This window comes from Gorilla gorilla, chromosome 3 (assembly GCF_029281585.2).
Source record: "Gorilla gorilla gorilla isolate KB3781 chromosome 3, NHGRI_mGorGor1-v2.1_pri, whole genome shotgun sequence".
NCBI lineage: Eukaryota > Metazoa > Chordata > Mammalia > Primates > Hominidae > Gorilla > Gorilla gorilla.
The window spans coordinates 119,285,028-119,408,188 of NC_073227.2; the positions used below are offsets into that span (position 1 = coordinate 119,285,028).

The following is a 123,161-nucleotide window of genomic DNA, read 5'->3' on the forward strand; positions in this document are numbered from 1 at the left end:
CAATGTCTATTCTGTGCCAGCCTTATTCTGGGTACTAGGGATGCAACAGGAAACAAATAAGAGACATGATTCCTCCTCTCACAGGAGATACCTTATAAAAGGGGTGGCACACAATAAACAGTGACAACTTACATTTGCATGGTGCTTTACTGTTTACACAGTGCTTTCATGGGCATCAACTCATTTAATTTTTTTTTTTTTTTTTTGAGTTGGAGACTTGCTCTGCTGCCCAGGCTGGAGTGCAGTGGTGCAATCTCGGCTTACTGCAACCTCTGCCTTCCAGGTTGAAGTGATTCTCCTGCCTCAGCCTCCCGAGTAGCTGGGATTACAGGTGCATGCCACCACACCTGGCTATTTTTTTTTATTTTATTTTCGGTAGAGATGGGGGTTTCTCCATATTGCCGAGGGTGGTCTCGAACTCTTGACCTCAGGTGATCCACCTGCCTTGGCCTCCCAAAGTGCTGGGATTACAGGCATGAGCCACCGTGCCTGGCCCAATTTTTATAACAATATTTTACAGATAAGGAAACAAAAGCTCAAAGATTTTAAGTGTCTTGTATGAGACAAGGAATTAGGAACTAGACGAATGAATCAGTTTTCTGGCTCCCAACCCATTACTCACAATGATTCTCAAGTATGAGGATATGACAGAGCAAGGAAAGTGCTAATCCTTGTTAGAAAATTCCATTATTCAATTTTATGTCTTAAAATAATGTATTCCACACAAGTGTAAGTCTATTCATGGAAGCATTGATTGTAAGGGCAAAATACGGAAAACAAAGATTTAAATATCCGTTCGCAAGAGAATGCACATATTGTGATATATTCAGAGAACAGAAAATTATATGGTAGGGAAAATAAAGAAATTAGGGATTCAAGTATCCCTAATTTCAAGGATGAATCTCACAATCATGATGAAGAATAATGAAGGCAAGAATGAAGAGTACAGAGTATAATGCCATTACAAAGGTTTAAGGTCTTCATGGGAATGATAAACACCAAATTTAGGATAGTGACTCTGCAGAAGAGAAGAAGGCCGATGCAATCAGAGAGAGTTACGCTGAGGAGATCAACTGTATTGGCCATATTTCATTCTTAAGCTGGGTGGTGAATATAACATTATTCTGGATTATCTTCCTTTTGTCCGTCTGAATCCGTTTTCTACCTTCTCATTTCTGCCCTCTGTCCTGAGAGGCTGACTTGTGTGGTCTTCTGTAGGATCAATGGGCTCCTTGTCCCAGCTTTCAGAAGATCATAAGGTGGAAGAGAATGAAGTCTCAGCTTCCTGACTTTTTAGGATGACTTTGGGCTGGCCAGGTCTCTTAAGCAGAGGTCACATCTCCTGTTTGGAGGCCCTCTCTACCCAGCCCACTGTGAGTTTTGGTAATTGCCCAGTCCCCTTGTGCCTGCAGGGCCAGAAATGGAAATGTCCTATTGTTAACACTCAGTTACTACACCATTCCTTACAGTTTTCCGAAACCCTGCCACCCAAGCTGGAGTGCAGTGGCTGGATCATAGCTCACTGCAGCCTTGAACTCCCGGGCTCAAGCAATCCCAGGGAGCTGAAGCTAAAGGCATATGCTACCACCTGTGGCTAATTTTAACTATTTGTTTTTAATTTCTTTTAATTTTAATTTTTATTATTATTATTTTTAGATGGAGTCTCGCTCTGTCGCCCAGGCTGGAGTGCAATGGTGTGATCTTGGCTCACTGCAACATCCGCCTCCAGGGTTCAAACAATTCTCCCACCTCAGCCTCCCCAGTAGCTGGGATTACAGGCACCCACCATCATGCCTGGATAATTTTTGTATTTTTGTAGAGATGGGGTTTCACCATGTTGTCTGGGCTGGTCTCGAACATCTGCCTACCTCGGCCTCCCAAAGTGCTGGGATTACAGGCGTGAGCCACTGCACCCGGCCTTTTATTTTTTAAAGAGATGAGGGTCTTGCTATATTGCCCAGACTGGTCTGGAACTCCTGGCCTCAAGCTGTCTTCCTGCCTCAGCCTCCCAAAGTGCTGGGATTACAGGTAATTTGAAAAGAATGAAGAGTTTAATCGAGACTATAGCCATCCTGAATTAAGGACCAGAGAAGGGGGCAAAGAAAAAGAAGACACTGTAGTTGGACATGGTGGCTTGTACCTGTAATCCCATCACTTTGGGAGGCTGAGATGGGAGGATGGCTTGAGGCCAGGAACTGGAGACCAGTTTGGGCAACATTTCAAGACCCCATCTCTATAAAAAATAAAAACAAAATAGTTGGGAGTGGTGGTAAGTACTTGTAGTGTGAGACAATCTTATTTGAGCCCAGAAGCTCAAGGTTACTGTGAGCCATGACTGAGCCACAGCACTCCAGCCTAGGGGACAGAATGAGACCCTGACTCTAAAATAAATACACAAAAATACCATTTTATTTATTTGGTGTTACCCAGCTTGAGAGTGCCATCTGTTTTTTTGCTGGGTTGCTGAGTTCTGACTGATAGAATAGATATTCTCTCTCTTTTTCTCTCTCCAGACACATGAATCTTTTTTTTGCATATTTGACATAATGTGCTAACAAGTTGAGAAGAAAAAACTTTTATTTTTAATTTTTGATACAGGGACTTGTTCTGTCGCCCAGGCTGCAGTGCAGTGGTGTGAGCATAGCTCACCACAACCTCAATCTCCCAGACTCAGGCGATCCTTCTGCCTCAGCCTCCTAAGTAGCTGGGATGACAGGTGTCCACTACGAGGTCTAGCTAATTTTTAAAATTTTACTTTTAGGCTGGGCACGGTGGCTCATGCCTGTAATCCCAGCACTTTGGGAGGCCAAGGTGGGTGGATCACTTGAGGTCAGGAGTTTGAGACCAGCCTGACCAGCATGGAGAAACCCCGTCTCTACTAAAAATACAAAATTAGCAGGGCGTGGTGGCACATGCCTGTAATCCCAGCTACTCGGGAGGCTGAGGCAGGAGAATCACTTGAACCCGGAGGCGGAGGTTACGGTGAGCCAAGATTGTGCCATTGCACTCCAGCCTGGGCAACAAGAGCGAAACTGTCTCAAAAAAAAAAAAAATTTACTTTTGGCAGAGATGAGATCTCGCTATGTTGCCCAGGCTGGTCCCAAATGCCTGAGCTCAAGTGATCCTCCTGCCTTGGCCTCCCAAAGTGCTGAGATTGTAGGTGAGAGCCACCATGCCCAGCCAAACATTTATTGAGCACCTATTATATATCAAGCATTGTGCTAGGGTTAAGGTTTGGAGATAGAGAGAAAAATAAATTAAATCTGTTGTTACAAGGAAGTCACAGTCTAGTAGGAGACACAGGTGAAAAATTAAAGGCAATGAAGTATAGTGGCTAAAAACATGGGATTTGCAGTCTGAGAAACCTGAGCTCAATTCTAGGTTCTGTTACCTACTGGCTATGTGACCTTGGGCTACAGCAATAAAAATGGGATTACTACTGGTACCTTCCTTATAGGGTAGTTGTGAGGATTAAAAGTAAAAGCACTAGTATCTATACTTTTACATCTCACTAGTTATGTGTTGCTTAACCATGGGGATATGCTCTGAGAAACGCATTGTCAGGTGATTTTGTGGTTGTGTGAATATCATAAAGTGTCCTTACACAAACCTAGGTATAGCCTACTACACGCCTGGCTGTGTGGTGCACAGGCAGTCTACTGCTTTGAGGTTACAAACCTGTACAGCATGTTACTGCACTGAACACTGTGGCAATTGTAACACAGTGGTATGTGTGTATCTAAATGTATCTCAACATACAAAGTTCCAGTAAAAATATGGTATAATAAATCTTATGAGACCACTGTTGTATATGTGCTCTGTCATTGACCCAAGTGTTGGAATGTCATACACATGACTATATGCCTAGGATATATTAAGTCCTTAATAAATGTTACCTAAAATTATTGTCAATTGTAACAATAGCACTTTGTACTTGGTTTAGAGGTAGCACAGAGGAGGCACTGATTAAGTAGAGCTAAGGGGGTCAGCAGAAGTTTAATGGGTGAAGCGATGTCAGAGCCGGATCTTAAGGAAATGGTACTTTCACCAAGAGATCAAGTGGGGAAAGGCAATCCAGACAGAGGAAACAACATGTATAAGAACATGGAAGAATGAAATAGCACTATGTGTTCAGGAAAACATGAGCATCTTGCTATTGCTAAATGGTCAAGGCCTAGGCATGAAAAATAATGAGACGAGGCTGAGTTACATGGAGGTATACACAAAAAGCCTGGATTGGACTTGATCCTGCAGTTGAACATCTAGGAAGAATTTTTAATTCTAATTTTTAATTTTTAGCACCATTTACTTGCTTTTGAGAGGAAGAATTTCTAAAACTTTTATTTTAAAATAATTTCAAAGCTGTAGAAAAGTAGCAAATTGAAAAAATAAAAAACTCTGGTATACCCAGGTTCTCCAATTTTTAACGTTCTCTCACATTTGTCTTATCATTCATTTCTCTTTCTGACTTCCACTATGTGTAATTGTCAAAATCAGGGAATTCATGAGGATACAATGCAACCTAATTTCCTTTATAGCAAAAACCTTTCTTTCTTTTGATCCAAAAATTCAACCCATGATCATGTGTTGCATTTAGCTGTCAGGTCTCTTCAGTCTCCTTGAATCTGGAAGAGTTCTTCAAATCTGTCTTTTGGGACATTGGCATTTTGAAGAGCATAGGTCAATTATATTGTAGAATGTCTTCAGCTTGTGTTTGTCTGATATTTCCTCATGATTAGAGTCATTTATGCATTTTTTTTCAGGAACACTACAAAAGATAATACTGTATTCTCCTCAGTGGTTCATATAGAGAGGTGTACAATGTGTATTTGTCACATTATTGGTGATTTTCACTTTGATCACAATAAAGAGTATCTCCCAGGTCTCTCCACTTTAAAGTTACTATTTTTCCTTTTTAAATGATAAATGTTTTGTAGGGAGTTACACTGAGATATGTAAAAATATGGCAAACTATATAAAGAACAAAAGACAGTGAAAACTCTTAACGCAGCAATTCCACTTTTAAGACTGTATCTGAAGACCTCCTCGCCTCATGCCTGCATGCAGGCTGCATGCCTGCTCATCCCAGTACTTTGGGAGGCCAAGGTGGGAGGATGGCTTGAGATCAGGAGTTCGAGACCAGCCTGGGCAACATAGGGAGACCCTGTTGCTATTAAAAAAAAAAATATATATATATATATATATATATATATATATCCTAAGTAAATAAGGATGTATGTAAAGTTTTAGCTAAACGGATATTTACTGAAACCTTGTTTATAATAGATAACAATTTAAAATAACCTAAATGTCCATTATTAGTGGATTTGGTTCAGTAAATTACCCATACAATAGAATATTATGCAGACATTAAAATTATGTGGTAAAAGTATAATTGATGACAATAAAGAATGTTGTGTGCAGTGGCTTGTGCCAGTAATCCCAGCACTTTGGGAGGCGGGGGTGACAGGATCACCTCAGCCCAGGAGTTCAAGACCAGCCTGGACAACATAGTGAGACCCCTGTCTCCACAAAAAAGCTAAAAAATTAGCTGGGCAATGTGGCGTGTACCTGTAGTCCTAACTACTCCAGAGGCTGAGGCAGGAACATCACTTGAGCTCAGGATGTTGAGGCTGCAGTGAGCTGTTGTGTGCGGAATTGGTGGGTTCTTGGTCTCACTGACTTCAAGAATGAAGCCATGGACCCTCGCAGTGAGTGTTACAGTTCTTAAAGGCATCGTGTCTGAAGTTTGTTCCTTCTGATGTTCAGATGTGTTCAGAGTTTCTTCCTTCTGGTGGGTTCCTGGTCTCGCTGGCTCAGGAGTGAAGCTGCAGACCTTCACGGTGAGTGTTACAGCTCTTAAGGCGGCACTTCTGGAGTTGCTTGTTCCCCGGGGTGGGTTGGTGGTCTCGATGCCTTCAGGAATGAATCTGCAGACATTCGTGGTGAGTTTTACACCTCATAAATGCAGTGTGGACCCAAAGAGTGAGCAGTAGCAAGACTTACAGCAAAGAGTGAAAGAACAAAGCTTCCACAGTGCACAAAGGCACCCCCGTGGCTTCTCAGTGCTAGCTTGGGCAGCCTGCTTTTATTCCCTTAACTGGCCCCACCCACATCCTGCTGATTGGTCCATTTTACAGAGAGCTGATTGGTCTGTTTTACAGAGAGCTGATTGGTCCATTTTGACAGGTTGCTGATTGGTGCGTGTACAAACCTTGAGCTAGACACAAAAGTTCTCCAAGTTCCCACTAGATTAGCTAGACACAGAGCACTGATTGGTGCATTTACAAACCTTGAGCTAGACACAGGCTGCTGATTGGTGCATTTACAAACCTTGCGCTAGATACAGAGTGCTGATTGGTGTATTCACAATCCCTTAGCTAGACGTAAAGATTCTCCAAGTCCCCACCAGATTAGCTAGATACAGAGTGTGGATTGGTGCATCCACAAACCCTGAGCTAGACACAGGGTGCTGATTGGTGTGTTTACAAACCTTGAGCTAGATACAAGTGCTGATTGGTGTATTTACAATCCCTTAGCTAGACATAAAGGTTCTCCAAGTCCCCACTAGACTCAGGAGCCGAGCTGGCTACACCCAGTGGTTCCCGCACTGCGGCGGCAGGTGGAGCTGTCTGCCAGTCCGGAGCTATGAGCCCACACTCCTCAGCCCTTGGGTGGTCCATGGGACCGGGTGCCCTGGAGCAGGGGGTGGCCCTAGTGGGGAGGCTTGGGCCGCGTGGGCAGGAGCCCACGGTGGGGCCTGGGGAGGCTCAGGCATGGCGGGCTGCAGGTCCTGAGCCCTGCCCCGCAGGGAGGCAGGTAAGCCCCGGCGAGAAATCCAGCACAGCACGGGTGGGCCGGCACTGCTGGGGGACCCGGCGCACCCTCCGCAGCTGCTGGCCCGAGTGCTAAGCCCCTCACTGCCCGAAGCCGGCGGGGCCGGCCGGCCGCTCTGAGTGGGGGCCGCCAAGCCCACGCCCACCCGGAACCCTAGCTGGCCCGCAAGCGACGCGCGCAGCCGCGGTTCCCACCCGTGCCTCTGCCTCCACACCTACCTCAAGCTGAGGGAACCGTCTCTGGCCTCGGCCAGCCCAGAGAAGGGCTCCCACGGTGCAGCGGCGGGCTGAAGGGCTCCTCATGCGCGGCCAGAATGGGAGCCGAGGCCAGGAGGCACCGAGAGCGAGCGAGGGCTGCGAGGGCTGCCAGCACGCTGTCACCTCGCTATCACCTCTCACTGTGAGCACCACTGCACTCCAGCCTGGTTGACAGAATGAGATGCTGTCTCAAAGAAAAACCAAACGACAAACAAAAAGTTGACATCATAGTAACTGAAATCAGGTAAGTAAATTACTTTATATGGTATGGTGCAGTTTTTATTTAAAAAATATTTTGTACATACATATATACATACTTATTGATTTTTCTTGTATACAAAAGTATATGTATGCATGTAAACATTTCTATTACTTGATTTTATTACATCATTTTTACTGCTTATATTGCAAAACTAAGTTTTTTTTTTGAGACATGGTCTTGCTCTGTCGTCTGGGCTGGAGTGCAGTGGCAGGATCATAGCTCACCATATCCTTGACTTCTCAGGTTCAACAGATCCTCCCGGCTCAGCCTCCTCAGTAGCTGGGACTACAGGCGCCTGCCACCATGCCCGGCTAATTTTTTAGTTTTTAGTTTTAGTTTTTGTAGAGACAGGGTTTTGCCATATTTCCACCCTTGTCTCGAACTCCTGGCCTCAAAGAATCCGCTGGCCTTGGTGCCCTGGATGCCCTGGCCTCTCAAAGTGCTGGGATTGATTACAGGCGTCAGCCACCGCTCCTAGCCAAAACAAAGTTCTTAAAAATAAAAGTAATATGAGCTTTTCTGGTGTATTAAGTACGGAGAAGTTAAAAAAATACAATAACAAAGTTCACAGCCTTTTGTGATCAGTAAATGTTAGTTTTTCGCTCCTCCCTAGTGACAGGGAGGCACTCAAGCATGAGTTACAACACAGCCGACCTGGAATACAGCTGAAAAGATTGAAGCAACAGGTTCGCAGCGGAAGGCCTTTACAGCTTCTTTCGACTGTGACATTTCAGGATCAGCACAATTCTCCCCTATTTACTGCTGAAGCAATCAACTGGGATTATACAAAAAAATTATTTGTATTGAATACCTGATAGTTGTGTTACTATTACTAGCACTATCGGTTTTGAAGGGGAGGTGGTGGTGTGTGGAAAAAAAAAGTCGGGCAGGAGGGAGGGCAGATGTGAATCCCAGCCCACCGTCCCGTTGACAGCTCTATGGCTCTCCTTTCTGTGAATGAGCGGTGGTCCTTAGGCCTCAGACCCGACAATGTCAGTGAGAAACAGAACTTAACCCAGGGGACTGTTCTCCAAGGAGCGGCGGGGGAAACCAACGCAGAGGAGCGCAGCGCCCTCTCTAGCCGCCTGCGGGTGTCGGGGATGATCAGGGCTCCTGGGTGTTCGTCAGTGAGGACGACTGTCTTATCTGACTGTAGGCACAGAGAGTGCGCCGCGAGAGGGCGGCTCCTCACCGTCAGGCGCCGGCAGGTCGCGTTCTCTGCTGGCCGACGCCCGAAGGCGCCGAATGGGGGGGCCCTGCAGAGCTCCCTTACAGCCCCAATGTGCGAGCCGCCGGGAGGCTTGGGCACGCAGGCTCCGCCGGCGGGGGGCGGGGCGAAGGCGGCGGGGCGGGGCACCAGCTGCGCGCGCGGGGCGGGGGCGGGGCGCGCTGCGTGGTCCCGGCCGGCCCTGGGCTCCTCCCCGTCCCGCGCCCTGGCCAGCGGCGGGCCGAGCTCCTCCCCCGACTCAGTCTCTCTCCCCTCCCCTCCGCCCGGCAGTTCCTCTCTCCCGCCGCCGCCTCTTCCTCGGTGAGGCGCTCTTCCAGCGGGCAGGCAGCATGGCGGCCGTGGAGACGCGGGTGTGCGAGACAGACGGCTGCAGCAGTGAGGCCAAGCTCCAGTGTCCCACTTGCATCAAGCTGGGCATCCAGGGCTCGTACTTCTGCTCTCAGGTAGACGCCCGCTGCCCCGCGGATATGCCGCCGCTGCGGGACCCCTCCTCGCTTCTCCCCTGCTGGCTCCTCCCGCCCTTGCGGCGAGTCGGGACGCGCTCCTCCTCTTCCCCACGGCCTCGGTTCCTCCTCCCCCCACCCGCGTCGCCACCGCCCCCTCCTGCCTCATGGGGTCCCCGGGTCCTCGGGAACCGCGCTGGGCTCACGCGGGGGCGGGGGCGCCACCCGCCGCGGCCATGTGGGCTGGGGCGGAAGCGGGCTGTGCGGGGTCGCTTGGCCGCGCTAGACCTCCGCGTTCTGGGAGCGGGGGCCGCCAGGTGTGCGGGCTGCCGGAGGCAGGTAGCGGCGCCGGGAAGGAGGGCAGCCCGAGCGTCGCGAGCCTCCACATCCGCAGCACCGGCGGGGCTCGGGTCTGGGCGCTGGAGGCTGCCGGGCCGTCCGTCGGGTCCCTGCGGGGTGGGGGGCTGAAGCTACCTGCCGGGCTCTGAGAGATGGGTGGCCCGAGGACCGTCAGAGTCGCAGAGAGGAGGAACGCTAGCTAGCTCCAGCCCCACTTCTTTGTGCTTTACTACCGTGCTTTGACACTTAAGCAACTTTGGGGGTGGGGAAGGGAGAGGTCTGTGTAATTCATTCTTTTCTTTCGGTATATAAAATTATTAATTTACAAAACTGTAAGCTAACGGGATGAGTCACCTGTGACTGAATTTCCCAGAGTGAAAAGGACAGTTCCATTGAGGGTTAGGCGTGAATGCTGTAGTGTATTTTAAGTTTTGTGCAGTAGAGCAAACCCAGCGTTGAATGGGGTCCAGACTGAAGCGTGTGCTCGTGTTTCTGTTTACTGAAGAGTACTAGTGTTGCTGCTGCATTTCGAGACCCAGGATGAGGGCTGGGCGGCAATAGTATGGCTCTTAGTTACAGTCCAGGTTTAGTGAAGAGAGGCACATGAATATTCAAATATTCAATTGGTAGCGTCCTGTGGGGAGGAGAGCAGGAATAAAGAGAAGGCCTGATTGGGGCCCTGCCCTTGCCAATTACTGTGCGATCTTGAATTAGTAAAGTTACTTAATTTTTCTGAGTTCCAGTGTTACACTGTACAGAGGGGATGATTATAGCTTTCTTTGTAAGTTTCACAGGCTTCTTCTGAGACCCAGATTATCCAAGGAACGTGAAATGCTGTTATAATGTAAAGTCCTTTATTTTTTAAAGGATTCTAGTACGATTTAACTCTGCCATAAATAAAAATATGAATAAGAATGAAGGCAGATATATGAACACAATACAAATAATAAAAGTGTTTTCCAACATAAAACATAGAAACGTAAAGATACAAATAAATACAATCTTTACGTCACAATATTTGTAGATAAGCGATTGCAAAAGGTCTTAGCTGTGTTATACAGTCTTGTTTTTAGATAGGATATGATCCTTGACCTTGTTAGTATAATTTGGAAAAACTTGCACGTGGAGGAGTGTTGCTTGATCTAAAAATAGCATTACTGAACAATCTAAAGGACCTGTACTAGGTTTAACATGTTGAGCATTACTCATGTTAAACCTAGTACACGTCCTTTAGATTCTTTAAAATTTCCAAATTCTATCTTCTTGTGGCCTGTGTGGGACCTGAACTTAAGAAACAGTGTTTGCTTTTGACAGTTGTACCATCTGAGTAGAATAACTTTAAAAGTAGGTGGCATTTTGAATTAATATGTATGACATTCTTCTGATAAGATTTTAAAAAGGTAGTGTGAAACCACATTCATGAAACAGGTAGAAAGAAGGTGAATCACTGGGGTTTGTGGAAAAATGCTAGACACATTTGTGAAAACAAAACATCTAGGGTTTATTCCGTGTGTTAGGATTGGAGGTATTTACATGTTGGATTCTGCAGGTATATTTCTGGTATCACTGTTAGACATGCACTCAAATATTCCCAGAGTGGCTGTCCCAACTGTCTCTTTTTCTTCATTTCTGTTACCACCTCCTATGGTCAGCTTTTAAAATTTCCCACCAAATCAGTTGTCATACTCTCTTAATTTCTCTACTGTAATTCCTCCCCTTGCAAACAAACGCCCACAAAAAAACCCTATCAAACAAAACCTTTTGTACAGAAGTTATTTTTCCCGCAGTCTGATTATGCGTATCCCTCATTGCTTTCAGGATTCCAGCCCCACATTCAGGGCCCCTCTTCTGAGCCTCTTGCTCTAGCCAAAGGCTATGTTTACATTCTTTCCTTTCCGAAGTGTCACCTGTCTTCTGAAATCACAGCCGTTCCCCCAATCCCAGCTTGAGACCTTGATCAAGTCACTGTAACTTATTCTAAGCTGCTTTATACATCTGTGATGAAATATGGGCTTGGCTGGGCATGGTGGCTCACGCCTGTAATCTCAGCACTTTGGGAGGCCTAGGCGGGCGGATCACCTGAGGTCAGGAGTTTGAGACCAGACTGGTAACGTGTCAAAACCCTGTCTTTACTAAAAATACAAAAATTAGCTGGGCGTGGTGGCACACGCCTGTAGTCCCAGCTACTCAGGAGGCTGAGACACAAGAATCAGTTGAACCTGGGTGGTGGAGGTTGCAGTGAGCCGAGATTGCACCACTGCACTCTATTCTGGGCAACAGAGCAAGACTCCGTCTCAAGAAAAAAACAAAAACAAAACAAAACAAAAAACCAAAAAGAAGAAATTAGGGATTTTCCTTAACACTTCTCTGATCACTAGGAGTGGTCTTTCTTTCTACTGCTCTGGTCCCTGGCCTGGCTGTCTGGCCAGCTTGTCTTTGGGAACAAACAGAACAAAACTGCAAGAGGCCTTTCTATCACACCATTAACAGAAGTAAGGCATTCCCAGTTACTCTGTCACACCACCTTGTTTATTCCTTTATGACCTTTTGTGCAATCTATGATTACCTCACCTGTTAGAAAAATGAGGATTTTTTTTTTTTTTTTTTTGAGACGGAGTTTCGCTTTTGTTGCCCAGGCTGGAGTGCAATGGTGCGATCTCGACTCACCGCAACCTCCGCCTCCCAGGTTCAAGCAGTTCTCCTGCCTCAGCCTCGCGAGTAGATGGAATTACAGGCATGCACCACCACGCTCAGCTAATTTTGTATTTTTAGCAGAGATGGGGTTTCTCCATGTTGAGGCTGGTCTCGAACTGCTGACCTCAGGTGATCCACCCTCCTTGGCCTCCCAAAGTGCTGGGATTACAGGCGTGAGCCACCATGCCCGGCCAAGAATGTCTGTTTTTTAGTCGGAAGGTGAACTTCATGAATGATCTCATCTCGTTCACTGCCCTGTTCTCATTTCCCAGTATGATGCTCTGTATGCAGTAGGTGGCCATTAAATGTTTGAATTAATGGATAAATGCATCAAAATAGAGAGGTATACTGCTGTGTTTGAATCACAGCTCCATCATTTACTAGTTATGTGACTTGGGCAAATAACCTCTCTTTTTCAGCTGTATCTTTTTAAAATGGGGCTATTAATAATACTTACCTCAGGGTTTTGATGAAGACTAAATCCAAAGTATGTAAAGCTCTTAGCATATTAGTAAACTTAATGAATGTTAGCTCTTTTTATTGTTATACTGTTTTATGTTTAGGAAAGTAGAAATATTTTATCTAGGTGGCTTAATTTTTTTTTTTTTTTTTTGAGACCGAGTCTTGCTCTGTCACCCAGGCTGGAGTGCAGTGGTGTGATCTCGGCTCACTGCAACCTCTGCCTCTCGGGTTCAAGCGATTCTGCTGCCTCAGCCTCCCCAGTAGCTGAGATTACAGGTGCGCATCACCACGCCTGGCTAATTTTTTTGTATTTTTAGTAGAGACGGGCTTTCACCGTGTTAGCTAGGATGGTCTGTAACTCCTGACCTCGTGATTCGCCTACCTCAGTCTCCCAAAGTGCTGGGATTACAGGCATGAGCCACTGTGCCCAGCCTAGGATGTTTGAGTTTAAGGAAAGCTTTTGTTCTTTAGAGGAGTACAACCAGTTTTACTTGAAAATTGAGTTTTCCAAGAGTTCTTGATGTTCGATTGTGTTTATTAATAGAAGTTTTCCTTCCTATTTAATAGTTTATGTATGTCTTTTTCATTTGTGTGTAAGAATTTTTTGAGGACAGAGGGTGTGTTTTACTCATTTTTGTATTTTCCAAAGTGCCTTGCCCACAGTAGGCCCTCGTTTCCCTACATGAAAGAAAAGACATCAGTGGGCTTGCAATGGAAAACAAAGAAATTCTGTAGTTACATTATCCTTTGTAAACACTGAATAGTATAGTATATTGTTGATACACTCATTTATTTGCTTATGGTTGAATTTAGTTACTTTTAAGTTTTTTAGCTGATGTTTAACTTTGTGAATAGCATAGGGCAGTTGCTGTCTCCTCTGGTTAGAGGATCAGCTGGGAGAGACCTGAGTGATCTGTAACTATTTATATTTATAAGGCATAAAAGGTAGTAAGCATAGTGTAAGTGGAAGGAGACCTGGATTTTGCTCCCATGACCTTGGGTAAGTCCCCTCCTTTGCCTAATGAAGCATCCTCTTCAATGGAGTTGAGCAGAAGGTGACTAAGAGAGCATCCAGGGTGCCTAGTAGAGCATATAGTAAATTTGGGCCTTATTGTGCATATAGCCTCATATGTAATGTTATTAAAATCAGTACCAAGGAAGGCTTAAAAATCTTTGAGGGGAAATGTTACTTGTTTATGAACATTTTTGACAAATCCAATAATAGGTTCTTTAAAAGAAGTGGTAGGTAACATGATTAACTGAATCCAGGAAGAAAGTCTTTTTTTTTTTTTTTTTTTTTAAATAACAAGACAGTTTTTCTTCTCTCTCTCTCTCTCTTTTTTTTTTTTTTGAGTTGGGATCTTACTCTGTCAACCCAGGTTGAAGTGCAGTGGCGTGATCTTGGTTCACTGCAACCTTCACCTCCCAGGCTCAAGTGATCCTCCTACCTCAGCCTCCCAGGTAGCTGGGAACACCAGTTTGAGCCACCACACCTGGCTAATTTTTTGTGTTTTTGGTAGAGACGGGGTTTCATCATGTTGCCCAGGCTGGTCTTGAATTTCTGAGTTCCACTTTGCCTCAGCCTCGCAAAGTGTTGTCTATACAGGTGTGAGCCACTGCACCTGGCTGGAAGAAAGTCTTGTTGAGCATCTTGTAGGTTGGAGTTAGAAGGTAGAGAAGGAATTGCCATTATAACATGCAGTATCTTTGAAATGCAACCCTGCCCTCTGAAACATTCTCCGTCAGTAACAACATTCCTGCCAGTGCAGGGTGTTTCTGGAATTCATCTTCATTAAAGGAGATATTATCATGTTCTGCGTTTTTATTTATAGGGATTTTCTTTAAATTCCTCATGTCACTTCAGACCACCCTTAAACACTCCTGTAAGTTAGCTGAGTTTAGGTACAAATGTCATAGCTTCTTATAAGCAAAAAGATAGGATGAGGTAAAGAGAAATTATGAGTCTTTTTAAAACAAAACAAAAATAATTTCATAAATTGTTTATTGTAGAAAAATACAAAATATATGTGAAGATAAACAATTACCCAGAGATGATTTCTATGAAATTTTGGTGTGTATTCTTAAGAACATATTTGCGTATTTATTCATGTGCACATAGTTGTGTATGTTTTTACAGAAATGGCAACCATAATACATATAATCTTAGAGAATTTTCTCATCCTTATGTCTTAACCAGTGTTTTGGTAGTGTCATGTCATGGCTACATTTACGTGATCCTTTATAAAGACTGTTATGGGTGTACTGTCATTTGTTTATTCACTTATAGTTGAATTTAATTTCTTTTCAATTTTTTAGCTTCTGTTTACTCTTCAATAAATGTTCCTTGAAAATTTAAATCATTTTGACTTACTCAGGAACATATAATAATGGTACATGATTTGGTACATGAACCCAGAATTGAACTATCCTAAGCTAATTCTATATCCTTGTCCAGAACAGTGGTTCTCACAGTGTAGTTAGTGGATTATTGTTGGTTTGAGGGCCTTCTGGTCATCTATGAAGTTTTGGCATGAAATATACCTACATTACAGTAGAATTTGTAAAACAACAACAACACAAAAACGAGCATCATTTGGTTGGTAGGCAATCAAAAGTTATACCAGTCTTTGAGTTACCTTTTTGGAAATTGAAGTGCTATAGGAAATGTGATCTTATACTGTTCACTTAGTTTGTGGATTGAAATCAAGTTTTAGTCATGGTTTTTTAAGGTGAATTTTTTTCATGTTTAGCATATTTGCAAAATTTTAGTTAAGTTTTAGTAAATTTCATAGGAGTGACAGACATAAGTGCATAGCTAAGCTCATTCCAGCTCTAGATATTCGGAAGAAAAGCAGTGGCACGGTAACTCCTTCTGTAATTGTCTTTGGTATTACTGCAATAGCAAACACTTTTAGATAGATATTAAATAGGCAGAAATACTTTATAAAGCAACTGTTGAGCTTCATTCTGTATCAAATGTTTAATGTAATGGAATATAAATGTAATTACAACCTTTTGTGCTTGATCCTGAACTTCGCCTGACCTCACAGTTTTAACATGAAGCATTCTTTTATTCATGCTTGGGCAAGTAGTGCTCCCAGCTCAACAATTATAAGTCTTTTCCTTTGATTTCCTTGATTGGTATCAGTCTTGTCTCTGGGTTTGAATAAAGAGCAATTCAAAACACTCTGTAAACGAGGCCTGCCTTTCTCATTGTGTGTGCGTGTGTGTGTGTGTGTGGCACCTTATGGATGAAACTAGGATAGGGACCCCGTGGAACTTCTCATGCTTTGTAAGTTGTAAATAAGTTCTCTCCTGTTTTTATCTCCAGTAACCTGACTTATTGCAAGGCTCAGTAAAGATTTCTTCCTGATATACCAGAGCTGTGCCATGTCTGTTGGAAAGCATTTCTAAAAACTCTGTTAAGGCCAGGCGCCGTGGCTTATGCCTGTAATCCCAGCACTTTGGGAGGCTGAGGCGGGCAGATCTCTTGGTACGAGATCAGCCTGGTCAACATGGGGAAACCCCGTTTCTACTGAAAATACAAAAATTAGCTGGGTGGTGATGGTGCATGCCTGTAATCCCAGCTACTACTCAGGAGGCTGAGGCACAAGAATCTCTTGAACCTGAGAGGTGGAGTTTCAGTGAGCTGAGATTGCGCCACTGCACTCCAGCCTGGGCAACAGAATAAGACTGTCTCAAAAACAAACAAACAAACAAAAAACAGCAAACCAAGAAAAGCCCCTGTTAATTGGGGTCTGCTATCTGCTAATGTGGCATTTATCTGGGTCACAGGCTCAAGCCTTTAAAGAGTGGTTAGGATATAAATGATAAGTGAAATTGTAACTTTAGCAACTTCCCTTATCATTATAAAGTGGGAGGCAACAGAGACTTCTCTGTGTTTTGAATGTGTGTTTGATGATTCTTCTGTGATTTAAGTGCAAAACGCAAACCAACCTTTGCATCACATTCTGAAGGTTAACCCTGTCTTATCCAGCAAGTTACAGGCTTAGTCGTTCAATAAAATAGGTAAATGTAAGTTCCGTTAGGTTTTAAAAATGTCGTAACTTTTTTTGTCTTCTGAGTGGGGATTTATGTTATTACTGATTATTTCACTAACTGGTAATAGGGATGGGATTGACTATTAGAATACTGTTAACTTCTCACTCCACTAAACAAATGATAGAGAAAAATGTGAATGTTGTTACATGAATAATTTAATATTGCTTTTGAATTAAAGTTTTAAGGACCATAAAGTCAGGATCTATAGATGTATGTTTTCTAAATTGTTTTTGATATTGAGTAGAATAAAAATATTAGTAAATGTTTGGGAAAAAAACTCAAACTTTTTTCCCCCTGTTCTCATACCACAACAGTCATCAACACAGATGATTTCTGTAACCAAACCTATGGGGGTTTCTCCTCACCACCAAGCGAGCAATCATTTCTGCAGTGGACACCAACTGGGTGTCCTTTAGTTCATTTCCTACACTGTTTGACTGGATATAGTGTCAGATCCCAGAGATAGAGGGCTTAGTCCTCGAAGCTGCCCCTTTCCCACCCTGTTCAGACACCAGTCACGAGTTTGGGCCTCCGGAACTTAAAACTTGACTGGCTTCAAGTTGGGGTTCTCATGGCTCCCCCTCTTTGGGTTTGGTTAATTTGCTAGAGCAGCTCACAGAACTCAGGAAAATACTTATTTTACTAGTTTATTATAAAGGATATTGCAGAGGATACAGATGAAGAGTTGCATAGGGCAAGGTATGGGGGAAGGGATGCCAAGCTTCCATGAGTTCAGTGTTCAGCTAGCTATTTGGAAACTCTCTGAACCCAGTCCTCTTGGGTTTTTATGGAAGCTTCATTCCTTCAGGGTATATGGGGTGGGACCCTCTCTGGAATGAGAGTCTTATGACCCACATCACAAAGGTGGGGGTTAGACATTTGCCTTCAGGTAGGGTGAAAGGAAGAGAGCAGGAGAAGGTTGGAGAGAGTCTGTTTCCTGAGGCCTAAAGCACCCAACAATATAACGAGACTGCAACAAGGCTAGGGGAGTTATTAGCCAAGGAACTGTGGACAGACACACACACACACACACACACACACACACACACACACACACACACACACACACACACACACACAATAACACAGCAAATCATCCACGGGATCTAAAGAAGCATGATATAGTAAATGCCTATATACCTACCATCTAACTTATTAAAAAGAACATTACCAGGAAAACAAGTGAAAACAGAAGGCTCCTTTTTCTTTGTCCCTCATCCAAGAGGTATTCCATATCCTGAATTTTGTGTTTATCATTCATTTGCATTTCCATGTTTGATTTCTTAAAAAATGTATTTTTAATGTTTTTGAAATTTTTTTTTACCAACAAAATGATTACATGTATTCTTCTACAACATGCGTTTTTTTGTTTGTCATTATGTTCCTGAGATTTATCCATGTTTCATTGTAGCTCTGGTTCATTTTCATTGTTTTCACTGCTATGTGATATTCCAATGAATTAATATATCACAACTTTTTCATTCTTCTGTCAATGGAAATTTGGGTTGTTATGGTTTTTCTATTATAAATAGTTCTGCTCTAGACATTCTTGTGCCTGATTCTTGGTGCCTGTTTGCAAAAATTTCTCTTGGGTATACCCCTAAGGAGAAAATTTTTTGGGTCATAGGATATGTGTTTAGCTTTACTTTGATGATACCAGATTGTTTTCCAAAGTGGTTGTACTTGAAAATAAATAATTGGGACATAATTAAAGTAAAAAGCTTCTGCACAGCAATAATAATAATAATAATCACAGTAAACAGACAACCTGTAGGGAGAAAATATTTGCAAACTATGCATCTGACAAAGGACTAATACCCAGAATCTACAAGGAACTCAAACAAATCAGCAAGAAAAAAAAATCAAATAATCTCATCAAAAAGTGGGCAAATGACCTAAATAGAATTTTCTCAAAAGAAGATATGGCCAACAAACATATGAAAAAATGCTCAATGTCACTAATCATCAGGGAAATGCAAATTAAAACCACAATGAGATACCACCTTACTCCAGCCAGAATGGCCATTACTAAAAAGTCAAAGAACAATAGATGTTGGCATGGATGTGATGAAAAGGGAATACTTAAACACTGCTGGTGGGAATGTAAATTAGTACAACCACTGCAGAAACCACTGGGTATCTATCCAAAGGAAGAGAAGTCATTATATAAAAAGACACCTGTATATGTATGTTTATCGCAGCACATTTCACAATTGCAAAGATAGGGAACCAACCTAAGTGTCAGCTGATGAGTGGATAAAGGAAATTTGATATATATACATCATGAAATACTCCCCAGCCATTAAAAAAAGAATGAAATAATATCTTTTGCAGCAACGTGGAAGGAACCAGAGGCTGTTATTCTAAGTGAAGTAACTCCGGAATGGAAAACCAAGTACCAGGTCGTCTCACTTACAAGTAGGAGCTAAGCTGTGGGTACTCAAAGACATTCGGAGCGGTATAATGGACTTTGGAGACTCAGAAAGGGGGAGGGCTGGCTGGGGGTGAGGGATAAGAAACTACATATTTAGTACAATGTACATACTAGGATGACTGCACTAAAATCTCAGACTTTAGCATTAAACAAAAAACAAAAATGGTTGTACTTATAGAGAGTTTATGTTGTTTCATATGCTAGCTAGGACTTGTTGTTAACAGACTTTTTATTTTTGCCAGTCCGGAGTTGTGTATTACTCATGAACAGCAGTGTTCATTGGGCTATTTGCATCAGTACACTTGCAAAAATTTAAAAGGGTTTAACTGTCTTCAAGGGGCTTATGCTATTCTTGTATAGACAAGAAGTACTGGAAAAAAGATAAATAACAGGGAAGTGCTAGTGAATGTTATAGACAAGGAACTATGTTTTCCTTGAATTTTTTATAATTTTACTGAGTTTCTCTAGCTTTTTACTGTGACAAATTTCAAACAAATAGAAAAGTTTAAAGAAGAATAGAGTATAATTGCAGTATACTCATCACCTAAGTTAACATTTTGCTGTATTTCTTTTATTTATGTGTGCTTGTATGTGTATTGGATGTGTGTATATATGTGTATTTGTTGAAATATTTTGGGAATAAGACACAAAACACGACACTGAATCTATTAAATATTCAGCAAGCATTTTCTAATGACAAGGGCATTCTTAACTATAATACTATTATTACACCTAAGAAGATTAACAAGAATTCTCTGATTTCATCTAATAGGCCAATCTTACTTAAATTTCTCAATTATCTCCCAAATGTCATCCATAAAAGCTTTTTTGTTTGTTTTGCTTTTTGATTATAGAATCAGGAACCTATCAAAGCTCACATATAGCATTTGGCTGTCATGTCTCTTAATTTAGAATAGTCCTCATCTTATTTTCATGATACTAGCTTCTTGAAGAGGCTAGTCAATTGTCTTGTAGAATGTTACACATTTTTGATTAACTATTTCCTCAAAGTGTCTTTAAGTTGTTCTTTTGTCCCCTGTAGTTTCTGTAAGCCAGAAATCAAGCCCAACTGCTGTTAGATTTGTGAAACACTTTTTTTTTTTTTTTTTTTTTTGAGACAGGGTCTCATTCTGTTGCCCAGGCTACAGTGCAGTGGTGTGATCATGGCTCACTACAGCCTCAACCTCCTGAGCTCAAGTGATGCTCCTGCCTTGGCCTCCTGAGTATCTGGGACCACAGGCATGCCACCATGCCTGGCTAATTTTTGTACTTTTTGTAGAGATGGAGATCTCCCTATGTTGCCCGGGCTGCTGTCTCACTCCTGGGCTCAAGTGATCTGCTTGCCTCGGCCTCCCAAAGTACTGGGATTACAGGTGTGAACCACTGCGCCTGACCGTGAAACGCTGTTGACAAGACTCATAGGTGATGTTATCCACTTCACATTTCATCACATCAGGAGGCACAGAGTGGCTGGTGGTTCTGTTCCTAGCAGATCACCATTGATTGCACAGGTACTTTTTTTTAACCTCACAATTGGCATTTAATCTGTGGGATGATATTCTGTCACTTGGAGAGTATGCATTTTCTCAACAATCTTTCTCTGATTGGTTTTAGCATTGCGATGATCCCTACCTGATAATTATTTCAGTGGAGGTTGCAAATGGTGATTTTCTCCCTAAGTCTGTCATTCAATAGCTGATCTCTTTTTTTTTCTGTAAGGAAGAGTTTTTCCTCATCACCTGGTAAATGAACTACATTCCACCATTCCTACCAAGAAGATAGAAATGGTTGTGTACTGGGCACTAACCAGTAGTTGCAAATGTTTGTTGTTTTCAATTAGGAGCTTTGGATTGTTTTCTTTTTCATGTTCAAATTGTCTCAAATTTGATTAGTGTTATCACCTTTAAAGTGGCTTCTATATCCTTTTGAGTCTCCTCCATTACTCTCTGATTGCTTCCTAGCTCTCTGGCATATGATAAAACACATTCCCTAATATTTTCCCAGCCCCAGATCTGCAATCAGTCTTGTTTCTAAGCAGCCCTGGTTTCTGGCAGGAATGTTTTTAGAAATCTACATCTGAGTGCTAGGTATGCTTCCTCCTGTAATGTCCTTGCCTTTAGAAGAATGGGTAGTGACATCTTCAAGGAACATTGCTGATGTGGAGGACACAGATAAAACAGCTAAAGAACAGTTTTTAAAAGCAGCACACTAAGTAGCTGAACAATGTACTAGGTAAAGACAGGCTTTGAAATGCCTCATGAAGGAGTTAAGAACTGAATTTTGATAAATAGGTGTGAAAATCAAATAGATGAGTAGGTAAATAAAATGATATATATTAAGGTGAAGGAGAGGACATTCTCTGCAGGGAAAGGATGTGTTTATGGAAGTAGGAGCAAGCTGAGGCATGTAGGTAATAGCAAGTAGATGAGCAGCTTTACTTTAAGGAAGAGTCCAAGTACAGAAATATAAGGAAATGAAATGATCGTTAGTAGGGATAGAGACCTTGCTGTTCAGTTGAATATTTTTTTCCAAAATGTAAATATTTCCTTTTAAATATATTATTATAAAAAGGAGTACATGATCTTTGCAGAAATTTAAAACAGAAGTGTGTTAGGTGAAAACTATCATAATTCTAGCATCCTAAAACCAAAGCATTGTTTGGTTTCTTATCTTTCCAGATTTTTACATATGTACTATATACAGGTTAAGAACATGGATGCTGTCTTAAGAGGGCCTGCATTCAAAACCTGGACTTGTCATTAATTACCCCTGTGTTTTTTGGACATGTTAATCTGTGCCTTAGCTTTCTCATCTGTAAAATGAGATATCTGTGATAATAGTACCTATGTCTTGGTAGTGGTGTGAGGATTCTCTGCCTAATCAGTGCTTGGTATGTAGTAAAATCTCAAATGTTAGCTGCTGTTTTTTTCTTTCAAAATAAAATAGAATTGTTGCTCTGCATTATATACACCTATACAGTTTTGTAATTTACCATTTTTTACATATCTTTAAAAAATTTGTTATAAAAAACATTTAATTTTACTGTCTTAATTATTTTTATGTGTATAGTTCAGTAGTGTTAAGCATATTTATGTTGTGAAACAGATCTCTAGAACATTTTCATTTTGCAGAACTGAACTCCATAGCCCTATAACAGCAACTCTCCTTTGTCCTGTTTCCCAAACCCCTGGTAACTACTACTCTACTTTCTGTATGAATTTGACTACTTTAGACATTTCATATAAGTCAGATTACACAATATTTGTTCTTTTGTGACTGGCTGATTTCACTTAATGCCCTGAAAGTTCCTTCATGTTGTACCCATCACAGGATTTCCTTTGTAAGGCTGCATAGTATTTCATTTTATGTGTACCGCATGTTGTGTTTATCCATTCTTCTCTTGATGGACATTTGGGTTGTCTCTACCTCTTGGTTATTGTAAATAGTGCTTATGAACATGAGTGTGCAAATATTTCCTTGAGACCCTGCTTTCAGTTCTTTTGGATCTATACTCAGAAGTGGGATTGCTGGATCACACGATTATTTGTTTTTAGTTTTTTGAGGAGCAGTCATTCTGTTTTCTATAGTAGTTGGATTGTTCTATAATTCCAACACAATGTACAAGGGTTCTGATTTCTCCATATCCCCACCAACATTTGTTCTTTTCTGTTTTGTTTTTTTCATAGTAGTCATCCTAATGGGTATGAGCTGATACTTCATAGAGGTTTTGATTTGCACTTTTCTGATGATTAGTGATGTTGAGCACGTTTCATATGCCTGTTGGCTAGTATATATCATCTTTGGAGAAATGTCTGCTTAAGTCTTTTGCCCATTTTAAAAATTGGGTTAATTCATTTTTTGATGTTATGTTGTAGGAGTCTTAAAATATAATCTAGATGTCAACCCATTACCAGGTATGTTATTTGCAAATCTTTTCTCCTATTCCATAGGTTACCTTTTACTCTGTTGATTGTGTCCTTTGATGAACAAAAGTTTTTTAAGTTTGAGTAGTCTCATCTGTCTGTTTTTGCTTTAATTGCCTGTGCTTTTGGTGTTATCTCCAAACAATCATTGCCTAGTCCATTGTCACAAAGTATTTCCCCATTTCCCTTATGTTTTCATCTAGGAGTTTTATAGTTTTGGGTCTCATGTTCAGGTCTTTAATCTCTTTTGAGTTAATTTTTATATATGGTTAAGATAAGGGCACAACTTTATTCTTTGGCATTTGGATCCAGTTTTCCCAACAGTGTTTATTGAAGAGACTATTCTTTGCCTGTTGGCACCCTTGTCAAAAATCATCTGAGGCCAGGTGTGGTGCCTCACACCTGTAATCCCTGCACTTTGGGAGGCTGAAGCTGGAGGATTGCTCGAGCCCAGGAATTCGAAACCAGTTTGGGCAAGATGGTGAAACCCTTTCTCTACAAAGAATACAAAAATTAGCCAGGCGTGTTGGCATGCGCCTGTAGTGCCAACTACTTGGGAGGCTGAGGCAGGAGGACCCCTTGAGCCCTAAAGAGTTTGAGGTGGCAGTGAGCTATGATTGTGCCACTGCACTCCAGCTTAGGTGACGAGGTGAGACCCCATCTTTTAAAAACAAAAACCTCCCAAAAAACACACATGACCAAATACACAAGGATTTATTTCTGGATTCTGTTCCATTTGTCTGTGTATCTGTTTGTATGCCAGTATTACACCATTTTCATTACTGTAGCTCTGTGGTATGTTTTGATATCAGGAAGTGTGAGTCTTCCAAATTTGCTCTTTTTCAGAATTGTTTTGGCTATTTGGGTCCCTTGAGATTTCATATGAATTTTAGAATTTTTTTTCAATTTCTGCAAAATGTGCCATTGGGATTTTGGTAAGGATTGCATTGAATCTGTAAACTGCTTTGGGTAATATTGATATCTTAACCTTATCGTTTTCAGATACATGAACATGGGATGTCTCTCTATTTGTGTTGCCTTTACTTTCTTTTGGCAACGTGTTGTAGTTTGCATTATACAAGTCTTTTAACCTCCTTAGTTTAGGTTTATTTTTAGGTATTTTATTTTTAATAGAAATTTATTTTTAAATGGAATTGTTCCTTAATTTATCTTAAAATTATTCATTGTTAGTGTATAGAAATGCAACTGATTTTTGTGTTGATTATCCTGCAACTTTAGTTTATTAGCTCTAACAGTTTTTTTTTTTAATGAAATCTTTAAGGTTTTCTACATGTATAAGATCATGTCATCTGTGAACAGAGATAATTTTACTTCCTTTTTAATTTGGGTGCCTTTTATTTCTTTTTCTTGCCTAATTGCTCTGGCTATGACTTCCAATACAATGTTGAATAGAAGTGATGAGAGCTGGCATCTTTATCTTGTTCCTGGACTTAGATGAAAAGCTTTCTGTCTTTCACCATTGAGTTTGATGTTAGTTATGGGCGTCTTATATATGAGCTTTGTTATGTTGAGGTAATTTTCATGTATTCCTAGTTTGTTGAGTGTCTTTATTTTGAAGGAGTATCAGATCTTGTCAGATGGTTTTTCTGAATCAATTGAGATGATTATGTGATTTTTATCCTTCATTCTGTTAATGTGATGTATTAAATTGATTTTTGTTTTTGAATATTCTTGCATTCCTGGAATAAATTCCACTTGGTCATGGTGTATAGTCCTTTCAGTGTGCTGTTGAATTTATTTGTTAGTGTTTTGTTCAAGATTTTGCATCAATATTTATAAGGGATACTGGTCTTTAGTCTTTATCTGGCTTTGGTATAAGGGTAATGCTGGTTTCAAAGTATGAGCTTGGGCTGGGCGTGGTGGCTGATGCCTGTAATCCCAGCACTTTGGGAGGCTGAGGCAGGCGGATCACCTGAGGTTGGGAGTTCGAGACCAGCCTGACCAACATGGAGAAATGCCATCTCTACTAAAAATACAAAATTAGCCAGGCGTGGTGGCATATGCCTGTAATCCCAGCTACTCGAGAGGCTGAGGCAGGAGAATTGCTTGAACCCAGGAGGCGGAGGTTGCGGTGAGCAGAGATCGCTCCATTTCACTCCAGCCTGGGCAACAAGAGTGAAACTCCATTTCAAAAAACAAAACAAAACAAAACAAAACAAAATGAGCTTGGAAGTTTTCTCTCCTCCTTTTTAGTTATTGAGTCTTATCTCTTTTCTTCGGTAGTCTAGCTAAGGGTTGGCCAGTTTCTTTTCATTGTTTTTATTTTTTTGGGTAAAGATGGGGTCTTGCTGTGTTGTCCAGGCCGGTCTTGCATTCCTGGCCTCAGGCAGTCCTTCCCACCTCAGTCTTCCTTATTGCCTATTAATTTCTAATATTTATTATTTCCTTCTGTTAGCCTTAGGTTTTATCTTTTCTTCTTTTTCTAGTTCTTGAGGTAAAAGTCGGGTTGTTAATGTGAGTTTTTTTTTTTTTTTTTTAAGACAGTGTCTCGCTCTGTCACCCAGGCTGGAGTGAGGTGGCGCAATCTTGGCTTACTGCAACCTTTGCCTCCTGGATTCAAGTGATTCTCTTGCCTCAGCCTCTCGAGTAGCTGCACTGACTTACAGGTGCCTGCCACCACGCCCGGCTAATATTTGTATTTTTAGTAGAGACAGGGTTTCACCATGTTGGCCAGGCTAGTCTCAAACTGCTGACGTCAGGTGATCTGCCCCGCTTGGCCTCCCAAAGTGCTGGGATTACAGGCATGAGCCACCACACCCGGCCAAGGTGTTTCTTTTTTAGTGTATATGTTTACAGCTGTAGACTTTCCTTTTAAAACATCTTTGGCTGTATCCCATAAAGTTGTTGTTTTTTTTTTTAAAGATTTAAAGAGGTTTATTCTGAGCCAAATAAGAGCAACCAAGGTCTGTGACACAGCCTCAGGAGTTCTTGAAAACGTGTACCCAAGGTGGTTGGGTTACAGCTTGATTTTATACATTTTAGGGGGACAGAAGTTACAGGCAGACATTAATCTGTACATGTAAGGTGTGCACTAGTTTGGTCCGCAAAGGTGGGACAACTTGAAGTGGGGTCTTCCAGTCATAGGTGGGTTCAAAGATTTTCTGATTAGCAGTTGGTTGAAAGAGGCGACTTATTATCTAGGGGACTGGAATTAATAGAAAGAAGTGTCTGGATTAAAATAAGGGATTGTGAAGACCAAGGTTCTTACTATGCATCCCGTAAGTTTTGCATACCAAATGTTTTTGTTTTTATTTGTGTTGAAGTTCCCTTGTGACTTTTTCTTTGACACATTGGATTGAGAGTATGTTTCATTTCCACATATTTGTGGATTTTTCACATTTCTAACTTACCTATTTTTTTAAAACCTAAGACATTGTAGACTTCTTTGCACATGTAAGATTAATTTCATTACTTCTTTCTTTTATGAAAATATTTTTATTTTCTATAAATACATTTGGAAGAAATTATTTCTTCCCAACCCAGTCCACCCCATTAACTGTCAATTTTTTCTACGTAAAAAAGATGCTAATACCACCCTCACCTGTGACTGCTTAACAGAAAAATATTGCCTGGACTAGGCATTATTCCCCTGGTTGGAAATAAAGGCTGTTGGGCATGGGAGTTTGATCTTGTAAAGAAATCAACACTGAGACAAAGGATCTCTTAGCAAGGCTGGTTTACTTTCTGCCGAAAGGGTGCACTCACCAGCAGTCCAGCCATGAGAGCACACCAAACAAAGGAGACAGGGACATTTATAACCTTTACATCCTGATGCAATCCCCTATGGCTGTGTCCCGTTCCCATTGGCTGGGATGGGACCTCACACTCTAAACTTAACTGGATTGGTTAATAATTTAAAACTTTCCTAAATAGGAAGAAGGGAAAAAGGACAAAGAAAAGAGGAAGTTAGTGATGAGAGGTCAGAGGGGTTCCCAAATAAGGAATGGCATGTATCCTGATCTGGGACTCATTTAGCCTTATCTCAATCTACCGGAACAAGCTGGAGCAGCCTTGGAATACACACATACTAACATTTAGCCGGGGAATGATAAATCTGTATGGATTTAAGAAACTTTGAGGAACTTCTCCATTCCTTTCAATTCCCTCCTCTTTTTGTTTTATAATTCTTCAAACTTGTCTAGCAAGTCTCTGCTTTGTTGTTTGGCTTGATCCCCTAATAAAAGCAACCTTTCTGAATAGGGTGGGGGAGAGGCAGAGGATAGATTATTAAGGGTTGTACTGATGAGCCTTTGTACAAGCCGTCAAATACAGGGTATGACACAACATCCAATAAGTAGAAGTACACCTAACACAGTTATAGAGGAAGTGAGGATTGAGGTTAAGATATCTTTCCAATTTCCAAACCAGTTTTCTAGCCAGCTAGAGATGGGTTATTTATGCCAGAGTTCTTAGCTAGCTCGTTTGATAAAGCAGTAAGTCCCTCTAGGGCTCTTGTTATACTTCTATCTGGGGCTGTGTTATTTGGAATGAACGTGCAGTATTGGGTCTTAATCATTACACAAACACCACCTTTCTCAGCTAGCATCATATCAAGAGTGATTCTGTTCTCCTGTGTCATTTGGCTGGTAGATCTTAATTCATCTGCAGTTCCCCTGACCACTTTGGTGTAGTTAACTAATCATTGTTGATTATAGTAAATATTGTTTATCCAGTCTACATTTTTGTTTATCGTGACCCACCAAAATAACGTTGACTCGAATCTAGCAGCTATCTGATCTCTGGCCTTAAATTCATCAGGAACCCCCCTTGCAACACCTGTCGCATCTAGGTGGATATGAGGATCAAAGGATCTGTAAGGAGCTCTTCTAGCATGTTGGTGGTGGGGTGTTTCCTATTTTTGTTGATGAAATGCCAGGGTAAAAGGGATAGCCAATTGGACTAGAGTGCAAGTACCATTCCAGTTATATGGCGGAGTATCCAGTAAGTGCCCCCCAACATTACCACCATATGTCCCACTCAAGGATGGCTGATGGAGGCCTCATGGGTTAGCTCTTAGAAGTGCCTTACCTCCCTGCATCCTGTGAAATTTCCAAGGAATATTGAGTTCTCCTCCTGCCGTGAGAGGCATGAGGCGAACTCTCCCCTGGAAGATGGAGGCTGAATGGCCCTCGGGGGCTGACCCTCAGGGTGTTGTACTTCAGGATATAGCAGAGAGAGAGCTTGGCAAGATTCATCATTCCAGGCTGTAGAATCTTGAAAGAGAGCTACCACACACTCCAAATCTGTCGCATGTGAAGAACTTAAGTGGAAAGGGGACAATCTGGGCCTCTGGCTTACCGTGTGCACAAGTGTAACAGTCGCTTTTGTTTAGAGTGTGGACAGAATATTTAATCCGTTTTAACCAGGCATTTGCATCTTGATACCCTGTCTCAATAGCTAAAGTCTGCTTTAAGTCATTTACTTGTAGTACTGATGCTTTTGTCTTATCATTTAGTAAAGGACTAATTGGGATAATAGAAGTTTGATTTAAAGCCGAAACTACTGGGGTTGGAGAAGGGAAAGGAGGAAGAGGGAGAAGGCGTATTTCAAACCTCCCTATCGGATCCTTCCCCTTTGACATTTGCCCAATACCGTAGAGATGGCCGATAGCTGGCTGATTATCTATATTAGAAATAAGAATAGGGTTACACTGATAAAGCTTACGATCAGGGGAAATGCTTCCTTATGTGAAATAAAGATTAGGCCTAAGCTCAGTACAAACCCCTCCTGTAGAGGTCCAGCCTCTGTATTGAGTGGTCCATAGAACATCATTTCAACTGCTGCAAGTTTGCCATTCGGTGGGAATGAAGAAGCGGCGTCTTGGCTGTAATTGATCGCATCTGTGGGAGTGAGAGACTGTTAGATTAAATGGGGGACCAGGACATAGATATTTTTCTGAGGAGGCTAGTTGCCTTTGGTTATGTAGGTCCCCGCATGGCATCACTAGACAAGCATCAAAGGATATCACTTGAGATGATTCCAATCTACTTATGTTAATAATAAAATGAGAGATAGTGAGAGGAAAGAAAGAAAAATAGAAATAAAGGTATGTTAGGTTCTTCTTAATTTTAACTTGGTGGGACTTGGCCCGGGGACCACAATCCAGGATTCTGAGGGTGTCGACGCTTTCTTGACTCGAGTGTGATGGGTCCACCCCTTCTCGGCAGTGCGAACTGCGGTTTCGGTGGTCAATAACACGAGGTAGGATCCTTCCCAGGCTGGCTCGAGCCTTCCTTCCTTCCATCCCTTTATGAAGACGTGGTCTCCAGGCTGATGCGAGTGTACTGGGAATTCCAAGGGTGGTGCTTGTGCTAAAAGACCTTTGGTTTTAAGGGAAGAAAAAGTAGAGGAGAGTCCAAATATGTAATTTCTAAGGAACTGATCTTTGGTTTCAAAGGTAGGCACATCAGCTGAGGAATGTAAGTAAGGCAATCCATATAACATTTCATAGGGGGATGAACCTGTATCTCTTCGGGGAGCTGTCCTGATTCTGAATAAAGCAATAGGGAGGCATTTGGTCCATCGTAGGTGAGTCTCTAAAATTTAGTTAGATGACTTGTCTGATTCATTCTTTCTACTCTCCTGGAGGAGGAGGGGTGCCACCGAATGTGGTATTCTCATTCTATGTCCAGCACCTGGGCCAGTTTTATCATAATGTGTGCCGTAAAGTGGGTCCCATTATCTGAGTCAACATTTTCTATTAATCCAAACCTGGGTATAATATGTTCAATTAAGGCCGTCACTATATTACTAGCAGTGGCCTTTGAGAAAGGAGTGGCCTCTACCCAATGAGTGATATGGTCTACTATCACTAATAGGTATTTTAGCCTACTGGCAGCATTTCAATATAATCAACTTGAACACTTTGGAATGGTCTTAGCCTAGGTGTTCTTCCTCCTAGAGGTAGTTTCTTTAGGATCTGCTTATTAGTTTTCTTACAAATAATGCAGCTGTCATTGACCTTTCTGGCCAGGGTATAGATCCCAGTACATCCATAGACTGAGGACAGCGTCACATAGGGCCTTAGGGCCCCAGCATGTTCCTTGGTGTAAGTGGGACAGAACTTCTTTCGTAAGGGGTTTGGAGAGCATCTCTCTCTGATCTGGGAGAATCCATCTCCCTTCTGTATTTTCTTTAGCCCCCATTTCACTTAGTTTTTCCTTTTAGGCTGAAGAGAAAATAGGAGCTAATTTGGGGGAGAGGAGGGAGGGAGTTAGATGAAATATTTGTTTCACAGCCATTGCTGCTCTTTTGGCTACCTGATCTGCAAGATTATTACCTCGACTTTCAAATGAAAAGTCATGCTGGTGTCCAGGGACATGTACAATAGCTATTTCTCCTGGTAACTGGAGATTATTTAAAACACAAGTCACTAATGACTCATGAGCAAGCTTTCGGCCTTGGCTGTTCATCAGGCCTCTTTCTGTCCCAATTTTTCCAAGTGTATGCGCTACCCCAAAAGCGTACTTACAGCCTGTATAAGTGTTCCTATCTCATTTTCTAGATATTTAAGGGCCTGACTGAGAACAAATAGTTCACAGCCTTCGGCGGAATAGTTATCAGGTAATTGCTCCGATTCAGTTTCCTTAAGAGTTTCTCCATCCACCACAGCATATCCACTGTGCCTGTTTCCATCAAACATCCGAGAGGACCCATCTAGGAACAAATGTTGTCTTGTTTTATAAGGGGTTTCAGATAGGTCTGGTCATACCTTGGTATCATAATTAAATCTAGATACAAATGTTCTGTTTGCAGCAATGGATTCCTTCTTAAGAATCCGGCAGGGTCGAGTGAACTATCAGTGGTTATAATTAGATAATCTCTTTCTAATAGGATAGCCTCATACTTTAAAATCCTAGAATCAGTCAGCCATCTTTCCGCTTTTTGATTTAGGGTGACATTGACCTTATGGGGTGTACTTACTGTTAAGTATCCCCCAAAGGTAATCTTTCTGCTTTCTTCCACTAATATGGCATTGGCTGCCACAGACTGGATGCACTGGGGACAGCCGCTGGCAACTGGATCTAAGACTGGACAGAAAGGCAACTGGTTGCCGGTGGTCTCCATGTTCTTGAGTGAGTACTCCAAGGGCCACTCCATTGTCTGTGCTAACAAAAAGATGAAAGGGTTTTTCTAAAGAAGGCAGGGCTAAGACAGGGGCAGATATTAATCATGCTTTTAATTCATTTATTTGGTCTACTTCACCAGAAGTCCTTATAAGCGGGTCTGGCCTATTTTTAGTTAATTTGTCTAAAGCAATTTACTTCTTAATGCATAAGAATCAATCCATAATCTACAGTATCCAGTCAATCCCAGAAATAAGTTCCTGTTTTGTTTGAGGCAGGGGCAAGGAGACATTTCCCTCGACCTGTTCAGGTCCTATTCTCCTTTTGGCCGTGCTAATTAGATGACCTAAATGTCTAACTTCTGTTTCTACATATTGGAGCTCTTCTTTGGAGACCCGCAGTCCCTTAGAGTATAAATGATTCAGGAAGTACACAGAGTATTCACTTACTTTTTCTGTATCTTCTCCAGATATAAGTATGTCATCCATATATAGGATTAATTGTAAATGTGGTGGAGTGTCTGTCTTTCTAATAATCCTATCTAGAGCATGAGTAAAAATATTCAGTGAATCCTCAAATCCTGGGGCAATACTATCCATCAGTACTGCTGCTTCTGTCCTGTATGGGGGTCCTCCCATTTGAATGTGAATAGATCTTGGCTGTCCTCAGCCAAAGGACGTGCCCAAAAAGCATCCTTTAAGTCTATTACAGTAAACCATTGATGACTTTACGGAATTTTACTAAGGTTAATATGTGGATTTGTCATAGTAGGGTGAGTGGTTTGAACTATTTCATTTATAGCTCTGAGATCTTGTACTAATAGGTAGGATCCATCAGGCTTCCTGACAGGTAGGATAAGGGTATTATATGGAGACATGCAAGGCTCTAAAAGTCCATCTTTAATAAGGCCTTCAATCACAGGTTTTAGTCCTACCCGGCCTTCCAGGGAGATCGGGTATTACTTTCTCTGGGCTACTCCCCCTTGGAACCTTTAAATGTATTTGTATCAGGGGAATCCGTAACTCCCTTGCTTTCCTTCTCTTGACCATAAATCCGAATGAATTTTCCTCTCATCAACAGTAGTTAGCAGGTGGAGAGAGGGAAGGAACCCCTTTGGCCCTACTTGCAGTCCAAGACCTAACTTTAGCATTAAGTCTCTTCCTAACAAATTAGTGCCTGCTTCAGGAATTAATGGAAATTGAATATTAGCTGCCCGATTTTTGTATCTGACTTCTATATCTTCTAGGATTTTGGCCTTAAACCTCTCTTCTTTCACCCCAGATGATAGTAGCTCTTCTGGAGAACAGCTGAGGCCACTTGGAGAAAAGCATAAGGAAGAACAAGTAGCTCCAGAGTCAATGAGGAATGTTATTAGTTAATGGTTTGGTCCCACCTCCAAATTTATTAAGGGCTCTTGATGGGACTCAAGGTGGAAAAGAAAGAGCCCCTGACTCCCGTATTCTTCCTCTCTGAAGGTTGGCATGAGAGGAGGAATTTCCTCTGTGGCCTTTAGGTCAGGGCATTCTCTCTTAAAATGGCCTGTTTTTCCACATTTATAATACCTATCTTGTCCCCCTTCTTGTTCTATTCTTGAGATCCTTTGTTTTAGTTTCTCTTCGTCTGCTCTACATCTCCACCCTTTATGACATATGCTGTGGTCTTCTCATGTTCCATTTCAACCTCGACCCCTGCCTCTCTGTGAGATGGCACCCCTGGACACTGGTCAAAATCTCATCCCAGGTATATTTGGTCCTAGTGAAATCCACCAAAAAATTTTTGCCTTTTGCTTTTGTCTGTCTTCATCCTTCTCACGTATGCTTTCTCTGCTGCTTCTAAAAGTTCTTCAATTGACCGATTTTTCCACCTCTCTATCTTGTGTAGCTTCCTCACGATACCTGGCCAACTATTGGTAACAAAATGTAATTTTAACATACCTTGTCCTAGTGGACTGTCAGGATCTAAATCAGCATACCTTCTTATCTGCTCCCTTAGTCTAAAAAGTGCATAGGTCCCTCATCTTTCTCTTGTTGTTCATCAAAGGCCTTAGTGAGGTTTTGGGGTCTGGGTGCAGACTCCTTGATACCTTTTATAATTAATTCTTGTAGATCCCTCATATTCTTCTGGTGAGCAGCATTATTATTATTCCATTGTGGGTCCCGAGCAGGAAATGTAACATCCGCTGCCGGAATATTTTGACTGGCAGGGTAATCACGTTCCCAGGCCCCCATAGCAGCTCTGCAGATCATGTTCCGCTCTTCCTTTGAAAAGAGGATACCCAGGATTGACATTAATTCAGTCCAAGTATATAGTTTGGAACCTAAAAACTGGTCAATTTGCTCTGCTACTCTCTCTGGGTCATCTAGCAAAGGTTTAAGCTCTTTCTTTAGACCTCGGACTTCAGAGGTGGTTAAAGGGGCGTTCATGAATCCAGTTGTACCCCTACCCTGTGGCACCTCCATTAGAGGGAAGAGCTGAGAAGCCAGCTCTTCGGAAGCGCAGGGAAAGGGAAAATTTTGAATATCCCTTCTACATTGTTCTATCTCTCTCTGAAGCCCTCTTTTTAAGGAGATATCAGAGGCTTCTGCCTCCGGAGCCTGAGGGGGAGGAGGCGGGACTACCACCTGAGGAGGAGGTGGGACTAACCGCTGCCTGAGGAGGAGGAGGCGGGACTAGAAAAGGAGGAAGATGGTTTAGGGGATCCCACTGGATATTCTCTTTTTACCCTCCTCCATCCCTTGCTTCAGATCCCTTAGGGGATAAAGAGAAACTGGCCCCAGCTGCTAGCACATGGCATAGTGTATCTTTTCTGAAGACATACAACTTTTGCTATTAACATACAGTATTAGAAGCTGGCAGACCCGGTCTTCATTCGAGCCATATTTTGGCCAGAAAACAGCAGGTTTTAAAATTGGCTCTTGGGTCCACAGAAAGCAACAATACTTGATCATTAGTTGCTTTTTCTTATATTTAGTCCTTTCATTTTCTTTCCAGTGTGTAAGCATAAGTCCTAAAGGACTATCAGGAGGGATTCAGTCTTTCTTGCCTCCTTCATCTCTGGCCTTGTTTCCAGTTGCAGGCCTACTAGAAGTATTCCCCATGTTGGGTGAGACTTTTTCCCAGTAGACTCAATCCCCCAGATCCTCCAGCTCAGGGATATCTTGTCTGCGCAAATGTATTTCCTCCTTTTCCCCGGGGATTAGCCTTCCCCTTTTTAGTGTTAGTTTCTTATTGCCTGTATTCTCAGTTCCCTGGAGATAACTTTCTCCCCTCTGTTCCCTGTTCTGAAGATAATCCACATTCGTCTTACAGTCACTTTCTCTCAACCACAGTCATTCACTCACATACATCACACAACCCTTCAAGGAAGGACCACCAAAGAAGTACTTTGGTGCCCTCTAGTAGTTTTTCCTACCTTGGCTCATGCACGAGGTCTCCTGGTCTCGCGGTTTTAAAAGTCTCCTTGTCCCCTGCATTGCTGAGAATCCAGATGTATTCCTCGTACCAGGTGAGCCCCGGCTATCTCCCTGGGGCTGCCGCAACAGGGCGGCTGGGCGCCTCCCCACAAGAGAGGGCCAAGGACTGGAGGGGAAACAGTGTCCCCATATGGGCCACAAAATTGATGGGCACGGGAATTCGATGTTGTAAAGAAATCAACACTGAGACAAAGGATCTCTCAGCAAGGCTAGTTTACTTTCTGCAGAAAGGGTACACTCACCAGCAGTCCAGCCACGAGAGCACACCAAACAAAGGAGACAGGGACATTTATAACCTTTACATCCTGACACAATCCCCTATGGCTGTGTCCCGTTCCCATTGGCTGGGATGGGACCTCACACTCTAAACTTAACTGGGTTGGCTAATAATTTAAAACTTTCCTAAATAGGAAGAAGGGAAAAAGGACAAAGAAAAGAGGAAGTTAGTGATGAGAGGTCAGAGGGGTTCCCAAATAAGGAATGGCATGTATCCTGATCTGGGACTCATTTAGCCTTATCTCAACCTACCGGAACAAGTTGGAGCAGCCTGGGAATATACATATACTAACATTTAACCGGGGAATGATAAATCCTATATGGATTTAAGAAACTTTGTAGAAGAACTTCTTCATGCCTTACAAGGCCCTTCCTGGGGGCAGGAAGTGAGATTCCAAGAGGACCCTATAGCAGTAGGCAACCAAGAGTTAAAACAAGCATATGCAGTAGTCATAATCATGCTAGTATGACAGTATGAATTAGCCAGGCATATATAGGAGTTTAGATGGGGGAATAGTGGAAGCCCACAAAACTTCCACGTTTGGGCCCTCACCAGAGACACTGGTCTAGAAACACAATAAAATGTCTGCCTGGGTAGTCACGATCATTCTATTATGAGGTAGACAGGAAGCAGAGCAGGGCCAGGAGATGGAAGGGGCCTCCCTTGCCCTCAGGAGTCCCTGACCAGGGAAGATCCCTCCATGCTCTCTGAGGGTGGCGGGGCTCCAAAGATCCTGCCCAGGAGTGCTTTGTTGGAGTGGGCCTTGTCCTAGGCAGTTGCCAGGTGAGCCCATTCACACCCCCCTGGCTGTGCTGCTTTCCGGGCCCTCAGTTCCTGCTTAGTAGGACGTTGGGCAAATGTCCAGGAGCCATCTGGGTGAGCAAGATCCCCATCAACAGCAAGAAAGCATTGTCCCCGTTCCACACTTTGAAGATAGAAGATGGTCTCACACTTGGCCTGAGTGACCTCCACTCTCAGGCGCTGCCTGTGTGCGCACCTGGCGCTCAAAGTCAAGGTGCTCGCTGTGGTGGGACCAGGTGAAGCGGTGCGAGTACTTGAGATTCCATAGGTCATAATGGGAGGGGCTGCACCTGTGGGTACCCATAGGCGTGTTGTGTAGAGTGGCCGCCACACTCTTGGCCATGTGCTTGTCACGGAACTCCACCCATCCTCAGTGTAGTCCTTGCTGTGGTACTGCTTTTTTCCCTCCCACGGCTGCTGCTGCCTTCTTTTTGCGTCTGACAAACCAGTCCTCGGCCTGAAAGAACGCATCTGACCTCACCATAGGCACTGAGAAGGTTGCGGGCATGTAGGGGCTGGAAGTGTGGTGGGATATGGCCCAGGTACACAATACCTGGCACTACCCGCTTCTTGCTGCCACAGGCTGCTTCTTTGGATTCCTCCTGCTCCTCCTCCACATCTAGTGTCTGGTCTGTCCCTTCTAGCGCCTTTGCTCTGTTGCGGCCTTCTCCGATTCCTCTGCCTCCGTGTTGACTGACATGAGCAGCACGACCTAATTTCATTACTTCTAATGACTGCATAGATTCATTTGCATGGTTAAATCACAATTTAACCTATTTTATATTGATGTATATCTAAATTCTCTTTTTCACAATTGTAAGTAATGCTATAGTGAGCATTAAGTTGCATATGTTTTGCTCGTTTGTCAGATTATTTCCTTTGGTTAACTATTTGGAATTGAGCTACTGGGTCAAAGTATTTTTTTTTGTCTTTGTATATGTGTTTATATATTAAGTATTTGTAAGTATTTATATATATGTTATATCTTGATACATACAAATCCTTTTAGTTACCAGGTGACTACTCAGCATTCTTTCTAACATTGTATGGTGTGCTTATTTGCTCACACTCTCATCAACATGAATTGATGTTAGATTTGAGATGGTGGAAAAGAGAGAGAGGTAATACAGGATCTTAAGGTAATAGGACACATTATGGGTGGTCACATTATGAAAACCATTTAATGTTAATTCTAGCCACTACTTTAGGATGGTTTGGAATAGGAAAGAATTTGAGAGAGGTTCAAGATGGGGAGATATATTGTGAAGCAGTTGTAGTTTGGCAAGTCAGTGGGGCCTAAAATAAGGTGGGAGTTAGTTGCACTGGTTAATTTGATAGATACTAAAGTAGTGTAACCATACAATGGGTTCACCTTGCTTGCTGCCTAGACAGAGCTGATTATCAAGACAAGGGAATTGCAGTAGAGAAAGAGTTAACTTATTCATGCGGAGCCAGCTGTGTGGGAGATGGGAGTTTTATTACTCAAATCAGTCTCCTCGAGCGTTTGGGTAAGGGAGGAGACTACTCCACATATTGTCTTGTGCCCAATTTCTGCCTCCAAAGAAAGAAGTAAAAACTGAAAGGCAGAAATGAAATCCACAAGCCCACAGCCCGGCGCCGCGCCCTGGGCCTGGTAGTTAAAGATCAACCCCTGACCTAACTGGTTATGTTATCTATAGATTCCAGACATTGTATGGAAAAGCATTGTAAAAATCCCTGTCCTGTTCTGTTGTGTTCTGATTACCAGTACATGCAGCCCCCAGTCACGTACCCCCTGCTTGCTCAATTGATCATGACCCTCTCACGTGGACCCCCTTAGAGTTGTGAGCCTTTAAAAGGGACAGGAATTGCTCACTTGGAGAGCTCGGCTCTTGAGACAGGAGTCTTGCCGATGTTCCTGGCCAAATAAACCCCTTCCTTCTTTAACTTGGTGTCTGAGGGGTTTTGTCTGTGGCTCTTCCTGCTACAAGGGGATCAGAGTTTTTACGGATAATTTGGTTGGGGGGTGGGCAGTGAGTTGGGAGTACTGATTGGTTGGGTCGGATATGAAATCATAGAGAGTCAAAGCTGTCCTCCTGTGCCGAGTCAGTTCCTGGGTGGGGGCCACAAGACCACATGAGCCAGTTTACTGATCTGGGTGATGGCAGCTGATCCATCAAGTGCAGAGTCTGCAAAATATTTCGAGCACTGATCTTAGGTTTTACAATAGTGTTGTTATCCCCAGGGGCGATTTGGGGAGGGTCAGAATCTTGTAGCCTCCAGCTGCATGACTCCTGAAACATAATTTCTAATATTTTGGCTAATTTGTTCGTCCTACAAAGGCAGTCTGGTCTCCAGGAAGAAGGGTTTGGTTTGTGAAAGAGCTGTTACTGTCTTTGTTTTAAGTGGTTCCTAACCTGTTTGGCACCAGGGAAAAGTTTTGTGGAAGACAATTTTTCCATGGACTTGGGGGTGGTGGGGATATGGTTTCAGGATGAAACTGTTCCACCTCAGATCTTCAAGAATTAGTTAGATTCTCATAAGGAGTGTGCAACCTGGCTCCTTGCATGTGCAGTTCAAAATAGAGTTTGTGCGCTCCTGTAAGAATCTAATGCCACTGCTGATCTTATGCGGTAATGCCAGCCCATCTGCTGCTCACCTCCTGCTGTGTGGCCTGGTTCCTAACAGGCCACTGACCAGTAGCAGTCCATGGCCTGGGGTTTGGGGACCCCTGTTTTAAACTATAAACTAAGTTTCTCCCGAAGTTAGTTTGGCCTGTGCCCAGGAATGAACAAGTTTGGCCTATGCCTAGGAATGAACAAGGACAGCTTGGAGGTTAGAAGCAAGACAGAGTTGGTTAGGTCAGATCTCTTTCACTGTTTGAGTTATAATTTTGCAGTAGCAATTTCAGTAGGAAATGACTTGTTCTAGAAGTGAAATGAGAGCACCTTCTCTTAACTCTGACTCTTTTCCTCTTCAGTGATTCACAGTACTGGAAATAAATAAGAATTACCTACATAGCAAATTCCCAGAGATTCTGATTGAATTTGAAGTGGGGAATAACATGGCTATTTATTTGTAAAGAAAAGCATTTCATAGGATTTTAATGAGGAGCCAGAGCTGAGAACCACACTATCCCATTTTAGCTTGTAAACCAAAAAAATAAAATTTGAACTGCCCACCACCCTGGCCCCCAGCAACCATCTGAATGGACTCTCCCTCCTTGGCCAGGGCACTCTAACCTGAAAGACTGGTTCAGGCCATGACTGGAAGTGGGATTTGGACGTGCCTCATTATACCCTTCCAGCATTAGCATCAACACAGAGCTTGAGTCTGATAAGAAATATTTACGGTCTATTTTCTCTGAAGCCTGTTATGTTACCTGGAGGCTTCATCTGCGTGGTAAAAACCTTGGTCTCCACAACCCCTTGTCTTAACACAGACATTCCTTTCTACAGATAACACTTTCAACCAATTTCCAGTCAGAATATGTTTAAATCTACCTGTCACCTGGAACGCTCCTTCCCCACTTTTGAGTTGTCCCACCCTTCCAGATGGAACCAGTTAAGTCTTACATGTATTGATTGATGTATTATGTCTCCCTAAAATGTGTAAAAGCAAACTGTACCCTGGCCACCTTGGGCACATGTCATCAGTACTTCCTGAGGCTGTCACTGGTGCATCCTTAACTTTGGCAAAATAAACTTTCTAAAGTGACTGAGACCTGTCTCAGATATTTTGGGTTCATAAGCTCCTAAATTTAGTAAATTCCTGTTGGTGCTAAAGAAAAAAGCGTGTTGTCTTGGATTGAAAACTAAAGTTTTACCTACTAGTTATAATAATGCTTTGGTGTTATTAAATAAGTGAAGAATAAAGTAGTAAAACAAAGTGCTGTTCAGCAAGTATTGAATAAGTACATGTGACATGTTAAGCTTGTGTGTGGAGTGAAGTGTGGACATTTTTTAGAGAAAGTAGCATTTGAAACAACCTAATGGAATGGGTAAAGCTTCTGAGGACGCAGTTATAACGGTGAGTGTTAGGATTAGGTAGGTCAGGTTATACAAAGGGAAGAGATTGGGAAGTGTGGTGGTTGCCTGGGGACCTCTAAATCTAGGTTAGTTAGGTCTTTGGTTCATTTGTTAGAGATGAGGAGGGAAAGATTGCCCTGTTAAGGAGTCAGAAATTAACTCTTCAGAGAATGGATAGTCTTTCAGGATTTTGAGTATTCCTCTTCTAATGGGGAATAAGAGGAAGAAAAAAAGTGAAGTTGTGGTTTAGAGAAGGCACATTATTTAGGCTTAGAGAGTTCTTAGGAGATGTGGGAATATTTTGACACCATTAATGATGTTGAAGACCATGACTTGGTTGCCTCATGGTCCCAGTAAGGAAGAGAAAGATGGGTGTCCTTACAGAGGTGAGAGGTGTTTATTATGAATATTTTGGTTACTTTATGCTCATATATCTTGAAATACAAGCCCTTAGCTAATGAATCTGTTTTGTGAGACAAGTCCTTAGTTTATTTAATGAGAATAATTCTATCAGCCCTCTTGTTAAAAAGCTAGAATTTGATGGATGTTTCATGAACCAAGTATAAAGCACTCTGAAATCCTCTGAGGAGAATACAAGGCTATTTGAGTAGCTACTTTTCAATGAATATACTGAATTTCAAAATATTAGTTAATGATGGCTGTGTAGACCCAAGGGAAAATTTCACCTTTGCCCTTTGAAGTTTCACTGAAAAATCAACTTACAAAAACCAGATTAATAGGAGAAATGGTATACAAATTTATTAGTGTGCATGGGGGAGAATCACAGAATGATTGTCTAATAACCCACTGGGGTACAGATGCTTATTACCCTAGTTCTTAGGGGAAAAGGAGATGGGGAAATGTGGATGTTTTTATGGGGATTGTAAATGATTTTTAGGGGAACTCAGTGGGCTTCAAGGACAAGTGGCCTGGGACAGTCTTATAGGCCTGCAGAACAGACATGGTTTGTGAAAAGTCCTTCAAGGTGTGTTGACAGACTTTAGTCTTTCTTCCTGCGGTATGAGTTCAGTTAATGAAAACTCAGGGAAGGGACAAGAGGTCAACCCCCCTGCCTTTGTCATATAACCTAACATATTTATATTTACACATTCCTTGGGTTCTGAGGAATAGGAAGTGGACATCTTTGAAGTGCCATTATTCTGCTTACCAGACTAAGCCAACCTCCCCAAAAGACTGAGTTCAGTTTTGGCTTCAAAACTGAAAAATCTCTAATGTTGTAGATACCTTTTTATACATTTGGAATCTGTTTAGGTTGTAGGTTGTAGAGATAGGGATGACCTGGATTTTCTTTGCTTAACTGTTGTGGGCTGTGGAGGCTATAGAAAGAGTAAAGAGAAAGTAGTGAAGTTTCTAGCTGAGGTTGGAGAAACTGATCTTTCAGAGTCCGTTGGGCAAACCTTTACAGAAGGCAGCTTTAGTGTAATATGATTTGGTTAGCTACGTAGTCCTAGGGATTTTTTTTTCCCATGCTTTTTTTTTCTTAGCTTTCTTCTTGTCCGTGTCTTACTAGTTTTATGTCTACAAAGATAACACATTTGTAAGACTTTGTGAATTCTCTTAGCATTTTAAATAATTTATTTGAGTAACTTTGAACTCTTTGAAGGAGAGGCCATCAACCTCAAAACATAAATAAAGTCTATGTCTGGTTGAATTATTCTTTTCCTTTATTTCAGTTCCTTACTTGAATTCAATTAATTACTTGAATTCATTTTCCCAGTTTGCCACTTCTTACTAGTGTCTGAAATATGTTACATGAACATATTTTCCTGAATGAAAAGTCTTTCTAGTTACTCATTAATTCTGATCATTCAGTCAAGCATTCACTGAAACCCTAGCACATGCCAGGCACTCTGCTTGGCTCTGAGCAATAGTGGTAAGCTTTGATACCATCCCTTCCCTCACACAGCTTATGGCCTCAGGGCTGTGTCACATAGTAACTACTTACATGGGTGATTTTAGTGTGTGTATGACTGATTGGGAATCTAACTACTATAAATGAAAGAATCCGCAAAAATTTTCTTGCAGTTTTTTCCAGTGTATGATTGGTTAATTGTCTAATGATTCTTTTGAAATACTTCATAATAGTTTGTTGACATAAAATTGAAATATAACTGTGACTATTATATAACATTTAGCCTAATATTCCTTGCTTATTTGAAATAAAGTTTAGGTTGCTTTTTGAAGTGAATATTGAACAGGTGTCATTTCTTAAGCTTTTCCCAAATATTTAATTTGCAAAGTTACAGGTCTTGGTTTTTGCAAATAGTTTACAATAACTCTTGCTTATATGCAATATTCCTTAAAATGTTTCTTATTAAGGAAGGCCTGACACTAATTTTCCTTTTTTGTTCTTTTAGGAATGTTTTAAAGGAAGTTGGGCTACTCACAAGTTACTACATAAGAAAGCAAGTAAGTACAATCACAAATTTTTATACCATTTGTCTTAGAAGTGGCATTTGTGCCAGAAAACAAGAATTCTTCTAGTTCTGAAAGTGTATATTTGAATATTCTGAAAGTATAATCCTGAATACTAGAATTATGACATATTTTAAATTTTTGTGATATGTAAATAAAATATGTCTGAATAATATCTTAATCTTGTATTACATATTTAACATGAAAACATGAGATAGTTGTTAGTATAGATGGATCTTGCTTGAGCCATACCTGATGATGCTGTCATCTTTTGACACACTGTTATGTTGCTGGAAGTGTTTGCATATTGTAGTCAGGGGTTATGTGAGTGATTTGGCTTCATTTAACCGGATCCCTTTTGGTTTCTTTTAGTTTCAATTTGTATTGCTTTTTCTACTCAAAACTATATTACTTTGTTTTTTGGTGTTTTAATGTTATTACCTGCAGTCTTATGTTTAATTTTCTTTTTTGAAGTTTTTTGTGTGACACTACAAAGTAAAACTATTAGCTGCTCCTTAGCTATTACTGTCAGCCACACTGGTGTAGCTGAGATTCACATTGCCTTTTTTGCTCCAGCTAATTTATCCTGTAAATTCATGTCATTAGCGTGGCTGGTCTAAGACAACCTGTCACAGTTGCCTGAAAGTTGACAAGGGCTTTCTGTTCTATATAGCATTGCCATCCTGATGGATCAAAGCTTGATTTAATTTGAAGTGGGATATAACATGGCTATTTATTTACATGGTTCTTGGTATAAGGTTTCTGTTTCTACATACCTGATCTTGGTGTCTTATATTCATCTACTTGTGTATTTTTTTTTTTTTTAGGAGTTAGCTGATTTAATGAAGTTTGAATGTAGTGTGTTTTTACCAAAACAAATCTAATTGAGGTCAGCCAAACCACCATGTGAAGGAACAGGGAAATACAAATTTTAAAAAGACAAATTTTCTGTAGTTGTATAAAGCGACACCTACATTTAATGGACATGCTAGGCTGTTGTGGGAGAAATGTGGTTAGAGATGAGGAAAAATGATGTGACTCAGTGTAAGTTTATCAACGCATAAAAGACAGGACTTGTTGATTTGTTACCTCTGTCAAAATTTAGAGATGGATTTAAATAATCTCACTTAACTTTATTCATTCATGCATTACATACATCCTGTATTTCTAATGTGTTAGGTATTTTGCAGAGCTCTTTGAGCCAGTTACTAGCATTTTATACCCAGGAAGTTAAAAGCATTGGTAAGTAATAAAGGGTTGAGGTTAAACAGTATGTTAGTAAAAAAGCTTAAAATCGGCCTCTCCCTCAGATTTGCTAACTCATTGATGTGTGCCTGTTTCTTCAATACTGGATATTTAGGGTCAGGGCTATTTCCTTTTGACTTACACTACAAGGGAATAAACAGCAAGTGTTCCCTATGTAAAAAGAAGGTGATTATTACAACACTGGATTTAGGCTATTTGCATTTTACTTATACCTCTAGTGTTTAGTATGGTGCCATCTTGTAGCTGTTGCTCTGTTGGATCTTTTGGGATAACTTTGTTCAGTGGATGAGCCTGCTGTTCTTAATCCCTTTGGCTGTGGTGGATAGAGATCATCCTCAGGTGGCCAGCTCTGTATCTTTCATACCCTAGGAAGTTGACTACAGTAAATTTTGAGTGACAGTCCTAGAGGGAGGGAATGGTGTGGGGAAGGGTGATCTCCAGAGACAAGAAGAGTATTAGGAAAAGCATTGGGGAAACAGAATGTTGCACTAGGAAGGAACCAATGCATCTTTAAAGTTAGCACTTCAGTCCAAGAAGTGATAGTGAGATAACACATAGCAAGCATTTCTTGTCATGGAGATGATATAGTTAGGTTTTTTTTTTTTTTTAAGTATAGTGTCTACTGATCTCTGATTAATATTCATATGGGATATTGATCTATAATTTGCTTTTAATATATTTGACTGGTTTTGGTATTGGAGCAATTCTGGACTCTTAAAAAATAAAATGGGATATATTTCCCACTTCTATTTTCTAGAAGAGATTATGTAGAATTGATATTATTTCTTCTTAAATGTTTGATAGAATTCACCACTGAAACATCTGGATCTGGAGTTTGCTTAATCATAGAAGCTTAATTTTCTTATGCAGGCCTTAGGAAATTTTCAAGTGAGTTAAATAAATGACTCAAAGGTAGATTTTTTTTTTTTTTTAACTTGTCATATGGTAAAGAAGACCATTCAGATGGTAAAGTCCTTAATTAAAAGCACATAATGCTGATTCTTGGGTGCATGTTTTTTATACTGTGTCTTCTGTCACAGTGTACCTTAAGCAGCATTTACTTTTAGTATTATCTGTAGAAGTTGTAGCATTTCACATCTCAAGACTGTATTATTGTACACTTTTTAATGTATCGCTGGCATATTCAGTGTGTTTCTCATTTTCCTGAAGTAAAGGTGGAATAATTTGACAAGTATCTTGAATAGCCAAAATTAAGGTATAAAAACCGCATTTAATAAAAGAACTCTAAGTAATACTTTTTCTTCCACTCCCCTACCCATTCACACTAGTGTGCCTGATTTTTGGATTACAGAGAGAAGGTGTTATGTAATGTCTTAAACTGGCTCCACCAAACTTTGTGACCATGGGTTACTCTAAGTCTCACCTCCAAGATGCTGGAATCATAGGTTTGTGTGAGGATTAAATAAAGAAATCCATGAGAAGTGCTTAGCATGTGTACCATGCATAGTAAGTACTCAAAAACTAATAATCATCTCTGGAAGACTTGAGTCAGAATTTTGGTCAGAAAATCCTGTCCCATGCAAAGCTTAGACATCTGTAGTTATTTTGTGTCAGCTGACCAGAGGAAGCAGCCTGCATACAACTTTTTAAAGAATAAAGCCTGACTGTGATGAACTTTGGGCCAGACCTTGCATGTATCACATACTTATGACACTACCTGCATTTTACCTGGGACTGTTGCATTGTGATGTTTGGAAGACAGCTTACAAATGTTTATTTATACTGCCCTGTTGTTGTACAGTCTTTTCAAAAAGACTAGTTATTATGCAGTTGTGCTACCATCATCAGCTCAATTCAGATTTGTTAATGGTCTGTTAATGTGGTTAGCACCTAAGGCTCAGATCAAATTGATCCTAAAATGTAAACGAATTTTGTTTTCAAGTGTGAAATTTCCATTAAGTAAATTGTACCTAGAGATGAGAGAAGAACTTGCCATATTCAACTTTAGTTGTCTTGGTAGTTTTGGGTTATATTATTTGTTTGCTTTACATTTGTTTTGTTTTTTGTTTTTGTTTTTGTTTTTTTTGAGACAGGGTGTTCCTCTGTTGCCCAGGCTGGAGTGCAGTGGTGCAATCATGGCTCACTGCAGCCTTAACCTCCTGGGCTCGAGCAATCCTTCCATTTCACCTCAGCCTTCCGAGTAGTTGGGATTACAGGTGTGCGCCACCATGCCCAGCTAAGTTTCGTATTTTTTGTGGAGATGGGTTTTTCCATGTTGTCCAAGCTGGTCTTGAACTTCTGAGCTCAAGCAGTCCACCTGCCTTGGCCTCCCAAGTGCTGGTATTACAGGCGTGAGCTGCTGTGCCTGTACCTAAGTTCTCTTTTGAATATAGACTGTGGAAGGGTAAAATCCAGAGCAACAGGAAGCTTTACAAGATTTTTACACCCTCACCTTCTCCTGTTCCCCTCCCCAGAAGTATGCTAGTGCAAAAAGCCTGCGTCTTGATTGCTTTTCTCTCCTAGGTTTTGGGAGAAAGTTATTCTTGAGGTTCATGTTTCAGACAAAATCACTTGATGCACTTCATAGCTGAAGCAGGCTCAGTTGGCCCCCATTTTGAACTGTTTTCTGTCATGTTTGACCCAACTAGCAGTGAATGAAGTTTGTTTTTGTCCTGTGATGAGAAAGTTTTCCTATTGATATTAACATTCACAGTGGCTTTCTTGAATTCCAGAGGGGAGAAAGATATTTTAAAATTCAATAGCATGGTATCTTTCTATTCCTTTATATGTAATAGTATAAATATATTCTCTTCCGAAGTAATATGAATGGATTTTCTATATTTTTGCATTCTTGTCAGTTGTACCTTAAGGGCCTTTCCAGAGTTAGCCACATGCTCTTTAAGAGTACTGGACGGGGGCTGGCATTCTTGTGTCACAGCTCATGTGAACCACACAGTCTCTGTTTCCTCATATGTACAATAAAGAAACAACACTATATTGTCTTTAAGATCCTAAGTTTAACATTTTATGATTCCATCTAGTTTCCTTCATTTTGTATTTTAATTAGATTGTTTAAGAGGAGAGTTTTATTATTTTTTTTTTTTCGGACACTTCTAAAATCAAGTTTGAAGTTTGACTTTTAAAACCTATGGTAGAATGACAATAATCAGGAAAAGGTCTGAATGCACTGGGAGATGTTTAGGCCAGTACTTGGTCTACGAGGGACTTGTATTCCTGCTATTTAAAGTCTTATTTTACTATGTGGATAACAGTTTTATTTTACTATGTGAATAAGAGGTGCAGCCAGTATGTTGACATCACAGGCACCAAAGAGTGTCTTCTGTGTGAGTAGAATTCTTGCGTATATTTCAGTCAGCACACATAGATTAATAACTGACACGATTGTGTGTATGGATATGATTCTTAATTTTTCTGCTGAACTTTAAACAGACCGTTCCCTCCCTTGTCTTTGCCTTTTTCCTGCCTCTTTCCTTTACCCCTTTCTGAAAAGAGGCAAATGATGATCATAAAGTTTTCAAAGCAATTTGAAATATTGACTTGAAAGCAATTGATCAGCTTTGTGAGAAATAATTATTTTTGATTTTAAATTTGCTTTGGGATTACTTGGGATCTGTTCTTTTAGTAAGAACATAATTCATTTGTAACATCTGACCTCAGTTGGGTAGGTTTTACTAGGGCTTATGTTTCATATTTTAAAATGGGCTTTCTATAAATTGATGTGGTCAGAATACATTTAGAAAAGCTATGAGCTGTTCTCGTTCGATATTATGTAAAAACTTAGTATATGTTTACATGGAGTTTTTTCTTCCAAGACCTTTAGATCTTCGAAAAGGAGTTATAAGGGTTTTGAATATAGCAGTAAAGCAGTTGCTTTGGTGATTTAGGTTAGGGTAAAAGTTTGGTGGATTTTTGTGCCTGGACTTGTAGGCTTGGTTTTAAACAAGAGATATTCAAAGTATGCTGCTGCTCATTAGCTTGACCACTGAAACATTCCTTTCCCTCCTTCTCCTCCTTCCTCTCACATCTATTCCTCCATCTCCCAGAAGATGAAAAGGCAAAGCGAGAAGTGTCTTCCTGGACTGTGGAAGGTGATATTAATACTGACCCATGGGCAGGTTATCGATATACTGGTAAACTCAGACCACATTATCCACTGGTGAGTAAATAAGGTAATAAAAACAACACTCCAATTTTGAATTTTCCAAAAATAATACTCGTAATTTGTTTTCCAGTAGTGAATCATATAATCAGGATTGTGTTTACAAAGGAACTCGCATTTTAGCTCTTGAGCTCTTACGGTGCATCATTTGGGAGCTGGTAGTTTGGCAATCATGGAAGAAGTGGGAAAAATTTTAGATGAAAGAACTAAAACTTTTAAAAAGAAGTGTAGGGTAAGGTAGAATAGATATTTTGTTGCTGGCATGATGGTAGTGTGTACAGTCGTCCCTTGATATCCATGGATGGTTGGTTCCAGGACATCCTCACTCCCCATACAGTTACCAAAATCCACTGACGCTCAAGTCCCTTAAAGTCAACCTTCCATACCACAGATTGTGCGTCAACAGATGCAGAACCAGGAGATATGGAGGACTGACTGTATTATACTTTTCTAAAATTATTTTATTATGATATATTTCTCCCTTAATTTAGATATGGCTTTTCTGCCACTCTTTTGCCTTCCTCTATTCTTGGCAGATAGGACTTGGAGTCTTAATGTAAGAATTCATTCAAGTTGAAATCTATTTGTCACCCTTAAATATTTAAATTCTCTTTACTGATGATTTTCTTTTTATAAAAGGAATACATCTTTAATCTTTAAAATTTGGAAAAATAGGAAAAGCATAACAAAATCTCCTTAATTCTGCCTCCCAGAGATAATGACTAGGAACATGTTGGTATATATTTACTTTGAGACATGATTTTATTGTTGTTAGCTTGCCAATTTGTTTGGAATAACATGGGTGTCTTGTTATTAGTCTCTGTCTAATCTTAAATCCTTAATGGCCTTGGCCACTTTCCCCCTTTCTAAAATACCCTGCAAAAGGGGTGGCATTACCACTAGGAAAAGTAAAGCATAATCTTAATGAAATATATATCTGTTATAATATTTAAGATGCCATTTAAAACTTCTAAAAACTTTTGAATGGACTTTTTTCTCCCCCCGTTTTATTTATTTTTTGTTGGTAAATCAGTTTTAACTAACTTTGTTTTTAGATGCCAACAAGGCCAGTGCCAAGTTATATTCAAAGACCAGATTATGCTGATCATCCGTTAGGTAAGCTCTGCTATGTTGATTCTTGATTTTTCAATTTGTGGGCTTGATGACTACTGCAAAGGGAAGGAATGCTTTTCTTGTAGAAATTTTTCAGTGCTGGACTAATAAATGTGTTTTCAAGCAGCATTAGAACATTGAAGAGAATTAAAGATTCTTGCCCCCATTAGAAATCTACCTACCTCTGAAAACACTATGTAGCTGTTAAAGACTATATTTAAAATAATACTGTATTTTATGTTGTTATAACAACTTCTAGACTTACTAAAAAACAGTTTTTAATTTTAATATTCCCTCCTATCTAAATTAAACAATATCTATTTAGGTAAAGGCAGATGGTAGAGGCCTGAGTGAATGCATAACTAAAGACTGGACTGTAACATTAACAGAAGTAGTAATGGTGGTGATAGTGATAGTAATGATGAGAATGATATGATGATGATGGTTCTCTAATAATAACTGGTATTTATTTTTGCTTAACTATGTGTCAGGCACTGTGCTAAGTTCTTTGCACGTGTTACTCCATTTAACACTTTCAACACTGCTGAGGTAGGTTCTGTTGTCTTCTCCATTTTTATAGATAATGATACTGAGACACCCAGCGAAGATAGGTAATTTGCAACACAGGTCAGTGGAACAATCTCTGACCTTAGGGCCTGTACACATAATTAATTTAGACTTTGTGAAATTACCAATTTTGCATGTCAAAGAAGGTCGACTCTCAGCAGTTTTATGTGGTTTTATCTAGCAAGCTAAGCTATCCTTGCTTTGTTCTCTAAGAAGTGGGGAACTGTATTACATAACATTCTTATGAATATCATTTTAAAATTTTAGTTAAACCCTACTATTTCAGAAAAATTTAAGGGAAAGATAGTCTAAATGATAGCATACTGTTGAGGATGTATAATTTCATTATTTTTCTATTTAATCTTAAATGTAGTATTAGCTTGTATTTTAGAAAAACAAGCATAGACAAGGTAAATTCTAACAAATGTTATGCAGTGAAAGTAAGTTCTAGTCCTTAGAGGTAACTGCTATTCCCCTTTATGTACAGAACTTTTCAGAACTATTCTATATATGTAAACACATTAGGACCCCGTCTCTGCCATCTATACACAAATGGAAAAAACTATATTTACCTTTTCACCTTGCTGTATTCGCTTAATATGTCTTACAAATGTGTCGTATAAAGCCACCTCCTTTTTAGTGAATGAAGTATTCGGTTATGTGGATGTATCATATTTCTTAAGCCAGGCTTTTACTACTGAGTGTTTAGATCATTTCGAGGTTTTTGCTTATTGTAATTTGACTGCAAATTTGTTGCAATTTGACTGCAGTAACTACTCTTATATTTATATCTTTGTCCATGTGTCAAAGTATTTCTGTAGGTTGATAGTCTAAAATAGCTGGATCAAAGGATATATACATTTTTGATTTTGAGAGATATTACAAATTTCAGAGATTTTTCCAGTTACTTCCATTAAAAATACATGGATGTCTCTTTTCTGCTATATTTTTCGCAGCATAGTGTGTTACAAAGCTTTATGATCTTTGCTAATCTGAAAGACGAAAAATGTTATTTTGCTATTATTTTAATCTGCATTTTAAAATTATGAGTAAGTTTGAGCATCTTTTCATATACTAAAGTCATTTATATTTTCTTCCCTTTTGAAATGTTTATTCATATCCTTAGCCTTTTTTTCCCTGTTAGAGTACTAGTTTTTTCCATATTGATTTATAAATGTTCTTAGTATATTAACGAAAATAACCTTTTGATGTATGTTTTTAAAACTGTTTTTTACCAATTGACTGTTTATGTTTTGTCATTACATTTATTACAGATTTTGAGTATCCTAACATAGTAAAATTTATCAGTGTTTGATTTTACAGTGTGTATGGCTCTATGACCTAGAAAGACCTTTTTGGTGCAGAAGTTATAAAAAAAATTCCTATGTTTTCTTCCAGCATTTTTATGGTTTCAGTCTTTTTTATGTATGATAAAAATCATTTATGTATCTGAAACTTACTTGGCATAAGGAGTTAAATAGGAATGCAACTTAATTTTTTTTCTCAGGAGAATACCTGGTTATTATATCACCAGTTATTTAAAAAATCAGCCTTTCCTTATTGATTTGAAGTGCAACCTATATTGTTGTATTACGTTCTCACATGTCTTTGGGTCTATTTCTGGATTCTATTCTGTTTTATTAACCCATTTGTCTAATCATGTACCACTGCCAAACTTTTAATTATCATAGCTATATAATGTTTAATATTTGGTAGGCCTTGTTGCCCCTACCTTTCCTCTTTTTCAGAATTTTCCTGGCTATTCTTGCATGTTTGTTTTTCCATGTGAAATTTAGAATCAGCTTGTCTGGTTCTCAAAATTATCCTGTTGACATTTTTTTATTGGGATAGTATTAAATTTATAGATTAATTTTGGAAGAATTGACATCTTTACAATATTGAGTCTTCCTGTCCAGGAGCAGGGTATGTTTTTAAAATTTTATTTGACTCCTTTTATGTCTTTCAGTGGTGTTTTCAGATTTTCTTCATGTAGGGATTTTATTGTTAAATTTATTCCTGGGTACTTTATCTTTTTAGTTGTTTTTGTACATAATAGCTTCTGTATTTTTTAGCTGATTATTTGTATGTGGGAAAGTTATTGATTTTGATAAATTTATCTTAAACAATAGGCCAACTTGCTGAATTCGTATTTCTGGTCATTTACCAGGTGATTCTTCTATTCTAGAGATACGTAATCACATCTCAAATTGATAAGAATTTTGTCCTTTCCTTTCTAGTTTTATATGTTTTATTTCTTTCTCTTGTTTAATTGCATCTGCTAGTATTGCCAGGACAGTGTTAAATAATAGTGCCGATAGTGGGCATTCTGTGATGTTGGTTCTCGGTTTGAGATTTATATTTATCATGTCAAGGTGGTAGCTGGCCATGTTATCAGAATTAACTTTCCTTCTAGATGATTATTTACTTTTACTTTATTTATGAATGATGAATTGGATTAATAGATTAGTCAGTATTGAACTATCCTTGCCTTCTGGTATGAATCTCACTTGCATCCTGATGTATTAGGTTTTTTTGGATTCTGTTTGTTAATATTTTTATTTGGAATTTTTCCATTAGTACTTGTAAATAAGATTAGTTGACATTATTTTTGTTAGATTTTGAGTTAATTGCTATCCTGGCTTTATTACTTTTCATGTATGTAAAACTTGAAGCTAACACATTTTATTAGTGAAGATTTTTAGGGCAATATTTTTTAAACTTTTTTGACTATGACTCAGAAATGGCTGTTATAACGTGATCTTTGTATGTGTATATAAATAACAAAGATTTCATGGCAGCACTTATTCCTACTCCATATAATACGAGTATAATACTTTGTTATGCCATTTTAATATTTTCTGTCCCATTTATTTACTTTTAAAAAATATTGTGTAGCCCAATAAAAGGTCACAAACTGGAGATTGAAAAACACTTAACTTTGGTTCCTGTTTCAGAAAATAGTGTAATTAATTCATCAGTTGTTGATGTATAATTGCTTCATGAGATGATTATGAAAGTAATTTGTAAATTCTATGGTACTTTTCAAATGTGTATCATTTACTGAGTTTGATTATCACACTGCCTGGCATACAATAAGTACTCTATAAGTATTGGCTGATTTCTAATAGGTCTGAAAATTTATCCTTTAGAATTTTTTCTTCAGTTGGTTTAGCAAGTTTCCCTTTGATGTTGAAAATGTTTTTTTTAAAAAATCTAACCTAGACCATCCCAAATTATGAGTTACTGTTGTGTGAAACAGTGAGACTACTGTTTTTATGCCACAGGTTTATAATTATGCAAATAAATACTACATCTTTGCATTCATTTTGGTTTTACTTACCGAATTTTCATTCCAGGAATGTCTGAATCTGAACAGGCTCTTAAAGGTACTTCTCAGATTAAATTACTCTCATCTGAAGATATAGAAGGGATGCGACTTGTATGTAGGGTAAGAGTGATTTTTTCGCCATGGGGTAGGAAATGTTTAAGCAGTACTTAGACATGAAGTCAGTGGTTTGCTGATTTATAAAGATAGCAAATGTTATATTGTTAGACTGACTAGCCATGCTTTTTTTTTTTTTTTTTTTTTTTTTTAACTTTTTTTTGAGACGGAGTTTCACTCTGTCGCCCAGGCTGGAGTGCAGTGGCGTGATCTCTGCTTGCTGCAACCTCCACCTTCTGTTTTCAAGCGATTCTCCTGCCTCAGCCTCCTGAGTAGCTGGGATTACAGGTGCCCGCCACCACACCTGGCTAATTTTTGTATTTGTAGTAGAGATGGGGTTTCACCATGTTGCCCAGGCTGGTCTCGAACTCCTGACCTCGTGATCTGCCCACCTTGGCCTCCCAAAATGCTGGGATTACAGGCATGAGCCACCACACCTGGCCTTTTTTTGTATTTTTAGTAGATACAGGGTTTCACCATGTTGGCCAGGCTGGTCTCTAACTCCTGACGTAAGGTGATCTGCCCGCCTTGGCCTCCCACAGTGCTGGGATTACAGGCGTGAGCCACTGTGCCTGGTTTAGCCATGCTTTTCATTAAACTATTGTTAGTATATAATTTTAGTCAACAGTTTTCTTCTTAAAAGCCTATTTCAGAATTAATCTGGTGGATAGTCTATATTTAGATGACAATCCTTTTCATTTATTTTCTGTATTCTTTTTTAAAAGAAATTTTTAATGATATTTAAAAACATTTTGTCGTTTTATTTTCACAAGTCATCATAACATAGGACAGAGTTTAAGGCTCAGAGGGTTTTGCTGTAGGCCTTTTTGTGAAATACCTATGATGAGTGGTAGTAGTGGTTGGTACTCATCAGGTGAAATCGCATATTTATTCTGAAGGAAAATATAATACATTGATATTGTTCATTTAAGTAAGATTCTTAAGGTTTCTATTCAGTGCTTTAAAAGTGATTTGATTCTAATTTAGTTTGATATCCTGGAGAACTTTCTCTTCCTATGACTTGCTGTGATTCTTTGAGGAATTCATTCATCTATTTTTTTTTTTTTTTTTTGAGACAGGGTCTTGCTATCACTCAGGCTAGAGTACAGTGGCACAATCATAGATCGTATAGATCATAGCTCATAGCTTACTGTAACTCCAAACTCATGGGCTCAAGCTATCCTTCCACCTCAGCCTCCTGAGTAGCTGGGATCACAGGCGTGTGCCACTACACCTGACTACTTTTTTTTTTTTTTTTTAAGAGACAGGATCTCACTATGTTGCCCAGGCTCATCTGTTCTTTTTTCTTTTCCTCTGCTTTTCCCCATTATAGAAATGAGAGAAGACTACCTCTATCAGTTGATGATAGTTTAGATTTCTTAGGATGTATATTTTCACATAGAAATCAGCCAACTTTACTGCTGCTTGCTTGTTAACCCAATTTTTATATAAAATTAATGTTTGTTTTTATGTATTCACATATTGTATATTTATATATTTTCTATAAAATTATAATATTCAAGGGGAGATTCATTTTTACCAATCTTCCACAGTCAAACAGTAGAAAGGGTATAGATTTCTGTTTCTGTGTCTTTTTTAATGTATCGAGTGTTCCTTTTTTACAGCTTGCTAGAGAAGTTTTGGATATTGCTGCCGGCATGATTAAACCAGGTGTAACTACTGAAGAAATAGATCACGCTGTACACTTAGTAAGAACTTCACTTTTTTACTTTGAGTAATTTTGTTACATTACTAGATGCTTTGAACTTAAACATTAAGTAGACTTAAGTTCTGAGTGTCTAAGGTAACTTGGGTAAGCTCATTTGAAAGCAAATTTTTGCTTTGTTTCAAATATGGAAAACATTCAACAGTCATTATTCTCATCTTTAAGAATCTATAATATTAAGGTCTGAGGTAAGCTTGAAATATCTTGTTTCTGAAACAAGATATTTGTAATAAGCATTTCAGTTGAGCTTTTATAAAATGATTGATTTTATCGGCTTTAAATAAATCCTGCCACTACAGACATCAAATATTATGAAATAAAAAAAAGAATATGACTTCTGATGGTAGATTAGTTAAATGTTTCCTCAAGGCAATGAACAGTCCACATAAATATTTGTAGTAAGTATAGGGATTAAAAATAAATAAATAAAGATTGTCTGCCCATCAAAGAGAGACCTTAAGACTTTATTAGATGAGTGTACATGTTATATGAATTTAAAAAAAAAAGAGTGATAAGTAGTTACTATAATATATGGAAAGCAGATCACACGTGTTCTAGTAAACAAATACAAATTATAAAGACCTAGTAAATTTGTATTTTAAAGATGTTTATATGCATTGCTTGTGTGGAAATGATGAAACTGGTCCTCTCTTCTGCTTGGTGATGGTATTGTAAATTGGAAGAACCCTTTTGGAAGGATTTGACAATCTATCTTGAGCTATGAAAATGTTTATAAATTTTTTATTCAGAATCTTATTAATCCTGACTTTTGGGTATTGTTTCATATGTTAGTATAAGACGTATCGTATGCAATAATAGCATTTTGAGTATGCTCTGTGGGCCAGGTGCTCAAGTGCTTCTTTTACATTAACTCATTAATCTTACCAACAACCTCTTGAGGGTAGGTACTATTGTAATCTCCGTTTTATAGGTAAGGAAACTGAGGAAGAGAGAGGTTAATTAATTAAATTGGTAAAAGTTACACAACTTGTAAGTGATGGAATTGGCATTTTCAATCTAGAAAGTCAAATTCTATATGCTCTAAACTATTATTTGTAATGCTATGAGAAGTAGAGAAGTATATTCCTAGATGAGGGAAAAGCTACAAATGTAGTTATTGGTTGTAAGATTTTTTTTTTTTTTTGTAATTGAGGAAACTTTGTATTAATTTAGATTTTGAGTAAGAATGGAATTGCTAGTAAAATCATGGTATATTCTACATATTCTGCAAATGGTATATTGTGCAACCATTAAAAAATATCAGCCTGAAGACTAGAGCAGGTTGGAAACAGAAATTACGTATACTGTGATTACCACTGTGTAAAAGCATCCAGTAAAGTAAGACTTGTTATGGAGAGCAGACCATGTTTTTCTGTTAAGAGTTCTTTTGTTGTTCCACTGAATGTGGTTATTAAAATATCTGGAAGTACTTTACCATTTCTTAATTATACTAGTAGTAGTCATTTTTGGGGCATAGTGATATAGGCTTGTTTCAACATAAGAATTATAATTACATCAAAAATGCTTGTTAATATTTACTTCAAATATTTTATTTTTACTTTAACATTTTTCATAAGGACTAGTTAATTCTAAAGTAAAATCTTCATATGTGGTAATATTTATATATATATTTGTTATAGAGGTTGAGCATCCCTTATCTGAAATGCTTTGGACCAGAAGTGTTTTGGATTTTGAATTTTTTTGGATTTTGGAATATTTGTATTATATGTAACTGGTTAAGCATCTGTAATTTCAAATTTGAAATTCTAAATGCTCCAATGGGCATTTCTTTGAGTGTCCTGTCGGTGTTCAGAAAGTTTCAGATTTTGGAGGATTTCAGATTTTTGGATTAGGAATACTTAACCTGTATGTCATTTTACTTTTCCTTTGTGCAGTTACCAGTAAACTGGTTTGTGTATGTGTGCCTGACTGGCACAAACCCTGTTGTATATTGTTTAAGATAATATCCACTACTGTTACTAAAATAAAATACTGAGTTCTTCATATTAGCATGTGTCCAACTTTTTTCACATTTTTCAAATTTTAAAATCTGTAATTTCATACAGATTTTTTCTTTTATATATTCCAAATTATTTCTTCTGTATTATAGGCATGTATTGCAAGAAATTGCTACCCTTCTCCCCTGAATTATTATAATTTCCCAAAGTCTTGTTGTACCTCAGTGAATGAAGTCATTTGCCATGGAATACCAGACAGACGGCCCTTGCAAGAAGGTGACATTGTTAATGGTAAGAAAAATATGTTACTTTCATCACCATGGGCAAAGAAACAACAAAGCTTGGGGAATCTGACAGTGACTTGTGTTTTCTTGACTTGCTTCCTGTACTTAAACTTTTTCCTTTTTAAAATTCAGTATCACTAACTCTTAAATCTACAGGAAGCTCTCTTAATGGTTTTGTGCATGTTGCTTTTAAGATACTTCCGGTGTGATGTGTTTGGTGCAGTGTATTTCTTTAATGCTTATCTCATATGTGATTGGTAAATAGGTCAAAGATGTCAGTGAAATGTGGAGTCTAGTTTTTTTCCCCCAGAAGTTCACTAATGGTTTTGAAGAGACCAGGGCAGGCTTTGTTATAGATACAGGAAAACCCTTCATAACATATGAAGACCTAAAGGAAAGCTGAAAATCTTGCAGAAGTGCCTTACTTGAGTGGAAGTAGCTTTAAAGACCCCTATGTTAAGCTACCTTGGGAAGTTACAAGTATAGAGAGTAGAGGAAGTAGTTTAAAAGACATTAATGAAGGCTTTCCTAGATGGTATTTGTTTTTGGTTTGTGTATTATTTTATTTTTTGGAGACAGGGTCTCACTGTCACCCAGACTCGAGTGCAGTGGCGCCACCATGGCTCACTGCAGTCTTGACTTCCCTGGCTCAGGTGATCCTCCCACCTCAGAAGTAGATGAGACTGCAGGCTCATTGCTACCATGCCCAGCTCAGTTTTTGTATTTTTTGTAGAGATGGGGTTTTGCCATGTTGCCCAGGCTGGTCTCAAACTCCTGGACTCAAGCATCTGCCCACCTTGGCCTCCCAAAGTCTTGGGATTACAGGCATGAGCCACCGTGCCTGGCTTAGATGGCATTTTAATATTGATGGAATTAGACTCTTTGTTAATAAGATATCTTAAAGGAACTACCTATCAAATGAGGAAGCATGAGCCCAAGTGTTAGAGGCTGCAGATAATTGACTGATTGTGATGCTAGCTGTGAATGATAGCCGAAATTTAACTATGACACTATTTTTATTAGAATTGCTACTGCTTTAGTTAGGGTATCTGTTCGTAAAGTTTCATAGGTTTTGAGGCCAACCCTGTTTTTCAAATATAAAGCCTGTTATTTTTATTATATGTAGAATGTGTGAGGTTTTTCAGGAATGTATGTGTTGTGCTAGAACAAAAATATCTATATTGTGATGTTACAGGTTGATTGAAATATGTGGTTTAAAAATACTCAATGTGCTCTCTAGATACATTATAATGGTATAATAGTGTATAATATATAGTATAATAGTATAATAGTAATCTATATTCTTAAACATGGGGACAAAGAGAAGAATGAATATTCACAAATAAGAGAAAAGCAAATGAGTTTTAAAAAAACAGGTGTAGAGCAGTGTAAATTTTTCTGTTATTCCCTAGCAGGAGTAAGGAACTTGTAAAAGATAAGTGAAAATGGTATTTTGTAGCAATGTAGCAAAGTCTTCAATTTAATGTTACTAACTCTGGTAATTTATTTTGCATGATTGTGTCCCACATACATTTTTCTTTTGCCACAAGTGATACAATTACTATAAGAGTATGAAAACCCACTATCTGGCTTATGTTACATGGCCATATTCCTGCTCTCCACAGTGAGTTCAGTTACATTACACTCAGGGAGCTTCTGTTGGGCAATAACTATCCATTGGTGTCTAATTTGAGAATGCAGAAGTTGTCTTTTTCATTAAGTTGCTAGATGCTGTCATGTTGGAAAAACACTTGAGTTTTGAAATGAAAATAAGTATGGTCTTTATATTTGCACATTCTCTTGCAGTGGATATCACTCTTTATCGCAATGGTTATCATGGGGACCTGAATGAGACATTTTTTGTTGGAGAAGTGGATGATGGAGCACGGAAACTTGTTCAGACCACATATGAGTGCCTAATGCAAGCCATTGATGCAGGTCAGCCTCAGTGTTGAGCACCTATTGGCAGTCCTGTGTGTTGATGGGCCAAGAATGACTGGGCGCTGCAGTTCTGTGCATTCCTTGTACCTTCCAGGTTGCCCCTGTTCTACCTGAGTTAGCTTTGGTTGTTAGCAGTAGTGGGTAAAAGGATGATCTGGGAATCTCTTGGTGGTGATAGACCAGATGATTGGTTAGCATCCTTTGTTTCTTCTGTGATTTATCTTCCTTTTCTTTGCCTGATAAATGAAGAGGACTGTGCAGATGGTTTTTTAGTGCAACTTTTATTCTATTTTTAAAATTCTTTCCAGTACATAAATATTATGTTCTCCTCATAAAAAATTAAAAGTGAAGATTATGAGTGAAAAATATGTGATCCTCCTTTACACTTGCCTCCCCTCTTATCTCTCTCTTCTCTCTAGAGATATCCCATTACCATTTAGGTTTTTTCTCTCTCCTGTGCATTAATGCACACACGTATGTGTATGTGTTAAATTAAGTTAAATGGAATCAATATTTTTAATGTGTAACTGGGCTGTTTTTTCAACTATCATAGAGATCTTTTCAAGTTAGCGTATGTACCTACAGACATAGATTTACCTCATTCTTTTAATGGCTATGTATTATATTCTATAGTATTACAATTTGTGTAACTATTCTGTTGGATTTTGGTGCTTTCCAGATTTCTTGCTATTGTAGTAATGGGTAGGGGTGTATTTCTGGAAGATTTTTCTCAGGCTGTCTGTCTTTGTACATATGAACAACTTATCGAGGCTTTTTTGTTTAATCAGTATCGTATGGGGATAAGAGAAGGAAAAGGGCTGGGCATGGTGGCTCACTCCTGTAATCCCAGCACCTTGGGAGGCTGAGGTTGGCAGATCACTTGAGGTCAAGAGTTCGAGACCAGCCCGGCCAACATGGTGAAACCCTGTCTCTAATAAAAATACAAAAATTAGCCAGGTGTGGTGGCGGGCGCCTGTAATCCCAGCTACTCGGGAGGCTGAGGCAGGAGAGTTGCTGGAACCTGGGAAGTGGATTGTGCCACCGCATTCCAGCTTGGGCAACAGAGCGAGACTCCATTTCAAAAAAAGAAGAAAAAAAAAAGAAAGGAAAGTTCTTAACAGCATCTTGTTGGAGTTGTTAACAAACTGTTAATAAATGGGCAAACAGCCTTCTGGTTAAATCCTTACCATATCAACTTTATTACCAGTGTGCTACCTGCAACCCTCCCCAGTCTCTCCAAATCTTGATGTCATCAACAGAATAGTGAACAGGACAGAGTTCTTAGACAAACATACAGTTATCTCTAATAACGTTGATCCAGTATTTTTATTGTTTTTAGTGCGTTCTTTAATGTGTATGGGAGATGAAATTTTTACTCAAATTGGAGGAATAGAAATGAAGGAATATGATATTTTTGTGTATCAGGTGAAATTTTGAAAACTTATTACTCATTGCTGATTATTTTAAAACATTAATACAGGAGGTAGAATTGAAGAAATTTAATGTTTAATTTGTCATTTGTGAAAGCTTAAGTTTGAAATAATTTTTAGAGTTTCTGCCAGATAATATAGTCAATATTTCTATTCTTTTTGCTTCTCTGTGAATCAACTGAAGAAACAAAAAAAAAAAAAAAAAAGAAAAAGAAAAAGAAAAAAACCAGATAGTTAGAATGCTGTTTTATATGACGTATGACTGGAACTTGCCAATAGTTTTCCTAACAGTAGCCAGGAAGGAATGAAAGTGGCTTGATCTTTTTTGGAAAGTGCTTTGAATTCCTTTGTTTATGTCATTTTTGCCCCTCATTTTGCACCCCGCTTACTCCCCCAGGTAGAGGGTTTGAAAAGCTGTTGAAATTAGGCTTCTTAAGTAGGGTTTCTTAGTCTATGCACTTAGTGGCTTTTGGGCCTGATAATTTTTTGTTGTAGAGGCCTGTTCTATACATATAAGATGTTCCACAAGCATTCCTGGTCTCTACCCAGTAAATGCCACTTATACCACCACCCTGTGTTTGACAACCAGAAATATTAATATCTCTAGGTACTACCCTTGGGGCCGCAGTTGGAGCAGTTTGAAAATTAGGGAAGACTTCCTCTGTAACTCTTTCTATGCAACATGGATTACAATATTGTTCCCCCTCCCACCCCAGGCTGATAGGAAGGCCTGGATAGGAATGAAAGAAAGTCATTATGAAAGTCAGCATGATTTTTCAAAACCAGAAACCTCCTTCCTTCTCCCCCCAAAATCAAGCTGGAAGATACAGTTAAGAGCAAGTAAAAATGTTAATTAAACTGATTCCTTGAGCTATTTACCCTGAAATGGATGGGAAAGATACATTGTATCTGAACCTTAGTCTGGGAATCAGATAGGCTGAGTAGGAGAGTAGAGAGAATTAAGGATCCCCAGAGCCATCTTGAGGTCCTCTAGGAGTCTGACAGTGCCCAGCTCCTGGGTCTTAGTGTGAGGGAGAACCTTATAGTGATGAGAACCACTTTTTTTGTTTTGTGTTTTATTGAAACACTAGTAAAAGTCATAAAAACTAAACAGAGCAGAAAGTGTATATAGTGAGAAGTATCTTTCCTGTACTGTACCTCTAGGGTTGTCCTGTAGAGGCAGTCATGGAAAGTTTGAGAACTATTTTTATGGGGATAAAGAAGCCCAGGGGAAGTAAGTCTTTTAGAAGTTGTCCAGGCTGAAACTCAGGACAATTCGTCACTTTTTGGACATTCCTTTTACTCCTAGTGCACTTTCTTATCTCTTCTGCTCATATTAATAGAATGGAACACTTGGCCTTAGGGAAGGATGCGAAAAGAAGTGTATTTTCCTCTCTATTTTTCTCTGTTGTTAAAGAAAGCAAAAGGTACCTACTTCCAACCCTTTAGTGCTGCTATGAGTCTAACGTTTTTGGCATGAAAGGAGGAACTACAGATGCCCTTGGTTTGAATTAGAACTTTACCAATTACTGGCTGTTTGGCCTCTCTGTGCCTCATCTGTAAGTTGAGGCATGGATGCATAAAAGTGTTTCAAAAACTTCCTAGCACAAAGATAGTAATTACTTTTTTTCCCTTCTTTTTCTATTTTGAGACAAGGTCTCTCTCTTTTGCTTAGGCCAGAGTACAGTGGCAGGAACACTGCAGCCTTGACCTCCCGGGTTCTAGTGATCCTCCTAGCACAGCCTCCCAAATGTAGCTGGGACTATAGGCATGCACCACTATGCGGGACTAATTTTCGTATTTTTTGCAGAGACAGGGCTTTGCCCTGTTGCCCAGGCTGGTCTTGAACTCCTGAGCTCAGGCGATCTTCCTGCCTTGACCTCTCAAAGTGCTGGGATTACAGGCATGAGCCACTGCATCCGGTTGATAGTAATTGCTTAGTACGTATTAGTTATTAGTTTATCATGAATTTTCTTTTTTCCTTTCAGTGAAGCCTGGTGTTCGGTACAGAGAATTGGGAAACATTATCCAGAAGCATGCCCAAGCAAATGGGTTTTCAGTTGTTCGAAGCTATTGTGGGCATGGAATCCACAAGCTTTTTCATACAGCTCCCAATGTACCCCACTATGCTAGTAAGTACTATCCAGAGATTTGGTATAAGCTCACCATTTATTCAACAAATACTTATTCATACATTTAACAGTACCTACTATTTTGTATTCACTAGAGTAATCTCTTAGCTGTAATAGATAGATTCCCAAAATGTGTATTTGCTGAAACACAGTGCAAGTTCATATCTTACTCACATAATAGTCCAAGGCAGGTGTGTTTGGTCACTGTGGGGGCAGGGCAGTTACTACGTGACACAGGCTGTGTCATCTTCGACCTATGGCTTTCAAAGTCACTTTGGGAGTTGCCCTCCTGGTCAGTAGGTAGTGGAGATGTTGGGGGTTGAAGCTTGAAGGGGTATACCTGGGAGTTTTTAACAGTCAGCTGGAATTGGCATAAATCAAATTTGTTTTCCAATGGCAGGAATTCAGTCACATGGCTACATCTAAATGCAAGGGAGATGGGAAAACGTAATCTAATTGTGTTATGGAAGAAAAGTAACCTTATTTTGGCAAACAATCAACAGTTTGCCACAGGCCTAGCCATTACTCTTGTGATTCCTTAGGTGAAGTCAGTTTGTCTTGCTTGGTTTGAGTGCTTAATGTATGTCAGATCCTGTAATATTTGTTTATATAAATAGAGGGGAATAAACAAAGTACCTTTCCTTAGGTTGAGTGCCGTATGATACAATAACAAAGAAAGTGTAAGATAGATAATGTCTTACAGAAACATTTTCTGTAGAGAGAGAAGAACATGTTCAGGAATGAATCTGTTATTTAATGTCAGAAATGAAAGCTGTCCACAGTAAGTGACCTAGGAAGGAGCTTAGCACATATATATTGAGCCACTGCTAGATGAACACTTTCATCTCCTTGTGCTTAATTTTTTTCATCTGTACAATAGTAGGGAATGGTACTTACTGTAGAATTGTTATGAGGATTAAGTGAGATGATACATGGAAAGCACTTAGAACTCTGCATGAAAACAGTACATGAAAGCATTTAATGTTAATGTTTACAATGACAGGAATATGCATTATCTCATTTGATCATCGCAACTCTATGGATAACTTCTTAGCCCAATTTTTTTAAAGCAACTCTGTGCTTACAGAGGTAATTGGCTTGCTCAAGGTCATACAAACTAGTAATTAAATGCCAGACTAGCATTGATACCTGGGTTCTGTCTTGCTTTCTGGAGTCAGTCTTTTCTCCCATACTTCATGCTGACGAGTAAGGATTGAAGAAATTTGGTGCAGGGGGCGGTGGGAGAACTAAAGAGTGGTTGAGGTTTTGGTTGGGTGGAGAGGAGAAAAAGCCTTCCAGTTGGTGGGTGAACATGGGTGCTTCAAATAGAGATGAACAGAGAAAATATAAGGTTGGCTGAGTTATATGTTAAGGACTAGCAGCAGGCAGTCCAGGTGTGCCAAATGCCAGACTGAAGAAATTTGACTCGTATGTCGGAATCTTCAGAAATATTTTTGAGCAGAAGAATGGCATAATGAAGCTGATATTTTGAGAAGGCTAATTTGGCAGTGGTGACTAAGATGGATCGCAGGTGGGAGTTCTGAAGATAGTTGGCCTGATGGACAGTTGTTGCTGTAGTGCAGGTGTGAGGTGGTAAAATCCTAGACATGGATAGTTGTGAAGAGAAAGTGAAATGAGTGAGCAACCTTTCTAAAGGAGAAGCTGAAGCAGTCATTCAGAGCAGGGGTCCCCAACCCCTGGGCTGCAAACAGGTACCAGTCCATGGCCTGTTAGGAGCTGGGCTGCACAGCATGAGGGGAGCGGCAAGCAAGCGAGCTTTACCACTTGAGCTCCGCCGCCTGTCAGAGCAGCAGTGGCATTAGATTCTCATAGGAGTTTGAACCCTGTTGTGAACTGTGCATGTGAGGGATCTAGGTTGCGCACTCCGTATGAGAATCTAATGCCTGATGATCTGAGGTGGAACAGTTTCATCCTGAATCATCCCCCCAAGGCTCGTACCCTCAAAGTCCTCCTGGTCTGTGGAAAAATTCTGTTCTGCAAAACCGGTCCCTAGTGCAAAATAGGTTGGGGACTGCTGGTTTAGAGCACAGCATCTAATGTGTGTCAATAAATGGTTATTAGCAGACCACCTAATTCTTTTTATTTAAAATGTGAATCATGCTTGAAATAAAAGCTAGCAACAGAAAATAGGTAACTGACTTCATTCCTTCCTTTTATACCCTGTAATCATCTGAATATGCATTCCCTTTCACAGAATGGAAGTAGCTATTCTAGTTACAGTGGGGTGTGTGTATGTAAGAGTATGTCCAGGGGAGGGAATGAAAACAGTCCCCCTACTTGCAGAAGCAATAAAATTTGAGTTTAGATATGGATTTGAGTAAGAGGGAAAGAGAGACTGAAGACAATATTTATGGAAGAAGGGGATTTTGGTCAGTGGTTATAGTGTCAGCAAAATATGTTGCCACTGTTATACAAAAGATGTCATGTGAGTTTCCTACTGAGTAGCTGGTACTTCAGGTGTGGGCCACCATCCCTGGCTAATTTTTATATTTTTGTAGAGACAGGGTTTCTCCATGTTGCCCAGGCTGATATCAAACTCCTGGGCTCAAGCAGTCTGCTCACCTCCGGCTCCCAAGGAGCTGGGGTTACAGGCGTGAGCTACCACACCCAGCCTTATATATTATGTTTATGAAGAGTCACATTTATGTAAAACAAAATATGCTATGATCACTGTAGGGAAGTATTAAACTATTGAGGGATTTTTTTTTGTATAGCAGAGATATCTTTTGAAATGTAAATCTCTGCTTTAGTTTGTAACTCTATATTCCTAGCCCAAATGAGGGAAGAACCAGGAAATTGTTGTATAACATTCCTCCACTCCTTCTATGTAGGAGAAATCCTTGTTAGGTGAGAGTTTATTTGCTTCTATGTTTGAATCAATGGGTGGGAAGTAATGATGATAATACTCTGCATTTAAACTGTACAGGCATACCTCAGAGGTAACTGTTTGGTTCCAGACCCTTGCAATATAGTGAATATCACAATAAAGCAAGTCATACAGATTTTTTGGTTTCCCAGTGCAGTGCATAAAAAGTTATGTTTATACAGTAGTCTATTGTGTGTGTAGTCTAACAATGCACAACCCTTGATTTAAAAATACTCTATTGCTAAAAAATGCTAACAGTCATCTGAGTCTTCAGTGAGTTGTAATCCTCTTGCTGGTGAAAGGTCTTCTCTTGATGTTGATGGCTACTGACTGATCAGGGTGGTGGTTGCTGAAGGCTGGGGTTTGTATTACATTCTCACATTGTTAGAAATTCCTGGTAGAATTCTTGTTAGAACCTGGGTAATTTATAAAGAAAAGAGGCTTAATTGGCTCACGGTTCTGCAGGCTATACAAGCATGGCAGCATCAGCTTCTGGAGAGGCCTCAGGGAACTTACAATCATGGCGGAAGGCAAAGAGGGAGCGTGTGTCTCACATGGTGGGAGCAGGAGCAAGAGAGAGAGCGCATGGGAGGAGAAACAACCAGATGTCATGACAACTCATTCACTGTGCAGTACCAAGGGAGGTGGTGCTAAACCATTCATGAGAACTCTGCACCCATGATCCAGTCACTTTCCACCAGGCCTCTCCTCCAACACTGGGAATTACATTTCAACATAAGATTTGGGTAGGAACACAGATCCAAACCATATCAGGGTTGTTGTGGCAATTTCTTGAAATAAGACAACAAAGTTTGTCACGTTGATTGACTCTTCCTTTCACGAAGGATTTTTCTGTAGCTTGTGATATTGTTTGATAGCATTTTATCCACAGAACTTCTTTCAAAATTGGAGTCAGTTCTCTCAAACCCTGCTCCTGTTTTATCAACTATGTTTGTGTAATATTCCAAATCTTTTGTTGTCATCTCAACATCTTCTCTATGGGTAGATTCCATTTCAAGAAACTACTTTCTTTGTTTATCTGTAAGAAGCAGCTACTCAACTGTTGAAGTTTCATCATGAGATTGCAGCAATCCACTCACATCCTTAGGCTCCATTACTAATTCTAGTTCTCTTGCTCTTTCCACCACATCTGCAGTTACTTGCTCCACTAAGTTTCAAACTCCTCATAGTCATCCAAAAGGGTTGAAATCACTTTCTGCCCAACTCATGTTAATATTGATATTTGACTTCCTCTCATGCATCACACAATTTCCTCCCATGAATCACAATTTTTTGGTTTTGTTTTTGTTTGTTTTGAGACAGGGTCTCATTCTGGTTGCCCAGGCTGGAGTGCAGTGGCACGATCTCAGCTCACTGCAGCCTCCACCTCCTGGGCTCAGGTGATTCCCCCACCTCAGCCTCCTGAGTAACTGGGATTACAGGCACGTACCACCCTGCCTGGCTATTTTTTTTTTGTATTTTTAGTAGAAATGGGATTTTACTGTGTTGCCCAGGCTGGTCTTGAACTTCTGGAGTCATACATTCCACCCGCCTCTGCCTCCCAGAGTGCTGGGATTACAGGCGTGTGCCACCACACCCAGCCTACAAATGTTTTTAATGGCATCGAGAATGGTGAATCCTTTCAAGAAGGTTTTTCAGTTTACTTTTGTCCAGATTCATCAGAGGAATCACTATCTACGGCAGCCTCAGAAAATGTATTTCTTAAATAATAAGACTTGAAAGTCAAAATTCCTTCTTGATCCATGAGCTACAGAATAGATGCCATGTTAGCAAGCATGAAACCAACATTCATCTCCTTGTACATCTCTGTTAGAGCTCTTGGGCGACCAGGTGCATTGTCAGTGAGCAGTAATATTTTGAAAGGAATCTTTTTCTCTGAGCAGTAGGTTTCAGCATTAATATTATTAATTATATTAACTATATATTATATGTTAATTATATATTAATATTATTAAAATATTCAGTAAACCATGCTATAAATTGAGGTGCTGTCATCCAGGCTTTGTTGTTCCGTTTCTAGAGCACAGGCAGAGTAGATTTCGCTTCATTCTTAAGGAATCTTAAGGAATGGTAGATGAGCATTGGCTTCAACTTAAAGTCACAAGCTGCAGGATCCCCTAACAAGAAAGTCAGCCTGTTCTTTGAAGCCAGTTGTTGACTTCTCCTCTCTAGTGAGAAAGTCCTAGGTGGCATTTTCTTCCATTAGAAGGCTGTTTTGGTCTGCATTGTTTTGGTCTGTTTGTTAGTATAGCCACCTTCATCAATTATCTTAGCTATATCTTCTGGCAAATTTGCTGCAGTTTCTACATCAGCACTTGCCGCTTCACTGTGCACTTTTTTGTAATGGAGACGGATTCTTTAAACCTCACGAACCAACCTCTGCTAGCTTTCAACTTTTCTTCTGCAGCTTTGTCACCTCTCTCAGCCTTCGTAGAATTGAAGAGAGTTAGTGCCTTGCTCTGGATTGGGCTTTGGCTTAAGGGAATGTTGTCGGTTGTGTGATCTATCCAGACCATTCAAACTTCCTCCATAACAGCAGTAAGACTGTTTTACTTTCTTGCATTTGTGGGTTCAGTGAAGTAGCGCTTTCAGTTTCCTTCAAGAACTTTCCCTCTGCATTCACAATGTGGCTAACTCTTTGGCACAAGAGACCTAGCTTTTGGCCTATCTAGGCTATTGACATGCCTTTCTCATTAAGTTTAATCATTTCTAGCTTTTGATTCAAAGTGAGAGACATGTGACTCTTCCTTTCAGTTAAACACTTAGAGGCCATTGTAGGGCTATTAAGTGGCCTAATTTCAGTATTATGTTTCAGGGAATAGGGAGGCCTGAGGAGAGGGAGAGAGAAGTGGGGCAGGCTGATGGAGCCTTCAGAACACACACAAACATTTGTTTGCCATCTTTACATGGGCACAGTTTGTGGTGCTCCAAAACAATTAAAATTTTAACATCAAAGACCATTGATCACAGATCACTATAACTGGTGTGATAATAATGAACATGTTTGAAAGATTGTGAAAATTACCAAATTGTGACACAGAGACATGAAGTGAACATGCACTGTTGGAAAAATGACATTGTTAGACTTGCTCAGAGCAGGGTTGCCACAAATCTTCAATTTATTAAAAAAAAAAAAAAAAAGCATCTGGTCAGATGTGGTGGCTCATACCTGTAATTCCAGCACCTTGGGAGGCTGAAGCAGGTGGATCATTTGAGGTCAGGAGTTCTAGACCAGCCTGGCCAAAATGGTGAAACCACGCTTCTACTAAAAAAACAAAAATTAGCCGGCCATGGTGCATGCACCTGTAGTCCCCAGCTACTCAGGAGCCTGAGGTGGGAGGATCACTTGAACCTGGAAGGTGGAGGTTGCAGTGAGCCGAGATCGTGCCACTGCACTCCAGCCTGGACAACAGAGCAAGAGTCCGTCTCAAAAAAAAAAAAAAAAAAGAAAAGAAAGAAGGAAGCAGTATCTGTGAAGCATAATATAGTGAAATGCAATAAAACAAAGTATGCCTGCATATTACAGTCATTCTGTGAGAGACTATAGATCAGGTACAAATTTTTTAAAAAGTACCTAAGAGTGTCCGCGATAGTATAGTCACTCAGATAATCTGTATTTGTTGAGTGAGGTATGTTGGGAAACTGAAACTTTAATCAGTGTAAAAATTATTGAGAGATATGTTACATGTTGTTTTAGTCTTTGAAATCCAAAGGGCTTTTGCACTGATAGCCTCAGTTCTGATTGGTCACTTTTCAAGTACTTTCTAGCTATACATGGCCAATGCTGCTGTTCTGGATGGCAGAGTTCAAGAGTCTTTCATCCTTTTTACTTTCTGTGACACCACACTGACATTCTTGACATTTTCTTTTTGGTTTCTCCAAGGAAATACAGACCAATTCTGTATATGTATTAAGCATGTCATTTTGAAAGTTTATGAGTTTAGAAATTAAAAGTCAAATGTTTGTTTTTCTTTTCTTCCTTTTTTTAAATGACCTTAGGATTTTATAACAGTTTAGAAGCTCCAGATTTGAAATCTGCAGTAAGTGTATTTTGGCAATACCTAAGATAGTGGAAAGCAGCACAATAGCTATTCATCTGGAAAGTTATGCAGGAATATAAACGTGTAGGGGAGGTTAGACCATTCCTGGCAAGAGAAGAGTTTAGTTGAGTCAGCCTCAAAGGGCGGGCAAATTTGCCATTCATAACAAAGTTGCAGATCAGAACAACTTCGCAGAGGAACCCTGAAAAGCCGATGTGTTAGCCATCTGGTGGTCAGGTTGGGCATTGCAGTCATTCACTTAGCTGATACCCTTATTAGGTTTTGTTTAACTTGGAATTTAAATTAGTTCTCCATTTTTGTCTAAAAAAGCCTATTCCTAGTTTTAACATTTTTGGCATTTTTGAGGGGTATGGCAGGTCTGGTCACTGTAATTTATTGTTGTATTTCTCATGATGATCCTGAAAAAAACTTATATTAGTGAGCTTGGACAAAGAAGCTAAAAAGTACTTGGAGAGAGAAATGGAGTTTGCTTTTTTGCTTTGAATTAAAAAATAATGGTCTCCTTAGTTGTTTTTTTTTTGTTTTGTTTTTTGTTTTTTTTTGTTTGCTTGTTTGTTTGTTTTTGAGACGGAGTCTTGCTCTGTTGCCCAGGCTGGAGTGCATGGCACGATCTTGGCTCACTGCAAGCTCAGCCTCCCGGGTTCATGCCATTCTCCTGCCTCAGGCTCCCAGTAGCTGGGACTACAGGCCCCCGCCACCACACCCAGCTAATTTTTTGTATTTTTAGTAGAGACAGGGTTTCACCATGTTGGCCAGGATGGTCTCGATCTCTTGATCTTGTGATCCACCCACCTCGGCCTCCCAAAGTGCTGAGATTACAGGTGTGAGCCACCGCGCCCGGCCTTGTTTTTATTTTTGAGAGAGTCTCGCTCATTCGCCCAGGCTGGAGTGCAGTGGCGCAATTGATCTCAGCTCACTTCAACTTCTGTCTTCTGGGTTCCAGTGATTCCCTGCTTCAGCCTCTTGAGTAGCTGGGATTTCAGGTGCATGCCACCACACCTGGCTAATTTTTGTATTTTTAGTAGAGACAGGGTTTCGCCATGTTGGCCAGGCTGGTCTCAAACTCCTGACCTGCCTCAGGTGATCCACCTGCCTTGGCTTCCCAAAGTGCTGGGATTATAGGCATGAGCCACTGCGCCCAGCTTATTTTTTAAAACGTAGGTTAATGTGCATAGACTTTGTTCTTCTTTGAAGATGAGAACAACACAACAGCTTATGAAACATTATGAAAATCATGTAGTTTCTATGGGCTGTGCCCCTGTGTACAAACACATGCTTACCCCCCAAAGCGGTGGGAAATTTCTGGCATAATCTGAAACATCTGTCATTCTCCTTTGAACTTCTCTACCGGGATGAGTAGTGGAACTCTTGGTTCTGTGATTGCAATTCTAATCATGAGGTAATAGAAATCAAGGCACTTTTCTTTTATTCTTTATTTGCCACTTTTCTTTTTATAGAAGTGATACTCATATCTGAAATACACCTTACAAATACCTCTGTTTTCCTAGAGAACACATAAGCGTAATGAAATGTGCCTAGGACAATACGTGCACCATATTAGATGGCTGCCAGTATAATACCTGTTTGTTGAACTTTAAGAAAGGGAATCAGGGTAATTAATTTAACAATCACTGATGGGAATTTGAGTTATGTACTCTTTCTAGTTAGCTGTTCAACAGTACACTGTTGGTTTTGCTACCTTTTGAGATTTTTTTCTTTAATTTCAGAAAATAAAGCAGTTGGAGTGATGAAGTCGGGCCATGTATTTACAATTGAGCCAATGATTTGTGAAGGTGAGAAAAAAGGATGCCATGATATTTTTCAATTGAATTTATATGTATTTTAGGTAATTCATCATGTCAGTGGTCTTTTCTACCTGCTTGCTTTTTGCTTCCTACTCACTCCCTGTCCCACCTCAAACTTGATTCAGTATCGTGAAGAACTGAAAATTGTGAGGGTTGGCAAGAACGGCATGGGTTCTGCGTGGTAGTCTTCTGTCAGGAGATGCTGAAATGCTTGAATTCTGGTCCCTTTTCATAAAGTTCATGTCAAAGGGTGCATTGTAATAATGAGGTGCCCAGGTCAAGTCTGTGCGGACGTTCTTGCTTGATGTAGGAGAGGGAAGAGGAGGGAACAGAGCAGAGCATTGACGAGCCACCCAGTTTGAGGCAGACATGATTATATGATTTAATTCTTCACAATTTATAAGGTAGGTGTTATCTCCATTATAGAAACTAGGAAACTGGTCCTTGAAGAGGGTGAGTAGCTTGCCTGTAACTTAGCTTGTTACTTGGCAGAATTTGTCAGACTCAGCTCATGAGCTATTCTGACCCTTCATGGTCTGTACTCATGTCATCACGTGGCATCATATAGCTATTGTGGGGAAAGCACACCAAGGACACTTGGAAAGCACACTTGGCTCTGGCAGCCTCCCCACTGTTGTCATCTCCTCCAGACAGGCTTGTAGCAGTGATAGGAGACTTGGAGTCACAATTAGGGCTCCTCACTGAGATTTTGAGAGTGATTCTGATAATGGAGCTTTCTGTTTAGGGGATGCAAAGTGAGGCAGTAGCAGTAGAGCTTGTGTGTCCTGAGCCCTGTTTTAAAGGATACTCCCTCTCTGGATCCTTCCAGTCTTTTTATAACCCAGTCTTGGGAGTGACTTCTATATTGTCTTTCTTAGAAGTGATTCACTGAATCCAGCCCGCACTCAAGGGGAGCAGGAGCTCACACAAGGGCGTGCATGCCAGGAGGCTGGGGATCACTGAAGTCACTTTAGAGGCTGCCTTCTAAAGCTGGTTCCTTATTGCGTTTTCTGTAAAATGAAAATTAGAATCTCTATCTTGCCAACACCCAGGGCTGCTAGACTGAGATGATTTATATTATGTTATATACTTTAAAAGACTGCACAAATGTGCAGTAAAGTTTGTGTCATCCTCTTGTAATAGGGATAAAGTTCTGATCACGTGCAACCAGTTGTGAAGATGGTATTTAGCAGTGAAAAGAAAGATAGTGGGAGGAAATTGTCATTTTGGCTACGTATTTCCATTAACTAGCACCTGGTTGGTGAGCCATGATGTGGTGTTTTCAGTAAGCAAATAACTTTCTATACAGCCAGCACAGGTAATTAATCATCAAATTATAGCAGATATACTTTAAGTGTAACTCAGCTAGGTTAAATCCCTGGACTAGAAAGTCTCAAATCTGCAGGAGAATTTCCTCGGAATAGCCAAATAAGTTGACTTGACATTACTAAAAATCCTGTTTTATCAGATCACAATAAAATTATAGTAGTAATGTTTTAAATTTGTGTAAAGGCCATTTGTGTAAAGGCCATTACATTGAAAAACATCGATGTACTCATCTTTAGTTGCTTGATGAGGCATGAGTTAACTTTTTTAGGCCGCCTCGTGTTTTCTTTGTAGCCTGGGATTTAATATTGCGAAAGTAGTTTACTTCACTACAGAGTTTATGTTCTGGGATTTGTCTGTCTGAGGCAGTGAGTCCTAGAGGTAATATGTTTCACCTAAAGATTACTCAAAATGAAGAAAGTATTGATTTTTTTTTTAACATCTAATTTTGAAAGAAGAAAGCTCGCAAATACATCTTTTACAGTAGTATCTAGAATTGCCTTTCTCATTCCACCTCTGCTTCACATTCTCTTGGGCCTTTGCTTTCTGCTTTCCCTCATTATGACCCCTTCACCCCCTTTCCCTCCTTCCTCTGAGTTTTCTTTCATGGCCTCCCAGATTCACTGTCCCTTTGCTTCCCTTCTCTGGTTTCAACTCCTGTCCAGACCATTCTGCTTCATATTTTTCTTATGCTTTCACACCAGTCTTTGTTTTGCCCCTCTTTCTGATTCCAGGGGTATAGTTCACAAAAATTTCACTGTATAATCTGTTCTCACCATCTGTTTGTGTGCCTACCATTTTGAAATTATATCAGGAATTGAATGCTGTAATAAAACTGTAAACATTTACATGATTTCCTTCACAATATATGCTGAGTATAGTTTTGTCAGATGCCAAAGTTATACTAGGAAAGAGCTAAATTCATTAATTCAAGTTTTTTTTCTGATTTTTTAATTGTAAAACACACATCGCATTTTTAAATGTACAGTTCAGTATTATTAAATACATTCATAACGTTGTGCACCCATCACCACCATCCATCTCCAAAAGTCTTTTCATCTTGTAAAACTGAAACTCAACCCATTAAACATTCCCTTCCTGTTGCTCACTACTCCCAGACCTTGGCACCCACTGTTCTGCTTTCTATCTCCATGATTTTGACTACTATACTCTACCTCATAGAAGTGGACTCATCAAGCACATGCTTTTTTTTTTTTTTTTTTTTTTTTTTTTGAGACGGAGTCTTGGTCTGTCGCCCAGGCTGGAATGCAGTGGCGTGATCTCAGCTCACTGCAAGCTCTGCCTCCCAGGTTCACACCATTCTTCTGACTCAGCTTCCCGAGTAGCTGGGACTACAGGCGCCCAACACCATGCCTGGGTGATTTTTTGTATTTTTAGTAGAGACGGGGTTTCACTGTGTTAGCTAGGATGGTCTCAATCTCCTGACCTCGTGATCTGCCTGCCTCGGCCTCCCAAAGTGCTGGGATTACAGGCGTGTGCCACCGCACCTGGCCAAGCATATGCTTTTTTATGACTGGCTTATTTCACTTAGCATTATGTCCTCAAGGTTCATCTGTGTTGTAGCATATTGCAGAATGTCCTTTTTAAAAAATTTCCTGTTTTAAAATGGACAATTAGTGTACATATTCATAGGGTACATAGTGATGCTTTGATACGTATAATGATACATATAGTTAATTAAAGTTGTTACTCAAAGTCGTGGTGATTGGTATCAATATGTTGTTAAAATGAAATCCAGCGCCTTTATTTTGGAAATTCCATCTTGATTTGATATTTGGGATATATAAAAAATGTGGTTGTAATACATCTGACGAAATTTAAACATCAAACATACTGAAGACCAAAACGAAGTTGGAAAGGCATTAGCTAAAACAATTGGCATGTAAATAAGGATCTTAGTAGTGAATTTTTTCCTTGGCTTTCTTCTTGATAGAGTTCATTTAGAAAACTGAGTGAGTGAACTAAGAAATTGTTTTTGTTTGTTGAAGGTGGATGGCAGGATGAAACCTGGCCAGATGGTTGGACTGCGGTGACAAGAGACGGAAAGCGGTCTGCTCAGTTTGAGCACACCCTCCTGGTCACAGACACTGGCTGCGAAATCCTAACCCGGCGACTTGACAGTGCACGGCCTCACTTCATGTCTCAATTTTAATTTCTCCCAAGATGGCACATCTCAGTGATACCTTCTTACTGTACTATGCATTTTATTGAGAGTACAGAAAGGAAGAGGAACCTTTTTTTAATCACTTGTTTTGTTTTGACTATAGATAAGAAAGGACTACAGCATTTGATGTGTGTTCTCAAGAACTTGTCTTGGGTCTGAAAAAGCTGAGAAGAATAAAGGAAACATTGCTCAACTCTTCAGCCCCCTCCCCCTGCTTACCTGTTTTCTCATTTGCCCTTTGAGCACTTTTACTTAAACTTGCTTCTAGTTGTTTTTATCACTGCCACAAAACAGCCATCAAGAGCCAGCTGCTTTCCAGGTGAACATTGGAAATGAGAATCTTGGAAACTTTAGCAATATATGTTGCACCAGATTTTTAAAATTATATATATGGAAATATATATGTATACATTTTAAATTCTGTATACATAATTACCAAACACTATGTGACCTGGAGTTTGTGTTGTTTCTGCTCTGACAGGTTTATATGTTCTTACAAATGGATCCATAGTTTGCAGTGATTTAATTCCTGGTTGGGATTTGGCCTCCCCTCTCCCCCATGCTAATTATTTACCCTTGTAATTGTGCATAGGGAAGCATTCACCCAATGAGACTTTCTCCAGTGTGGACTCTGTGTGTCAGTGAATGAATGTAGTAAAATTCACTTTGGAAGGTTATCAGGCTTTTAAAAATCTAGTTTATGGCAAAAATAGCCATTTTCCAAGTGGTGGCTGACTGTTGCAGGGAATGAGAATTTCATAATAGACTGCTGTTTCAGACCTCTGTTTGGTCAGAAATGGAAAAGAAAAAGCCCCCTTTCTTCCCTTTTCTGTTTTACTTCAAGGGCATACCTTGGAGGTGCTCAGAGAAGCGTGAAGGTTGCACTATGGTGGAGGATGGGGAAAGAGTTCTAAAGTGTCTCCAGCTGTGAACCCAGGAGGTCAAGTGGGCTATTAAAATCTAACGTTGAGTAAACGTGATAGTGATGAGAAAGGAATTTTGTGTACTGTAACCTTGCAGTAGAGATGCAGCTGTCCTTCGTGTGTGGAAACACACCTCTCCTTTACATAGTTGGGAACCTCATTAGAAATGATCTCAGCTGCCCCATATCTACGTTCCTTTCAGCAGTTGTCCAAGTAGGAGTGTATCCAGTGAAGACATATCAGATCACAAAGTCATTGTCATTAGAGTGTACTTGATTACTGGGCATCCTTGTAATATAATTTCATACCACTGACACATTATACTTGTAAGAGAACATCTTTCCCAGAGTGCCTCAGACCTTATTGCTTTAAAATATAATAATGTTTTCATTACTTTTATTATTTGAGTGATTTAGTAAAGTTGACTGAATCTGGTATAGACTTTGGGAGTATGTGTGTGAAGTTTTTATCAAACTGTAATATTTGTGAATGGAATGCCTTGCAATATGAATGTTAATATAATGTGTAAAGGGAGATTAAAAAGTTTGAATGATTATCCTACCATGTAGTCATTAACTTTGCTGCATTTCTTTGGGATTTCAGAGGGAAATGGTGGGAATGGGGAGGCTGTTTGATAATCTAAAATAAATTCATGACCATTTGAGTAGAAATGTTTTTTCAGGTGTAATGGCTGTACATAAACTCAGTAGAGTGCCAGCAGCATTTGAGATGCAACCATATTTTTGAGAACTTTTAAGACAGAATGCTGAATATTAGGGGAGCATTTTATGTACTGATTGTGGAATTAACAATGTGGGCTTATTCAGTGTCTGTCATTAGAAGATAAGCTGAAGGAAAAAAGATCTTGGTGTGATAGTTTTTTGGTTAAAAGATAAAACACCACACTGGCGATAATGCTTTTCCTAGTTTGGGAGATTTTAAAACAATATGGACTCTAGTCTAATTGCATATATCTAATTACAAATGTTCATTGGATTTAGGTGACAAAACACCTAGTTTCATCATTCTGCCACCTTTTTACAAAACAAGTCAGAACATGGTGTGCGAGCCTGTAGCACTAGCTACTCGTGAGACTGAGATGGGGGGGATCGCTTGAGCCCAGGAGTTCAAGGTTACAGTGAGCTATGATTGTGCCACTACACTCCAGCCTGGGTGAGAGAGTGAGACCTCATCTCAAAAAAAAAAAAAAAAAAAAAAAAAATCAAAGTATTAACTTCTTTTTTTACATTAACTTTTAGAATAATTTTTTCCCCCTGCCAGTCTTCCAACTCCTTTGGAATTATAACTTGGAAGAAGGGAAACATGAACTTCATTTTATGTCTTTTGTTGATAAAAAGGATTAACCAACACCTTTATACCACTTGCACCCACGTATCTAAATTAATAGGCAAGAGTTGATGAGGTTTAGGAATTTGCTTGATTCCTCAGTTTGTTCTCTTAACGACTTCTGGGTTTTCATTGGATTTGGTTAAAACTGAGAGCAGGATGCTCCGCTTTGCTTAACCTCTACCCTCATGGTATCTGTAAGTGATTTCCTTCTTGTTTTTCCCTTCTTTTACAATTTTTATTTTTTTATCTCCAACCTTTTATATTGAAAATTTTCAACTTATAGAAAAGTTGAAAGTATAGTACAGTGAAATAATCATATATCCTTTACCTTTATCTAACAAATGTCATTTTGTCACCTTTGCTTACTCTGTATAAGCACTTTTCTTTTGAAAGAAGCAACATCGTACTTCACCCTACTACATCAGCATGTATCTCTTAACCTAATGACATTCTTTTACATGATCATAATACAATTAGAAATTTAATACAGAATTATATAATGTATAGGATATAAACTTTAATTTTCCCCCAAAATGTTATTTAAAGCTTCCAAATTCATGGCATTTAGTTGTCATGTATCTGTAGTCTCTTTTTTTTAGATGGAGTTTCACTCTTGTTGTTCAGGCTGGAGTGCAGTGGTACAATCTTGGCTCACTGCAACCTCCACCTCCTGGGTTCAAGCGATTCTCCTGCCTCAGCCTCCCGAGTAGCTGGGATTACAGGCCCCCGCCATGACACAGGCTAATTTTTGTATTTTTAGTAGAGACGGTTTCACCATGTTGATGCCAGGCTGGTCTCGAACTCCTGACCCCTGGTGATCCACCTGACTCGGCCTCCCAAAATGCTGTGATTACAGGAGTGAGCCACCATACCTGGTCTTAGTCTTCTTAACTCTAGCAGCTGTGTCTAATCCTTTGAATGTGAGGATCTTTTATCTGTGGTGGTGGATATCATGAAAATTATGCACAGGCCTTTATTTGAGCTCATCAGCTATCATTGATGTATTTTACATGTGGCCCAAGATAATTATTCTTCCACTGTGGCCCAGGGAAGCTAAAAGGTTGGACACCCATGCTAGAATAACCCTCACACCTTTTTTGATGTCTTACGAAATGGACACTTGAAAAATCAGGTTAGTTTACAAAAGTCCGTTTGTCTGATTGTTCCTCATGAGGATAGATTCAGGATAAACATCTTGGTGGAAGACTACAGAAATGGCAGTTGTATGCCCCATTCATTGTACAACATGAGGCACATAATGTTCTTGTCACCTTATTGCTGATGCAAAGTTTGATCACTTGGTGTTTGTCAGACCTTTTCACTGTAAAAATACCTTTTTTCCTAAACAAGTAATCTGGGAGATTAGTATTTGCTTGATGCTACCAGACAGATGTAAAATTGTTTCAAAATTACTACACCAAAATCACTGCCAACAATAAAGTACACTTTCTTTATGATTCTTTTTTTCTTAGAACATATCATTGAAGTAATTTAGATCTTATTCTGAATTTCATAAACCATGGGCTACTTTAAGAATGAATGCAGTGAATCTCAGGGGCAAAAAATACAGTAGAGGTGGGGAGGGATATATTAGTGGTCTGGCAGTTAGAAATACTGGAACTGTTTGAGACAGTGTAGTAAGATTCTGTCTCCATTTGATGGTGTTTAACTTTTACCAAGCTCTCCAGCTGCAAGAGGAGCAAATTATACCACTTGTAAATTATACCACACTTGTGGCAGTGTCGCTCATTTTCCAACTCCTTTATTTATTTATTTTTATTTTTTCTCTTTTTATTATACTTTAAGTTCTAGGGTACATGTGCACAACATGCAGGTTTGTTACATACGTATACATGTGCCACGTTGGTGTGCTGCACCCATTAACTCGTCATTTATATTAGGTATATCTCCTAATACTATCCCTCCCCTCTCCTCCCACCCCACGACAGGCCCCAGTGTATGATGTTCCCCTTCCTGTGTCCAAGTGTTCTCATTGTTCAATTCCCACCTATGAGTGAGAACATGTGGTGTTTGGTTTTTTGCCCTTGCGATAGTTTGCTGAGAATGATGGTTTCCAGCTTCATCCATGTCCCTACAAAGGACATGAACTCATCCTTTTTTATGGCTGCATAGTATTCCATGGTGTATATGTGCCACATTTTCTTAATCCAGTCTATCATTGATGGACACTTGGGTTGGTTCCAAGTCTTTGCTATTGTGAATAGTGCCACAATAAACATATGTGTGCATGTGTCTTTATAGCAGCATGATTTATAATCCTTTGGGTATATACCCAGTAATGGGATGGCTGGGTCAAATGGTATTTCTAGTTCTAGATCCTTGAGGAATTGCCACACTGTTTTCCACAATGGTTGAACTAGTTTACAGTCCCACCAACAGTGTAAAAGTGTTCCTATTTCTTGACATCCTCTCCAGCATCTGTTGTTTCCTGACTTTTTAATGATTGCTATTCTAACTGGTGTGAGGTGGTATCTCATTGTGGTTTTGATTTGCATTTCTCTTATGGCCAGTGATGATGAGCATTTTTTCATGTGTCTGTTGGCTGCATAAATGTCTTCTTTTGAGAAGTGTCTGTTCATATCCTTCGCCCACTTTTTGATGGGGCCAACTCCTTTATGTTAGAACATAACATCTAGACATTCAAGTTTTAGGAACAAACTTTCATAACATAGGCTGCATTAGGCTAAAACCTATAAAAGTTGTGTTTTGTTCTATTTTAAAAATTGACACCTAAGGAAAGGTTAGCTTAGCACACAGTCTATGTATGGAAACTCTGGCCCTCTTATGGCAGCCTTCTCTCATCTTCCTTTTGGTGCTAAGTAGGAAAAAGAGAAAAATAGTCTGCATTTATCTGGGTGTTTTGCAAGATGAAGCAGGAATAAGGTGGCCCTGGCTACGTGTTTGCTGCTTTTCATTTTGTGGACTGTGGGTGAGCAACAATAGAACTGTGTATATGGTGATTCTGGTTATTTTTGAAAAAACGTCAACACTGGTATTTTACTAGAATACTCCAAAAAGTTAAAATATGGAGCACTCAAGAAGGACTTCCTATAAAAATTTTCACTTATCACAGTTGTGCTGTTAGTCGTTCACAGTATTTTAATAGTTTTTTTGTTGTTGTTGTTGTTCCTCAGGCTGGAGGCAGTGGCATGATCATGGCTAACTGCAGCCTTGACCTCCTGGGCTCAAGCAGTCCTCCCACCTCAGCTTGCCACGTAACTAGGACTACAAGCATGTTCCAACACACCTGATTATTTTTCTATAGAGACAGGGTCTCACTATGTTGCCCAGGCTGGTCTTGAACTCCTGGCCTCAAGTGATCCTCCCACTTCAGCCTCCCACAGTGCTTGGATTACAGGTGTAAGCCACCACACCCAGCCAATTTCTACAATTTTTAAATTGATTCTGTGGCTAGGAGAACAAATCACCACACTTCTCTGTGGCAATCTCCTATTTGTGCAGTGATATGACAACTACCAACTGTTTTATTCTATATAGAATGTGACTGGCTATAAAGCAGATTTGTTTCAGTAGTTGGGTCAGAGATCACCAGACAATTCCAGATAGAGTTTTTTAAACTTAAATCTGAATTTGAGCCCTGGATGATTGTGAGGAAACAATGCCAAGGATAAGAACATTTAGTATTAACATGTAGATTAGAGAAAGAGATCAACATATTTTAAAGCGTGTTCTGCTGCTTTATCTTGCTTAACATATCTCGATATTTTTGGCAGTCAAGAGTACATGTTTAAACTGGAGGTAATTCCATGGTGGGTATCACTCCTTTCTTGAAAGGAGCATGTGCGTATTTCTCTTATACATAAGGAATTCTGATATGTTCAGTTTGATAAAAATCAATCTGCTTAAGAGCTCATTACGCTGCTTTGTCACCGTAATGTTCCACCAAAGGAAATCTTATAAAATAGAGGACTTTGCTTATCTTGTTCACTTGGTAGTTGTTCCTTAAAGACACAATTACCTTGGTATAGTTCTATGCAATTATTATTTAAATAGCTGTTTATACAGTACTTAATAAAATGTTTTCCAAGTGTGTTTGTAGTGTACTTTTTCTAAAAGGTATTTGCTGACAAATAAATTGATCTTGTGTGTGAACTGAAAAAAATTGGCTGAAGCCAGTTAGTCAACAAGGTGTCCCTGTAGGCCCAAAGAACTAAACTGTACTTTAGGACTTTGATTATCAACCTACATGGCAGATTGGTAGCCGAGCAGAAAAGTTCTGAAGCATTCTGTGCATGTAAAATATGTTTCCCCTTCCCTGAGTCAACAAAACATTTCGAGAATTACCAGCTAAGTAAAATTTTCCATTCAGATGGGATGAACAGAAATAGTGCTATGTATACTTTTTGGAGCCATTATTGTTAGGTGTTAAGTTGTACACATGTTGACTGGCTCCACTGTAGTAAAGTTTTGGATATAATGCAGTTTTTTCCATACCTCTATCCCAAACGACATCATCCCATACATTCTACTCTATATGTTAGTTTTGTGTGAATAAAGAACTTGTGCCTATCAGACATGCCTGTAGACGGACTGTCTCCAGCGAGTATCACTAGGTAGGTTACATAGCAGAATAGCCAAACATGCTAAAAATGGCAATGCAGGAAATACTTGAAATTTTTATATTGGGAATATAAAAATTTTCCAATTAAACATAAAGATGCTTAAGTTCCTCACATGGCAAAATTTTAGATCCTTTAAAAAAAATTTTACCAGCTTTAATGAAATATACAGTGGAAGTTACTATCCATCTGTATTGCAATTATATACCTCTTGTCCAAAAAAGCAGCTTAAAGATAACTTTCAAAAGTTTTCCAACAATTAATAATTTATTGTATATTTCAAAACAGCTAAAAGAGCAGCTTTGGAATGTTCTTTTAGAAATGATCATTGTTTGAGGTGATGGATATTCTAGTTACTCTGATGTGATCATTATACATTGTATGCACATATCAATATCACATGCTCGGTAAGTATATACAACTATTATGTATCAACTGAAAAAATGTCTAACAATACTTCTGAAGTGGTTGAATCCCAATTTGGGACAACCAGGGTAGATTTGCTTACATGCACTTAGTGAATGGTTGGTTGGTTTTTTTTTTTTTTTTTTTGAGACTGAGTCTTGCTTTGTCGCTCAGGCTATAGTGCAGTGGCGCGATCTCGGCTCACGGCAACCTCTGCCTCCTGGCTTTAAGCCTACCGAGTAGCTGGGATTACAGGTGTTGTGTGCCACCACACTCAGCTGATTTTTGTATTTTTAGTAGAGACAGGGTTTCACCATGTTGGCCAGGCTGGTCTCAAACTCCTGACCTCAAGTGATCCACCTGCCTCGGCCTCCCAAAGTGCTGGGATTACAGGTGTGAGCCACCACGCCTGGCAGTTTTTAGCATATATAACATATATATATGTTAAGCAATTCCTCAATTCAAGACGATGTATTAAAATGATCTTAAAAAGAAAGACTTGGCTAGGTGCGGTGGCTCACGCCTGTAATCCCAGCACTTTGGGAGGCTGAGGTGAGTGGATCACCTGAGGTCAGGAGTTCAAGACCAGCCTGGTGAACATGGTGAAACCCCGTCTCTACAAAAAATACAAAAATTAGCCGGGCATGGTGGCATGCGCGTGTAATCCCAGCTACTCGGGAGGCTGAGGCAGGAGAATCGCTCTAACCCGGGAGGTAGAGGTTGCAGTGAGCTGAGATTGTGCCACTTCACTCCAGCCTGGGCAACACAGACTTTGTCTCAAAAAAAAAAAAAAAAAAAAAAAAAAAAAAAAAAAAGACTTGACAACTATAGCCGAGTCTCATGACCCAGGAATTCTAATAGTAAAGATTTTGTAAAATTGATTATTTTTATTGTTTTTGTGACAGGGTTTCACTCCGCCACCCAGGCTGGAGTGCGGTAGTGCAATCACAGCTCAAAGCAGCCTCGACCTCCCGGGCTCAAGCACTGATTTTGTAAAGCTGATTCTTTATACTGGATGTCTGAAAGAGATAGTTGTGCTTTCAGCCAGGAAATGCTAATACTAAACTTAATCAGCTGGCTCAAGAGTATGTACTTAACTGTGCCAGAAATGAAAAGCAAATTCAATAATAGGCTAGCTACAAAAATTAGAGTAGTATTTTTTTTTTTTGACAGGGTCTCACTCTGTTGCCCAGGCTGTGCAGTGCTGCGATTATGACTTACTGCAGTCTCGACCTCCTGGGACCAAGCCATCTTTCTAACTCAGCCTCCTTAGTAGCTACGACCACGGGCACATGCCACCATGCCCGGCCAATTAAAAAAAAATTTTTTTTTTCTAGAGATGACATCTGTGTTGCCCAGGTTGGTCTTGAACTTCTGAGGCCAAGTGATCCTCCCACTTTGGGCTCTCAAAGTGCTGGAATTACAGTTGTGAGCCACCGCACTTGGCCTATTTTAATATTAATCTTAAAACTGCTTTACATTTTCATATTGGCGAACCTAAAAAAGGTTTGCCATTGCAATTCATGTATATCTCATGTTTGAGAAGAAAAGTCAAAGGAACAAGACCTTTAGGAGTTACTGGCTCTCCTCCATACTCTCCATAACTGTTTTGTTATTGCAGTTGCCAACATAGGATACTTTTGTTCCTAGAAGGCTGGGCTACAACCAAAGATTAAAAGCACATTTCCTACAAGTGGAGTAGAAGCTAGTTTTAATTTCTCCTTCCTTTCAGTCCACTTAAGATAATAGTTGTGGCCCCTTTGGGCCCTCATATCTCCAGCCCTCTAGGTAAAACAGGAGGGAAGCTGGACTACATTGTCAGGCACTTCAAATGCACCAAAGTTCTGAAAAGGGGAAATCCTGACCATTACTACCAGTTTCCCACTTTTCAATCAATGAGATATTGCTCTCTCACACAATTCTGTGGGAGCATTTAAACCATATCAATAAATTGAAAAAGCACATAGCATCAATCCAACCAAAAGATATTTGCATGGTAAACGTGATGCACTGATATAAACTCTACGTTATCATGTGGAGAAAAAAGTTCACAGAATAGTGTTGATAGTATTCCTTTTGTGTAATTTTAAAGGATATACATGCTATTGTGTGCATAGAAACTCCTAAAGATACGTAAGAAACTTAACAGTAATCACCCATTTTTTTGCGGGTGTATAGCTTTTCTTTCTCATTATATAATTTCCTAACAATTTGTATTTTCTAACCCTTAGGTATATTGCGTTCATTAATTTATTTTTATGTCAAGGATTATCAGGATGGTAAGATCCTGAACCATTTTTGTTTGCTTCTTTATACTTCTCAGGATAAAATAACCTAAATGTTACTTACCACCACCAGGAAGATTTATGTGACTACATTAAAACTTTATTCAACAAAATACCATAAAGTAAAAAGAAAAGTCACAAGATAGACTAGAAGATATTTGCAACATATAAAACTGACAAATGATTGATGTCTAGAATAAAAGAACTAAAAATTATTCAGAGAAAAATAATTCAATACAAAGTTGAGCACAGGATATGAACAGGTTCTTCACAATAAAATGTCCATTAGAATGAAGGATTTAACGAGAATTCCTCGGAAAATGCAAACTAAAGTCATAATAAAACACCATTCCACACTCATGTAATTCACAAAAAAATTTACTTTGAAGAGCAATTTGGCAATGTCTATAAGGCTAAATGTTTTATTCTGTGATACATGTCTTAGGTAACACGCAGTGAGCCCAATGCAGAAGATTGCTCCACTACAGTGTTATAATACAGAAACTGGCAACAACTTCATGCCTTCAACTGGAGAACAGATAAATTACGGTAGTTCCCGTAATTGAATACTGCTACACAGTACTAAAATTAATGAACGAGAGCTTCAGATATAATTATACAATAATGAGTGAAAAAGCTGTAGAATGAGCAAGTAAGTATAAGGCTTAAAAATATATAAAACAGTACTAAAGAGTAGATGGTTTAGGTTATACACAGTGAAAGTACAACAACACAGGAATGATAAACATCAAATTGTGGACAATTGTTACCTCTGGAGGGGAGGAATGGCAATGTGATCTCGAAGTAGCAAAATGTTAAGATTTGACAAAAGTAGGTGCTGAGAACTTGGATATTCAGTATGTAGTTCACTATACTAGAAATAGTACAGTCACAACCAACACACACATACACCTATTTAAGCCCAGAATGCTGTTTCAATAATACATTTTAGTGCCCCCTGAGGGGCAGATGCCATCCTAGGAATTTGGGGTACAGGTATGAACAAGGCACAGTACCTCCCTTCAAGATATCACAGAAGCAGACTTGGGTCCTGATTAACTTTGTCACTGATGGCTAGGATCTGTTTTTTAATCAATGGGGACTGAGACCCTTAAAAGTTCAACGTATGTTTCTGAGGTTTCAGACACCCACCACTGCCCTACTTCCTTTCCCTTTCCCTTGCAGAATGAAGATAATGGGCAGACAAACCGTGACAATGATGACAGCATAAAACAAAGAAGACAATTTCCACACAAATGTAGAAATTACTTTTATTATGTTAAAATATTCCTTAATAAGCTAGCAATTATTTATGTGGAGGAGCATCCAGAAAACAGGTTCATGACCGAATTATCCTTGTCCTTGATTATAGAGATTCATGAATTACACACATAACCCTATTCTCCGGAGTAGCTGTGAAGCTCTACGAGGCTGTGAGGTTGGAGGCGCTTCTCCCTGCCTGTTAAGCTGCTCCTATGACATCACGACAGGATGGACATTATTTTTCTCTTTTGAATTAAATCTTTACAACAGTTCGAATGCTGTAAAAGGAAGCAACATACTTAGTTTTAAATGATACCTTTAAGACAACTAAAATTGTGTTTTTCGACTCTCCATCCCCTCAAACTCAACATCATTATTACATTCTCTGATATATAGTTAAAGAGAAAGCTTACCTCTTTCCAGAATGCATCAGTTCAAAGGCTTTGTTGATTTCATCAAAAGACAGATTGTGAGTCACAAATTCATCAACTTTTATCTTTTTGGACATATATTCAGACACCAACTTTGGGACACTTTCTACACTCTTCCATCCTAAAAGAAATCACACATTAATTTATTCAACAAATTTCTGCAGTATGCTTGTTACTTAGCTGAGGACACAAAGGCATTTATTTAAAAGAATGACTTTTTTGATGAGTTAAAGAGTAATGAGAAACTCCAAAATAGCATGGAGATGAAGAATTTGATGAACACCTTTCAGTGAAGAAGTAAATACTTTTGAAATTTTCCTTCCTCTGTATTAAGATTTACTAAAACCTCATTAAAGTTTTGGCCAATTGAGACTTTTAAATACCCAGGACAGAACTCTGGAAGTCTCAACAACAAGCTTATTTAGGTCCACATCAGCAAAGATTTCTATAATCATTATATTCAAGGAAGAAAAAAACTAATACAGGACTTTATTTCCTTGGTTTTAAATTTAACAATGAAATAGGGATAGCATCTCAGAACAGAAAACTATGAAACTGAAAAATGAAGTAGAACTCTTTAGCTAAATGCTGTTTGTTTTTTTTTTTTGAGACGGAGTCTCGCTCTATCGCCTAGGCTGGAGTACAGTTGCGTGATCTCAGCTCACTGCAAGCTCTGCCTCCCAGGTTCACACCAGTCTCCTGCCTCAGCCTCCCGGGTAGCTGGGACTACAGGCGCCTGCCGCCACACCCAGCTAATTTTTTGTATTTTTAGTAAAGATGGGGTTTCACCATGTCAGCCAGGATGGTCTCGATCTCCTGACCTCGTGATCCGCCCACCTCAGCCTCCCAAAGTACTGGGATTACAGGCGTGAGCCACCAGGCCCGACTAAATGGTAAGATTTTAAATAAAATTAGGTGCTTCAATTTCTCACTGTATCTAAAGAAGGAATACAATCAACAAGAAGCCTTCTCACCTTCTAAGGATGCTTTCAACGATATTTCAAACCCCTTTTGAGCCTTTTCCAAATCTCCTCTCTTATATTCTCCACTAATTATTCTTTCCCCACAAATGGTGGGGATTTTTTCTTTCTCCTTTAAATGTCCTGGTAACTGAGATGACCACAGTCACTCCTGTTCTCTAGACAAAAGCTTCTATTATCTTTAGATCAGCAATGCAAGGGGCCTCAATGATACAGTGAATTTCCCAACCAGCATGTGCTACAATGAGGCTTCAGTTAGAGGTTACTATCAAGATCCCCTGGATCAGCCAGGCTTAGAATGCCCTTTAAAATACAGCTATGGACTCCAAAATGATACCCCCGAATAGCATACATGGCTTAAAAAGTTTCTTCTATGATGATCTGCTGTGACATGTATCTAGAGCTTTGAAGAGGAGGGCAAGTCAGATTGACATCTTCTAAGGCAAATTCTGTAGTTATAAAGAAGGAAGATTTTGGCCAAACCCCTCATTTTAGCATATTTTCCAAATCTTTTCTTCTGGCATTCAAAAAAACTGGCATAATATGAGGTAGAGGACCTTAAAAGACAACCCGTTAAACACAGATCATTCAAAACACACACTATGTGATTTTTTTTCTTTAGGAGGATGAAATATAAATATATATTTTTAAAGCCCTTTAAAAACTTTAGACTCATTCATTCACAACTGTTGGGAAATACAAACATGTTGTGACATCTTTTCTCTCCTCTGGCTGAGCAACCATGGAAAAGATAGAAACTGTTTCCCCGCAACCCCAAACCACCAAGGACTTTTTAGGATCACAAAGGGAAAAATGATCAGTCTAGCAGCTTTTTGATTTTATGATAAGGCTTTGTCCAATTAAATATTTTCAGTTTGAGACTCAATATTGGTTACTGCTAAAATCAGACAGATGTATGATCACATCCAGTGATCACTGCACTCCTGGAAAAATGAATAAAAATGTAACAAGCTACTTGAGTCCACAAGAAACACACCATGGCTGATACTGCTGTTTGCTTACTTTGCAATTAACTTCCTGCCCCTGCTATACCCATAACTACTTCCTCACTATCAGAATATTGATATTTTTCTTTTATAGAATATGCACCAAGTGGTCCTATGTTTCAGGAGGTGAGCACCACCCCCCCACCCCAGTCCCAGGGGTAAATAGTGATTGAGTCTGAATCCCTTCTAATAAAACAGCCTTGCATGCAACAACTTATAATGAGAAGGAAGCCCATGAAGATTCTTGTTAATATAAAAAAAATTAGGTGGCTGGGATTAAACATCTGCCAATGCAAATAACAAAAGAGAAAATGCAGTCATCTCATCCATCGAATTACCTCCAAAGGCAGTGCCTTTCCATGTACGACCTGTTACCAGCTGGAATGGACGAGTGGCAATTTCTTCACCTGAAGCAGCTACTCCAACCACCACGCTGACGCCCCACCCCTTGTGACATGCCTCAAGTGCTGCTCTCTGCAGGCACAGAGATATGACCAAATCACAGAAGTCAGTGCATTTTCCTGAGAACAACTGCTGGCGAAACTTCTAGAGATGGCATAGTTTTTAAAGATAATGGCAACAAAAGGCCAAACTTAACATTTAGTGAGCTCAATGTTATTGAACAATTTATATTTTTATTTTTTTTGTTTTTTTTTTGAGATAGAGTCTCCCTCTGGCACCCAGGCTGGAGTGTAGTGCATGATCTCGGCTCATGGCAATGTCCGCCTCCTGGGTTCAAGTGATTCTCGTGCCTCAGCCTCCCTAGTAGCTGGGATTACAGGCGTGTGCCACGACACCCAGCTAATTTTCATATTTCTAGTAGAGACGGGGTTTCATCATGTTGCCCTGGCTGGCCTCAAGTATCCACCTGCCTTGGCCTCCCAAAATGCTGGGATTACAGGTGTGAGCCACCATGCCCGGCCTGAACAATTTATTTTAACAAATTAACCTGGTTAAATATTAACATAAATTAAAATAATTTGAAGTGTTTATTTGCTTTCTATTTTAAAAAGTAAACTGTAGTTCAAAACTCTAAAGGATTTAATTTGAAAAAGCAGGCAGCAGAATTAATAGTAATACTTTTACTGAGTGTCTATGTAGGTTTAAGTAGGTATTGTTACTACAGGTTGATTATCTTTTATCTGAGATGCTTGGGACCAGAGTGTTTTGAATTTTGGATTTTTTCGGATTTGGAATATTTGCATCGTATTTATTAGCTGAGCATTCCTAATCTGAAACACCCCAATGAGCATTTCCTTTGAGCATCATGTTGGTGCTCAAAGTTTCAGATTTTGGAGCATTTTGGATTTTTGGATTAGGGATAGATGTTCAACCTGTAACTGCATTTTACAGATGAGGAAACTGAGGTTGAGAGAAGCTGTTTGTTCAGGCTCACTGAGTTAGTAAGTGGATGTGTATTTGATTCCAAAGATCATGCTCTGCACAACTGCTTTATTCTGTCTTTTCATTTCATGAGACATGCACTTAGCAGGCATTGAAAGGCAAAGAAACATCTTTTCTCATCCTTCCCTGAGCTGTTCTTGTATCATTTCCCATTGTAGTTCAACTAGATATTTTCCCCTTCTTTCACTAGAATAATTCTTATTAAGAGACTTTTCCTTTGCCAAAACAAAACAATTTTTAATCTAAAACTGCACTTCAAAAAAAGCAGTTCCATAAACTAAAAAGGAATGAAGCCCATACTCACCATGACCTTCACATTACCAATACATTCAAAGGAATAGTCCACTCCTCCATCGGTCATCTCAATGAGCACTTCCTGGATGGGTTTACTAAAATCCTGAGGGTTAATACATTCAGTGGCTCCAAACTCTTTGGCCCTTGCAAATTTATCTTTATTGATGTCCACACCAATGATCCGGGAAGCACCAGCCACTTTACAGCCCATGGTAACTGCCAATCCGACTCCTCCCAGACCAAAGACGGCACAAACAGAGCCAGGCTCCACCTAGGAGTAAAGAAAGTTTATAAAGTACTCATTCTACCAGAGTCAAGAGAATCACTGGGTTTCATACAGATCGGCCAATTTCACTATTCCAGGAAAGTTTCACTGAATTAAATTAGAAGGCAGAAGCAAAAAACCCAAGTCAGTCTCTTACCTTGGCAGTGTTCACAGCAGCACCATAACCAGTTGAAATGCCACAACCTAGAAGGCAGACTTTATCCAAAGGTGCTAAAGGATCTATTTTAGCAACAGAGATATCAGCCACAACTGTGTATTCCGAAAATGTGCTGGTTCCCATGTAATGCAAAATTGTCTTTCCTTTGCAAGTAAATCTGCTGGTACCATCTGGCATTAATCCTTTCCCTTGAGTGACTCTAAAGAAAAAAAAAGGAAAAAGGCAAGTTGGAATTAGGTTTCTTAAAACCCACAGGAAAAAGAAATGTTTTAAAAATAATGACCAGTAAATATTAAGAAAGTGTTGTAAACTACAATTTCAAATATATTCATTAGTAATTTAGCACCTTGCAGCAATGCCTTATAAAGGAAATTTATAAGATATTTATAATCTTATCCATCTTTTCCAATATTCACTATCCTTCTAGATCATACTGTCAGAATATTGAACTCATCTTAAGAGGTACAACTTATGGATCAGATGGAATTATTTTAAAATCCCATCATTAAAACGGTGGGCCAGGTGCAGCGGCTCACTCCTATAATCCCAGTACTTTGGAAAGTTGAGACAGGAGGACAACTTGAAGCCAGGATTTCAAGAGTAGCCTGGGCAACATAGCAACACCCTATCTCCACAAAAAATAAAATTAGCCAGGTGTAGCGGAGCACGTGCCTGCAGGAGGTTCACTTCAGCCCAGGAGTTTGAGGCTGCAGTGAGCCGTGACTGTGCCACTACATTCCAGCCTGGGTGACAGAATGAGATCCTGTCTCAAAAATAAAAAAAAATAAAACAACCTCTGTGAGCAAATATAACATCATAAAGGATAAAGCCAAAACCAGTATCTATGCAAGTAGAGATTACAAACCATTAACCAGATCAGCTGATGAAAACAGATGGCCAAACTGGCTAATTTATTTCTTTCAGGAGGCATTTTTCTGAAGTGTAACTAACAGTCCTCAATAATGCAAGTTAAATTACTTCTTCACTTCGTTTTGCCTGTGACTTGGTTACACCAATAGGAAAGAAAACCCAAAAAGCTTACAAAGGCCACTGATATAATAAACGGTAACAAAAATTACTTTTGCTATTCTAAACAGAGGTGATGTAACATCTTGCTTAGGAGTACCCACCCTAAAGTCAGAGCACTTGGGTTCAAATCCTGTGTGATCTGAGCAAGTTAATTAATCTTTATGCCTTCATTTTCTCACTAGAAAATGCTGAGAAACATAGGTAACTTCCTTTACAAATTGCTATAAAAGTCTAATGAGATGTTATATGAGGCTTTAGCATTGTGTCTGGCACAGAACTGATGTTTAGTAATTATGTTATTTTAAATAAAATAAACACTATAATTGCTTTTTTTGAGACAGCCTAGGCTGGAGTGCATAGCTCACCACAGCCTTGAACACTGAGGCAGGAGGATTGCCTGAGCTCAAGTGATCCTCCTGCATCTCAGTACCAAGTAGCTGGTACTACAGGGGCATAGAGACGGGGTCTCACTATGTTGCCCAGGCCGAACACTATAATTTGATGTATACTCTTAAACTCTTTCAAACATACATATGAATAAATACACAGATGAAGAGAAAATGGACTGTCTCTAGATTCAAGAGCAAATACATTTCCTTTGAGAGAAAAATAAATATGACCAGAAACAAAGAACAGGTGACAAAGCTCCATCAAAAAGAATTTTTTTTTGAGACAGGGTTTTACTCGGTTGCCCAGGTTGGAATGCAGTGGCACATCATGGCTCACTGCAACCTCAACCTCCAGGGCTCGTGATCCTCCCACCACAGCCACTGAGCAGCTGGGACCACAAGCACGTGCCACCAAGCCCAGCTAATTTTTTAAATTTTTTATAGAGAGGGGGTTTCACCAAGATGTGCAGGCTGTTCTCTAACGGTTGGACTCAAGTGAACCACCTGCCTCAGCCTCCCAAAGGGCTGGGATTACAGGTGTGATCCACTGCACCCGACTAAAAATAACTGCTATATCTTAATGAGAACAATTTAAGTTTGTTTAGCCTTCCTTAATGTGAGAAATCACTGTATTCCAGAGGAGTTTCTTGAACAAAAGGTGATGTGGAATACATTTTATGCTTTGAAAGAATTTAAATGGTTACAATCACAAAGAACCCATCACCACTATTATATTTGATGTGTTGCAAAATCTTTCAGACTGCGTTTAAAATTCCCTTTCAATGTGATTAGATTTTTTTGTTTTTGGTTCTGGTTTTACCAAAGTAACTGGATTTGCTTTATAAAATAAATGGAATTTTGTTTTCCAAAAATATAAACTAATTTTGTCAATGGCATTATAAACAAATGGATCTCCCATACAATGCTGGTGCAAGTGTAAACTGGTACAAGTACACGAGAGAGCTGTAGATGCATATCTTACGACTCAGCAATTATAATCTCAAGAAAATGCTCAAGAGAAAGCAATGCCTATATCCATCAAAAGACATGTATAAATAAGAATGTTCCTAGCAGCATTAACTGTAACCACCCAAAACTGGGAGTAATCTAAATGTCCATCAACAGGAGAATGGATCAATACTGGTATTTTGAATGGATTAAGACAGAGCAACAAAAAGGAACTACTGACGCATATGCAGCTTGGATATATCTCACAGACATTATGAAAAAAAGAAACCTGACAAAAGAGCATGCACTGCATGACTCTATTTATACAAGGTCACAGTGAAAGGAATCAGGACAGTGGTTACCTAAGAGGGAGGTAGGTTCTGACTTGGAAGGGACATGAGGGAGCTTATCGGGTGCTGGCAGGGTTCTCTATCTTGATCTGGGTGACATTCAAATCAACAGGTGTTTATATACATAATCATTCATTGAGCTGTACACTTAAGATCTATACACCTTAAGTGCTTTATAATATGCATGCTCTACCTCAATTAAAAAAAAAAACAGAACACACACAAGGGGATCTTAAATTTCCTCAAAGAGGTAGTTCTTTCAGTGTTGTTACCTAGTAAAATAAAAACAACTACCTTTTCTGTGTCAAGGAGTTAGGTTATCTCCTGCAGTCTTCCTAATAGCCTTAGTGGGTAAGTTTTATTACTCTCACTTACTGGGCAGTAAAATGGCTCATAAAAATGATTTCGTTTAATCTCAGAAGCATGTCTTTCCTTACTACATGGTTTGGCAAATTTAGCCTGCTGTTATGTGAAGAGAATGGGTACAGAAAATTCTGTTTTATATCTTAACGGCTGGTGATACTGGGCACACCCCTTTAGTTTCTCTTTTATCTGTAAGAAAAGTCAGTATATTTATGGTTTGCTTTATAAAAAGTTACTATTAATATAATGGTACATAGTACTGAATTCACAAAAATATGAACAAATATTTACAGCAAGAGACACTCACAACGGAAACACTGCTTCAAAGCAAGTTACATCCGGATGACGTCTATACACACAAAAATCCCTAAAACTTATTGGTTCTTTTCTTTGCAGCAGGAGGGAGGGAGAGAAAAGAAAAAAAGATAGCAGATACCCTCAACTCTTCAAAAGCAGAGATTTGTTCAATGAAAAATAAAGGAGTTGAAAGAAAAATGAGCCAACAAATTTCCAGATTATGACAAACCATTCTGGGGCAGGGGTTAGGGGATCCTGGGACAGGGAGGGCCCAGGGTCCAGTCGCCTTTGTGAAGACCAGCCAAGGTTAACATAGGGCACCACAGCTGGGCAAGATGAGACCAGGGTGAGGCATAAGGTGGAGTCACTCCCCTGGTCATTTCACATCCCCCCGCTTCTTTCTTTAATGGGGTAGAAAGGAGACAGAATGCAGACACCCCTTGAGAGCTGCACAAGTTACTTAAATCAGCCACCTCTACAAGCTACACATTTCCTCATGTGAAAAATAAATGTTTCTTCAGTTGCACAATTAGGCAGAAAACCGCAAATGGTAGAGAAGGCTGTTGCTGTGCCCAGGTACCCTCCCTGTGTCAAAACCTCTTAATTTCTGAGTCTTCTCTCATCTGTGAAAATGGGGATAGTAGTGAGGTTGTTATAAAGATGGAATGAAACCACTGATGTACAATGCACTACATAAACTGCCACTCAATTATTTATTCTTATCATTGTTAATATGACCTTGTGGAACAGGAATTAAAAGAAATTAAAGAATGTGTAAGCAAAAACTCAGTTGTATGTAAGAAAACCCAATTCCCCCTGAGGAAGAGAAAGAGCTGGAGTCCTTTAAAATTAACTGCCTGTTTTTCTGTGGCTAGTGAGCCTTATCTCTCCCTTTCCCACACATTGTGAAGACTCTGTTTCTCTAGCTGTGCAGCTGCAAGGTCACTAGACCGATCATCTCAAATCATAAAACATGTTATTCCTTGAAAAATAAGAAATGATGTAATGCATGTCTCAGTTGAATAACTGTCTTTGTTTCTTGCTTCTGTAATATGCTCCCCCCTACAAAGGTCTCCCCCCACCCCACGAAATGCTTAAAAGGTAGCTTGACTCTTTGTTCGGGACTCAGTCCTTTGGACGTTAATCCGACTGGGTTGATGAACCTAAATTATTAAATAATTCCTCCTCAACCCCTCGGTCTCTGTGATTCCTTAATTATCCCGCAGCACTTGTGTTTTAAGAAGAACATAAAAAGATACTAACCTTATCTTCTGGCAAAGGTTAGTTTTAGGATTTAGACAAAATTTGCATTCTCCACACTGTGGGATGTAAAGTGGGATGACAGTGTCACCTGGAAACAAATGCAAAGACATCCTGAATAGGTAGTATCTATTTCTAAATGAAAACATCAGCCCTTGCAAATTCCTGTCTACTGATGTGGCTTTGCAAAGTTAAAAACTTCAAGTCTTAGAACTTTACCTAGGTAACATCATTCAGATACTGTCTGACCATGCAAAAAGTATGTTTCAATATTTTTATCTAAATGAAACTCTTTAAACAGTAACTGAAGAACAATGAAGTTATATGCTTCAAAATCCTGCTTCATTGATGCATCTCTAAAAATTCTTGCTTAATATGTCAAAATTGGTTTTGGAAATGTACTTAGAAAAGTTTCACAAAAACAGTAGTCTGCAAAATCAGAGAGAAAAAAAATCCAAATATTTGTGCTTCCCAGATGAGGAATCAACTTAATCTTGACAATCTACTTAGATGATACCTATTCATAAATAGTGGGTAGTTTTATCAGAAAAACAATTTCCCCATAGGAATAAGCCAAAATTATTAAACAAGTGGTTCAAGTATTCTCCTTACCCGCCTTCAGCTTAGTAACTCCCTCACCAACACTTTCCACAATTCCAGCACCTTCATGTCCCAAGATCACTGGAAAACAACCCTCAGGATCAGCTCCACTCAGGGTATAGGCATCGGTGTGGCAAACCGCAGTGGCAATAATCTATCAGGACATTAAAACAACGAATGTTTAAGTATGTGTACATGCAATTCAGAGGTACAGATACAAGAAAAGTCATTTTATTATAATACTATATTTCATTGACTCTAAGACACATTTCTTTCATATTTTAACCTCTCTAAAATCAGCATGTGCTTATAATCCATGGCATCTTAACAATTAGAATTGGCAGCAATTTTTTAGTGGTACATAAAAGCAATGGTGCATTTATATGCAACGAAATAGGGAACATCTAGTCCCCCTTTCAGTGCGCATTAGCAAGAGAAGGTAAACAAGGTCATTTTATGGGCACTATGCCTTCAAGCATGGAGAGAACCATTGCCTGTGTGCAAAACAGGTGGAATCCATCTCACTTCTAGTTTTTTCATGACAGCTGGGAAATATGATTTTTAAAGAGGTAATGACTATTTCTGAAATAGGCCAATCTGCTTGAGTCTGGACCAAATTTCAGAACTTTTAGAGGAACCAACTCCCTTTTTACAAACCACACACAAGTTCTATTTAAATAAGCCTGTTATCTCTATCTCTCTGGCTTTCAAGTAACTTATTATTTTTTTTTTGAGACAAGAGTCTCGCTCTATCACCCAGGCTGGAATGCAGTGGCATGATCTCGGCTCACTGCAAACTCTGCCTCCTGGGTTCAAGTGATTCTCCTGCTTCAGCCTTCTGAGTAGCTGGGATTGCAGGCGCGTACCACCAGGCCTGGCTAATTTTTTATATTTTTAGTAGAGATGGGGTTTCACCATGCTGGCCAGGCTGGTCTTGAACTCCTCACCTCATTATCTGCCTGCCTTGGCCTCCCAAAGTGCTGGGATTATAGGCGTGAGCCACCATGCCCAGCCGTAACTTATCTTTTAAAGCCACCAAAAGCACAGAAAGGCAAAATCTTGGAGTATTTCTATTTATGCGTCTCTGCTCCTGGCTTATATATCCACTTACAATGTAACAATCTTTGCTACCTGTCTGCAGTTTTGCAGGGAAGACGGCTGTACTCATTGTGTCCATACAGCTCAATGAGCACAATGAATACCCATTGAGCTGTATGGGCACTTAATACATCCAGGACAAACATCTTCAGTGGCAAAATCACAGTCAGCTTAATTTCTGAATTTGAAGAAAAAAAACACTATTATAAGATTTCAAATTCCTGTGTATGGGTTGCAAAGGACCTTAAGATGTTATTTGGGCCAGGTGTGGTGGCTCACACCTGTAATCCCAGCACTTTGGGAGGCTGAGGCGTGTGGATCACTTGAGGTCAGTAGTTGGAGATCAGCCTGGCCAACAGGGTGAAACTCCGTCTCTACTAACAATACAGAAACTAGCCAGGCGTGGTGGCGCATATCTGTAATCCCAGCTACTAGGGAGGCTGAAGCAGGAGAATTGCTTGAACCTGGGAGACGGGGTTGCAGCAAGCCGAGATCGCACCACTGCACTCCAGCCTGGGTGATAGAGTGAAACTCTGTCTCAAAAAAAAAAAAAAAAAAAAAAAAGATAAAAAGATGTTATTTGGTCCTGGTCTGCTCTACCTGATATTTGTGATCTTTGGGAGCATGAGCCAGTATGTGTGGTGTGTTCTGAAAGTGAGATGGTAGGGGAAGTATACTCCAAGTCACAGCTCTTTTTTGCTGTGACTCTTTTCCTAGAATGTTAATGATCACTACTCTAAAGCACTAATTTTATATCAAAACAAGTAGAGAGTAGTAGAATGCTAAACACATGAAATTTTCTACATGCCAAGGTTTCAAAGATCTCTCCAGCTGGCTACCTTATACAATATGCCTCTCTCCAAGGGTAACGTCATTTCTCTGCCACCAGAGGTTGAGAAGCACTAGAATAATGAATTCCCTGAACCCTACCCTTGTCCGCCAGGGTGGGTGCATTTTAAAGCTCTCTAAGCAAGCTGACTTCATTTGCTTGTTACTCTATTCAATCAGGAGCCTCTTCTCAAATCTTGTTTAAGTCGCTGTAGCAAAACTGAAGACCATTTCTGTCAGAGGCATTTTAACCAGAGCGACTCCACCTTGAATAGGCGCTGGGTAAAATAAGGCTGAGACCTACCTACTGGGCTGCATTCCCAGGATGCCAGGCATTCTTAGTCACAGAATGAAATAGGAGGTTGGCACAAGATACATGTCACAAAGACCCTGCTGATAAGACAGGCTGGGGTAAAGAAGCCAGCAAAAAACCATCAAAACCAAGATGGCAATGAAAGTGACCTCTGGTCATCTTCAAGGCTCATTATAGGCTAATTATAGCACATTTGTACACCAAAAGGCAGTCTCACCAGTGCCATGAGTTTACAAATGCCATGGCAATGTCATGAAGTTACCCTATATGGTCTAAAAGGGGGAGGAATCCTTAGTTCTGGGAATTGCCCACCCCTTTCTTGGAAAACTCATGAATAACCCATCCTTTGTTTAGCATATAATCAAGAAATAACTATATGTATACTCGGTTGAGCAGCCCATACTGCTGCTCTGTCTATGGAAAAGCCATTCTTTTATTTCTTTGCTTCTCTAATAAACTTGCTTCCACTTAATCCTATGAACTCACTCCAAATTATTTCTTGCGTGAGGTACAAGAACCCTCTCTGGGGTCAGAATAAGGACCCCTTTCTGGTAACATTTCTTCTTTTGTTTCTAACGTGTCAGCATATATTTAAAGTTATATAATCAGCAGAAAAATGAGTATCCTACAGAGTTACCTTAAACCTAAACTGCAGAAGATAAATTGCAATAATCCAGTGACCCATGGGGATAGCTGCTCAGCCCAAGATCAAAACTAAAAGAGATGGAGAAGCATGTTGCAAAGGTGAGAGATAAGAGAAGGATGTTGTGATTGTTAAGGCTGGGTGACTTTCAACACCTTTTCTTTGACACTGTCCTTTGGGATTTATCCTCTGCAGATCTCAGATCTACTCATCTATCCAGAGACCTCATTGTGTCTCTTTTTTCCCAGTGCCTTAAATGTATCATTACCTTGATTCGAACTTCATGAGCCTTTGGGGGTGCCACCTCTATCTCCTCTATGGAGAGAGGCTTTCCAGCCTCCCAAGCAACTGCAGCCTTGCACTTGATAACCTGAAGTGGGGAAAAAAGGGAATAAGCTGTTTATCCTCCTAAGCAAGTAACTACTTAATAGCCAATTTAGATACAGATTAATGCTAATCTTAAAAAGTATATCACAGATTCACAAAGAAACATATGCTTCCAAGTGATATGTTTTTAGATTTCACACAAATACATCAAAATGATTTAACTGAGATGATTACCTGGTCAGATAGAAAAGTATCTTTTGGTTAAAAAGTTGTACTCATCAAATATTTAATGGCCCTCTACAGTGCATATGCAAGAGCAGGTTAAGAACACAAGTTCCGAGAGAATCTGATTCAGCAGGTCTGGCATGGGGTCCAAGAAATCTGCATGCTTAACATGTGCCTGAAGAAATTCTTTTGCTCAGGCTGTTCTGAATACCACCGGCTTGGTGCAAAACTGCAGAGTGGGAAGGAGGATTAGGAGTGTAACAGTGAGGAGCTATATCCCTTGTAACTGCACCGGCCAATACAGCAGCCACTTGCCAAATATGACTACTGAGCTCTTAGAAAATGACCACTGGCCGGGCTTGGCGGCTCACGCCTGTAATCCCAGCACTTTGGGAGGACAAGGTGGGCAGATCATGAAGTCAGGAGTTCAAGACCAACCTGGCCAGCATGGTGAAACCTCATCTCTACAAAAATACAAAAATTAGCTGGGCATGGTGGTGCGCATCTGTGTGGTCCCAGCTACTCAGGAGGCTGAGGCAGGAGAATGGCTTGAACCCGGGATGTGGAGGTTGCAGTGAGCCGAGATTCTGCCACTGCACTCCAGCCTGGGCAACAGAGCGAGACATCGTCTCAAAACAAACAAACAAACAAACAAAACTGAGATATGCTATAAATATAGCTGGACTTTGAAGACTTAGTTCAAAGAAAAGTAAAAATATCTCATCAACAGTATTTTTAAAAATACTGCTTAATGTTGAAATGGTAGTTTATTTATAACAACATTATAAATAATGTAATTTAACATAATTAAAATATTAAAACTTCACTTTTTCCTTTTTAATGAAGCTACTGAAAATTTAAAATTACACGTGACTAATATATCTATAGCACACAGACCTGCTTTAGAGATTATAGTCAAGTATACCCTCCATTACGAGAGAATCACACGTAATGAGAAAGGTTCTAATTAGTTTACATTACACTTGAGAAATGTGTGGACAGACTAAAGGTTGTAAACCACTGGGTTTACAGGAGACAGACTTTAAAGTTAATAATTACAAAGAGTGTGATTTAAAGAGACAGGCACAAAGTAATACAGAAAGCAAAAAAAGTAGGTTAAGAGTGTAACTTTGCTTGGTTTGGGAGAGCTTCACTTCTAACCAGGATACTGAAGGATGAGGAAAAGGTAATTATAAATGGTGATAAAACACCTACATATAGGGTGATTGTGAGAACTTAAAAAGAAAGAATATGAAGTCCCTGGCCGGGCGCGGTGGCTCAAGCCTGTAATCCCAGCACTTTGGGAGGCCGAGGTGGGCGGATCACGAGGTCAGGAGATCGAGACCATCCCGGCTAGGTGAAACCCCGTCTCTACTAAAAATACAAAAAATTAGCCGGGCGAGGTGGCAGTCGCCTGTAGTCACAGCTACCGGGGAGGCTGAGGCAGGAGAACTGCGTGAACCCAGGAGGCGGAGCTTGTAGTGAGCCGAGATCGCGCCACTGCACTCCAGCCTGGGTGACAGAGCGAGACTGCGTCTCAAAAAAAAAAAAAAAAAAAAAAAAAAAAAGAATATGAAGTCCCTAACACAATCCTTGGCACAGCATAGTTTTGCAAAATAAGTTAGTAGTTATTGGTAGCAACAGAACAAACGGTTGAGGGAAAGGAGAGGTGAACTACATAGAGATATAAAAAATGGCCTCTGTAGGCCGGGTGCAGTGGCTCACGCCTGTAATCCCAGCACTTTGGGAGGCCGAGATGGGCGGATCACCTGAGGTCAGGAGTTCGAGACCAGCCTGGCCACTATGGCGAAACCCCGTCTCTACTAAAAATACAAAAATTAGCCGAGCATGGTGACGGGCGCCGGTAATCCCAGCTACTCGGGAGACTGAGACAGGAGAATCGCTTGAACCCGGGAGGCAAAGGTTGCAGTGACCCAAGATCGCGCTACCACACTCCAGCCTGGGAAACAAAGAACGAAACTCCGTCTGAATTGGCGGGGGGGGGGCGGAGGGAAATGGCCTCTGCAATTGGTGAGGCTGGAAATGTGGAAATGATCGTTTTTAAAATTAAATTGCAGATATCAAATCTCATAGTACAAAGAATCAGACACCGCATTAGAACCTTTTTCATTTCAACGTGCCATAAATTTCAACTCCAGAAGTCAGATTCAGAATACTAACAATTAAGTTATGCAACATAAAAATCCAGAGAAACAAGAATACTAAATTTGATGGCCTGCTCCCCTTTAAAAAATGTCTTAATGGAGCCTAACCTTTTCCTTTTACTGACAATTCTAAGCAAAACAAAGCCCCACTCTAAATCCGCGGGAAATGGCCCTACTTCAACATTTGAACTATAGTAACAATTATAATCTTTCACCTTCTCTGAATAAAGACACTCAGTAATAAGGAAAAGCAACTACCAGTTTAAGTCTGAAAGACTGTTTAGAGTTTATTTCTTTCAAACTCCAATATGTTTAAGGCCATTTGTCTTACTAGAAAATGTCCAAAATTGCAAAACATTAAAATAATCAGCAACTTTAGACTGAGTATGTTATTCGTAATTTCTGCCTTTCTTTACTGTCTAATTTGTATTTTATGAATTTGTCATAGAGGAGCAGACCTGGGTCGGAATCCCAGCTCGCCATCGTTGGTGTGACCAAGCACAACCAACCTCAAACCTCAGTTTTTGATAAGATGGGGATAACACCTCGCAGAGGTGTTTGTTACGTGAGGACTAGAGGGAATACAAATCTCTTGGTATTTAAGTGCTCGAAAATGTTTCTGAAAGGGACGTAGGGGTCTTTCCAAAATACACTCCTTGGAGGCACAATAATTAAGGCGTAGGCTCAATTATGCAACACAAGCAACCTAGGAGTTAGGAGCACGGGATCTGGCTGCAGCTCTGCCAAGTATGCAAGCTGCAAGAATGACCCAGGGCGAGTTACTTAATTTCGTGTAAGAAGCAATGCGTGGCCGCTCCTAAGCCATTTCCACTGGGATACCGACCTGACCAGCCCCTGCCCCCCACTCTCCGGCTCTCCCACCCCCCCACCCCGTTCCGACTGTCCCCGAAGCAGCAAAGAGAGCTGCTTCCCAACTGAAGAGCCGAGACAAAGCTTCCTTCTCTTTCTGCCCCTCTGAGCCGCTCGCCGGGGGCCCAGTTTCAGAATCAAGAGCCAGATCCCGTCTTGGGCGCCGAGCCTCGCGCGCCCCCGAGGATAGCAGCCTAGTCCCATGCCATGCACTCCCTCCCTCGGACTCAGCGCCCTCCACTCAGCGGGCCGTACCTGGTTCGCCATGTTCACAGATTCTGGTCGGCGCGGGGGGCTGACATCCGGGGTGGGCCGCGCAGCGACGGAGGCATGGGCGTGGCGAGCGCCTAGCGAGGGGGCGGGGCATGGGGGGGCTTGCAGTGGCTCCAACCGGAAGGGCGGTGCTCGAGCTGTGGTGCGTGCCGCTAAGTTGTGCGTTCCCGGGTGCACTCGCCGGCGAGGCTGCATGGCGGCGGTTTCATTGCTAAAATCCGACGGACTTGTTGCAGAACTCGTTTTTTTGTCGGGAAAGGGCTTCCCCGTGTAACTTTACACCAGTTATCGTAGATAAGACTTGAAAATTACAGAGGTGGACGGTGAGGGAACGGGAATTTCACTGAAAGCGCCTGAGAACCAGTAAGAGACCTGCAACAGCTTTGTGCTCCACTGGCGAATGCTTCCTCCCCTAATACACATTATGTGTGTTTGGAGACACAAGGAGTAAGATACAGCCCCTCAAGGGACTCGTCATAGGGAGAGGACACAGCTTTGGGAATAAAGGGGCCACAAAGGAGGAGAGAGGAGTTTGCTGAAACTTCCCAAGCTCCCATTCCAGCAGTTCCTGAAGGGTAGGTAGGATTCTGGGGAGACAGTAGAACGTGGGCAGAGAACTTTGGAAGGAGGAGATGAGGAGAACAAAAAGTCTCCTGATCCTGGACAGTTTTTTGTGTTAAGAGTGGGCCAGAGTGTAGACAGAGAGAATGTAGTATTTGTCGGTTTACTCTTTGTTTGTTTGTTTGAGACGGAGTCTCGCTCTGTCGCCCAGGCTGGAGTGCGGTGGCGCGATCTCGGGTCACTGCAACCTCCGCCTCCTAGGTTCAAGTGATTCTCGTGCCTCAACCTCCTGAGTAGTTGGGATTACAGGCACACACCACCACGCTGGCTCAATTTTGTATTTTTTGTAGAGATGGGGAGTGGGGGCAGGGGGTTGGTCTAATCATGTATGCCAGTCTGGTCTTGAACTCCTAACCTCAAGTGATTCACCCACCTCAGCCTCCCAAAGTGCTGGGATTACAGGCATGAGCCACCGCACCTGGCCTGCCAGTTTACTCTTAAACTCTGTTGTAAACGCTGAATTTTGTTAAAATAGCTCTGTCAGACACACTGCTCTTTTCTGTTTTTCAGTCTTTTTCTTGGCTCTTTTCCTGGGTACATATGGTAAGATTGTCCAAAGTCTTTCCGTCCTTTCACTCCACTCTCTCACTCACACTTTGGCTTTTAACGTCTATTTATGGAAAGATGACTACCAGAATATTATCTCCAATCAGGATGGCTCCCCTAAACTCCAGACTTGGACATGTAACTGCCTAGTGGATTTCTGTCTCCATTAGGATATCTCACAATCGAATGCAACTCCTAAAACTCATATTAATATTTTCTCCTTAAAGGGACTCTTTCCTCTGTGTGTTGACACTCTCTACATACTTGCCCTAGCCAGAAACATGAGAGTCACAACTTCTCCCTCTCCCTCAGTCCCTGCATTCAGTTTGTCACCAAGCCCTAAATGTCTCTCTGGTCTTGTGCCTCTCTCTCCCCACTGCTGCTGCATTAGTTCAGGCTTTCATAATTTCTTACAGGATTACTGAAAGAGCCTCCCATCTGATTTCTTTGATGCCAGGCCCTTGAATCTAATACTTAAAAAGGAATGCCGTGTTAGTGATCTTTCCAAAACGTAACATCAATCAATGCCATTTCCTATTTTCCTTCAATAATTTTTGAATGAGGTAGGCTATAAATAAATAAATAAATAAATACCATTCTTCTATTTAAAAATATTTAAGGGAGAACAAATGGATAAAATCCAAACTCTTTAGGCCACTCAGGCCCTGAATTACTTCATTCTGTATATATCTCTATCCTTATTTCCTGCTCTCCTGCCAAATTTCACACCAACATTTAAGGAACATTCGTAGTTCCTTAAAGGGACTATGCTTTTTCTTGATTCCAGGCCTTTGTGTATGTCAATACTTCTGTTTGGAATGCAGCAAGCAATTTCTAGTGGGAAAAAAAAGACTTTTGGCAGAGAGTTTTCTTTTCCCTATTGCAGATATATTGTCTATTTTCTGGAAAGAGACACTTGCATTTTTGTAGTGCCTTGTTTAACAATAATAGGCAAGACTTTAGGTTTCCGGTCTGACATGTAAGGAGTTTAGAAGTCATCACTCCATCCTAACAACAACTAAAAAGCTAAACAAAATGAGAAATTAATAACTCTTCTTAGAGCTGTAAGTGAAGTGGGGTCACAGAGAAAACAGCTTCTCCAAAATTAGAGACACAGATGGGTGGATTCAAAGAATCACAACTTACCATAGAAACACACTTTTGCAGGAACCGTTACTGGAGTAGGAAAGTCTGAGCTGTAATTGATGAATTGCCAGAGGCTCATTATGGATTAGTTTGAGAGTTAAAGATTCTTGGGGGACCCAATCGTAGGGGGGCTTTCACACTTTTGTGAGTTTTACCTCCATGAATTCTCAGAGAGGATCAGAGAAAAATCCCCAATTGCTTCCTGCATGAGGAGTGTAAAAGGAATTATTTTGAAAAATTCTAGGGCATTTTGTTCTTAACAAGACTTGCCATCAAAAGAAACTGTTTTACTGGAGCCTAGTGTACTGGGATTTTTACAAGTGGTTAACTGACCTGGGGGAAAGGAAATACCCAACTCCAGCTCCCTCTAGACATTCTGTACCACCTAAGGGGGTGAAAAAACAGAGAACTGTGAAGTTTACAGCCTAGGGACACAGGCTCACTAAAAGACTGAGATAAAATGGTAGAACTATAGGACACTTCCCCTTCCCGTATATCTTACCACTACATTACTAAAGGGCTATTTACTGCAATTCCTTTGACTCAGTATATTATATCCGCCTTCAATAAAAAATTACAAGGCATATTAAAAGGCAACATAGTTTGAATGGACAGAGCAAGCAGTGGAACCAAACCCAGAGGATGACAGGGATGTTGCTATTATCAGACCATGAATTTAAAACAACTATGATTAATATTGTTTGAAATGCTTGTTCCCCGGTGCTGTAAAGAAATAGTACTTGAATATAAATTTAATTTAGTAAGGCCATTTTTACTTTTGCAGAAAGGGTACACTGGCCAGCAGTTTTGCCACGAGAGTACACCAAACAAAGGAGACAGAGTCATTTATAACCTAATGTATCCACTCTACTGCTGTGTCCGGTTTCCATTGTCTGGAACGGGACCTCATATTCTGTATTTGTCCTGACTTGCTAGCAACTTAGAACTTTTTAAAAGAGGCAAAGGTAGAGGAGAACAAAGGAAGGAGGAGGTAACTTGTGGAATGCTGAGAAAGGTAAAAACACTTTTAAATAAGGAAGAGGAACAGGCTATGACCTAGTGCTTGCTTGGACTAGTATAAGCATGCCAGGGCAAATATTTAGGAGCACAGGTCTTTGAATAAATTTTGCTTATAAGAGAAGTTACCATTTATTCCTAATTAGATGGGGAGGAAAGTCTTTGAAGAAGAACCTCTACTTTATTTTTTACAGTATGCTAAGGGCTTTAATGGGAAAAGTAGACAACATCAAGAACCGATGGATAATGTAAGCAGAGAGATGGAAATTCTAAGAAAGAATTGAGAATAAATGACAGAAAAAATACTGTAACAAATGAAAAATGCCTTTGATGGGCTCGTTAGTAGACTGGATGTGACTAAGGAAAGAATCTTTGAGCTTGAGTATATGTTAATAGAAACTGTCAAAACAAGAAAGCAAAGAGGAGAAACGAATAAATGGAACAGGGTATCATATACATGTATGGGAGTACCAGAAAGAGAAGAAAGCAAAAGGAGCAGAAGCAGTATTCGAAGCAACTATGACTGAGAATTTCCCCAAATTAAAGTCAGGAAATAAACCACAGATCCAGGAAACTTAGAGAACACCAAACAAGTGTTCCTTCCAAAGCAGAAAGCACAAAGCCCACATGGGTTCACTGATGAATTTTTCCAAACATTTAAGGAAGGAAATATACCAATTTTCTACAATCTTTTTCAGAAGATAGAAGCAGAGAGAATATTTCCTAACTCGTTTTATGAGGCCAGCATTACTGTAATACCAAAGCCACAGACATTGCAAGAAAACTACATACCAATATCCCTTATGAACCTAGATACAAATATCCCCAACAAAGTATTAGCAAATTGAATCCAACAATGTATAAGAATAATTACATGCCACAACCACGTGGTATTTATCCCAGGTATATAAGGCTGGTTCAACATTAGAAAATCAGTTAATGTAATCCATCGCATCAATGGGCTAAAGAAGAAGAAAATCACATAATTATAGCAACAGGTGGAGTAAAAAACATTTCACAGAATTCAACACCTAATCATGATGAAAACTTTCAGCAAACGAGTATTAGAAGGAAACTGTCTCAATGTGATAAAGAACATCTACAAAAAGCCTGCAGCTAACATCATACTTAATGGTGAGAAACTAGAAGACTTCCTGCTAAAACTAGCAACAAGGAAAAGGTGTCCCATCTCACCATTCCTTTTCAACATCTTGCTGAAAATCCTACCTAATGGAATAACACAAGGAGAAGAAATAAAATATATACTGATTAGAAAGGAAGAAGTAAAACTCTCTTTGCTTACAGATGACATTTATCTATTTACAAAATCTGAAAAAATTGACAGAAGTCTCCTGGAACTAATAAGTGATTATAGCAGGGTGTAATGATACAGGTTTAATACACACATTTCAGTCATTTTCCTATATGCCAGCAATGAACAAGTGGAGTCTGAAATTAAAAACCCAATACTATTTACATTAGCATCCCCAGAAATGAAATGCTTAGGTAGAAATCTAACACAATATGTACAAGATCTGTGAGGTAAATTACAAAACTCTGATGAAAAAAAATAAATGGAGAAATGTCTCATGTACATGGATATTCTGAAACAACATTGTCAAAATATCATTTATTCCCACTTGCTCTATAGATTTAACTAAATCCCAGTAAAAAAATACCAGCAAATTATTTTGTGGATATTGACAAACTGATTTCAAAGTTTTTATTTTTATTTTTATTTTAAAGTACAGCATAATTTGTTGAAAAAAATTGAAAGTTAAGTGCAGAATACTGTACAACCTGAGAGAGATATTCCAGGCCGGGCTGCTCATAAGAGTGAGACAGCGTGGATTGTCGCCAGACAAACTGCCTTATGGGAGTTTTGCATTATTATTATTATTTTTTTATTATACTTCTAGGGTACATGTGCACAACGTGCAGGTTTGTCACATGTGCGTACATGTGCCATGTTGGTATGCTGCACCCATTAACTCGTCATTTACATTAGGTATATCTCCTAATTCTATCCTTCTCCCCGCCTCCCACCCTACAACAGGCACTGGTGTGTGATGTCCCCCTTCCTGTGTCCAAGTGTTCTCATTGTTCAATTCCCACCTATGAGTGAGAACATGTGCTGTTTGGTTTTTTGTCCTTGCGATAGTTTGCTGAGAATGATGGTTTCCAGCTTCATCCATGTCCCTACAAAGGACATGAACTCATCTTTTTTATGGCTGCATAGTATTCCACGGTGTATATGTGCCACATTTTCTTAATGCAGTCTATCATTGTTGGACATTTGGGTTGGTTCCAGGTCTTTGCTATTGTGAATAGTGCCGCAATAAACATACATGTGCATGTGTCTTTATAGTAGCATGATTTATAATCCTTTGGGTATATACCCAGTAATGGGATGGCTGGGTCAAATGGTATTTCTAGTTCTAGATCCCTGAGGACTCGCCACACTGCCTTCAATGATGGTTAAACCAGTTTACAGTCCCACCAACAGTGTAAAAGTGTTCCTGTTTCTCCACATCCTCTCCAGCACCTTTTGTTTCCTGACTTTTTAAAGATCACCATTCTAACTGGTATGAGATGGTATCTCATTGTGGTTTTGATTTGCATTTCTCTGATGGCCAGTGATGATGAGCATTTTTTCATGTGTCTGTTGGCTGCATAAATGTCTTCTTTTGAGAAGTGTCTGTTGATATCCTTTGCCCACTTTTTGATGGGGTTGTTTGTTTTTTTCTTGTGAATTTGTTTGAGTTCTTTGTAGATTCTGGATATTAGCCCTTTGTCAGATGAGTAGATTGCAAAAATTTTCTCCCATCCTGTACGTTGCCTGTTCACTCTGATGGTAGTTTCTTTTGCTGTGCAGAAGCTCTTTAGTTTAATTAGATCCCATTTGTCAAATTTGGCTTTTGTTGCCATTGCTTTTGGTGTTTTAGACATGAGGTCCTTGCCCATGCCTATGTCGTGAATAGTATTGCCTAGGTTTTCTTCTAGGGTTTTTATGGTTTTAGGTCTAACATTGAAGTCTTTATTCCATCTTGAATTAATTTTTGTATAAGGTGTAAGGAAGGCATCCAGTTTCAGCTTTCTACATGTGGCTAGCCAGTTTTCCCAGCAGGATTTGGTAAACAGGGAATCCTTTCCCCATTTCTTGTTTTTGTCAGGTTTGTCAAAGATCAGATAGTTGTAGATATGCGATATTATTTCTGAGGGCTCTGTTCTGTTCCATTGGTCTATATCTCTGTTTTGATACCAGTACCATGCTGTTTTGGTTACTGTAGCCTTGTAGTATAGTTTGAAGTCAGGTAGCGTGATGCCTCCAGCTTTGTTCTTTTGGCTTAGGATTGAGTTGGCAATGCGGGCTCTTTTTTGGTTCCATGTGAACTTTAAAGTAGTTTTTTCCAAATCTGTGAAGAAAGTCATTGGTAGCTTGATGGGGATGGCATTGAATCTATAAATTACCTTGGGCAGTATGGCCATTTTCATGATATTGATTCTTCCTATCCATGAGCATGAAATATTCTTCCATTTGTATCCTCTTTTATTTCGTTGAGCAGTGGTTTGTAGTTCTCCTTGAAGAGGTCCTTCACATCCCTTGTAAGTTGGATTCCTAGGTATTTTATTCTCTTTGAAGCAATTGTGAATGGGAGTTCACTCATGATTTGGCTCTCTGTTATTGGTGTATAAGAATGCTTGTGATTTTTGCACATTGATTTTGTATCCTGAGACTTTGCTGAAGTTGCTTATCAGCATAAGGAGATTTTGGGCTGAGACAATGGGGTTTTCTAGATATACATCATGTCATCTGCAAACAGGGACTATTTGACTTCCTCTTTTCCTAATTGAATACCCTTTATTTCTTTCTCCTGCCTGATTGCCCTGGCCAGAACTTCCTATGTTGAATAGGAGTGGTGAGAGAGGGCATCCCTGCCTTGTGCCAGTTTTCAAAGGGAATGCTTCCAGTTTTTGCCCATTCAGTATGATATTGGCTATGGGTTTGTCATAAATAACTGTGATTATTTTGAGATACGTCCCATCGATACCTAATTTATTGAGAGTTTTTATCATGAAGGGCTGTTGAATTTTGCCGAAGGCTTTTTCTGCATCTATTGAGATAATCATGTGGTTTTTGTCATTGGTTGTGATTATATGCTGGATTACATTTATTGATTTGCATATGTTGAACCAGTTTTGCATCCCAAGGAAGAAGCCCACTTGATCATGGTGGATAAGCTTTTTGATGTGCTGCTGGATTCGGTTTGCCAGTATTTTATTGAGGATTTTTGCATCGATGTTCATCAGGGATATTGGTCTAAAATTCTCTTTTTTCATTGTGTCTCTGCCAGGCTTTGGTATCAGGATGATGCTGGCCTCATAAAATGAATTAGGGAGGATTCCCTCTTTTTCTATTGATTGGAATAGTTTCAGAAGGAATGGTACCAGCTCCTCCTTGTACCTGTGGTAGAATTTGGCTGTGAATCCGTCTGGTCCTGGGCTTTTTTTGGTTGGTAAGCTATTAATTATTGCCTCAATTTCAGAGCCTGTTATTGGTCTATTCAGAGATCCAATTTCTTCCTGGTTTAGTCTTGGGAGAGTGTATGTGACGAGGAATTTATCCATTTCTTCTAGATTTTCAAGTTTATTTGCGTAGAGGTGTTTATAGTATTCTGTGATGGTAGTTTGAATTTCTGTGGGATCGGTGGTGATATCCCCTTTATGATTTTTTATTGTGTCTATTTGATTCTTCTGTCTTTTCTTCTTTATTAGTCTTGGTAGCGGTCTATCAATTTTGTTGATCTTTTCAAAAAACCAGCTCCTGGATTCATTGATTTTTTTGAAGGGTTTTTTTGTTTCTCTATCTCCTTGAGTTCTGGTCTGATCTTAGTTATTTCTTGCTTTCTGCTAGCTTGAATGTGTTTGCTCTTGCTTTTCTAGTTCTTTTAAATGTGATGTTAGGATGTCAATTTTAGATCTTTCCTGCTTTCTCTTGTGGGCATTTAGTGCTATAAATTTCCCTCTACACACTGCTTTGAATGTGTCCCAGAGATTTTGGTATGTTGTGTCTTTGTTCTCATTGGTTTCAAAGAACATCTTTATTTCTGCCTTCATTTCATTATGTACCCAGTAGTCATTCAGGAGCAGGTTGTTCAGTTTCCATGTAGTTGAGCAGTTTTGAGTGAGTTTCTTAATCCTGAGTTCTAGTTTGATTGCCCTGTGGTCTGAGAGACAGTTTGTTATAATTCTGTTCTTTCACATTTGCTGAGGAGTGCTTTACTTCCAACTATGTGGTCGATTTTGGAATAAGTGTGATGTGGTGCTGAGAAGAATGTATATTCTGTTGATTTGGGGTGGAGAGTTCTGTAGATGTCTATTAGGTCTGCTTGGTGCAGAGCTGAGTTCAATTCCTGGATATCTTTGCTAACTTTCTGTCTCATTGATCTGTCTAATGTTGACAGTGGGGTGTTAAAGTCTCCCATTATTATTATGTGGGAGTGTAAGTCTCTTTGTAGGTCTCTAAGGACTTGCTTTGTGAATCTGGGTGCTCCTGTATTGGGTGCATATATATTTAGGATAGTTAGCTGTTCTTGTTGAATTGATCCCTTTACCATTATGTAATGGCCTTCTTTGTCTCTTTTGATCTTTGTTGGTTTAAAGTCTGTTTTATCAGAGACTAGGATTGCAACCCCTGCCTTTTTTTGTTTTCCATTTGCTTGGTAGATCTTCCTCCATCCCTTTATTTTGAGCCTATGTGTGTCTCTGCATGTGAGATGGGTTTCCTGAATACAGCACATTGATGGGTCTTGACTCTTTATCCAATTTGCCAGTCTGTGTCTTTTAATTGGAGCATTTAGCCCATTTACATTTAAGGTTCATATTGTTATGTGTGAATTTGATCCTGTCATTATGATGTTAGCTGGTTATTTTGCTTGTTAATTGATGCAGTTTCTTCCTAGCATCGATGGTCTTTACACTTTGGCCTGTTTTTGCAGTGGCTGGTACTGGTTGTTCCTTTCCATGTTTAGTGCTTCCTTCAGGAGCTCTTGTAAGGCAGGCCTGGTGGTGACAAAATCTCTCAGCATTTGCTTGTCCGTAAAGGATTTTATTTCTCCCTCACTTATGAAACTTAGTTTGGCTGGATATGAAATTCTGGGTTGAAAATTCTTTTCTTTAAGAATGTTGAATATTGGCCCCCGCTCTCTTCTGGCTTGTAGAGTTTCTGCCGAGAGATCCGCTGTTAGTCTGATGGGCTTCCCTTTGTGGGTAACCCGACCTTTCTCTCTGGCTGCCCTGAACATTTTTTCCTTCATTTCAACTTTGGTGAATCTGACAATTATGTGTCTTGGAGTTGCTCTTCTCGAGGAGTATCTTTGTAGCATTCTCTGTATTTCCTGCATTTGAATGTTGGCCTGTCTTGCTAGATTGGGGAAATTCTCCTGGATAATATCCTGCAGAGTGTTTTCCAACTTGGTTCCATTCTCCCTGTCACTTTCAGGTACACCAATCAGATGTAGATTTGGTCTTTTTACATAGTCCCATATTTCTTAGAGGCTTTGTTCATTTCTTTTTATTCTTTTTTCTCTAAACTTCTCTTCTCGCTTCATTTCATTCATTTGATCTTCCATCACTGATACCCTTCCTTCCACTTGATAGAATCGGCTAAGGACTTCTCTGCATTGGTTATTCTAGTTAGCCGTTTTTCTAATCTTTTTTCTATGTTTTCAACTTCTTTGCCATAGGTTCAAACTTCCTCCTTTAGCTTGGAGAAGTTTGATCATCTGAAGCCTTCTTCTCTCAGGTCGTCAAAGTCATTCTCCGTCCAGCTTTGTTCCATTGCTGATGAGGAGCTGCATTCCTTTGGAGGAGGAGAGGTGCTCTGATTTTTAGAATTTCAGTTTTTCAGCCCTGTTTTTTCCCCATCTTTGTGGTTTTATCTACGTTTGGTCTCTGATGATGGCGAGGTACAGATGGGGTTTTGGTGTGGATGTCCTTTCTGTTTGTTAGTTTTCCTTCTAAGAGTCAGGACCCTCAGCTGCACGTCTGTTGGAGTTTGCTAGAGGTCCACTCCGACCCTGTTTGCCTGGGTATCAGCAGCAGAGGCTGCAGAACAGCAGATATTGGTGAGCAGCAAATGTTGCTGTCTGATTGTTCCTCTGGAAGTTTTGTCTCAGAGTGGTACCCGGCCGTGTGAGGTGTCAGTCTGCCCCTACTGGGGGGTGCCTCACAGTTAGGCTACTCAGAGGTCAGGGACCCACTTAAGGAGGCAGTCTGTCCGTTCTCAGATCTCAAGCTGCGTGCTGGGGGAGCCACTACTCTCTTCCAAGCTGTCAGACAGGGACATTTAAGTCTGCAGAGGTTTCTGCTGCCTTTCGTTTGTCTATGCCCTTCCCCCAGAGATGGAGTCTACAGAGGCAGGCAGACCTCCTTGAGCTGCGGTAGGCTCCACCCAGTTTGAGCTTCCCGGAGGCTTTGTTTACCTACTCAAGCCTCGGCAGTGGTGGGCAACCCTCCCCCTACTTCGCTGCCACCTTGCAGTTTGATTGCAGACTACTGTGCTAGCAATGAGCAAGGCTCCGTGGGCATAGGACCCTCTGAGCCAGGCACAGGATACAATCTCCTGGTGTGCTGTTTGCTAAGATCATTGGAAAAGGGCAGTATTAGGGTAGGAGTGACCTGATTTTCCAGATGCCATCTGTCACCCCTTTCCTTGGGTAGGAAAGGGAATTCCCTGACCCCTCGTGCTTCCTGGGTGAAGCAATGCCTCACCCTGCTTCAGCTCACGCTCAGTGTGCTGCACCCACTGTCTTGCACCCACTGTCTGACAGTCCCCAGTGAGATGAACCTGGTACCTCATTTGGAAATGCAGAAATCATTCATCTTCTGTGTCACTCACACTGGGAGCTGTAGACTGGAGCTGTTCCTATTCAGCCATCTTGGCTCCATCCCCTAATTTTTGCTCTTAAGTAAGGATTATTTTGGACTGAGGGACTCACTAAGTGAAAGTGATTCATCATTTCAGACTTTGTTACAGGGAGGTGATTATGCACTAAACATAGTCAAACATTTCAAAAATTTGAAGCATATTTTATAAAACTTACAAGAAAGAAAGATACGTACTGGATGAATTGAAGGAAGAATTCATAAAACCATATGTGTCTGCTTCATATTGAGGGAAACTTTTTTTTTCTTTTTTTAACCTCTCAGCACTAGTTGACATTGCTTGGCTACGTACTCCGTTAGAGTAGAGACAACTATTGCCATAGCTCCTGTGAATTGAAATGGAAAATGTCCATAGTGGAGGCAGTCACAGATGGGTTAAACATGAGGGAGTCAGAAGTGGTAGAACTAATTCTAAATACTGAGATTCCATACTGAGAGGTACCAAAGCTACCCAACAAACTCTTTTCCTCTTGGGAAACACACATACACCTGACATAAAAATAAGGTAGACATTTAGTTTGTAGCTGTAGATCTCAATAGCATTGTGTTATTTTTCCTGTTACTTTTCAAGACCAACACATATCACAGTATAGGGAAGTCAGAGACTCCTGAGGGCAGCTCTACAATTCTGAAGCAGTACGTTTCTTTTATATTTTTGTAGGTAGTGATTTGTTGTAAGTTATCCATAGTTGTAAGTAACCTGATCATAAGTTTTCCTTGATATTATGGAGAATTTGACAGGTTGGAGAAATACAAGGTATGATTTCATGATTAAACATAACAGGAAATTTAAATGGGACTTTACATATGATCTCAGTTTAGCTAAGAACTCAAGGCCAAGCTATACAGACACCAAATTACCTCCACATTCTAAAGCAAGGGGCTAGACCACCTTATGTAGGACATACTAAGAGATAGAGAAATCGCTTCTGCCAGCATTAGCCTATCTCCTGTCTCTCATCTATATAAGGTGAGGCAAAGAATTCATGGGGAAGGGTGGAAGTATTTGGAAGTGAAGATTTCTTTGGAGATAGTTGTCAGTATGCTGTGTTTGCCCTTCCCATCTCCACAGTGAGGGTGGTGAAAGTACTTCCCCTTCATCTGAAGCCAAGAGAAGAAAACTGCTCAGAAAGCTTGAAATATTTTCTCTGGAATCTAGAAAATTCAAGGTCTGGTATGTGAAAGAAAAAAAAATTAAGGCAAGAAGCTGCTGTCTTACTCTACTTTCTGCTGGTATAACAGATTACCTGAGATAACAGCATTAATTCATTCATGAGAGCAGAGCCCTCATCCTCTAATCACCTTTTATTTTTATTTTTTTGAGACAGCATCTCGCTCTGTCACACAGTCTGGAGTGCTGTGGTGATTGTAGCTCACTGCAGTCTAGAACTCCTGGGCTCAAGTGATCCTCCTGCCTTAGACTCCTGAGTAGCTGGGACTACAGGTGTGTGCCACCCTGCCCTGCTTCTAATAACCTCTTAAAGATTCCTCCTCTTAACACTATCACAATGGCAATTAAATTTCCCCATAGTTTTGGAGGGAACATTCAAATAGTAACATCTAGCTAGAACAGCCTATCTGTTGGCAGAATGAAGTAGAGCAGTTCAGTGGGAACAAGGATACAAGTGTATTTTTCGTGGACCAAATACAGACTCTGGAAAGGATGCGGTTGTGGATCATCTGGAAAAGAACTTCACAAAAGAGATAGATGCACAGATGGATAGTGAAGGTCACCCTGGTGAAAGCCAAGGACTGAATGCAGGTCTTAAATGGCCAGTTGTGGAAAGAATCATCCTTATAAAAGAATTGAGATAGGAGATCTCTAATAGAGGAGGAGTTCTCTAATAGAGGAGGAGTTCTTTGTGAAACCCACAGAAATCCCCCAACTCAAAAAAAAAAAATAGTATCTAAAAGGTAGGGCACCAATATCAAATTGCAACTGTACTGGCCATATGCAATGTAGAGCACCAATATCAGATCGCAACTGTACTGGCCATATGCAATGTAGTCTTTTTCTCAAGGTTTCCCCTCTCTTCTAGGCTGGACAATGGAGGAGGCTTGAAACAGTAGCTGGCAAGTGGTAGAAGAGATGGAGCAGAGAAGCAAGAAGAAGCAGACTCCTCACTCCTTCACCAGGGTGGATTTGCTGGTTTCAAGCAGACCTGAGTTGGGAGAGGGGAGAGGCGAGAAGTTTTAATTGGATGAAATATTTCTTTAGACTGGTCTATACTTTTTTCTTTATATCTAAAATTCACTGGAAGAGCTATGAAATCTGTCCAAGATTTCGTTCAGTTCAGGAAAAACCAAAACCAAAACCAAAACCAGTGAGTTTATAAAGGAAGTTTATGGTGGATTTTTAAAAATTATTTTGATAACTGACATTGGGGTATTCTCCATCTTATGAGTCTGAAAATATTTCTTCGCAGCCAGGTAATACACATGTGACTCAGACCAAAGAAGTATGTGTCCAAGACCTCAAGTTGAAAGCTGTGGACTGCGGAGGGACTCTCTGGTGAAGTTGTTGCAAGCATGATTAATTTATTGGGGCAGCAATGGCAGCCAAGCCAGTGGTGGTATCCTGTGTCCAGGAGTGGTATTGGTGATTCAGTTTGCAGCCTCTGAGGTACAAGGATAAGGAAAATGGTGACCAGATCAGTTTTGCTGCCTCAGATTAGACATAATTTCAAGCTGTATATCTCTAATCCTCCTAATAATTCTATGACCTACATGATATCCTTTAAATAAATGACTTATCATTTAAAATAATTCCAAATTGATTTCTGTGACTTGCAATGAAATCAATAAAAAAAAAATACCTGGAGTATTACTAGAAAACAGACCACCAGGGAAATGGGTCAATCTGGGATTAATTTTCTGACCTGGTTTAGGCTGAAGGCAGTGATAATTCAGATGACTCTTAAGGGTGGAGCAGCTCTAGACATGCAGGAGTGGAACAGTTAATAATAAAAAAAAACCTCTGACTTCCTGAAAGGAAATAAGAATTAAAGGCAAGGCCTTAGAGATAATAGGGTTATTGCCATGGAAGAATATTAAAGTGCATGAGCTATTTAAAGTCTGTAAGGTAGGTGGTTACTTCATTAAAGTGTTGGGCAGTTTAGTTAAGGAGAATGGTAAGCTTAAAATTTCAGATTCTTGGCTCATGGTATAAACTGAAACCTAAGGATGTTTTATGACATTAATTTCTTGAAGCCATAAGGTTAAACTAGCCAGAAGCCAAATTAAAAATTTGATCCTGTAGGTTTCCAGCTGTAACACTGATTGAATTCATAGGAACACAAAAGATCTCTTAGGTGAAAACCAGGGCATTGATTGGGAAATAATAGGATCTCAAATATTATAATGGGTATATATTGAAAGACTCAAATGTCCCTCAGATTATCCTGAACTCCCAGTCTCCACTGATCTTTCTTTGCCTACTGAAACATTTTCTTTTGCCTGTCTGATGAGGATGTCACTGCTTGATTTGAGGATCATATAAGGACCTTGGCTGAGCAGCGTCCCTGTAAGGGGAAGCCAATTTCCTCATGTCCTATTCACTTCCATCTCTCATTGTCTTCAGGCCTATAATTATAGTCAGACTAAGCAGTAAGGGGGCAAGTTGGAAGGAGACGTGTTAAATACCAAAATAATAAGTATTATATTTTGCTGATGAATGCTGACCAAACTCTGACCAACTCTTGCGAAAATGAATTCTGTGGGTGCTAGGGCAAGTGGGGAAGGGCATAATTTTAGATCAGGCTAAATGGGTCATGATGGGTGCCTTTATTAGAAATTCTGCATTGATCACACTAGCTCAAAAAACATTAGAAGTTAAAATTGTTGTTCTATTTATAGATAGAAATCCAAGCTAAAAAATGATCCATGTTCAATGAAGTTGAGATGCCAGATATTTCTTTAGATAATATAGAGGAAGGAATACAAGGACACAGAGAGAGGAATGTAGCGAGGAATTTATCATGTGCTACATGCTTACCTAACCCCCATACTATGTTCCTTGAGAGAAGGCCAGAAAATAAACTTTCCAACAAGGGATTGAGAAATAAATTGTCAAGGGGGAGGGCTATGGTTCATTTTTCCCTGTAGGTTGGCGGGGGATTCTTTGGTTGAGATGGGCTTCCTGATTTCAAACAGGATACCAGATACTGCGGTGGTACAGGCTAAGTAGTGAGGCAGGAGAAGCCAGATAGGCATGATCACTATGACAGGTAGCTGGAGTAGTTTGGAAAATAGTATTGTCTGATCTACTGCAATTTTTGGAGGTGGCAGTGGAAGTACCATATGTATCAATTAGATTGTTTTGCCTGAAAATAATAGAAATTTGAGTAAAAGAGGCTTAAAAAATGAAGATTTATTATTATTATTTTGCAGTTGCAAGATTTAATAGAGTGAAAACAGAGCTCCCATACAATGGGAGGGGACCCAAAGGGGGTTGCCCCCCAAAGGAGGTTGCCCATTCCCGGCTCGAATGCCTGGAGTTTATATCCCAATCATTGTCCCTCCCCCTGTGCCCTCAGGTGATATATGATTTGACTGTGTCTTTACCTTCTGCTCTAGCCTAATTTGTATTTTAGTGAGCCCTCTTTACTACCTGATTGGTTGGGTGTGAGCTGAGTTACAAGCCCTGTGTTTAAAGGTGGGTGTGGTCACCTTTCCCAGCTAGGCTTAGGAATTCTTAATCAGCCTAGGAAATCCAGCTAGTCCTGTCTCTCAGTCCCCTCATCAACAGGAAAGCCCAAGTGCTGTTGGCAAGGTTGGCCGACAACCACTCTTAACTGCTTCCTGCTGAGTTGGGGCATAGTAGGGGTCGTGCAGTTGAGATTTCCTTGGAAAGGGTGGCTTTGATGTCATTAACATCAGAGCATGGGCTAGCAAGCCGGTCCAGGGGTCCGTGGTAGGTCTTAGTCATGGACTGCATCTGGGGCTCCATTTGAAGAACTATTTGCAGTTTTACAGCTTCAATTCTGGAAGAGACAAACTTAACGAGGAGGTTAAAGATACAGGGATTGAAATGTGTGGCCTGAAGTGCAGGGGATTATTTCTTTGGCACACTTCACAGGCCCTGACTATCTGCTTTATAGTTTTGAAAAGGCCTGGTTCAGTAAATAATGATGTGGCAATCTGATGGGTGCTATCAATGCCTAAGTGAAAGGTTTGGTGAAGGGTTTTAAGTAATTTCCATTGGTTAGCTGCAGGCAGAAGTATTTTTCCTTTTTCGGTGGCTAGCCATCCTGAGGGGAGGAAACGATGTCCTTGTGAGTTTCCCCATTCGATTTCTTCTGCTGAGTACTGGGGCTTGGTTTCCTGGAGGGGATTACCCCATACTAGGGGTCCTTCTATAAGCTTTTCTAATGGAGGGTCCTGTCTTGCGGCTCTTTTTGCTTCAGTATCCGCTTGGCAGTTCCCTTCTATTTCCCTTTCCTTTCCTTTCTGATGACCCCGGCAGTGTAAGACTGCCACCTCTTTAGGTTTCTGTAGTGCCAATAATAATCTCCTAATGGCTTCCTGATGTTTGATAGGTGTTCCCTTGGAAGTTAGGAATTCCCTTTCTCTCCATATTGCTGCGTGGGCATGGAGGACTAGGTAAGCATACTTAGAGTCTGTATATATATTTACCCTTTTTCCTTCTCCTAATTCTAGGGTATAATGGCCCCTGCTTTTGCTAGGATGTCTCTCCCTAACAAAGAAGTGGAGCTTTCAGGCATAATTAGAAAGGCATGTGAAAAGAGTAAAGTTCCCCAGTCACAACTTAGTGGCTGGGAGAAGTATCTAGTGACTCGCTGTCCTAGGACCCCTCAGATAGTGACAGATCTGGAGGACAGTTGTCTGGGATAGGAGAGTAAGACTGAGAAGTTCACGCCAGTGTCCAGGAGACAGTTAACACCCTGGCCCTCAATGGTCAAGCATACACGGGCCTGTGTGAGGGTGATGGCATGGGCTGGCACTTGCCCTGGGAACCCTCAGTCCTGCTGCTGGATCATCTGGTTAGTGGCTTCTGACTCAGAGGACCTTCATCCCCTGGGGCAGTGGGCCTTCCAGTGATTCCCTTGACATAAGGGGCATGGATGAGGGGGTGGCTTATTTCTATTTGGACAATCTTTTTTAAAGTGTCCTTGTAGACCGCACTGGAAGCAAGCCCTATTAGGCATTCAGTTTGCCCAGGCTTTCCCTTTTTCAGAGCCTCCAAAGTCTACTTGCCTGAGGGCCACGACTAAAGCAGTGGGTGGCCTTTTTTGTTTTATCCCAGTTGTCCCATTTCACCTGCTTTTCCTGATCTCTATTATAAAAAAATCGAGGTTGCCAATAGGGTTTCTAAGTTTTGCTCCAGGCCTAAGGCAGACTTTTGAAGTTTTTTCTAATGTGTGCAACTGAGTGAGTGATAACTTATCCTTTAAGATTAGTTGGCCTTCAGTAGAGTCAGGTGACGGAGAGATATGCTTCTTCAATGCCTCCCTTAGTCTCTCCAGAAAAGCAGTAGGATTTTCTTCCTTTCCCTGTGTTATAGTGGACATCATTGAATGATTTATAGGCTCCTTCCTAGTTTTCCTTAGTCCTTCTAGCATGCAAGTTAGCAAATGTCTGTGGCACCAATCTCCATGTTCTAATTCAGCATCCCAATGAGAGTCTACACTGGGAACTGCCTGCTGGCCTGTGGGGAGTCATTCCCTTTCCTCTGTTGTCATCCTATCATTGACCTGACTGAGATACCAGAGATTGCCAAACTCTTGGGCTGCAGTTATGGTGGTGGCGCTTCTCTCATTTGGGGTTAGTGTCTGATCTAGCAGTAACATTATATCTCTCCATGTCAGATCAAAGGATTGTCCTAACCCTTGTAAAACATCAATGTAGCCATCAGGGTTATCTGAGAATTTACCTAGGTCTATTTTAATTTGTTTCAAGTCTGAGAGGGAAAGAGTTACGTGCACTCTGACTGGGCCAAATTCTCCAGAATACATCTTAGGAGCTTTTTTGCCTTGGGGGGAATGTTTCCCATCTGAAAAAAGAACGTAGGTATGCCAGCACCCCTAGTCATTTTCTGATGAGCCTTAGTCCTACAGCGTCCTTTATGGTCCTAATGCTTATTCCTTTCCAGGGTGCATAACCACCCATGGACCTCTGCTTATCGGATTAGTTAACATTCACTGATGTAGCAGTCCTGCACCCCTTTTCCCGCCTTTCTTGACCACAAAGAAAGGGGTCCAGGCTGCTGGATTCTAGTGGTCCTTTACCAATGTGCCCAACATTGCCTTTGTGCTCAGGGGTGAGTCCTAGAGCTGGGCTGGGTTCCTGGGTATTTCATAACAACCCAGTTGCCCCATCAAGATGCATTCCCATAAACAACAGTTCTTATGCAAATTCGTTTCAGAGAGGGTGTAGGTAACCTTTGAGTCAGGATTGAGATGGAGTTTTTTGATTCTGTAAGTACTTTAAGGCTTGGCTGAGTGCAAAGGGCTCATACGTTTGAGCAGACCAATTATTAGGCAAGTTTTCTAACTGCTTCTACAAGAGTTTCCCTATCAATTACTGAACACCCATTGTGGCTTTTTTTCTCCATCACCTGGGAGGAACCATCTATTGTCCTGTTCTGAAGGGAGTTCCTCCTAGGTCTGGTCGGACCTTCGTATGGTAATTAAGATTTAAATCCCCTTTTAGGAAATCTGCTGGGTTAAGGGAAATTTCAGTGGTTAATGTTAAATCATCTTTTTCTAACAGAATAGTCCTACACTTTAAGATTTTTGAGTTAGTAAGCTACCTTTTCGCTTTGGTTTTTTTTTTTTTTTTTTTTTTGACTTAGGATAGTTCTGAACTGGTGAGGTGTGTTCACAATGAGGTTTTCTCTAAAAGTTATTTTTCTACTTTCTTCTGTTAGCAAAACAGTTGCCACTACAGATTGAATGCATTTGGGCCATTCGCAGGTTACTGGGTTAAAGATTTTTGATAGGAAGGCTATGAGTTGTCAGTGGTCTCTGTGTTTTCAGGCTACGCCCTTGTTTACACTGACAACAAGGTAGTATTGAGTGCTATAGGGTCACAGAGAAGACCTTCTATTATCAATTGTAGGTTTTAAATTTACCCTGGCTTTTAAAGGAATAGGGCACACTGTTTTTTCTTTGCTACTTCTGTCTTTCTCTTTCTTTCTCTCTCTGCCTCTCTTACCCGCCACCCCCACCTCTCTGTCTCTCTCTGTCTCTCTCCTCTCTGCCTCTGTAGGTGGATTTTGGAAACACAGTGGAGGGTCGTTCACTTGTTGCCCCCATTTGCCACTATAGGAATATGTGCCTCCCTTTAATTTACTCAATTCATTTTCATCTTGATATATTATGTTGTTGTAGACCCAGTTCCAGTTGTTAAAGTACTGGGTTATCAGTTCTAAGACCCTGGCAAGGGTGGTGGGGAACGGGTCCCACATAACTGCTCATGTTGAGAGCTGTATGCCTAAATTGGGAGGAACACCAGGGATAAGACTCCCTGGATTCATAGCCTAGGTGCCCAAGGACACAGCGTAGAGCTTCCTTAGATCCCTTTAGAGATAGATACAACTTGCTTTAATACTTGGGAGAGGAAGTGAAAGTCTGAAGCATTAGTATCTAGGAGGCAGGGATCAGAGGAAGTAGATTCAGAAGTAAGAAGAATTTTGGGGCTACACTTTCAAGAAAGTTGTGGTTGGGACCCAGGAGGTATGGGTCAGAAGGAGAGGTAGGGGCACACGCATGGGCGACTGTTGAGTAGAGACTTCTGGCTGCACCATAATCTCGACCATCCAATGCTGGGGCTTTGGGACAACAGCTTTCTGCCTCTAGTCAACCCTTGGCTTCCCCAGGAAAATTGTGAAAGTGAAAGCTGGTTCCAGGTAGACCAATGCTCCCAACCGAGAAGGGTTGGGGCTTGTTAGAAAGCCTTTTCCCAGGAAGCCTCACACCTGAGTCTTAAGTCCAGTGGCCATGCTAATTGTTTTTAACTGGCTGACAGGTGCCTGGTATTTTCCTCCAATTCTAAGGAAGGATAGGACAGAATGGCAAGCAAATTATTACTCACCGCTTTGAAGAATCCCCGTACAGGCCACCAAATATTACGGGTGGATCTTTGTTCTTAGAACTCCCAAGATGGTGGTGGGCCACTCCCAAGATGGTGGTGAGCCACTCCCAAGATGGCAGCAAACCTTTTGTTCTCTGACCTGGGGTTCTTGGCCTCATGGATTCCAAGGAATGGAACCTTGGGCCATGCGGTGAGTGTTATAACTCTATTAGAAGCTGTGGGTCACGGAAGAGAACCGTGGAACCCAGTGACTAGTGTTCAGCTCTATTAGGACGAACCTGGGCACTTAGCTGCGCAGGAACAATGGCGAGACTTTAGCCCGATTGGGAGTGGCAATGGGTGCCTCACTGGATCAGGGGCACAGCGGACACCCTGCTGGATCTGGAGGGGTGGAAGTCAACAGCGGGTCTATGATGGCAGCAAACGGTGGTGGACGGCAAGTGAAAGCTCAGCTCGAGCCATAACAAATACGAACCAGAAGAGTGTGCAGTTGCAAGATTTAATAGAGTGAAAACAGAGCTCCCATACAATGGGAGGGGACCCAAAGGGGGTTGTCCCCCAAAAAATGAAGATTTATTATCTCACACAACCAAAAGTCTAGAGGATGTTGATAAATTCTCCTTTTCAATGATGCCAGGGCCCTAGATTGCTTCTCTGCCATTTTCTTGTCTTTCCCATCGTGGTTGCAAGACAGCTGCTGCAACTCCGGCCTGTCATGTTTTTACATGACAGCATCCAAGGGCAGGAAGGAAAGAGTCTTTTCACCCTTCCCTACTCCTTCCCCTGCTTTTTTTTAATAAAGAGGGAAATGGCTCCCAAAAGTCCTCCAGCAGACTTCCTTTTATGTCTCATTCACCAGAACTGAGTCACATGTTCATTCCAAATCAGTCACTACCAACGGGAATAGAATTAGACTAATCATGGATCATCTCCTGGAGCACTGGGAGAGTCCCATCTTCCCTGAGCTCATTATTGCCTGTTTCTTGAACAGAATTGGGGTTCTCTTTCTAAGGGAGAAATGAGGAATGGCTGATGAATAGGCAATCAGTGTAGGGAGCCTCCTTTTGGGGGAGTTCTCACCTATTTATAATGTAACTTAAAAGACTTCCAGCTTTGAGCAGAGCTTAGAGCAGAAGAAGTCTCTTTAGCTGGCCTAAAT

At 40.2% G+C, this 123,161-nt stretch overlaps 3 protein-coding genes and 1 long non-coding RNA gene across 9 annotated transcripts; 3 read left to right on the forward strand and 1 right to left on the reverse strand.

The window, feature by feature from the left end:
• Positions 1-8,725: 8,725 nt before the first annotated feature.
• On the forward strand, positions 8,726-75,791 carry METAP1 (methionyl aminopeptidase 1). 6 transcript variants are annotated; one of them, XM_031010307.3, is made up of 11 exons: positions 8,726-9,027; positions 41,965-42,016; positions 47,314-47,426; positions 48,485-48,545; positions 52,466-52,557; positions 54,177-54,260; positions 56,388-56,526; positions 58,326-58,457; positions 61,879-62,022; positions 70,719-70,784; positions 74,132-75,791. In XM_031010307.3, the coding sequence occupies exons 1-11, from the start codon at positions 8,914-8,916 to the stop codon at positions 74,293-74,295; spliced, it is 1,161 nt and encodes a 386-aa protein (XP_030866167.2). In that variant the 5' UTR covers positions 8,726-8,913; the 3' UTR covers positions 74,296-75,791. The 6 variants fall into 6 exon arrangements, with proteins under 6 accessions (XP_030866167.2, XP_030866168.2, XP_055240664.1 ...); XM_031010308.3 differs by having other exon boundaries at positions 8,757-9,027; positions 56,445-56,526; XM_063705445.1 differs by lacking the exon at positions 8,726-9,027 and adding an exon at positions 18,966-18,986.
• On the forward strand, positions 9,036-11,948 carry LOC129533045 (uncharacterized). Its single transcript, XM_055384691.2, has one exon. It carries the CDS (start codon positions 9,052-9,054, stop codon positions 9,493-9,495), a length of 444 nt encoding a protein of 147 aa, XP_055240666.1. The 5' UTR covers positions 9,036-9,051; the 3' UTR covers positions 9,496-11,948.
• An 8,158-nt stretch (positions 75,792-83,949) lies between the features above and the next one.
• ADH5 (alcohol dehydrogenase 5 (class III), chi polypeptide) lies at positions 83,950-101,866 on the reverse strand. Its single transcript, XM_004039148.5, has 9 exons — positions 101,654-101,866; positions 98,080-98,181; positions 94,942-95,083; positions 94,333-94,420; positions 89,673-89,892; positions 89,261-89,521; positions 87,891-88,026; positions 85,548-85,686; positions 83,950-85,412 (listed from the first exon to the last, which is right to left on the reverse strand). The coding sequence occupies exons 1-9, from the start codon at positions 101,864-101,866 to the stop codon at positions 85,388-85,390; spliced, it is 1,326 nt and encodes a 441-aa protein (XP_004039196.2). The 3' UTR covers positions 83,950-85,387.
• Positions 101,776-115,711, forward strand: LOC129533263 (uncharacterized). Its single transcript, XR_008679360.2, has 2 exons — positions 101,776-102,246; positions 114,988-115,711. It is a non-coding gene; the product is annotated as an uncharacterized lncRNA (long non-coding RNA).
• Positions 115,712-123,161: the final 7,450 nt, after the last annotated feature.

What these genes read in the sequence shown, in the direction of transcription:
- METAP1 (XM_031010307.3), top strand. Translation starts at nt 8,914, where the DNA reads ATGGCGGCCGTGGAGACGCGGGTGTGCGAGACAGACGGCTGCAGCAGT. An exon ending in GCTCGTACTTCTGCTCTCAG is followed by an intron (nt 9,028 to 41,964) that starts GTAGACGCCCGC and finishes TTGTTCTTTTAG; the next exon opens with GAATGTTTTAAAGGAAGTTG. An exon ending in GTTACTACATAAGAAAGCAA is followed by an intron (nt 42,017 to 47,313) that starts GTAAGTACAATC and finishes TCCATCTCCCAG; the next exon opens with AAGATGAAAAGGCAAAGCGA.
- LOC129533045 (XM_055384691.2), top strand. Translation starts at nt 9,052, where the DNA reads ATGCCGCCGCTGCGGGACCCCTCCTCGCTTCTCCCCTGCTGGCTCCTC.
- ADH5 (XM_004039148.5), bottom strand. Translation starts at nt 101,866, where the DNA reads ATGCAGCCTCGCCGGCGAGTGCACCCGGGAACGCACAACTTAGCGGCA. An exon ending in CTGTGAACATGGCGAACCAG is followed by an intron (nt 98,182 to 101,653) that starts GTACGGCCCGCT and finishes TCCCCACTTCAG; the next exon opens with GTTATCAAGTGCAAGGCTGC. An exon ending in TTGGTAATGTGAAGGTCATG is followed by an intron (nt 88,027 to 89,260) that starts GTGAGTATGGGC and finishes CTGTGCCTGCAG; the next exon opens with AGAGCAGCACTTGAGGCATG.